This window comes from Carassius gibelio, chromosome A8, assembly GCF_023724105.1.
Source record: "Carassius gibelio isolate Cgi1373 ecotype wild population from Czech Republic chromosome A8, carGib1.2-hapl.c, whole genome shotgun sequence".
Classification (NCBI taxonomy): Eukaryota; Metazoa; Chordata; class Actinopteri; order Cypriniformes; family Cyprinidae; genus Carassius; species Carassius gibelio.
The window spans coordinates 10,513,935-10,658,113 of record NC_068378.1 but is presented as its reverse complement, the minus strand read 5'-3'; the positions used below and the strand labels follow the sequence as shown (position 1 = coordinate 10,658,113).

General features: G+C 37.1%; 5 protein-coding genes across 9 annotated transcripts; 3 read left to right on the top strand and 2 right to left on the bottom strand.

The window, feature by feature from the left end:
* Window positions 1–52,054: 52,054 nt before the first annotated feature.
* On the top strand, window positions 52,055–89,648 carry gpat2 (glycerol-3-phosphate acyltransferase 2, mitochondrial). 3 transcript variants are annotated; one of them, XM_052603886.1, is made up of 22 exons: window positions 52,055–52,130; window positions 54,622–54,710; window positions 59,817–59,927; window positions 61,915–61,988; window positions 63,247–63,357; window positions 64,532–64,657; window positions 65,247–65,346; window positions 66,329–66,462; window positions 68,672–68,771; window positions 70,372–70,557; window positions 71,477–71,575; window positions 72,528–72,610; window positions 73,493–73,611; window positions 73,748–73,818; window positions 81,925–82,189; window positions 83,900–84,042; window positions 84,475–84,552; window positions 85,932–86,057; window positions 87,683–87,803; window positions 87,934–88,002; window positions 88,974–89,029; window positions 89,185–89,648. In XM_052603886.1, exons 2-22 carry the CDS (start codon window positions 54,633–54,635, stop codon window positions 89,299–89,301), a joined length of 2,367 nt encoding a protein of 788 aa, XP_052459846.1. In that variant the 5' UTR covers window positions 52,055–52,130; window positions 54,622–54,632; the 3' UTR covers window positions 89,302–89,648. The 3 variants fall into 3 exon arrangements, with proteins under 3 accessions (XP_052459846.1, XP_052459847.1, XP_052459848.1); XM_052603887.1 differs by lacking the exon at window positions 52,055–52,130 and adding an exon at window positions 52,192–52,438; XM_052603888.1 differs by lacking the exons at window positions 52,055–52,130; window positions 54,622–54,710; window positions 61,915–61,988 and having other exon boundaries at window positions 59,829–59,927.
* A 2,256-nt stretch (window positions 89,649–91,904) lies between these two features.
* On the bottom strand, window positions 91,905–96,644 carry LOC128018413 (fumarylacetoacetate hydrolase domain-containing protein 2). Of its 3 annotated transcripts, none has more exons than XM_052603889.1 (8): window positions 96,585–96,644; window positions 95,103–95,365; window positions 94,126–94,342; window positions 93,969–94,028; window positions 93,461–93,623; window positions 93,268–93,376; window positions 93,089–93,176; window positions 91,905–92,091 (listed from the first exon to the last, which is right to left on the bottom strand). In XM_052603889.1, exons 1-8 carry the CDS (start codon window positions 96,633–96,635, stop codon window positions 92,029–92,031), a joined length of 1,014 nt encoding a protein of 337 aa, XP_052459849.1. In that variant the 5' UTR covers window positions 96,636–96,644; the 3' UTR covers window positions 91,905–92,028. The 3 variants fall into 3 exon arrangements, with proteins under 3 accessions (XP_052459849.1, XP_052459850.1, XP_052459851.1); XM_052603890.1 differs by having other exon boundaries at window positions 95,103–95,304; window positions 96,585–96,609; XM_052603891.1 differs by lacking the exon at window positions 96,585–96,644 and adding an exon at window positions 96,402–96,578 and having other exon boundaries at window positions 95,103–95,304.
* Window positions 96,645–97,187: 543 nt separating this feature from the next.
* On the top strand, window positions 97,188–103,645 carry LOC128018411 (putative aminopeptidase W07G4.4). The gene is made up of 16 exons (XM_052603885.1): window positions 97,188–97,319; window positions 98,189–98,230; window positions 99,195–99,285; window positions 99,375–99,523; window positions 99,698–99,806; window positions 100,860–100,981; window positions 101,111–101,210; window positions 101,292–101,367; window positions 101,571–101,656; window positions 101,736–101,840; window positions 101,920–101,995; window positions 102,083–102,201; window positions 102,391–102,474; window positions 102,584–102,641; window positions 102,709–102,890; window positions 102,997–103,645. Exons 1-16 carry the CDS (start codon window positions 97,309–97,311, stop codon window positions 103,123–103,125), a joined length of 1,539 nt encoding a protein of 512 aa, XP_052459845.1. The 5' UTR covers window positions 97,188–97,308; the 3' UTR covers window positions 103,126–103,645.
* A 470-nt stretch (window positions 103,646–104,115) lies between these two features.
* Window positions 104,116–112,893, bottom strand: LOC128018410 (RING finger protein 10). Its single transcript, XM_052603883.1, has 17 exons — window positions 112,373–112,893; window positions 110,736–110,926; window positions 109,983–110,188; window positions 109,758–109,848; window positions 109,486–109,670; window positions 109,176–109,312; window positions 108,934–109,091; window positions 108,198–108,326; window positions 107,732–107,930; window positions 107,464–107,597; window positions 107,058–107,175; window positions 106,504–106,605; window positions 106,218–106,355; window positions 106,066–106,145; window positions 105,839–105,896; window positions 105,508–105,678; window positions 104,116–105,365 (listed from the first exon to the last, which is right to left on the bottom strand). Exons 1-17 carry the CDS (start codon window positions 112,512–112,514, stop codon window positions 105,292–105,294), a joined length of 2,313 nt encoding a protein of 770 aa, XP_052459843.1. The 5' UTR covers window positions 112,515–112,893; the 3' UTR covers window positions 104,116–105,291.
* Window positions 112,894–116,193: 3,300 nt separating this feature from the next.
* On the top strand, window positions 116,194–134,780 carry LOC128018409 (olfactomedin-like protein 2A). Its single transcript, XM_052603882.1, has 8 exons — window positions 116,194–116,497; window positions 127,345–127,608; window positions 129,861–129,968; window positions 130,053–130,232; window positions 130,322–130,586; window positions 132,482–132,730; window positions 132,822–133,007; window positions 133,285–134,780. Exons 1-8 carry the CDS (start codon window positions 116,429–116,431, stop codon window positions 133,887–133,889), a joined length of 1,926 nt encoding a protein of 641 aa, XP_052459842.1. The 5' UTR covers window positions 116,194–116,428; the 3' UTR covers window positions 133,890–134,780.
* Window positions 134,781–144,179: the final 9,399 nt, after the last annotated feature.

Sequence of the window (144,179 nt, the reverse complement as noted above, 5' to 3'; positions counted from 1 at the left end):
AGCCAAAGAAAATAAACTGTGTGAGGAGGAGGCTATAAAAGTAGCCGAAAGTCTGCAGAGACATAACTGAGATTTCTGCTACAACTAATTTCCAGCAGCTAAATAGCAAACATCAGTCATGACCTGTGGATGAAGTGAACATGTCTTACGACATGGGTTCCCAGAAAATGAACAAAGACCAAAGACTGTTTGTGCTCTTGTGTTGTTCTTGCTTTGTTTTTTAGTTTGTTTTTTTAGTTATTTTTCCTTCTCTTTCAACCACTTCTCTCTCAAGTGCTGAAAGGGAAAGAAACCTTTTAATGACATTGCTTGAAGCAACTATAAATAAGAGAAATAGCTTTGAACTAATATAGTTCTAATTTTTCAAACCTGTTTTTCTGAAAAACATATGTATGAGAACCGTCAAGTCTCCTCATATTGATATTTTGTACTGCTAGAGGGGGTTAGGTTGGTAAATACAAAGGTGGTTTTATTAAAAGCTTTGAGTCAAACATGATTCATTCTGTGTCAAGTATGAGTAATTTTAACTCAACCTGAGCTTCATTTTGACTTCAATATTATCAAAATATTATTAGTCTTGCTTCGAAAAACTGAAAATCTGCAGAGGAAATCGTAGAAATAAATTTATTTGCTACTTACAGTAGTCCCTAAAATACAACACTGATCTAACTAACTTTACAAACATTTACAAATCCAGTAATTTGTTTTTCATAGACTGTTACTACGTTTAGTTACTGTAGTTACTCCACATCATTGAATATGTCATGCATTATGTACCAAGTCAGCTAACCACTCAGGTCAAGAGCTGACAAAGGGGAATGTGAGAGAGCAGGTGAAGATCAACACATTGGTTTCTCTAACAAACCCAGGGGACAAGCGTCTTGATGAACCACAAGAGTTCTGTGTGCGTGACAGAGAGCAGCAGATGAGAGAATCTATGAGATTTGAGTATTTGAGTAGTGTTTGTTTTGTGTGACAGCAGTCAAGACTCACGATCCTTCTGAATCTCTCATGTTTAACCCTTGTGAGATGCACATCTTTAATTCTGCCTCCCTCAAAGGACCTCACTGAGGCCCAGAGCACACACTTCATCCATCTGTCCATCTGCATTTTTCCTGCCAATGTTTTCATCACTCCACTTTTATCACAAACACGTTGTCCACAGATTAATTCTCTCTCTCTCTCTCTCTCTCTCTCTCTCTCTATTTCTTTCTTTCTTTTTTTCTATCTATGTATATGTCCTTGCTGGAAAATCCAGCTATAAAAACATGGTAGCTGGTTGAAGCTGGTGCCATTTAGTTATTCTAAGCTGATAATTGGCTGGTCCTGGAAAAGCTACTGGACCAGGTGACTCTAGGTGAACGTAGTTGAGCTTGTTTTTGAAACATGGTCAGTACTACTATACTACCATGTCAGACTAGCTCAAAGTGGTCCAGCTGGTTTTAGGAATCTAATAACTGGTTTCTACTTAGTTTAAGCAAGCCATAAGTTGGTCCCAGTTGCTGCTTGTTGATCAACTGTACTGGACCAGCATCAAATGAGCTGCCAGGTGGTCAAGATGTGTGTGTTTTTACATCTTAGCTAGTTTTAGCTCATTACTCTTTCCATTGGTTGGTGTTAGCTGGTGCAAACTGGTAAATAATCTTTGACCAGCACAAAAACCAGCTACCAGCTGGTTAACCTGGCCAGTTATATGGTTGATACATAATAGCATAAGGTGGTTCAGTTGGTTTTAGGAACATGATAGTTGATTTTTAGTTTTTAGCTTGTTAAGCTTGACATTGGTTGGTGCAAGACAGTGGTTCCCAAACCTGTCCTGGCGTACCCCCAACACTGCACGTTTTCTTTGTCTCCCTAATTAAACACATCTGATTCAACTCATCAGCTCATTATCACATGGGTGTAAGATGTTTAATAGTTGGCAGGAGACCATGTTGGACCAGTAACAATCTAGCTACCAATGGGTCATACCAGCATAAAGTGGCCAGCTGGTTTTTGGAACATGTTGACTGGTTAATCAGTTTGTAAAACCAGTTTGGACCAACTAATAATTAGATCGAACCAGCTAATGAATTAAGACCAGCAAGAAACCAGCAGCCACATTCCGAAACAAAGCTAGCAGCATAAGACGGATTGCCCAACAGGGGTTACATTAATCCTCATCCAATCACAGACCCTTTAAAGAAACACTCAATTACTCCATGCAGTATGCTTGTTGTTAGTGCACTGTGTGAATTTAATGTTGTTGGTAAATCAATCTTATTATCAGGCCTCCAGTGTTGATGTCTTCCTTCACTTTCTCAAACCCTGTTTCATAACTGTTACCCTCTCTTCCTTCTCTGTTTATCTCTTTCACTGCATGTATTTGCTGTTTTTCATTTAGTTTAACTTTGAGATAAAGAGGTCTTTGCGACTGAAGCTTGCAGCAGGCTGTGGAGCGACGCTCTAATGGTCTACACTACACACTGGCGTTCCCTGAAGGTTATCAAGCCACATAGTGCATATCTGCATTGGCGTTTCATTTAAGATAAAGCTTGCTGTGTACAGTTTGACTGCTTTTGCCTCAGTGCTTATCGGCTTCGTTTCTAAACCGTTCTATCATCATCAGAAAAAAAGCTGTTAGGCACAGAAGTTTGCTTTTGAGAAGCATTCATTAAAAAGCAAAACAAATAAATAAATAAAATAAAAAACAGGTATCCACTTCTGGTATTAATATCTGGCTAATCTCATGCTGTATCTCAAACCTACCTGAGTCAAGGTCAAGGTCAATGAATTAATTATGGTGAGATGTAAGATTTCACCCTTGTTTTTCCACTTTAAAAAAAGTGTAATCCCGGTCAGTTGCCCGAAACTGTGAACCGAGGGTCAAAACATCTCTGTTGTGAACCTTGAGGCCTTTAAAAAAAAACATCTATTCATTGTAATTTCATCACTACAGCTTAGTTCCTTCAGTGTTTGAAGTACTGTATGCTGTACCCAGAAGCACTAGACCTAGGAATTCAGAACAGATAAAAAATTCATATTAAAGTTTTAAACACATCTTTGTTCCTCTCTTTTCATTGACTGCCCTAGATATTCATTATTATAACCCTACAGTGTCGGACTTACAGGAATATGCGTCTGATGTTTTATCATTGACCTAGAATTGAAAATAGGTCCACTAATTGATATAACATAAAATTTTTTAGTTAAGTGCACTTGGTTTTAATGTTTTAAAGTCCTGTTTGTGCAATGGTTTTCAAATAATTATTTAATAAATATTGCTATAGAATTACAAGGTCAATAAGTTTCTTCAAATATCAAATATATTTTAACCTTCTATGACAAGACAAGGTTAAAGTTATACAAAGCAACAGACTGAAACGCATGAATAAATAACTTAAGATATTTGTACAAATAAAAATTTTTTCTTGGAAAATATACTGTATATAAAAACCTATAAACAAGGCATAAGAAATATATGGCATAAGAAATATATGTTTAATTACATAAAGTTCATTAAACCCATATGAAACCAAAGTGAATATATAGAGTATATTTATATGAACTTATATGAACGAGTGTTTTTTACTTTTTCAAATATTTTTAAAGAGTTTTTGGAGCATAGTTGTTGTTATTTTAGCTGGTCCGGGTGGTTGACTTCATGGGCCCTGCTGCAGAAAAATACTGGCATAACTAATACAAAAATAGCTGACAAATAGGTGCTCTACCAAAGGAAGAGGGGGTGCAACCAAAAATAAAATGAAAAATGAGAAATCCATCTTTATCCAAATAAAGTAGGGTTTCTTCAATAGTGATTGTTGCACCTTTTCCAAATGACATAAATTAGCTAATAACCAGCTAGAAATTAGACACCATATTCAACAGCTATTACTTTTAGCTGGCATTTTTAGTAAGAAAGTGAAGTCCTCTGGGCCTCTGGTTTAATTGTTTTTGCTTTGATGAGAAAGAAAAGGAGTAAGATTACAGAGCAGCTGTTTGGAGTTCAGTGAAGTGAGCGATATCATCATCTACCCTGTGCAACACCGCTAAAACAGTAGTCAGCTGCTTCTTTGCCAACTTGTGAAAATGGAAGTAGTACAAACAAACTTTAGTGGATGAAAGTGTTTTCTGTTAAGAGAGTAAATCATGCTCCTCCATCGTGACTATTATCCTTTATCAGTGTTTCTCGCGCTCAACCTTATCTCTATTTTTGAGCATAAAGCCCTATTAACACACTAGATAGTGACCCTGAAACAGGACCTGTAACACACACATCTGCCTTAGGTAGATTCCAGGCACTTCTAGTTCCCCAGTTTCAATTTCACATTTAACATTGTGGAATATATACATTTATTAATTTAGCTGAAGCTTTTATCCAAATTGCTATATATGTCAGAGGTCGCATTCCTCTGAAGCAACTAGGGGTTAAGTGTCTTGCTCAGGGACACATTTGAGTCTCACAGTGGATTCAAACCCGGGTCTCTCACACCAAAGGCATGTGTCTTATCCACTCATCGTTTTCACCTGTCCATATAAACCAGCCTGTCTCTATCAGTTTCATGGAGTCCTTGTTTTTCATGTCACCCGGTTTTCTCGTGTTCCCTAGTGTTTTTCATGTTTCTTGTTTTTTGGACTGCTTTTTTTTTTTTTTTTTTTTTTTTTCCTATAGCCTGTTTTGGATTTGATTTTGGATTCCCCATTAAACACTGCAACTGTATCTCTCGTTTTGTATGTACGTTCGTAACAGAAGGACTCCATCATGCCCAGATCCAGCAGTGTGGGATTTTGTTTCCATTCCCAAGCCAGCATGGAGGAGCGGAGGAGGAGACTCCTTAATCTAATCACCCTCCGTCAAGAGGGGAGTGAGGTGGGTGGTTTGGCGCAAATGTTCTGGACCTTGGCAGTAGGAATGGGGTACAATGAGGCACATAAAGACCCTATTTAATGCCTGCCTGGATGACCCTGTGCCTGAGTGGGAGATGAAGGGGCTGGACATCCTGGACTTTGAGGGTTCACCAGGTACCTACAACATCGGTCTCAGAGGGATTCCCCAGCCATACCTGTCTCTCCAGACACGATGGCCAACTCTTGACCTGTGTCTCCAAACAGGAGGGCCACCAGCCCAGCGCCAATCCACAAGAGGTCCGCCAGGCCAGCGCCAATGCAAAAGATGGCAGCCACAGGTGACTGTCCAGAGTCGAGTCAGGTCCCCACTGAACAGGTCCCAGCTGATTTCCCAGAGCCGAGTCAGGTCCCTGTGGTCCCTCCAGAGTTGAGTCAGGCCCCCGTGGTCCCTCCAGAGTCGAGTCAGGCCCCCATGGACCCTCCAGAGTAGAGTCAGGCCCCCGTGGACCCTCCAGAGTAGAGTCAGGCCCCCGTGGACTCTCCAGAGTCGAGTCAGGCCCCCGTGGTCCCTCCAGAGTCGAGTCAGGTTCCCGTTGACCATCCTGAGTCAGGTCAAGTCACCATTAACACTCATGAGTCAAGCAAAAGTTAGACCTCATGAGTCAAGTCAAGTCACCAGAGTTCTTTATGGGCAAGGTCAAGTTACCAGTGTTATTCATGAGCAAGGTCAAGTCACCAATGATCTTCCTGAGTCAAGTCAAGTCACCAATGATCTTCCTGAATCAAGTCAAGTCAAGTCAACGTTGATCTTCCTGAACGAAGTCAAACCACTGTTGATCTTCCTGAACCCAGTCAAGCCACCGTTGATCTTCCTGAACCCAGTCAAATCACCACGGATCTACCAGAGCCGTTTTACGTCTCTGCTGAACTTCCAGAGCATCGTCATGTCTCAGCCGAACTTCCTGAGCGCTCGTCCTATCCTGTAATGTCCATGGAGGCCATCCAGGAACTCACGGCCTGCCCTGTCATGGCCATGGAGACCATCTACTATCTCATCAGGACCACGGAGGCCACCCTTAACCTGTTCATGTTCTCTATTTCAGCCTTACCTGACCAGACCTGCTCTCCTGTGCCATCCATCCCACTGTTGTGGTCTTCTGTGCCATCCTGGCGGGCTTCTGTCTTGACCACACAGATGTGGTGGTCTTCTGCGCCGCCCTGGTGGGCTTCTATCTCAACCGCAAGGCTGTGGCAGTCTTCTGCGCCGCCCTGGTGGGCTTCTGTCTCGACCACACGGCTGTGGTGGACTTCTGCGCCGCCCTGGTGGGCTTCTGTCTCGATCAGAGTAGGAGGCGGTGGTCTTCAGTTCTGCCTGTGCCTTCCCAGTCCATATAATCCAGGCTGTCTCTATCTGTTTCATGGAGTCTTTGTTTCATGTGACCCGGTTTTCTTGTGTTTCCTAGTGTTTTTCATGTTTCTTGTTTTTTGGACTGCTTTTGTTGTTTTTTGACCTATAGCCTGTTTTGGATTTGATTTTGGATTCCCCATTAAACACTGCAACTGGATCTCTCGTTTTGTGTGTACGTTCATGACATATTAACAACTGTCTTCTGGAGTCAAGCTTCTTTCTTTTGAGTCAAAAGACTCAAGTCCATTGTGGACTGTGGAGAACAGTTGGAAGTTAATCTTGGTAAGCAGGTTAGATCTTATACACATTGTGTTTTGTGTAACAGTCCGAGTTTGGTGTACTTGCGTACAGTATGCTTCTGGCCTTATAACATGAAGTGGGAGTGTGTAAATGTGGCAATGTGTAGGTAGATGCTGAATGTGAGACTCAAAAGCTTCCTGAATCTTCCCATCTTCAAAATAATCGAATATGCTAACGCTAATACTTCTTTCAGTGTTTCAATAGAATAACTCATATGAAGCTTTGTGTTTGTATAATTAACTCAATGGCAGTTTGTAATATGAAAATCCCACAAAGGGCCGGCACTGATATTGTTAGTCTTTACAAAAGGTTTTCACATCTTTGTTTTCTTGCTAAATGAATGGGAACGTGTCATAATGGTGATAATGGACTTTGATGAAAGGATTAAGCACCTTTTCAATAAGCACATATTTCCCACACGTTCATTAGCGCATTGTGTGAAATGATTTTTCCAGTAGCACCAGAATAAAGGTGCCTGTTTAAAGCATTTGGTGAAACAAAATTAATCCAAGTGCGTGGCTGATATGTCGCTGTTGTCAAAAGATGAGAGAGGGACAAATGAGTGGAGAAGGGATAGAGAGACGCCTGCAACAATAAGCTTCAATGCAGTTATGTAATTTCACTTGTGAGAGTGTGATTTAAAACTGTATTACACTACGGTGGCCTTTAACTCAGAAAGAACATTGCCGTCCTCTTTCCCCCTCTTGGGACTAGTTATTAGAAAAAGTGCTAAATGAAAGTCCGCTGTGCTGTTACTTATTGAGAACAGTCTTATGATGTCTGGCATTAGCGGATATAATGGCCGTAATACTCCAAATGAACACTTTGAATCAAACTTGCATCATCTGGTGCAACGTTTTAATTGTTTTTGTGATGAGAGCCGAGATAAATTGATTTATCTCAGCACATGTTTTAGCAGTTCAAAAGAAACATTATGTAATTGCGCACAAATAAGCAAAAAATAATGCATCCTATAATTAAAACATTTCCCAGGGGCTCTTTCGGAACGAGTCAGTTTGACACATTTAATTAAGCACTTATTTGGATTAACTGCCAAATATGGCATTCTGTGCGTTCATAAATTCATTTTGAAGCAAGATGAGACATTTAATTTGAGTGTGATCGTATGGAGCATCCTGTCTTGTACAGATACAGAATATTAAAATGCTCGGTCATAAAGCGTCTGATCGCTGTTGTGGTTTTAAACTAGTCATCATTGTAATGGAGGAGAGATCAATGACAAAAACAACGTTCTGACCATTTACTGTCACAGTGAATGTACTTTCTGAACCTTTGTCACTTTTATTGATGCAGATTATAGAGAAAGGATATGAGGAGAACAGCCAGGGAACAGGAAACAAGATAAACTCAAAACTCAAACGCACATGACCCATAGAGATGCAGTTTAAAAACGTTCTTGATAACACCTGGCTCAGAATTTCTTATTTTTCAGCGCTTTGAATCTGATGCCTCATTTCCCATGGCATAATAGCATCTCCATCTTCAACTTTTCAGACCATTCTCTAAAAATCTAGATCAATGTTTCTCAACCAGGATGCCGGGGCCCACTAAAAGGGTCTTAGCAAACTATCAAGGGGGCCACAGGATGTTGTATAAGTTGTATATCATTCTTAAGGGTCTTCATGAAATGCCTGCAATGGTTAAAATTCCTCAATATTGTGTAAAACACACTCACTTTATGAGAATGATATTGTGTGTTGTTGTCTTTGTGTGAACTGGTCTTTATGGTTATGTTTTAGAAGTGATGACTGCATTTATTTCTTAAGGACTGACAAAAAATATGAATATTTTTACAGGCCTTGGTTTTGGGACCCAAATATAATATAGAAAAACTCTAGATGTTGCTGCAACCACTTTCCTGGATTCTGACTGATTTGACATGGAATGAAGCCTCTATATTCTATTAGAGACTAGCAGGAGAAGACCAGGGTTGATTTGGAGGTCCAAACACACCCTTGCCATAAAAAACCGACCGTTGCTATGGACGGAACAGACTATTTTTTTTAGCGGAAGCAATAGAATCGTTTTTATAATCAATAAACTCATTTTTAAATCAATATTTTGTGCAAAGTAATAAGCTGGATCATGTATAGCAAGGCGGTTGTTATAGCGAATAACAACCCCTTCAGGCTGATTTGTCACCAACAATGACTGCAAACTCACCTGTTGGCCGTTGATCATGTTCAAATCGTCCCTCACGCTTGCGTTTCTTCTTCTCTTCTGTTTCCATGTCGGTGGCGGCTCCAGGCAAGTCGCGAATGGAATGCGAATGACATGACAGTTTACTAGCATGTGTGTGGATCTGAAGGCATTTGCGTGTAGATCAGCAAGCCGAAAAATTCGTGCCAAAAGTCACATGACAGTTTTTCGTACTTGTAGAAATTTGTTTTGTACTTAAAGGATTTTGTTTTGTACTTGAAGCTTTTTTTTTTTTATTGAAGGATTTTGTTTTGTTTTTTTTACTTGGAGGATATTTTTTGTCATTGAAGCAATATGTTTCTTTGTAAATGTAAAACGTACTGTATTTGTTTGATAGCTACGTTTTTTATTTGCAGAACAAAATGCATTAGTTTGTGAGTGATGTTTTGGATTTGCAAACCACACTGAGTTTGTTTGTGAATCGTTGGGTGTGAGTAAAACACGTTTTGTGTGTGTGTGAGGTTTTGGCATGATTCTCACTCCATATTTAATGTAATTAAACGTACTTTAAGTTAAAAGTGATTTGTGTGTGTACAGAACAGGGCTCACCCCTGAAAATTTGAATGATTTACACCATGGTAACCATAGCAACAGGCAGGCCTCTCGCGTGTTTGGTTTCCACTATTTTGACTGGAGTAATATTACAGCGATCAAAATCTGTTATATTCTGGAATTTTATCTTAAACCAACACTGACGGAGCCATCATGTTTGGTTTATTTTTGAAAGGCTGCTTGACAGAGTGCATTCTTGAAGGGTTGCCTTGTCCACATATTACAAGCATCGTTGGGATAGTTGTTTGGTTTTGGCTCATAAAGCTCTCCACTTTATGAAGTTAATAAAGTTTCAGCAGGTTGTTTTGGTCTTACTTCCAAGATAAAGCATTTGGATTTGTTTTGGTTTGTTATGGGTGTGTTCTTGTTTGCTATTTTTATATTATTTTATTTATATTTTTCAGCAAAATCTGGCAGCACAAATGAGTCAAGACCCATACAGAAGTGAGGCACATCTCTGATTATACGCATTTAGTCATTGGTAATGAACTAGTTGTTCAATTTGGTTCCATACGTAGAACATGACACGCTGTCACTCTCATTAACTACTGAACAGGACAGAACAGGATTAAGCACGAAAATTTGAAAGGACAACCAAATGTATCTGTAGTAAGTAGTTAAACTAATAAATTAATATATTACAATAACCTAATTTTAATCTAAAAAAAATTATTTCAGTGTGTTGGACAACTTTGAGTCAGAAAGCTTGAGAACACTGATTTAGATCCACCAAAACAGAAACTTAAGAGCCAAAGTTTCTGAAAGGGATCTGAATCATACAAGCTTTAGGACGGAAAAGTACTCATTTTTTGTTCTGTTTTATTATTGTGTTTCATGTTATTTATTATGTATGTAAATCATATTTTAATGGCAGCACACAGTTGTGTAGGTTTAATATAAACTTGGAGAAGCACATCTCCCCCAAATCCCTACATCCCCAACTCATCAAAAAATAACAACAACGAGAAGCAGACTGTACCTGATTTTAAACCACAGGAGGCAACTGAACAGGTATGTTTTACCCAACCTTGAAATTGTGCAGTCACTGTGAGGAGTACACAATAGAGACTTTAAGCAACAGCTGAAGATGGAACTGCTGTGTTAACCAGAAGTAAGCTGTCACACCCACTGATATATAATATAGAACATAGATCAGTGGTCACACCGCTGTAGCTGAGAACATAAAAATCACTAAGCAAAGTTAAAAAAGATTAAAGCAAATTGTATTTCACTTGTATCAAAATGAATCTCTCCCTCACTGGCCTCTGTCTAACTTTGCATTTAAAATCTTGAGAGCAATTCGGTGCGTTAGCTATTGTAGACCAGGATTTGCCCTTGTCAACGCTGCCCTTCTTGTGCCTGCATGGTTCTCTGAGTAGGATTTCTCTACAGAGAAGTACATCATGTGTCTCTGTCCACTCAATAAGGGCTCTAATCAACCAGAGCCATGAAGCAGCTTGCTCATTTTTGAAAAGTAAGTATAAATAACGGTCTTGATAGATAACTAATCTATTACAATGTTGAATACCATAAAACGTAACATTTACTCACCTAATCTGTCACGTTGTAATGACTACTGCAAACCAGCTGTTCTCCCGTAGCAGATGGTTACGGCAGAACACCATAGAGTAGAGGTTAAAGTCATGCTCGTGCAATATGACATCAGAATGCTGTTGCCGTTCCATCAGTGACTGCTGCTTAAACTCTCTGATACATGTATCACTTCATCTGCTCAGTAGTTTAACAGTTTTTTGTTTTGTTTTTACTTTGCACTTTTATTAGAACAGTTGATGCTCTGGATTTCATGTTTAATAAATATAAATGTCAGTCACATTAGTGTGGATATTCCAAATCTCTGGCACTACGCGATAAAATGGAAGTCTGTTTACACAAGCACTCGACCCTGAAAGGTTCAGTCAGAATGTCAATATGTTTTATGCAATATGCTGAGGACTTTAATAATGCGGTTGTTTGGATTGGTATTGTTTCTCTTGACGCGTGTTGCTAATGGGCCCTGGTGAATAGGTGAACACGATAAAACTCAATTTGGGGAACGAACATATCCTGTAATCTGCAATGCATATCAACCTCTTTTGTGCGTTGATGCATACGTTCTATAATGAAAGTGCTAAAAGCAATTTTGTGCTGTCGTTTTTGCACGCTTTCACTTCCGCAGTTTCATTAAAACCTTTTATTTAATCAATGTTCTTATATTCTCTTCTCTTTATTTGTCATCATTGTAGTAGGTAAATATTATAGGACAACTTCTATATAAGGCTGGATTGATATATTTATTCAAATTATGTAATTTTCATTTTTATAGCATACAAAAATAAGTTAATCAAAAAGTTTTCAGCTTTCTGGTTCAAATTAACCTTCCTGCAAAGCTAGGATCAACATAGACAGGTATGATGAGTGGGGCGGGACCGAGAGCCGTGGGAACGGAGCGAGGCCGGTGGAGTAATTGGAAATGAGCGACACCTGCTCCACTCACCGGTCTCGAGTCCCACGGAAGAGCTCAGGAAGGATAAAAGAGGAGTTATGACAGTGAAGGACAAGAGAGCACCAGGCCTGGGTTTTAATTTGTATTTTGGGTTTGTTTGTGCGCAGCAGTCGTCCGCGAGGGGCTGTCGTGCTGTTTTGTGTTTATTTTGTAATTAAAGTTTGATTTAAATCGTTCCCGCCTCCTTCTTCCCTTGACTACGAATGTTGTTTGTGTTACAACAGGTCTAAAGCAATGCATATTAATGTATATATAATGTATGAGGCCTGTAAAAAGCATATCAGTAGGAAAACAATAAGTCAAAACCCAGACATTTAAGGCAATTTAGAAATCCCAGTCAGGATATGCTTGGGAAAAAGAAAATTAGTCACCCTACAATAGGTCAAAAAAAATCAAAAATGTTGAGAAGCACTACCTTAGGAAGAGTTAGTCATTGTTTCAGTCCTTCATTTGGGTTTGTGGATGTTAATCTCTAGAGTGTGCTTGGGTGATACAGCAGATATAATCAGATTCCATTTTCAATTTGTGTCTGTATGGAAACCCTCTATGCTGTTATGAAGGGCTCTTACAGAACAGCACACACTCAACAACAGGCCTGATGTATGGCTGTAATAGACTGGTGGGCAGTTCGTTTTAAGATGCCGTGTCCTCACCTCTTCTCATTTGGTGGTTTTGTGTGGGCTTTTGCCAGCCTGAGAGTGAGTTGATGTTCATTTTCAGAGTGCATTTGCAGAAATGACTGAAATTATCTTTTTTTGCTATTTTGAGTGTGATTCTTATCCACAGCTTTTTCTGAACTGCACTGAATATTTTCTTCCTTATAGTTTATCAATTTTGAGTTATTGTTATTGTGGGTGTGTGATGAAGTGTCTGCTTCAGGCGCCCTTTAAAGGAACTTAACATATCTCCTACTGGTTGAGCTGTGTATTCGTTTCAGATTAGCCTTTTGTGTGTTATTGAACAAGAAGTCAGTGTGTGTTTGTGCATGTGTTTGTGTGTGTGTGTGTGTGTATGTGTGTGTATGTTTTATTGGATGAAAGTGATCTGTTTTTTGGGACTCTGTCCCAGCGTGTGTGCTGCGCTGATAATGAAAGCGTACTTTACCGTGCCAATACTAAATGATGGAACGCTAATTGTCACAGCATGCTATGGCATACTCCAGACAACACCCAGACTGACAAAATTACTCAGCTCTCTCTGTGCTAGGGTGTCTTTTCTAATACGGCCATAAGAAAATGGATGGAAATGACAGCGGAGTGACATTTTTAGAGTAAAATGCCAGACTTCTTTGTCTCGCTAAGTTTAACACTGGCATCATTTTATTAATGCTTTGCATAACATTATACTTGCAATTTGAATGAAATCATTCTGTTCATAAGTGATATTTGCATTGATTTGCCTTTGTTCTCTCCACACATTCCTATTTCATCACAATCTTTGCAATACTTTAACATTGGCAGCCCTATATATATATATCGTATATATCGTATAGTATTTTTATTTATAGTTTTTTGTTCTAAAAATACATAGTTTTTTACTTTTGCATAAAATTTATCTTTTTCTTCAAGCTTCATGTTGCATATTTCATCTAAAAAGACATTACATTTTGGGAAAAAAGCAAAACAAAAACATTATTGGTTTCAGAATTGTAGGTCATATTGTTAATAATGGATTTTTATATAAGATTAAAAGTTTACATCAGAGAAAAGAGTGAAACAGTAAAATATACATAGATTTTAGCAAAAGTATTTATGATAAGGTAGCAAAAATAAATGATGAAACTCTCTTGGATGTTGTATATATAGGTATATAAAATTAAAAATATATCAGTGTTGTGTAAAATGGATGGCCTGACACCATTGTCCCCCCAAGCTTCCTCAGAAACATTGCTCATTTAATGAGTCTACTGTTTATGCAGTCATGCAAAGATGTTGCATTTGTTCTTTTGTCAGAGTTTCGACTTCCTTGTTTCTATCTGCTGTTTCCTGTAATAGTGACTCACATTCCTGATGTTGATGCAGCTGATTTATTATATCATAAAAATGTACAGCCACATTATACATTTATACTGTCTGCAAAGTAAATCATTTATGGTTTCTGGGAAAAAGTGTAGTACCTTCACACATGTAGGACGACCTTTGATCTTTCCACCTTGCCATCTTTCCTAATTGATAGTGAGGTCCAGAGAATGAGAATGAATACTTCAGGCTAGCAGTTGTTATTTGCCTCAGTGCTGTTGGTATTATATATGTAATCAAAGATATAATAAGGTACACTCTCATAAAAACAGTACAAACTGTCACTGGGGCAGTAGTTACTAATGTGTACACTTCAGGAATTAAGATGTACCACTAATATTTTATATTATTTTATGTTAAGTTATATGTTATATGTTGTCTTTTCTTATCTTTACATTTATTTATTTAAAACTTTTTTAAAGGATGCTTGCACTGAATACATTTTCAATATAATATAATCTTCATTTTAGATGTACAATGTAAATTCACCGTAACTCTTTTATAACATAACTGAACTAATAGCAGGTCTTTTCATTTACTCAAACACAAACAGACTAACACTTTTTAAACACATTTTAACATTTACCAGTTCATTCCTGTGGAAGCTAAAAATTGCCTTCACATTTTCAGTTTATTCAGCCAAATCAGTGCAGAAAAGTTACATGAAAGTTCATGTTCATAAAAGAATGCAGAGTGCTTTGCTATTTCCTTCCAGCCTTTGTGATTTCATTTATGTCTATTTTTGTCAGTATCATTAACCTTACTGGCATCACATGCCAAATCGCCATCTGGAGATGGAATGCCTTCTCTCCCACAGACACACACACGCACACACACGCACACACACACACACACACACACACACACACACACACACACACACACACACACACACACACACACACACACACACACACATACACACAAACACACACACACAAACAAACACACACAGTTCTATGAAAGTCAGTATTATTTTCCTTGATTATTATTTTATTATCATTTTTCAGATGTTAATTGTTTGTTTTTAGTTTACAGTAGTTATTTGACTTCAGCTTACAGAAATATGTTTCAGTCAATATGTTTTTGTATTGGTTTAGTGTCTGATAATAACCCCTGATTTAATCAGACCTTTTTCTTTCACAGAGACAAAACAATTTCAGCACCATCTCCACCACATTTGGTGTCTCCATTGAGGACATTGTTTTTGATTATAGCAATTACATTTCTGAGAAACACGCTCAACTCCAGGGAGCCTCTGGAAGTTAGCAGCGGCCACAGCTCATGTAAAATTGAAAAGGCAGTCCAATGTGATTAGAGACAAAGGGACATTTTGTTTAATTTGTCAAAAAGTCGCTTTGAAACTCAGCAAGAGTCTGAGTGTTCGTGGAAAGCATCTGAGTGTAGTGGATCCACAGGTTAATGGCTTTCTTGTATTTGGAGTTTTTCCATTCCACTTCAACTGCACTTTTTATGAGTGATACATTTTGTTTTTTATGAACCATAACAGAAACAGCTAAAAAAAAAGTGCCAAGTGCATACTCAAATGGAGTGTTAGTATCCAGATGATGCCGTAACAAACTGTTCTTGACAGCACAATTAAAAAGAAGAGTTTTCATCAACTTCAATGTCACATATCACTGATTCATTGAATTCCTGACCTTTTCATAGTCGGTTTATGAAACATGAGGTTGTTCAGCAGTGTTGATTTCTTCATGGTATCTTCTTGCACACTCCCTGACTGATTTCCGAGTTCTCCCTCGGTAGATTAAGATTGACAGGCGCAGCAGCAGCGATCAACACTTCAGGCTCTGAGTCGAGCAGGAGCGAGGGAGGGGGTTGATGTGCTTGACAATCAGGGCAGGAGTCAAATTAAATCATAACAGGATAAGCCAAATTCAGTCACTTCAGAGTGGGGTAAATGAACTAAAAAATACATTATAATAAATTATACACTCTCTACCAATCAAATGTTTGAAGTCACAAACATTTTCAGAAATAAGGAATGTTTGTTCGGCAGCAAATTGGCATATCAGAATGATTTCGGAAGGATCATGTGACACTGAAGACTGGAGTAGGTGCAAATTGCATTTTATTCAATCTACCAGAGATAATATACATACATTTTCTTGTTAAATGTGTATTTTAACCATGAATTATAATATACTTTGTTCATACCTTTAATAAATCATTTATACTTCCAAAAATAATAATAAAAACAATCCTCTGTATGTCAAAAAATGGCATATATTGTCTTGTTAGATCTATTACTTGCACTGATTGTTACAGCTACATTTTTACTGTAGAATTTGTCTTTCTTATTTTTCCATTAAAATTATACACACACACACATATATATATATATATAGAGAGAGAGAGAGAGAGAGGGGACATTAGCCAAAATGCTGTCATGGACTGATAGCTAATCTAGCTGAGCTAAGCTTAATGGCCACTCACAAATTAACTCTAAAGTGTTTCATCATTTCTATGTTATATTATGGTTATATTATGATCTGTGACCATTAGCAGTCGGCGGAATGAGCTGCCAACTTCTCTCATTTCAGCATTATGAATGAATGGCGATGACCTTTTCTATTAGGGTCCTTATCAATGATTTCCAATCCAGAAAGCATGAACAGATGAATTAACACAGCAATGTGAACAATCAGCCTGCAATTAACTGCTCATTTGCTGAAAGCTTCATCAGAAAGCCACGCTAATTCTGAACCTAAAAGTACACAGCAAAATACTGCCAACATGTTGAATTTATTTACCTAGAATGGCTCACAAAAAAAAAAAAAAAAAAAAACAAACACAAAAAGTATTTTTTTTTCTAAGTCATCTCCACCTTCATCTAGTACCCCCCCCCTCCCCCCACCTCTCCCCATCTTTTCCAGCTTGCAGAATTAATAGAGTTGAAAAAATAAAATATCACCCAGGGCTAACCATTGGTTTGTTTTGTTTAAGAGGGTGTTTTTATTTTTTTATCATTGTTCTGTTGTTTGTTCTTCTGTTTTGTTGTTGTAGTACTGTTTTGTTAGGGTTGGAGAAAGGGTGCTCTTGTTACGCCGCTGAAGGCAAAGGTGATAAAACAGTGATGGAGATTCGGCAATAAAACCATCGCTGCAGAAACGGTGAGATTCAATTCCACTGCTTTTATAAACCTATACATCTCCACTGAGGGGCAGAGTGTGGAAAATGAGTGAAATAGAAAAACTGAGTGATCAGCAGACAAACATCAGCAGCTTGGACTCTGCCATTTTTACACATAATCATTAGAGCTTGCATTTGAATTAGAAGAGAATGTAAATTTGACATTTTATTTTCAGGGCAAAAAGTGCCATATGTTTCTTACTTTGCTATTGCTGCAGTGTCAAGAATGTGTATATACACTACGCACATTCTCTGTTTATGGCATATCTGGTTTATGCCATATACAATATGACATATGCTATATACAACCACACAATGTGCAAACAGTGTTTCCTTTTCAGTTTGATCAATTAACTGTAAACAATATGTGATTTTACTGCTTTTTTAAATGTATTTATTATTTAATCAAATTTTCTCTCCCAATTTTTTTTTCCACATAATTAAATAAAAAATTGAAAATAACCATATTTTTTTAAAAACTCTCTTACAAAGATAATAAAGATTATGTAACGTTAATGTAACATATTACTGCTAATAAAGGATAATAAAAATGTAAGGAAATTAAAATAATTATATCATGATGAATCAGTTTGCAAAAAATATACATTTACAGTATATAAAATGTGCTGCAAAAATGGCTTGTTTTCTAGTTCTGCAAACTTGAAAGATTTAAAACTTTACAAGTGTTTACCATTTAAAAAATAATAATTAATAAAGACAAAATTTGTATTAATTTCAGGCATCTCCAGTATGCATTAACTGAAAGGATTGCTTGGGATGTTCCTTCACAAACACACACACACACACACACACACACATTATCAAATTTGAGCTCAGTTGAGGTGAACATGCTGACGCAAACACTGCTCTCTGATGCCCTCTGATTCACGCTCACTTAAAAACCTTCTGCTGCCAAGCTGTTTCATTCTCTCCCCCTCTCGGTAATACAAATGATTCTCTTCACACACACACACACACACACACACCTGCACAGCAAAGTACACCGAACCTCACTGACTGTTTTCCTCACATCCCAAAAGAGAATTTTATTGTTCAAAAGTTGCTTTTTTAATAGCTTGCGAGACTTAAGATTTTCAGTTTTTCTTTAAAAATGAATATTTTTCTTTGTAGAAGATTCTTAAAAATATATATATATTTCACTAATTTTACAAAAAAAATTTATTAGGGTCCCTTTCTCAGTCGAAAAGTCAGAAGACTTAAAGGGTTAGTTCACCCAAAAATGAAAATGCTAGAATGGAGCATTTGGAATCCTAGGTACATATTACTTTTGTCTTTCAGATGAATCCACTCAGAGTTATATTAAAAATTGTTTTGATCTTTCAAGCTGTTTAATGGCACTCAGTGGGTGTCGTAGTGGATCAGTCCAAAAGAGATGAATTAAAAAGTGCACATTCATAACAAAAAGTGTCTCACACGGCTCCTGGGGGATGATCAAAGCCCTCCTGTAATGAATTGATGCATTTTTGTGAGAAAAAAAAAGAAGTTAATAATCACTTTAATAATAATCAGCTCTGGGAAGATGACATATGAGCTCAGCATTGCGCATGCGCCGGTATTTCTCAATGTTTGTCTGCAGGAGCAAAGGAAGAAAAGTTTCCTTACTTTAGCAAAGGAAAACCAGTCTCCTCTTGGCCTATATCGGAAGAATTACTGACAAATCCTTGTCCTGTATGAAACTGTGGGTGAATTAAAAAAATTTTCATATAGGGTCATGAACATGTCTGCAAAGTGTCACCATTTTGATGTGCCATGGAATGTATGTATAATATTACAATTATGATATTTGAGGGTCAGTGTGAACAACATACTTTCATGGTTCAAGGCAGCTGTACAAAATCAAAACCGTTTTTGATGTATTTTGTTAGGATGGTTTCTCAAATCCCTTCTGATGGTATGTAAATGTACATTCATGCATTTGAATGAGGCAAAGAAACCTAAAAGAGAAACTTTTGAAACATTGAAAGTGTACTTTTTTTTATCAATTCAGTTTGGAATCAAATCCAAGGTTTTGACCAACTGTTTCAGTTTCAGAAAAACAGAGAAAAAAAATTGCTTTCCACATATCTTCTGTTCAGTATGTTAAGCAATAGTTATACAGTTTTAATAGTAAACAATAGAATACTATTTTAATATTCACTTTTAAACAATTTTATTGTTTTAATTACTTATTTTATATTTTTTTTTGTAATATGTGATAAGTATTAACAATTCTGTTTTTACATAATTATATGTATGTATTGAAATAAACTGTACACAATTAGGGTCAATTTGACTGTGCCCATTGTTTTACCTAATACTTTCTAGGTTACCTCTAATTCCTTATTCGATAACATAAGTTTTGTAAATACTGTTTGTGTTATACTTACTTAGAGCGCATGTCTGGATGTGGGTGTTATGAAAGATTATTTGTTCTGGATGCACCACGAAACCCATTGCCATACAGCACGGTACCAGTGATAAGCACCTGGTTAACTCTTGTCATGACGCACAGGAGGGCAGAAGTGCTTGAACCACTACCTGTTGGGTTTTATTCAGTAAATTTTAAAAAGAAAAAACTAAATGAAGGTGCACCGGAGGGTGCAATAAGACATTAAGCTTTAGTTACAGTGTTTAACCAAGTCCAAATAAATGAGGAGAAGCATTGAGAAAAAATAATAAACCACAACAACAGACGTCTCCATCTGGACTGGATTACATTCCTCACAGGAGATAGCCAAAAAACAGTAGGTAATTTGCTTTGTTGTGTGAGAAAAACACAGACATTTCCAGTTGGGATTAAAATAAAGAACTTCTGGGTAAAACAAATTTACCTGAGAGAAAACTAGTCCTGTCCAAATAGGGTTTAGGAGGAAAAATTGAGGTATTAGAGAGATCTTATTTGTGAATTTCTTTTCTACAGGTTCTATCTCTCTCTCTCTCTCTCTCTCTCTCTCTCTCTCTCTCTCCCTCTGGCTGAGGTGAACGCTTCTTCACCCACTCAAGAATAAAGAATTACTCTGGGAAGGAAAAAAGAAGAGACCTCTGTCACCTGCTCGAGGCACTGCTTCACCAGCCTCACCGTAAGGGTGGACATTAATTGTGATTGAAAATGACATTCCCCTCTCACACACACTCATGTCCCCAAACACGGAGCCACACAGTCAGTAAATCTTCATTTGGTCGCTGTGCGGGAGACTGTGGAGGTTCATAACGCTCGTGAAAGAGAGATCCTTCTATTTCATTTCTCGTATTCTTCTTTTCCCACTTGCTCAGTCTCATAAGGACACTGCCTGTGAAACCTTACCTTCTTTTTTCCAGGCTATTCACCTTTTCTCTGTGCATTTGGGACAAGAAAATATGTTTAAATATTAATTTATCAATTGAACTTGTCAAATTCCAAAATCTCTTTCAAAATGGCAGGCTAAAAATTGTACAAAGCAAATTCTCCAATCTACTTTATCCAGATGGACCGTACGTTGTTGTGAAGTGCAGTTTTGCGTGAACTTTGTGTACCACAGAGACATCTTTGATGGACAGAAGGTGCAGGCAGTGGCAAAGCCTTTGCTTCAGTTTAAGATGACCTTTTGCAAGTTAAATGTCTCACATGATCAATATATTATATATATATTTTTTTTGTCTTCTTTCTTAATAGTACTATACTGATATTCCTTCCATCTACTCCCTATATTCAAAGTCTTTGGTTTGTTCACCGCTTCACCTAATGTACTCAGTGTTCTTGTCATTTTCCACACCATTAGTTGAGGAAAGAATCGTTTTCCAGCTTTAAAGTGATTTAATCAGCAAAAAGAGTGAGCCGAAAAGAACTAGTGAAACTTTGCTGTTAAAGTTAATAAATTTCAGTTTAAAAAAGTTTTAAAGTATCCCTATCAAAATGCACTTGTGGGCAGTAGGCGTTTTCTTTTCTTCTCTCTTTCTTTGTTACTATTTTTAAGTCCAAATTTCAAGTATCTGTATTCATCAGTCTATTTTTAATTTGGAAGCTTGTATGTCTGTAGAAAACAACAGGAAATCCACACACATGCTTTGTTCAAGGTCCAAGTTCCATTGATTATCTTTTTTTTTTTTTTTTTTTTTTATTACATAACAACAAAGTAAAATAAAGTCCATCTTGGACTATATTGCAAGCTTATACCTCTTCAATATAATTATATATATTTATAACTATATATTTAGGCACATGGTTCGAGGCACACATTTGAGTAGTTTGAGTAGAACGTTTGAACTGAAACTTTAAATAAATGTTTATAAATGCAAGAACTAAAGTGTGTGTGCTACTAATGCTGACATTTAATTTTGATTATTGTAAATAAAAATCATAATGTAGGTCAGGTATTGGTGAACTAAATCTGATCTTTTAACTGGAAAGTGAGACTTACAGTACATACTAAATGTACTAAATGCATAAAATTTATAAAGTTTACATGTTGATTCTCCTATTCATATATAAATTCTCTGGCCCCTTTCCTCCTCCTGTAATATCCCTGATTCCAGTTCAACTGCCAAATACTGCTCAGCTTCAAAGTTTAATTTGTATTCCTATTACAGTTTATCAGTCCCTTTTTTCTTAGTAGGTATTCAAAATAAAAACATGTGAATCTATTATAGCAGCTGCATGCATGAAGATAATTATGCGACACTTTCCTATGAGAGTAATTAGTGCTATTGGGAGAGAAGACTGTTATGCTGTTACTTTATGTTATGATCCGCGACTTCAGTAGCGTTTGCGCAAATGCAAAAGAAATGAAATCATCAATCAAGGCAAGATTAGCCCCCTGTGGAGAAAAGGCAGGGACTTCAGAAAACAAATAAAGGGAAAAACAAATAGACAAATAAAAAGTAAATCGACTAGATATATGGGTTGGCATGAGGAAATGGAAATAAATTGAAGTTGAGTGACAAAAACAATAGACGGGGGCAGAAATGTGTTTAGGGTGAAGGGGTAATTTGATGTGAGTGTGTGTGTGTGTGAGAGAGAGAGAGAGAGATGAGAGAGAGAGAGAGAAAGAGAGAGAGAGAGAGAGATGAGAAACTGATAAAGAAATTATGAGTAAAGAAAACGTGTGTTCGGATTCGGGAATGGAGAAATAAATAAGGTCAAAAAAAGTCGATGCATAAATGGAAAGAGTTGCATTGTACACATGCAGCTCACGAGAAGACACAAGAAGTAATGAATAAGCAAAGCAATGAGAAAAACCGCATGGAGTTGAATATGTAGATCATAGTCAGGTGAATGCTTTCACATTTGTTTGATGTCAGCCAAACAAACAGTGGTTACACAACATTTGACCATTTCATGCTCAAGTTCAAGTTTTCGCTCTGGAGATGTGCATTAAATCTGTTTCAACCATTGGCCCTTCACAACACCCCTGACAGATCATTTGTTTAAAAATGTCTCTATTCTCCAACTCACTGTTGCTTTTGAAACGGCGAACAATGGATTCTGCATGAATACCTTTGTAATTAGTTGTGCTTGATAAAGCCAGAATGACTATTTCTCTTGTTCAAACTTAGGGTTAGTGGTCTGAATAAACCTAGTGCTAAACTCTTGTGTTTTATCCTGAATTTTGCTAGATGGACATGAGCCTCAAATCATATGAATTGTTGAAGAGAGATGTGCTAATGTACTACTTTAATAGGCAATTTGGCTTATTAATAATGTTCACCTGGTGGATAGGCTTTATAAAAAAGATCATCAAATGCGTATTCAAATGCGCTTTTTGTGTTACTGACTTGACTTATCTTTGAAAATTAACAGGCTTTTGATGAGTGCAATGAAGAAATAACATTTTGCTGAAAGTTTGCAATAAAGATAAGAAGAAACAAAACTATTCACAATGTTAAAGTAAAATCCTAATCATGAAAAATATTTGTTAAAATTATGATACAGATTTTTATGTAATGATAATAACAGTATACTAACTATTTTGATGCCTACATTTCAAACAAGAGAGGAAGTGACAAATATCGGTTTCAGAATCGGCCAATAAGTGTTAAAATCGGTATCGGTAATGGCCCCCAAAAGTCCTATGCATCACTAATTAAAATAATTTATATAATGTTAAACCATTTATAATTTTCACCATTTACTTACAGTTAACTAATTTGCAGGTGCTTTCTGTAGCATTTATAAAAAGAATACAAAAATAAATAACGTTTTAATAACTAACATCTCAAATTCTGTGGACCCAAAATCATTGGAAGAATTGTCAAGCCAACGTCATTGTGTGAGCGAAGTTATGTGAAGTTTGTTTTCTTCAGAAAAATGTCGAAATCTAGTTGTGAAGTTTGTAATTATATATAAAGTTCACAATAAAATTTATAGACTGGAAAATTACAAAAATTACTATATTTTATGAAAATTTTAATGCAAAAGCATTTAGAACCAAACTAATTTTCTCTGAGATTGTTTTCACTCTTCATCTATTCAAAGTACTTCAAATGAACTTTTACCAAGCACAATGAAATGACTTCCCTGAGAACTGTGTGGGAGCTTTCTGGAAAATCTGTATCATGAAACTGATAAGGCCATTACATTATGATTGTAGATGGGTCGTAAAATGTTCTGTTCTGTCTTCAATAGGTCTCTGTCATTCAGAGAAGTATGTATTATATGAGAGCTTGTACAGACTCACTCTCTCTCCTTCTCTATTTCTCACTGCAGCTCTCCATCCTCCATATAGTGAAAAGGCTATTTTCCTGAGAGCAGCTCTCCTGACAGAGCATTCACTTCGTCCTTCTCGCGCTCTTCTTTTCTTCCCTGTATCTCTCATCATTTCTGGGTCCTTTCACCCTCTCCATCGCTCTATATCTCTCCTCATATTCATACTCTTCAAAATTCGAAAGGTTAGCCTTGAGTGTGTCATCTCTCACACTCACCATCACTCTTTTCCTCTCTCTTTAGTGTTAAAGGCCTGAAAGGTTAACTGCAGATTTCAAATGGTGTGAATTACCTAATTTTGTAAGATAATTTGTTGAAATATAGAAATGTAAATATAGAATCTTAAAAGTGCATTAAACTGTACTTAAGATAATATAATATTGAAATAAAAGCCCACTTAAGTACACTTTCATCAGTATAATCCTACTACACCTTTAAAAGATTTGTGCATTCTTTTAATGCCAAATTAGGTTTAAGTTGACAGATTTTGTAAATTTAAAGCAGATTTTAAATAATTGTTTCAATAATATTTTGTTATGATTTAAAAAAGAACACATATTACATTGGATACTAAAGCACAAGTAAAGTACTTGATTATATGTGTGTTGTTTGATATTTCATTTAAAGGCCTAATATATTTCAAATTTGCTAAGCTGCAACTTCATCATTACAAATGTACAGATATACTACAATTTCCAATAAATATGCTTTAGTTTACAATAAATGCTTTTTGGCAGTACAATTGAACCTTATTTCAAAGACAATACAAGTAATTTTGAAGTTATGTTTAAATATGCACTCAAGCCCTAATTAAGTAGGTGTGTTAATTTATTTATTTATTCATTTATTTTTTAAAGGTCCAGCTAATTGAATTTAATATAAAAGTAAGTTATACCAGTTTATCTGTGGATAACACATCCAAAAACATTATATTAAATGTGCACATAAGTATTTTTTATATGTATATCTTTTTAAAATTATGCTACAATATTCTTCTTCTAAGGGTTATGTTTTAAAGACTTCAGAATGCTGCTGGTAAACAAAAAAAAAAAAAATCCCAAGTGCTTCAGTGGAATCCAGTATTTATCTAGTGGAGATCAACTGAATTCCAGTTTTGTTGTTGTTGTTGTTTTTTGTCAGCAGTTTACTTTATTCTTCTGAGAGTGGGCTGAAAGAAAACCGCACAGCAAAATAACAGAATTGGTGGACTTGCTCTAATTTGAAGTATTTAGGATGTGGGATAGAAGCTGCAGTTGTCACAATCAGCATAAGTCTTGTTTTCTATTGCTTGTGCATGTGATTAGAGTTATATTAATACATATATATGCATTAATAAAAAAAATTAAAAAACCATTAACATGACATACAGTCAAACTATATGGGATAAACACATGTCCATAGCATAAAATAGCACATAATCAATTCAGTTAGATTCAATGTTTTTATGTACTTCTTGAAGTGTAACTTAAATGTGGATAACATTAACTTTCAACAAAAAGGATGGAGATTACTTTTACAGAGATGACTGAAAGTCGTATAAGTCTGGAATGACATGAAGGAATCATTACATTTGAAAATACATTTTTGGGCAAACGATCTTTTTAATTATTTTCCATTTAAAAAAAAAATACTTTTTATTGTATTATTTTAATTCTGTATGCTGTGAAAAGTGGTAATGTGCAATTGTTACCTAAAAGAGCTATTTCTATTTGATTTGACCAATAAATTGAGTCTTGTTGGTTTAAATATACATCTTACTTTTAAAAGTAATGTTACTCAACACACTCAATTAAAGTCAGATTCAGTGTTGCATATGTAACACTATCACAAGCATTAAAAATGAATGATATATGGATTCAGTATTTCAATATACTTTAGTATAGTATAGTAGGGGTTTTAGTGTATTTTTGGGAATTTTCTTTGTGAGTGTGCTCGTTCTTGTCATATCATTTTCCTTTATCAAAATTAGAGGAACAAGTTAACAGTAACCAAAATTGAAAACATTTATTTTTTTATTTTTATTTTGTGACTTATGCAAATACCAAAAACCAGTGAGTTTCAACTCTGTGGAATAATTAGTGTTTACAGGATGAATTGCTCCAGGGTCAAGTCAGCTCTGCCCTGTGAGACACTGTAAATTGGGGATGACATTTATGGTTTAGGATGGCACATAGACTGTGTTACCCTGCTGGAAAATGATCTAAATTCAAGACCCAGGAAGCAAGCAGCCAGCTCACCGTGAATAATGACAAACAACTGTCTGTGCGTATCTGTGTGACTGAAGACTGGCAACTGATGGTTTATACAATAATTAAGTGTATTTATTCCGAGGCCAGTGCCCATTTAGGGTGTCAGCATGGCACTCTGTAAAATGCAGCTGGCAGAGGAAGAGAAAAGGCACCATGCCATCATCCATCTCTGAATGAGGAAAAGAGAATGGGAGGGAAGGCTGGGACATTTGGAAAATAGATGCAATGTTGGCAGAGATAGAGATGTGCCTATATTAGTCACCATAGCAGACAAGACACAATAGATATGATGATCTAGTTTGAAATTCCCTGTATTTAAAGAATTGTGCATTGTATTTTATTTAACCTGAATGTAGAAATGTTTTTTTTTCTTTCTAAAGGGCAGTTCCATAACAAATGTTTTGCTTGAGAAATTTGAGTTTAAAGCCATAAAAATCAAGTCTGCAACAGAGGTTTCCACAGAAATGTCATGGAAGAGCCATTTTGGTTACCTAAAGAACATTTCAGTGGACAGTTCTTAAAAGAACATGTGAAGAACATTACACTCAAATAATGTCATCTTTCTTCTCATGTCTTTGTTCCCAAAATTCCCACACACCCTTTCATCCAATCATCCATTCCTCTACCTTTCCTTCAGCCATACACCGTAATATGGCTCCTGTTCCTTTTTTTTACTCCTGCTACTGTCCCTCTAGATCAGATACCCCATCCAGCACGCCAAGAGACTCTAGTTGACTCTGGGCAATCTGTATTTCCTCAACCTCCAATTCTGCTTCCAACTGGCATGTCCATTATCCCTTCCCTTCCCTCACCCATGCTAACCCCTAACCCCAACATCCCCAATACCCCATCTTCTTTAGTCACAGTTATGCCACCTATATAGCCATCTTCAACAGCTCACCATCTTTCTTCTGTCTCCACAACTCTAATCTTGGCCGGTAATTACATAGATTTAACTCAGCTTCTTCAACCATCTCTCTTCTCCATCAGACAGCCTTGAGAATTGCAAACCAGCCTAGGGGACATGCAGCACACCCATCCTGTTCCTTCAAGTTCCAAATATCTCACTCCTACTGAATTTGTTCTAGTTTTCTCTATTTTCCATGATATTATATGTAGACTTGAACTTAATGACTACCTCTCAATCATCCTTGACATGGAAGTACGCTTCGGACAGACCAGATTTTACAATTATCATGTCCTGTTTACTAGCCAAGCATTAGGAAGCCTACATCAGTTTAGCCAAGGAACATAGTGGCTAAAAAGATTTATGATAGACCCCTTTCAATAAACCACCATTTCCTGTCAAACACGTCAACCCTATAGGTATTGCCATTCACAATTACTTTGGGGAAAAAGATATTAATAATCAACTTATCTTCTTCCCACGGTACTCACACCCCAAGCTTTAACAGCATCATCCCAGCTCCAGATTTTCCATACAATATGCTACAATTGACTATACTATTAAACTCATCCACCTGGCAGGCAACATCACATCATCAGTGCTTTCATGGTCTTACCCATCCTTCCAGATTTCTGACACTTTTTCTGAGTTTTCTGGAAAGGAGTATACTACTTTGCAGAAATTGCAGTACGCCTCACTTTCAGTTGCAGAAGTAGCCCCAAGATAATCGACTCTCTTTCAGATGCACTTTAATGGATTCTTCTTAATAATCACACACTCCTTTAAGTCATCCACCTTCTCAATGACGTTTTTATTAGTTACACCTCCATACGCTCCACCACGATCAGGGCTCTACAGCCTCATTAAAGGGTTAGTTCACCCAAAAATGAATTTTTTTAAATGTGTTTTACTCACCCTTGAGGCATCCCAGGTGTATATGACTTTTTTCTTTCAGGCAAATCCAGTTTGAGTTATATAAAATTTTTCCTGACTATTCCAAGCTCTATCATTGGAGTCAGTGTGTGTTGCAGTCCACAAGTCATCAAATAAAGTGCGTGCATTCATAATAAAATGTACTGCACATGGATTTCGTTGGGTGAATAAAGGCCTTCTGTAGTGAATCCATGCTTTTTTTAAATGTGGGTCATGAATTAGAAGTACAAACGATTTTGAAATAAATTGCTCCTATAAACAAATTCGCGAGACAAGCATATCTCAGAGGTGTGCACTGCGCATACATGCTGCGTCATCTGCTGGAACGGCTTCTGCATTTGACAGATAATGGAAGTGAGAGAAAAATGTTTATTGCATTTGAAATACTGATATTTTTCTTACAAAAATGCATGCATTCACTACAGAAGGCCTTTATTCATCCCGGAGTGGTGTGAAGCACATTTATTATGAATGCATGCTTAAATGACTGAAGAAATAGAGCTTGGAATAGTCAGGACAATTGTTAATATAACTCCGACTGGGTTCAGCTGAAACAAGAAAGTCATATATACCTAGAGAGACTCAAGACTGAGTAAAGTACAGTCTAATTTACATTTTTGCATGAACTAACCCTTTAAAGTCCTCGCCAAACTTGGCGTACCCCTATCAGAGGAGAAAACCTCTGGCATAGCACCTCCATTGAGTTTCAAGGCATAACTGTAGACTCAGTTTCCTTTCAAGCATCTCTGCCTCTCACAAAAATCCATTGGATCTCACTGCTTCTCTCCAAGTTCATACTACCATACAGTTGCTTAAAGCAACAGCTTCTTACCCTTCTAGGCCACCTCAATTACGCCGTTAGGATAATCCCTCAAGGAAAATCATTCATGTCAAATCTTCTTTCAAAAGCCACCACCATCACGTCTCCCTAGAGCAGAGCCATGTTAGATGATGCATGCAAAATGGAAATGCGCCTCTGGCAACAATTTCTCTCATTGTGGAATGGCATCTCTTTTTTTTCTACCATGAATGGCCAATGACATTCAACTATATACCGACGCTGCACCCTCCATTGGCTTTTGGCTACTATGAAGGTAGCTGGTTCACCTCTAAATGGCCCATTGAGTTTGATTCTCTCAGCTCACAGTCAACCACCTTTTCTTCAGCGCCTTATGAAATATACCCCATTGTTATAGCTGCCATTCTTTGGGGGCACAAATAGTCCAGGAAATCAATACTCATCCACTCAGACAGCACAGTCATTGTAGAAATTATTAAAAAAGGCAGATCTCATTCAGAAATGATCATGCCATTCATGCAAAAACTTACACTTATTTAGGCTCAACGCCAGTTCCTTATCAGAGCAACTCACATACCAGGACATCTTAACACCATAGCCAACTCACTGTCTCGTTTTTTTCTATTCAGAAATTCTGGCTTTTGGCTCCGGAATCAGTTCCACTGTTTTCTGCAGATTAGATGTCTTTCAGACACCTCCCAAGAAGCCATTCTGAATTGTCTAGCACTGAACATGCTTTCAGCAGAATTGTTTTCAAACTTATCACACAAACTATCAGCTTCCTTTTTCTTCAACCTATGTTCCATTCATCTGCAACTTCATCACCCATGCTCTATCCAAACCTACTTATCGGGAATCTATCAATAATCAGCTTCCACATACCCCCAAGCTACTCGGCATCTGCATCTTATTGCTATGCTTAGGTTACCTAAATCCCATCATTGCTTAAACCTTAAAGTCTATGTTCATGCTTGCATTCTTCGGCTTTATAAGATGCACTGAATTTCACCCCACTTCATCCACCATTTAGGAGCATCATTCCCTATCTTCATATTCCACCTAAATTCCTTTCTCATTGTTCAAACCCATTTCTGAGTATGTTCACTCAAGGCTTGCTGTTCAACCAACTGCCAAAGATTTGCTCTTCATCACGGAAATTGGGAAAATGGACACTAGATTCTGGATCAGCAAACACTTCAACCAAATTCTCAGCATCTCTGGTATACCTCCAGAACTCTACTTGAAACAGTCTTTCCGAATTGGAGCAGCAACCTCTGCCGCTAGGGAGGGCATCTCGGACGAAACAATCAGAATCCTCGGAAGCTGGTCATCACAATCCTACTGCTCTTACATTAGCAACAATCTCAACAACCTTTGACAATCCCAAGCAAACCTCAGCTCTCTCCAATCTTAGGTGGTCCAAATCACTCAGTCACACTCAAACCGAGACAATACCCCCATCCTGAGTCTCTCTGGGCCACCAACATTGGATGCACAAATCAACCTGTTATCATCCCTTACCCTTTTCTTATCCTTCCTTTCCCCATTAAAGGTCCCGTTTTACGGGCTTTTTTTAAGCTTTGATTGTGTTTACAATGTGCAATATAACATGTTCATGTTTCGCGTGTAAAAAAACACGCAATTCACACAATTCACCTATCTGTATACTGCTGTTTTCACTGTCACAAAAACGGGCTGATGACTTCCTTGTTCTATGAAGCCTCTCCTTCAGAAATACGTAACGGGTTCTGATTGGGCCAGCGGTAACTGTGTTGTGATTCGACAGCAGCTGAAAGCAGGCTGCCCTACTGGTAACGTGATTGGACTAGAATGCATGTGCTGGAGATGTATTTATAATCACAGGAGCGTTTTTACTGGCGAGATGCGCATGAAAATCACATTCGTTTTTTTGCACAGCCCTAACATCTAGTTAACAAATCTAAACGACGTTGCCCTTTGTGTAATAAGTTACAGAAACTGTTAAATGCACCAACTTAAATAATAAAATACACTTACCAGTTGTGGTCCATAAATAACACCTTCTCCAGACAAAGAGGGAACTGCTCCATCTTTCAAGAATAATCTTTGTGCGAATCCGGCATTAAACTGATTGAGATTGAGAAAGTTGTCCTCAGCAAGCTGTCCTCAGCTAAATGAGCTGCACATAGTTTTACATGTGGATTATAATTTTCGGGAACCGAGTTAAACATAAATTGTAACCATTAATCTCAAAGAACAGCGTTTCAAAAAGTCAAAGTCAGAGTATATCTAAATAATCCAAGCAAGTTCTGGAAAATTATTAAAGCCTCTTTTGAAAATATTAGCTGTAGTGAACTACCCCCTCATATTATATTGGATTCAGGCAAGGTGACTGATAAACGAACAATGTTAGCTTGCTTTAATGAGGACTTTATTTCTTCACGATCCCTATTTGAATCCTTATGTCCTGCTTCTTCTGGTTCCTGTGTACAGGTTACTGTGTACAGAAAGTGATAAATGATATTGCTGAGGCATTGGATAATAGGAAAATATGTGCTGCAATATTTATAGATCTTTCGAAGGCTTTTGATATGCTTGATAAGGGCATTCTTGTGAATAGTCTAGTGAGCATTGGCTTGTCTAAGCATTCGGTAGATTGGTTTGCAAATTATTTGTCAGGTAGAACCCAAAGTGTTCGGATCGATGGTTCTGTGTCTTCATTTTTGCCTATTTCCGAGGGGGTTCCTCAAGGCTCAGTATTAGGCCCCATATTATTTTTGTTGTTTACTGTACTGCATCATCTACTGCACAAGCCCTTGAACTTTTGCAGTCTGGATTCAATACTGTTCAGAACCCATGTTAGCAATCTAGTTTCTAAGCTTAAGATAAAGCTTGGTTATCTTTACAGATCAAAATCATGCTTATCCATTCGCGCTAGAGAATACCTGGTGATTGCTACTTTTCTTCCCAGGTTTCTCTTGTAAAATAGTTTTTAATCTCAATGAGTTTCACCTGGTTAAATAAAAGGATAAATAAAAAAGAAAAAAAATGTTTAGACTTATGTTATGTTACAAAACATTTCTTATCAATTTAAATACTGTTTTATTGGACTTTTGATTCATCAAATGTATCATGGTTTCCACAAATTTCCAAAATTGATAATAAGAAGAAATGTTGAGCAGCAAATCAGCTTATTAGAATGATTTGTGAGGGATCATATGTGACACTGAAGGCTGGAACAATGATTTCCATCACAGAATAAATTTTATTTAAAAAATAAATTAAAATAAAATACAGCTATTTTAAATAATAATTATATTATTTTATTTTATTTTATTTTATTTTATTTTATATTTCCTGTACATTTTATTCAACATGCAGCCTTGGTGATTTTAAGAAGCTTCTAAAAACCTATAAATAAATAAAATCTTACAGAGCCCAAACCTCTAAATGATAACAAAGGTTCTTAATTTATTATTTCATGCAAAGACTAAAGCCATCATGTTATGCTGGTATATATCTGTATCTAAATCGATCACATATACCGGGCTTCCAGCATCCCTGCGACACTATACACTGGATAAACAGGTTGAAAAATGAATGGATGTATTATAATTAACCCCTCAGTTAGTTATGTGATGCATCAAATGATCATAAACACTGAACTGGACACATAGGCATGCTAATATCACTGCTCATATACACCAACCACTGGGAATCAAAGGTTTGCTTTTGCACTTTGTTTCAGCTTATATCCATCAGAAAGCTCTGAATCGATGCAGAATCGATGCTCAGTGCTCCTCTTCCATCAGTGACTTTTTCACACTCTGAGCTTTTTGATTTAAATAATGTGCCAATAACAGCAACACAACCGATATCTCAGGTAAGCATTCAAGACATGTCCCTGGTATATCAATAAGGTTTAAACATAAAGATATATAGGAATATCAATACCCATTCAGTTTAGAAACACATTAGTGTCTGTATGTTGCATTTTTCAGCTGCCAGAAAATCTGATCTGTCAGGATTGGTTGCGGTGTACTGGTGGTGACTAAGCTTGTTGTGTGCGATGACTGGTTGATCCCACTCACTAAGCCCCAATTTAAACAGTGCTTACTCTGCTGTGCAACCGCATGCTTCCTGCAGTACTGAACCAGGACAGATTTTCTGGATCTCTTACAATCTGACATTTTCTCTGGCCCTCCGCATTCTTACACCCTCCCTACCTTCTCTGCACTTTTTCATCACCTTCACTCTCTCCTCTTTCTGTCTCTTTTGATCAGGATTGTTCTCACATGTTTGGCATAAGGATGAAACCGAACTGAGCTGATGATTTTCATTAAATAATAAAATATAATAAAATATGTTGCATTATAAAAGTTACAAAAGAGTGTAAAATGATTCTTCTTCTTCTTTTATTATTATTATAATTATTGTTATGACTATGGATTTTTTTTTTTTTTTTTTTTTAATCCTGCTATCTAAAGATTTGATGCTTCATATTCCAATATATTTGTATTTTATTTCTAGGTTGCTGGTAGAAAATGCATATGAACAGTAGAAAAGTGTAACAGTTTGCCTCAACTGTTGTTGTGGAGTTGATTTTATTATTTTTCTTTATGTTTTTAAGTCGTGTTTTAGACATGGTTCAATTCCATAGGCAGACACACTACAGGTGAAATATTTAAACCCCCCTTGCCATAATCCATTTAGGTTGGATGTTTTTTGTATAACATACACAATAGGATACCCACATTCCCTGCTGCTTTGAGGTATTACTGGCCGATCAAATGTAATAATAGAAAACTACAAGCTAAGCTTTCATTTGTCCTCAGATATTGTTTAGCTTCAGCCTCCCAGAATCTATTTAGGAAGGAAGGGTTGATGTGATTTTTTTTATGAGCTTATATTTCCCAGGCCTTCTCAGTTATATTTAAACCATTATAAATAATACTTAACATTATAAACTGAAAAAAATAATGCCATTCCAAAATGACTTATACTTATCAGTTTCATACTATCCGCTGCTGAGAGGCTGGACTCTTTTCTTGTAAGTATTTCTCAGCTGTCAATCAGACCAATTCAAAGCAAGACTGGAGACTGTCCAGAACTTAGGAAAGACCATTACCAAATGTCTATCAGCAAATGGCTAAATGCAGTCTTGAGATCTGATGTTTTGGCTCAATGATCCAGTCAATGACTGGTTGTAATAGGAGTCCTCATGAATCTTGATGTAAACAGCAGTCATTGGTTGAGTGGCTGGATGTCAGGCATGAATGTCTGTCCGCTATAGGCTCCTGTTCATGCAATTTGTGGTGAAGAGAATATTTATTTATAAGAGCAAATATTTAACTTGTGTCCTAAAGAGTGCTTAAGGGGGCACCTGTTGTGTTTGTTAAACTACTAGACTGAGGATTACTTGCAATGCATATTGATGCTTTTAAGCACATTGGGCTTAGGGACTTCCATCACAGATTCTAACTAACCATGTCCCCATTTTTATTTCAAATAACTTTTTTCTTATTTTCATTTGAAGTTCACATTAGAAAATTAGAACTTGACCTTTTATCATGCCCATTTATTTATTTTTAACATTTATTTTTTTGTCATTTTCAAAAATGCTTTTTACAGTATTTAAAGATTTCTATGCTTTACCATTGTCCCAGACATAGACTGGACAGCGATTAAAATCCATTATTTTTAGTTTTTTATTGATTTATGAATGAATGGTGTCATTTCCAACTCAACCAATAACAGTTTTGGACACTAAGCTGGTGTACATTTTACTTAGTTGGTGTATTGGTATAGGTTTTTACATTAATTAATTAATTAATTATTTTTGATAAAACAAAATACAACCATGCCATTGAAGAGCTTGTGTGAGGGAAACAGGTCAATTTAGCTCAAAGGGAATCATTTAAGATTTTAAAGAGAATCACTGTTTCACGGCTGATCACTGAGACGCCCTGCGATTCACTGAACGAGCCGTTTAACATCAAATCTGCGCTGGATATTAATATCCAAAGTATAGTGAAAACACTATCAATTAGCACAGTAACAAGATCGGCAGTTTAAGACATTACAACTTGTAAGCACAAAACACAAGATACTTCTCTTTTCAATATGAATAAGGCTTTGTTAGATAAATCTAAGACATATAAACTAATATAACACATAAACGCACACAATAACACATTCACACAAGTTGCAGGAAGATCGAAAGTTAGGGAAAGATGAGTTGGAGAGACTGAAAATGTGGAATCCCAAGTTTACAGCAATACGTTAAATTGCATAGACATGAACAGCCATCAATCACTTAATTAGCCCTCGCATTGAGTTCCTCAATGAGGTTAAAATTATATTAGATACACCATTATAGATCAGTCTGGAGGTACTACTTGCGTCTCCTGTTTAAAGGGGGTTCCCTTTGTTGTTGTTGAAAGGGGGTTTCCTGATGTCGCTGATTGGCTGGAAGTTCAGTAGTCGCTGAAGCGATGTCTTGGGAAGCCCGTGGCTGGGTGTTGGCTGATGATGCAGAGTTGTGGGCTAGTTGAAGTTGAACGGGCAGTCGAGGATAGATTCGGATACAAGGCGTTACAAAACTTAACTCAGAACACAAACTCTCAAACGGAAAAGAAAAAGAAACTAGAGTAAAAAAAACAGAAGTAAAGTTTGACGAGACTAGGTGGTGTTTCTTCTCATCGTGGCTAAGTAGCAGCAGGCGTGCAGACCGAAGCACGCTGGAACCGCGCTCAAAGAACGCTAAAAGTGATGACTAAAAGCATAGCTAAAAGCAAGAGCTAGGAAACAAAGCTACGAGCTAAAAGCAAGATTTGATGGTGTCCTAAGTATTTAAACTGGCCTGTTGGCCACATCTCAAATGTTGTCTTGACCAATCAGACATTTTCTTTGCTCGGGGTATCATAAATCATATGTTATCTCATCAAGCACGTGGACTGAATCTTGGAGGGTATAATTTTGGGCATGATTCCTATAACAAGAATATAATACATTTGACAAATAACTTATGGTCAGGACTGTTTCAAGCTAACAGATTCAAACATACATGCGAAACATACATTGCATCTTGATTACTTGCCCCAAATTTGACAATCTCTTCTCCAAATTAAAATTGTCAATAATTGTTCTAGTGGTGTTAATGTTGAAAGCTGTTCTGTGAAAGAATTGGTTGGTTGGTTGGTTATCTTGCTTCTGACTCTGTGGCACGGAATGATTTACAACCTGTTGTTGCCTTTCTGAGGAATTCGACTCGTGTTTCAACCACAGTCCTGATCGACTCTTTAATTTGTCTGGTTCAGGTCAGATACGCTACACTTGAGATGAAATATGAGAATCAATAAATCTCTGGTCTTGATAGGAATTTCTTTTGTCCTTTGTCCCTATATCAACTATACAACATTCCTGTTTATTGTGCAGTCATCTTTCTTTTTTCATGGCCTCCAGGTTTAATGTTGTAATGAGCAATCTGTTGTACGGAGGCTTTGTTGTTCCTACAAAAACAGAATTCTCCCATTCCCAAGCACATTCATCATGCCCCTTTCTATCCGGTATTGGCTAATGGCAGATAATTAACTGCTTCATGATCAACAGTTCCATCCCTGGGGAATGGAACTGCAAACTCCACAGTTTGCTCTCTCAGGGTACGGATGAACTTTATTGCATGTTTAGGAAATACAGGAATGAATTATGGCTCAATTTCTTTCTGTCCTGTCAGCACTATTCCAAAATGCAGAGGACAAAACTGTTTTTTCCCCCAAGATGCTCTTGATTATGTCTTTCAGGCTCTAAAGGGGCTGTGGGAGTCATATCATGTTAAGCAGCAATATATATTAGTAGCTGATTTTATCAGTCCTGCAGCTCTTTTAATGAAAATCGTAGCAGGAAAGCCTGGATATTAATAGCAGTGTGGCATTAATTTCAGTCATTATCTCAGCATGGTAGCTAGTGTTTTTATAAAAAACAGTCGTCTTCTATCTGGATTGAAATCTTCATAACAAGATCTGGTCCCACTTTATATTAGGTGGCCTTAACTACTATGTACTTAAATAAAAAAAGAAGTACATTGTACTTATTGTGTTCATATTGTATTGTAAAACACTTTTGCTGCTATTGAGGTGGGATAGGGGTAAGGTTAGGGAGAGGGTTGGAGGTATGGGTAAGTTTAGGGGTGGGTTAAGGTGTAAAGTATGGGTCAACAGTGTAATTATAAATGTAATTATATAAATTAAATACAGATGTAATTACATGTAGTTTTTTTTTTATATAAGTATAATGTAAAAACATGTATATACACAATAAGTACATTGTACTAAATTATTAATTAAAATGTAAGTACATAGTAGTTAAGGCCACTTAATATAAAGTGGGTCCCAAGATCTTACTGAACACATATACAGTATAGTTTATACTATGAGTATGATATTCTCTGATAAATTAGGTTGTTTTAAAAATCAAATGGACATAAACCAGGGGTCTTAAACATTTTCAAACTAAGAACCATGTATAGAGAGATTTAGACATTCCTCATTGTATCAAATTGGGTGTTGCAAATCTAGCCAATAATGATGTTAATGTATTAACAGAAAATAATAATAATAATAATAATAATAATAATAATAATAATAATAATAATAATAAAGGTTTTTGTTTGTCTGTTTTACAATTCATTTAATGTGCAATGAAATGGATACAATGAAAGTTCTTTAAGTTTCTGAACTTCAGATTTGTTTGAATTTGATCCAGTGTTGGATAGAATAACCATTTTATTAATTAGTTATTGTTTATTAATGAATTATTTGTTTTATGTATTTATTCTTTTATTTTTAGCTTAGGAGTAGCACTTTCATAAAGCAGCTTTATTGTTAAAATGAAAACTGAAAAAATACAATTAAATGCTGAAGACTGAATGCTATAATCGTATATAAATATCACTGAGAGGATACTAACGTTCCAAGATATGTTTCATTTAAGTATCACATTTTTCAGTTCAATGAAAACAATAGAAAAACAAGTGAGAGTAATTTGAAGTACATTATTGAAATTCTTAAATTAGTTTATAGCTCAGATAATTGTGGAGCTTCATTAAAAAGTACTAGATCATCAATAAGCTTCACTAGCTATGTTTTGCTACTGTAGGTTTGTCCAGCACCAAACTGGTATGGAAATCATGGTAAAGCCATTCTTTTCAGCAGGGTAAACCCAGAAGATAATGTTCTGCAATGGATAAAATTTGTAGAGTTTGGCTTAGCACCAGTGTTTACTTTCCATTTGCCTCACATGTTTACACCTTCACAGTACATTAACTGCTGTGGTTTAACTAGATGAAGGCCGTGAAAGGGCTTGAATGCATGTCAGTGTTGTTGAAGAGCAGTTTTGACTAAATGATTGTGTACGCCAATGATGCATTTGCTTCACCTCTGGAGCGAAACATTAGAAATGTGTGATGGTGTTATGTTCAGACACTTCTCTTAATTGTTTGGGACATGTTGGCTGTGTTGTTCTTTGACTGGCCTTTTATGTTTGTGACTCATGTGTTTCACAAAGTTTAGCAGTGTATGTACATTGGTCTGTTAAAATATGTTTGACTGACTGAGATGACCCAAGATATGAAGATATCTGTTAGTATGGTCCGCAAAAATCAATTAAGACGTTTGATCAACCTTGAAAAGCTACTTTAATGATCAGATAAAAGTGCAGAAGTGATTTTCTCTCCTGCTTCTTATTCTTTCTCACACTCCCTGCTCTGCTTCTCATCAATATGCGGCTCCCCAAAGAATTTGATCCATTTTACACCTGAAAGCTTTTGTTCAAGAATAAAAGCTAATTTGGCCTCTCACACATCCATTCCACTGTGACTTTGAGTATTTAGGTAAAACTTTATTCTAACCTAATGAATTTTAAAGGAGTTCATATATGTAGTTTTGTTTTATAAAAAGTGTTATTAGTCTCACAAGAGTGGTGCATGATTAATGTTACCCCACCCTTGGTCCCAAACAGACTACTTAATTACCTGTAATGATGGCAGAATTCCACCTTATACTGCAATCTTTAAAGATGAAGGGTGCAATTTCTGCAAGCAAAGGAAATAATGATTACTTTTGAACTAGTTTCCTAACAATATGCTCCGACCTGTCATTGGTCAAACAAACAGGTAGCCCCACCTAAAACTCACGCCATTGGTTGAGCTGTTGCCATGCCAGGCTGGTCAGGTGAAAGAGCATAATGTTTTGATAAAAGATACAGCCACAGTTTTAGACTTTGTTTTGTTATTTTTTTTTCTGAACAACATATGGCTAATAGTTGTGCCATATTATACTGGAAAAGGAGAAAGTATTTCAACAAACTAGACAGAAAACTAATAACCCCTTTAAATTCTGAGTGTGATGATATAAAATGGTAGCCTGCTGTAAGGTAAATTTTGCACAACCTAATTGTGATTCGCAACTATTATACATATTTTTGCAAATTGTTGGCTAATGTGTGTGAATTTATGCATTTTCATATTATCTGCATATGCCCTATTGGTAATTAGTTTTAGGGTTGGACCTAAGGATCATGCTTACTTTTTTCTGAAAATCAGATGTTTCCAGACATATTACATTGGACAAAATCTTACGAAACCAGCACCTCATGAGACCAGGTTGAGTTAATTCCTTAGATGTCAACTACCAAAATCAGACTTTATTATTTAACTTACTCAATATTCCAAGTTAACCCCTAAATACATGAATGTTTCACCAACCATAAACATCCCAGACTTATATATCCAACACAGATGGATGTCTAATTTGTGCAATAGCATAAAAACTCTCCTGATAGCAATTACAAAATAATAAAATAAATTTAAAATAAAATTTTCTTACCTTTTGAAACTTTCATTTATCATTTTCAACTTTTTAAAAATCAATATCACTGGCAGTTTATTCACCACATCCACCATCAATTAAAAGTGACTCATATTTCATTGTGTACAGTATTGCTCTGTAGTAAAAAATCCATTCAAGTCAGTTCAAGTTTTGCTGATGATAATCTTTTTGTTTTATGCCTGTGGTAATTCTGACTAAAATGGCACATCATCATTGAAGTGAAATGCACTTATTGAGTCATCAGATATTTAATTGTTCCACAAGCAAAATACCCTAACGCTATTACATAACTTGGGTGGATAGCGACCCTATATGTTACGTTCTGGAACTTTCAGTTTCCTTATTTGGTCTTCCTGTTCTTGTTTTGTTAATTGATTATTCCCCACCTGTCTCCAGTTCCCTCATTACCTCCTGTGTGATTAAATACCCGGTCTGTTCAGTTCTCCCTCGTCCGTGATTGTATTAACACTTCTGTCAATGTATACTTTGATGTTAATGCTGTTATTTGTATAGTTACCAGGTATTGTTAGTGTAGTCTATCGTCAGTAAAATCTCCATTTGATCCCGATCCTCCTCTAGCACTTTGTCTTTCATTTAGCACACACCCCCACTTGTAACACTATACACTTTTTGCAAAAATGTATTCAAAAACAGAAATTCTTTTATTATTATTATTATCATGCAGTATTTTCTTCTAAGCCTTGTAGACTGACTGCCCACCTCGCTGATAAGGCATACACTCCTGGCAAAGCAGCATTCGTGCTGCCTGGATGGCAGTGCTGCAGGTTTTTCAAGCCATGCTCCTGCAGTTCCTTTACAGTGGTGATATGGAGGCAGGCATTGTAAAGACCTACGTGCTGCAAAAGACTTTGCACTCATGTAAACTCAAGCCATTGGTCACCTTTTGCTGACCCTATCTGACCTGAAGAACTTTGACTGTAAGGTGCTCTTTGACGTGTTGATCACTTCCTCCGGAGTCTGTTGTTGAGCTTTCTCTGAGGCAAAAATACATGCAAAGGCGAAAGTCACCTAATACCCTGGCACACGTTCCACCCGCTGTCAAGATTATGCTCCTCATCTGCACCCCACTTCGCTCAAAGAATGTCTTAGCAGACCACCACTACATGGCTTCTCGATGTAAACTGGATGTTTGCCACAAGCTTTGGATGGAATCTGGGAAAAAGCGGGCCGCCCTTTGCTGCCAAGCCTTCATCCTGACAGACCTACCAAGGAAGGGGAGAGCTTGCTGGAGGCCTGGCCCCCAAGCACCGCATCCTGCTTTATGTTTCTCTGGTTCCTGCAGGTGATAAATGCAATGTTCTTGTTTCTGTTTGTTCAGTAAAAACACAAACACTCTCACACAGAGCCACTGTCTGTGCCTGTTATGGTCTCCCATTATTTTCTAGGAGGCATTTCCCCACCAGCATGCTTAGTCTCACTGGGCCAAGGCACCAGTCTATGAACAACCCCAGCAATAGTGATTCTGCCACTGTTTCAGTTCCTAGATGTGTGGAGAGCTATTCCAGGTGTTTCGTGCTGGCTGCTGGGCATGATATAACACGGGTATTCTCCCCAGTTCATACACAGACCACCCCATTTCATCTGCATGGTTCTGTCACTTACATTACCTCAAAATGCCCCTGTTTTGAGACAGGACTTTCACAGCTTACTCACAAAAGGAGCAATAGAGCGAGTCCCTTCGAGCAAGCTGGAGTGCAATCTTTACAGTCACTGTTTTGTGGTGCCCAAGAGAGCTAAGGGACTCTGTCCGATCCTGGACCTGAGGCCCATCAAGAGAGCACTTCACAAGTGCACATTCAGGAAGACAAGCAAATACATCCCAGGGACTTTTTAATGAAGCACTACCAGATTAAAAAAAATTTCCACATAACAAAATGTAAAAACTTTTGCAATATTCCCCTGACATCTCTATACAGAGAAAAAAATATGCCAATGTTCAATAATCTTTTGAAAATATTGCTTATTTAACCATTGTTTAGTACATTTCTGACTGAAGTAAATTTTTCATCTTGTTTTTTAGTGTTTATTTAAAATTAGGAACTTTTATTATCATTTTTTTTTTACCTATTTCACAATTACTTTAATCTCCAAACTGTTTTATATAGTTCTGCTTTGCTTCTTATTCTTTTCTAAAAAAGTTTTGGATTGTGCCCCTACACACATGAAAGGACCATGAATGCAATTTCTGCGCTGAATCCCACAATGAGTTTAACAACATTACAATATTACAGTTTACAGTTCACTGGAGTGAGTCTGTTTCATATTTTTTATGGACGTTTCATATTTTAAAGTCTGACTCTGTAAAAAAAAAATTTTTAACTTAAATATTAGTAGTGAAATTTTACAGTTGTACTCTAAAATAAAATGCTTATTTTTCTTAAATACTTAATTTCTGTCATCAAACTTTTAGTAATGTCAATTGTTTATGCACTCTTGAGCCCACCTCTCTCAAGAGTGCATAGTAACCATTTCATCAGCTCTTCGCCACTTTAGACCAGACCAGAATGTTCCCTTGAGGGAATTCCAGAGGCTTCTAGGACTTATGGCGTCAGCCTCATCAGTTTGCCACATGGGTCTTCTACATGAGCAGGCGCTGCAGTTGTGGCTGAAAACTTGAGTCCCATGGAGAGCATGTACCTCGGGTCATGGTCAAACTCAGCTGTGTCATTGCTCTGAGACCATGACGTGAACCCTGAAATGTTCAGCTGGGGGGTTCCCCAATGTCTGTGGTAATATCTCTGGTTATGTCATATGCCAACATGTCTGTGGTTTTGTTCATAAATCGCCAAGGTGGCGTGTGCTCCAGAGCCCTTTATCATGAGCATATCGTCATCTACTCTCCATCAGAGCGTTGCATATCCACTGTCTCCTAAACTGCGGATCTGATATGCTTACAAGGTATGGAATTCCTCATGGGGAGTGGATGCTGCAGCGTTGTCTTACTCCCTTATGATGGAGGATGCTCTAATGTTGTGCTGGCCGAGAGCCAGTATGTATTCCTTCTGGTGAAGATTTTGCCTCTGGTGTTATTCAAAATCAGGGAAGAGAGAATGATGATGATCATCATTGCCCCAAACTGGCTGAATGAAACTTGGTTTCCAGACCTAAGGGAAATGTAGGCGGCTACCCCCTCGGGAGAATTCCCCTCAGGAGGGACCTGTTGTCTCAAGCAAATGGCACTATATGGCACCCCAGCTCGGAGCGGATGAGTCTTTATGTGTAGTTACTTTAGGGGTCTTAGAGGGGCTAAGCATCCTGCCTCTTCATGCACCTTCTAATAGGTGACTGTATGCTCTTAAATGGGGAGTGTTTGTGAAATGGTGCTGTGATAGAGATATCAGCCCGGCGAGCTGTCCCATGTCTGAGGTTTTACATTTTCTGCAGCACAGGCTAGAAACACCTTTGGTGTCGCCATGGGACCTAGTGCTGGTCCTGAAATCTCTCGTTCTAACCCCCTTTCGAGCAAATGGCATTCACTGCTATGACGGAACTCTCTCTCAAAACTACTCTGCTTCTTACCCTTGCTTCGGCTAAGTGCATAGGAGATTTGCATGCATTCTCAGTGGACAGCGATTGTATTTGCTTTAGACCTAGGAGCTGCAGTTTTACTCTTCAGCTGAGGCCGGACCCCCTTTAAAGCACAGGTCATTTCTTTGCCTGCTTTGTCTTCTGAGCCATTGACCTCATGTGACACAGATGCTCAGAATGCCGTTTCCCCTGTCATGGCTTTAAGGATTTATATTGACCACTCAGCTATCTTTCAACAGTCTGAACTGCTCTTTGTGTGCTTTGGTGACTGTACTAAAGCCTTTTTCACTAAAACTTGAATACTATTGCATTGACTTATGTGAGCCAGGGACAGGAATGCCATTTCAACATCAGAGTTTATTCAACAAGGGCTATTGCCTCTTCATAGGCCTGGTCTAAAGGAACGTCTACTCTAATCCGGATATGTGCTTTGCAGCTGGCTAGTCGTCACAGAATACTTTCGCCAGGTTTAACAAGTTGGATGTGTCATCCTTGGTGTCTTGATGCTTTCAGTGAGTGACTTACCTCACTTATTCTTCTAGTATCATTACTGTGCTGTTTCGGGGCACAGTTTGATACAGCTTATAGCTGTTGACACTGTGCAGGCCTATGTACATTTTTTTTTGTTACGTTGCACGGCACTATCACGCTTACTGTTGTTGTGTCTGCCCTGTATTCAGTGCAGCAACTTGTTTATCCTGGCCAAGTATGCTAATACTTTCATTATGACTTTCATTAGTCTGCTCCACCTATCAGCGGCAGGATTTCCTAGTGGTATCACTATTGGTTGGGAATTGTGTGTTTTTCTACCCCAGGCTTGGTGTGCTTTTAGCCTTTGGTTCAGGCTAACCTTTGACACTTTAATGGAAGGATTGTATATTATTCCCACAGCAAATGCTTTGCAATGCTGAGTGCAATGTTTTATATTTGATGGTAAAAAAAAAAGCAGAAGCTTTTCATTAACATTTAAAGTAACATGCACCAAAACGAGTCGCTGTGAACAGAGCTGTAAAAAGGGTGTTGGGCGACCATTGAGGAATTTTAACCAAATAATGTTTTTTGACATTACATGAAGACCCTAAAGAATCATACCAACTTATGGGAAATTGCCATCTGATGTCCCCTTTAAAATTGTTATTTTGAACCAGTTTTTAAAATGGTAAAGTGAACAAACCAGTCTAACTTTCAAAAATTAGCTGGCACAGCTACTGACTAACTTTAAAAATGCTTTGCAGCTGGTTGCCTTACATCAAATCAACTTTTTCTTTTTGACAGTGCAATCTGCTTATTTCTTGCTCTTTTTCAGATAATTAATGTCACAGCTCAGACCTTTATAGATGCCCTTCTTAAACTCCTGATATCACGCTCTCTCTTGCTCTCTCCGGGAATGTAGAAAATCCAGAAAATATTTTTATCTCTTGTTTTGTTGCAGTGTTTGATGTTTGTGCCTGCAGTAGATGGGACTCACATGTCTGCTGCTGGGCTGATTGTATTAGAGGATTATCAAATACTCCTTGTTTTATAGAGCCCATCACAAGACCTGGATAAAGGGAATCTTCCACTTTCCATAATATTTGAACCTTGTCTGCTGGTCAGTTGATGTTTCTGTGGAGTATGTGTAAGATTTGCATTCACAGGGCTCATGAGATTATTTTATTACAGTTATGGCTATGCTGTCTAGGCAGTGTGGCAATGCCGTTGATGAGATGAGAGTGTGTGTGCTGATATTAAAGATTGTACTCAATGAACAGAGGATTTAAATGACTTTTATGAGGATGTTTCTTTGGCCACAAGCTCTTTTCTTGATTAAGTCTTAATCTTTCTACATAAAGAAGACACCAATGGAATCATGTGATGCCATCCAGCGAGTCAGTCTTAACTGCAGCCATTACTCGGTGAGTATGTTGTGTCCATTATTTTGTGTATAGTTTACTGAGCCTGGGTCATCATTTGGGAATGTCTTGTGCACTGAGACAATGATGTAACCACTAAAAGTGTCCTTACACTGCCACCCATCCATGTATTTTTTGTCTTGAGCTGGTAATTTCAAGCATTGGCCCTGGTTTGAGCCATTTCACATTATGTCTATGTTTGCTTTGACATTACAAATTCTCCCTGAGCAGATCATGTAACCCCCATGTGGAGTACTTTTTATGATTGATGGACGCACTTTTTCGGACTTCAAAATCTCAACCCCCATTCTATTATAAAGCTTGGAAGAGCCAGGACACACACACACACACACACACATAAACTTCAATTGTATTCGTCTGAAAGAAGAAAGTCAAGTACACCTGGCTTGGGGGTGAGTAAATCATGTTATTTTTGGGTGAGCTATCCCTTTAACCACCTGGTGACCTCCTTCATCTAAACATCCTGATTTAAGCTCACACATTTGAGTGCTACTCTCTGAATTCCTTTAACTGTCTGCCTTGATGATTTGTAATCCCCTTGATTTGTTTTATCCCTTTTCTCTCTCTCTCTCTCTCCAACTTTTCTGCATTCTTGCTGTCTTGCCTTTGTACTATCAGAGGCCGAGATTCCCGTCTGAATGATTGGCCCTCCATATGCTGCTGATGAACTCTAGAACTCATGAACTCTTGAACTTGGACTCCTCAGATGATCCAAAATGTACTCAAAGTCCACTTTTGAGGTTCACTTTGCCTTCTTAAATATTTCAACTTTTTGGCCACTGTACTGTGTGTTAGCTCACCTTTGGGTGAATACATTAAACACATTATGCATAAATTAAAATTTGATTTATACATTTAAATAAATATTTGACAATTCATGTCCCTACAGTACATTTATCAAGTAGACTCATGCCAGTCCATGCTTTTCCATTTTTGTGTCGACTGTGAAATCTATAAAATGGATTTAAATTGATCTATTTGTAGCTGAAAGATATTTATTAAGAAACTCTTTTATCATAAGCATAACAGTATAATTGAACTGCATGAGTGGGGAACATGGACAACTAGGTGAATGTTATCAGTTAGATTCTATGGAAATATGCGTAGCTTTCTGCATAATTACTCTGGCACAGATTCATATGTAATTCACGTACAGCATACCATTAATTCAAGTGATGATAATGAATGATTATACATCAACAAGACAAGAAAGAACACACATTTAGGAATAATGCTTGTTTAAAATGTGTTGGATTTGTCATCTGTTCTCCACGATATTCACACAGATGTTTTGTCAACCCAGAATGCTCTTTTATTGCTGTAATGACAGCTTTTAAAGATTAAGATTTTTTTTTATGTTTTATTCTCCATGTTTTTTTGGTACTCTTTATAAAACAAACTCATTATTTATTAATTATTTATTTCATGTTTATTTAATTATTATTTAAATTAATTCTATTTTCAAACATAATTATATTGGACTTTATCTGTATTCCATGTGATTACTTTTTTTCATGGTTTACTTCAATTCCTCAAGAAAATATATTTTTTGATAATTTATTATTACTATTATCATTATTAGAAAAGCATCTTGATGTAAAAAAAAACCCAACAACAACAAAAAAACACTGATACTAGTACAGGTAACAGGTATCTTACCAGTATTTAGATTCTAACGGCGCAGGCAATGCCTTGTGTCTTAGAGTTGGAAATGCCTGTAAAATTTATGTATTTTTTTGTTTGTTTGTTCGTTTTTTTACAGTGGATTTACAGTGCAAATCAGACAGTATAATCCTAAATCAATACTCTTCTATATTGATACAATAAAACATAATATAGATTCATAGACTACAAAGGGTTATGCTGCCAGAATGTAAGATAAAAATGTCAAATTAAACAGAGACTCCTATTGTGCCGGTGTTCTGATAAAACCTCAGCTGAAAGTTGTCTTTATCAAATGCTGAGTGTGATATCACTGGCATGCATACATTAGCAATCAGTATGACAGCATGACGGAAAGGCAAGGCTATTTCTTTACACTGCCTCTCATGGCTGATTGTCAAGTGCTGCACAGCTCATGCTATGTGACCAAAAGGTCACCATTCAACCTCTGCATCCACATGTGCACACCAGTGTTTTAATCAGAGCTTGAAGAAGATCAGCAGGATCAAAGAAGTTGTAAGAGGGAAGTAAATAGCTATTTAATCAATTCATTAGATAAAGTTCAATAAAGTAGGCTGCCAGTGAAGTTAAAGTCTGTATACTCTCTGTACAAAATCCACAGTGAAACAGACTTCCAAAGGTATTTCAGTTCATGTCTAAAGCTCTTTGCAAGTACTCACAAATGCACTTTGTTCACAAATCAAAGCTATTTAAAAAAAAGAAAAAGAAATATACCCACAGGACAACATGACATTGCAGAGATGAGCTTTTATAGGGAAGAGGGAAAAAAAGGAAACGCATTAGTTGCAAAACCACGTCTTGTCTAGATATTTGTTAGCTTGTTTTTTTTAAACTATAACCATTAATCCTTCAAAAGGAATGTCAAAAAATTGACAGGGAAGCAGTTGTACATGAAGATGATTTGACAGGAGTAGGCTAAGATTATTTAAAATGCACAAATGGACAGTCTCCAATGCCTTTATGTTGTGAAATCACCCAAGGAGAATCAATTGTGTGCATGCTTAATCATATTTCACGCACCAATCTCTTGCTTCTGAAATCTACGTAGCACAGATATTTTTCCACAAGGCCCCTATTTGTAGATACCAGCATTTGCAGTCACTACAGATGTCCTGTTAATTTGCGAAGCAGCATCTTGTGACAAGTTGTGACTGTGTTTCTGTGTAATGAATACATCAAACAGCCATGAGAAAAGATAAGGAAGCATTAACAATTATGGATGTGGATGTGGAATTAGTATTCATCAGATTGGTGAAAGAGTGAGAGATAAAGAGAGATTTTTGTTTTAATCTCTTCTCACCCAATGGAATCGATCAGTCAAGTCTTGTGATGTAAGCTTGCAGTGCTTTGTGTGAGCCAAGGGCTTTTCCCAAGCAAAAAAAAAAAAAAAAAAGAGGAAATAGTTTATGAAACAAAACAAATGTGATTTTTTATTTTATTTTTATAATTATTATTTATGACCAGTTTACACAGATTCATTTTGGTTGTGTGTTTCAAGAATGAGGTCTTATGTCAGCTGAGTGTGTGTAGCATATGTTCTGTTCGAAACAGTTCCTTTTTTTCTCTTGGGAAATACCTTTGGCTCACACATGACAAGTTTGCATGTAATAAGATTGAATAGATCGATAACAGTGAAGATGGTTCAAAGATCAAATGGTGTGCATGAGGTTTATTTTCACATTTATTGAATTATTTATTTATGTTGTTATTTTATGGTGTTGTATTTTATCACAATAAAATATTTTTTAATTATCATTTAATTTTAGCTTTGAAAAAAAATTGTGTTTGTCATTTCTACATTAATTTGATTAATTTATTAGTATTTATTAGTATTATTATTATTTTTTAATTAATTTATTACCATGGTTATTGTTTTTTATAATATTAAAAATAATTTCCAATTATTATTATCTTGATTTTTGACTAAATTAAATCCTAAATTCATTTTGTATTTTATAAAGTCAGTAATTTAATTTTTTTGGAAAACAACAACAAAAACAACAACAACAGCACATGTTTGTATTCTGTTTCTGTATTTGTTTTATTCTTTTTTTTTTTTTACTCAGATATTACGGATATTTGTATGTTAAGTCTATGTCTATTTTATTTTAATTCATTCATATAATTATCAATTTTATTAAAAATGATCACAATTGATAATTTTGTCTAAACTTTTGTCAAAATGATCCATCCTTTGGCAAAGAATGTTCTGAGAAAATGTTTCTCTGACACAAGAAACCCGCTCAACCCATCTTTAATCACTGACCCATGTTTCAAAACAAAGCTGCAGTTTTTGACCCTGAGAGGAAGTTTGTTTAACAGTGTGATTATATAGTCCATGACACACTGAGAACTCTGAAAACACTACTGTAAAGCCGTTCATTACATTCTGACACACACACACACACACGCAGTAAAATCAGTAACCCGCTGGTCATTATCCGCTCATGTCATCTGCAGTAATTAGATCCCTCTTTAAGAGTGTCCCTTTAGCAATCCCCTCCAGTTCCACGGCTTCTCTTTCCCACATTAATTACCACTGGTTTACAATTAGCAACCCACCTCCCATACCAGTGATTCCCAATCCTAATCAATTTCTGATTCTAAGTGGTTCATCAGAGCCCACAGGAACTGTGGCTTGAGAAACGGTTAACTGGATAGTATTAAGTTGAGATGGAGTTAGTTTGCTGGTTTGGTATCAGTGGTGTCAGGAACTCTTATCTTCACACAAACATCCACAGACTCTGTTTATCATGCTTTTGTCCCCCCACGTTTGCGCTGAAACTTGTTCAGTACTAATAGGGTTTCCTGGGATGCCAGGAGCACTGCTTTAACATTGATGTGTGCTGGGTAGACTTGTATGTGATTCTGTCTTCATTACAAGACAAGCCCACACTCATTAAACTCTGTCAGAAACACATCTATAGCTCTCAGAAGACTTAAGATTAGCCTTTTTATTGGTCTTACCGTGAGTATTTCATCAAACTGTAATTGGAATTGTATTCACTAGGCTGTCTGCAGTGTTTAATTCCTTGTTTTTTTTATGTAACAGATTATTATGGACAAAATAGAGGGCTTGATGGATGCTGTTTAAAGTGAGTTCATCTAAAAAATTTCATAATTTAATTTGCCTTGTGTAGTTTTAACCCTATATGACTTCTTTTCTTCTGCAGAACACTAGAGAAGATATCTTGAAGAACATTGGGAACTTTAATCAATTTGTTTTCTTCTTTTGTATTTTACAGAATAGATCAAGCCAGATAGTTTTGGACAACCTCAAGGTATAAGCAAAAGATGAAAAAATTGTCATTTTTAATTTGAACTATTCCTTTAAAGCCCTGGCACCCTCAAATGTAAAATGTGTATCTGAGGTTCTATTAAATAATTTAGGATGAAATTGCATAGAGTATGAATAATGGTTTGTTAATTCTTCCCTTTATTTATTATTTCCTATCTGAAAAACCGTGTGTGGTATATTATTAATAATTAAATAATACAAATAAAAATGTTGCCATAATGTAGTCAACAGCACCGAAACCTAAACTAACAGTAAAACCATTGCTGAAACACACACACACACATATATACTTCCTGAAAGTGTATATTTATGAATGTGGGCGATGATGAATGTTTCTGGAGAGGTTGGGACAACTGCCGAATAAAAAGTGCTTTTCTATACATGGAAAGCAAAAATCACTAAGAGGTTTAAGGTTGAGGAGGGAAAAAATCACCGGAAAAGAGACAAAAGAGAGAACATATTGTTACTTTCAACAGACAGGGTCATATCTCATTTGAAAGCACCCACTTTTACACCTACATGATAAACACACACACACACAGCAGTGCAGAAAAAACATCCTACATTGCGTACAAAGAGGTACTGTATAAGTATATTCACTGTGCAAAAAATAAACCTCTTGGACAATGTCTGACATTGACATCATGCAATTTCCTTTCCCGATGTATTTTAATTGACAGTAGCACCTACTGTATATAAACATACAGTACATGTGGACTACAGACACTTACACAGTGTTACTCACAACACTTCAGCTGCTTCGAGGGCTCTTCAGTCGATACCTGCACTATCTGTGTAGTGCTTTAGTCTTTCCAACCACAAATGCCTTTTGCTCTGTAAGCACCATTCAAGGCACATGGCTATATAGGTTTGATTTAACTGTCCGAGTGAAGAAAAGGAGTATAAACGCATGAAAAACATGAAAGACAAACAAGATATGTATTTGAGTAACACATTCAGTGTCCTTTAGTGTGATTATTTTGCATAATAAGATACTTTCAGTGCGTTCATCTGCTTAAAATGTTTTATTTTAATCTGTCATTATTCATTTTTGACAAATCTGAATTATTTTATGATGTGTTATGTAATCCCTTTGCTGTGTGTCTTTGTTTTTATAATTGCCAGGATTCATTTAAAATATGTATGATTCATCTAAATCCTATTTCACTTGTGTTAGTATATCGAAAGTCTTTTTGAGAAATCATTGGGTCTAATCCCTTTTTATATCAACTTATTCATGTTTTGCCTGTAATAATAAATCCACTACGATTGAGATGTGGAGTTTGTGCTTTTGGAATGAAATGAAACGGTGTTCGCTAATGCAATCAGCGAGTATCTCTTATTACCAGGCAGCTGGTGTTTTAAGTGTCAGGTGACATTATCTTATGCCAAAGGATGGCACTGTATCAAAAGAAGGAAAAGATGTGGTGATAGATGAGCCGCTTCATGGCGTGAAATCAAACATACTCTAAAACCATTCAAAATTATTTCATTTTGGCTTGTTGTGAGATGAAGTGATGGTAACCTTGCAAACATTTTCCAAGCCAGAACCAAGGTTATAAAAAATGGACACCTGCATGGGCTTCAATATGTCCTTTAAACAAACAGAGAACTTTCTACAATCTCTTGGAAAGGTAGGCAAACACTATGACTTATTCAACATGTGGACATCTGAACCAGCAAAATCCTGTTCAAATAAATAAGACAAGAGACAGGACAAATAATAAAAAAGCCTAAAATAAATAAATGAATAAAAAATCTGGACAGAATGAAAAAGTGGACAAAACAGGAGGAAGGAGAAAAGTTTGGGGTTGTCAAAATAAGGGAAAAAGAGAATAATATAAATGCTGAATACTGAAGGTCATGTTGGACCCGAGACTTACTGGAAGAAAAGTACTAAAGATGCTGGTAAAAGCAAAAACAAAAAAAAACTTTACACATTATTTTGAAACAAAATTTATTTAATCCACTAATTTCTTCATCATATATGAGCCATGTGGTGTATGATCATATATAATAATATAATATGATGATTTTATTTGATCAAATACAGTAAAAATTATTATATTGTAAAATATTATTACAGTTTAAAGAAATAAATTAAAACTGAAAAATAGCTTCAGAATGTACTGTATTTTTGATCAAATAAATGCAGCATTGCTAATTTGTGATGTCTATCATGAATGCAGATGAATTGTAAATCTTCATGTCCTCACCTGTAGGGGGCGATGAACGGATGAGCTGCACAAGTTACAGCAACTTTAATTACTGCAGGTGAGTAATACATGTTGGTCACGCTTTCTTTACTTTATCAAAATGTTGATTTTATTTTGACGCTTTTAATATGGACATGGTGAAATGTAGGTTGATTTTGCTGAATAGCAAGTAGCGCCTGATATCTAGCCTTGACTTCGTTCCATATTAATGCCGAGGCCTTTTAATAATATACAATGTGCGTGGGTCGATTGGCAAGTTATTTTTTTCTCTTAGTTAAAAATCTGCATAATGGATAACGACGCTGTAAAGGAGATCCTACCCTTGAGCTGTTCTCGTTTTGTCCGTCAAAGAAACAGACAGCTTGTGTAAGCAACGTGCTCTGAATGATTTTCTAACAAACTTACGTTGAGCTCGCGAGTGCTGCGGGTTTGGGGAGTCGCGCCTCTTGCGTTTCAAAATATAAAACCGCGGGATATTATTGTCGTCATGCAGTACATTTTAATCTCTGTGAATACATTTATTAAGGTGAAAATCATATTACAGTCCACCACTTTCCATCCTGCTGTCTTTTGTATCCGTTTAACTGCTTCATTTCTAGTCATGACAGTCACCCAGAGCCATCAGTGCTGTCCTTTACTGAGACTCATGTCATTCTGTCATCACTCACACTCAGGTTTTTAAAACCTTTATGAATTTCTTTTGTGAGACTTCTTCTCAGTCACAAGTCATGTTCATGTTTTGGGGAGAAAGTGAATAGTAACTGTGAGAGTGTCTTATTTTATGTTCCATGGGATAAAGTCAAATGAATTTGGAATATGAATAAATTAACATAGCACAACTAAAGTATTAGTGCAAAACTATACAATAATGAAGTCTCAGCAGTTATGTGCAGTGTTTTAACTTAAAACTTTTCTGTCCTGGTAAATAAAAAAAAATAAAAAAATCTACAGTTTGCATGCCCATAGAAATCATTCCTTTAAATCCAACACAGTTGTTTGGTTGATGTAGCTTTAATATTAAGAGTCTGGAGGTTCACGTGCGATATTCATTCTTGTCTGTAACATTACTAGTGTTCTTGTGAAATGTCATAAGTTGCTGCACAGATACTGACTGTTACAAATTAAAACGTTCACGTCTTGCCAAGTTTCCCAGAATGGATTTCTCAATGGCAGTAACGGTGGAGAAGACCCACATCATTTTCTAAATGCTTGACTGATGCAGATCAGTCATTTATTAAATGTCAGGCCCAGCAGCAGATTTCACACGAATTCATTCCTGGCTCTGATGTTTCTGTAATGGTAAACATGAGATGTTATTTTTTGTTAGTCTTTGGGCTCATAAATTGTTATTTGTTCCCAAGCAAATGTTTTTGGATGAGGGCAAATTTAAGTCTTTGTCACATTGACTTTAAAGGGTCAGTTCACCCAAAAAATGACATTTTCCCCCAAAATCATCTGTCATCATTTACTCACCCTCATGCTATTCCAGAAGATATTTGGAAAAATGTTGGGAACCAAACCATTTTGGTGACCAGTGTCTTCCATTGTTTGGAAACATTTCTCAAAGTATCTTCTTTTTTGTTCCACAGAAAAACAGTCATACAGGTCAAACTGGGAAACATACAGTACCGGTCGTAAAGACAGTGTATGTTAATGGCTGTTATAGTGCCCATTATATTGAGTGCTGAAGTGTTTTCTGACACATTTCATAGTGTAACAATGCACCAAATTAAACATGAATGCATTTATTTCAGTATTCCAGAGGTGGATGTGGAGAAAAGGAGTGAGAAATGAAAACAGGACTAACAAGAGATACGGAGATCATCGGACATGAAATAATTGTAGATGAACAGTGAGAGGGCCAGAATATTCTGCCTGGACACACTCCGCTTTAGAGAGAGATCAGGATAATGAGGTTTTTGAGGGTGCTAAAGAAGAGATTTTAGGCCTGGTGTTGGTTATGCTTGTACTGATATTATTAGAGAGAGGAAGCTTAGTGGATATCAGTATTAATGCACAAGCAGTGAAAGACTCTTTTATACAGCTTGAAAACTTCCAATATGTGTTCCCTCAGTTTTCTGGAAGGGTTCACTGTCATGAAAGAAATGCTGCTGCGTGAATAAAAATGAACTTGCTCTCCCCATAAATTCAGAGTTAATGTTTCTGCTGTGTTTTATGTTTGGTCATCAATACTATATAACAGCATAACTGATGCTAAACTTTCATCTTTGTCAGATCAGTTAATATTTATTCACCCTCATCAATACAAACCAATATGCTGTAACTTTGTTTTCCGAGGAAGACAAAATCAGACATTTCATGAAGCTCCTACTGTGACCAGCTGTGAATCAGCTTCCTGAATAAATATATATATATAAAAAGCTAGAATGTGGGCTATTTGCATAGTTAATTTCTCATATAAAATGCATTGTCTCTTGTTGCTTTATGTTTATCTTGTTATTGTTTCACTTGACATGCTAGAGCTTCTGAAACACACCTCCTGATAAACGGTATGCAATTTTTATAATCTATCGTGTTTATTTCTTCAGGATTACTTCTGATGGTAGAGCAGAAATTCACAAGAATCATGGACGCAGTCAGTGAAAATCCTTCCAGTTTCCAGCCCAAACGCCCTGCGGTAAGACATTTTACATGACACATCTAGCTGTTATATATTGGGTAAGAACAGAATATGTTAAAGAGATTGCTTAAAATTCAAGCCTGAGTTACTTTTAAATTATATTCAGCGAAAATCTTTGTGTACTTCATCTATCTGGAAGTAGATATATATATTTTTTTCTTTAGGCCATGCCAGTAATGTTTGTAATGTAGTGTCAACACTAAGGAATATATACACACACACACACACACACACACACACACACTTTATTAGGTACACCTTGCTATTACCAGGTTGGACCCCCTTTCTTCAAAGATTTTGGTCCATATTGACATGATAGCTTTACGCAGTTGCTGCAGATTTGTCAGCTGCACATCGTTTCACCACATCCCAAAGCTGCTCTATTGGATTGAGATCTGGTGACTTTGGAGGTCATTTGAGTAAAGAAACCAGTCTGAGATGATTTGAGCTTTGTGACATGGTGCATTATCCCACTGGAAGTGGCCATCAGAAGATGGGTACACTGTATTCATAAAGAGATGGATATGTCAGCAACAATACTCAGGTAGGCTGTGGAGTTTAAATGATGCTTAATTGGTACTAAGGGGCCCAAAGTGTGCCAAGAAAAAATCCCCCACACCATTACACCACCAGCAGCCTGAACCTTTGAGACAAGGCAGGATGGATCCATGCTTTCATGTTCTATATGCCAAATTCTGTACCTACCATCTGAATGTCGCAACAGAAATTGAGACTCATCAGACCAAGCAAAATTTTTCCAATCTTCTATTGTCCAATTTTGGTGTGAATTGTAGCCTCCGTTTCCTGTTCTTAGCTGACAGGAGCAGCACCTGGTGTGGTCTTCTGCTGCTGTAGCTCATCTGCTTCAGGGTTCGACGTGTTGTGCATTCAGAGATGTTTTCTGCATATCCTGATTGTACCGACCATTCCATGTTCAAAGTCACTTAAATCCCCTTTCTTCCCAATTCTGATGCTTGGTTTGAACTTCAAGTCGTCTTCACCACATCTGCTTTCTGCCATGTGATTGGCTGATTAGCAATTTGCGTTACCAAGCAATTGAACAGGTGCACCTAATAAAGTGTCCGGTAAGTGTGTGTGTGTGTGTGTGTGTGTATATATATATATATATATATATATATATATATATATATATATATATATATATATTATTCCTGTGATAGTACATTTTCAGAATTTTCATCATCATTACTTCAGTATTTAGTGTCATGTGATCCCTCAGAAATAATTATAACATGCTGATTTGGTGCTCAAGAAACATTTCTCATTCATATCAATTTTGAAAACAGTTGCTGCTTAAAGGTTAAGTTCGCCCAAAAAAGAAAATTACCCCATGATTTACTCACCCTCAAGCCATCATATTTGTATATGACTTTCTTCTTTCAGACGAATACAATCAGAGTTATATTAAAAAATATCCATGCTCTTCCAAGCTTTATAATGGCAATGAATGGTGGTTGAGATTTTGAAGCCCAAAAATAGGCATCCATCCATCATAAAAAGTGCTCCACACAGCTCTGGGTGGTAATAGAAACCTTTAGTGTGAACTAGGCATTATTGGACTTCTCTTGGAGGTATAACCACCCATTGACTGCCATTATAAAGCCTTGAAGAGCCAGGACAGGTTTTTTTTGTTTGTTTTTGTTTTGTTTTTAAATAACTCTGATTGTATTCGTCTGAAAGAAGAAAGTCATATACACCTAGTATGACTTGAGGGTGAGTAAATCATGGGGTAGTTTAACTGTCCCTTTAATGTTTTTATTTACAGTTTCTGTTACTTTTTTTTCAAGAAGGGCAGTATTATTAGAAATTTCTGACACTTTTGATCAATTTTGATCAATGTATCCTTGCTACATAAAAGCATTAATTTCTTCCAAAATGAAAATCATACTGACCTGGATTTGAGCTGTCAGTACTGTCCAATCGTTATACAGTATATGCTATATAGACGCCATAAAAACTGTCAACAGTACATACATCTAAGGCTCAAGGACCTCTCTCGCTGTCATATTTTGACTCATCCCATCTCTCTCCAAATCCTCCTACTTTCTAGTACATAATTGAATTCATAACTCAGACCAGCTGCTGACGATTAGTCTAAACGACATGCCATCTTCCCCCAGCTGTTGTCAACCGTGTTGGTTTACCCCCTAAGAGCTGCTGACTTTCGGTTCACCTGAACAGTACTCATGTGTAGATTATCTCAGTCAGTCCACTGGAGGGTTCTCGATTAGTTCTTTGATCTTCTAGTAGTCCCATTTTTCTAGAGCAGGTTGGATGCATAACAAAAATAATGAGCTCCTGTGCAATAGAGTGGAAAACATTTGCTGATTCTCATTTCCTTATGAGAAAGGAGCATAGAAGAAGACCAAGCTTTGCTCAGGTAGGCGGAAAAACCTCTAATTTCTGTATCCAACTCAAATCTTATTAATAGTTTATGTGGTCAGCAATAAATGGCCTCGAAGTGCGCCTAAAAATATAAAATATATCATATGATTACTATGGCAACTGCTGTAGATGTTGATGTCACTGGCAGAACGTAATGATCAGATTTCATCACTTGCAAATTGTTTGAAAAACAAGCTGAAATTGGATGCAGTGTGATAAATTCCCACAGAAGCTGCGTCCCATCAAACGCTGATGAAAATGACCTCAAATATATTCTATTTTTGATTGGTTCATTAGCGCTTCTGTATCAGATTGAAAAATGTTATCTGTGTTTGTAATGATGGTGATTATCATAATCAGATTCAAAGCACAGCACCAGGTAAGCACAAGGTAACTCTGGCTTCTGTTAATGAATGCACACACACGGCCAAAGCGCTTACACCCACACGCTGGCAGGAGTAAATCATGTAGAACCTTTGTGAGCTCATTATGTCATTTTTTTTAATATAATTGACGCGAGGCATAGATGTACTAACCTGGACAGGTTGAAAAATGTGTCAGATTAGATGTAGTAGTTGCTTTGTACCATGAAGTAATAACCAGATGGTGGCTTTACCCAATTATTGAATTACTTGGAAATACACATAGTTTTCTGAGAAAGGGTTCAAATGAGCCGTTTTCTTTTCTTTTTTTTCCCTCAGTTTATTAGGTTGAAGAGAGCATTTTCTGCACAGAACTGACAATTCTAGGCAATGCTGAACCATGCTGACTTTTTGTACAAAACGATTCACCAGGGCAACCAAACATGAAATATTATATAGTTCTTTTCATCATGATATAATAAAGAGGAACATTATTATATCATTCAGTTTGAATGAAACAACAGAAAAACAAAAGAAAAAAAGTATATATATAAAAAAAAGCAAGTAAAGAAATATATATATTTCTTTACTTGCTTTTTTTTATTAATCTTTTTTTTTTCAGTGAGACCTTAAAAGTCATAATGAAAAGTAATTTATATTTTCTCAGAAAACTTATGACAATGTGAAAGTTAATAATGACAACATGTTCATTTTGGGGTGGAGTATCCCTTTAACTGGCACATATTATGTTGCCAAATGCATGATGCGCGGAAAGATGGAGTTAGCACCATTACCTGTGAGCACGAAACAATAAAAACATTGGATCATGAGCTGCTTGCATGCCACACAACGCTCTAAATCCTTCAGCGCATTAGACTATGTGCTTATTTAATTAAATCGCAGCCATTTGCAATTTGATAAGCACAATAAGGCACATTGCAATTTTGATTTTAGTTCGACTGAATGATGCTTTCCCAAAACAATTGCACAAAACACTAGATTAGAGAGAATAGAGATCTTTTATATTGTTATGAGAAGGGAAAATATTTTCAGTGCATTATGTCGTTATTACAGGCCTCCAGAGTCTAGGTGATTAATGGAAAATGCTGTATATGAATATATACATTTCCTACATCACCAGACAGAAAGTAGTTTGACATTTTTCATAAAAAAAAAAAAAAAAAAATGCTTCACCTTTAGCAAGGGCTATGGCAAAAGTTTCCCTTACAACATGGTTAAGTACTCTCTGTGGTGCCTGTTTAGAACTCCATGTCTAGGCCTTGTTCAGGTCACACAAGTTTTTACAACCACATTCACATGGTTTAAAATCTAAATGAAATTAAATATTTAATGCATCTTAGTCTGAATGAACCTTGCAAGTTTGCAGTACAAACAGAACCTTTTTATTTTAAAATATAAAGTGAGCTGCTTTGAATGGTTTTATGCATAATTTGTGTTTTTATTATTAAAGAAATATATATATATATTTCTCTTTTACCCCTAAAACCAGAGAATTCGATTCTCATCTGGTCTGAAATATGAGCTGTAGTGAATTTTAATAAAAACATTACAGCCTAATGCAGCTCCTCTGGACGTCACACTATATTTTCTCATGCTTTTATTACTCCTTAGACAGACACAGGGAGTCTGGGAGCCTGAGCTAATGAAACATTACCAGAAGAAATCATTTTCCGATGAAAAGGAGATTAAAATAATTAACCTGGGTGCTGGAGCCCCCCTATCCATTATGCAGTCTTATTTAATAATTGATTGCTGTAAGTGATATTTCCCACACAGATGATGATTAGAGACTTTGTAATAGCGTCCGTTGTTGAGATGGATTTGAATGATGAGAAATCAGCCCTACTGTCTCCATCCATGTCTCTTATCTGTCTGTTCTGAAATGTTATGATTAGTTTCAGTCTAAATTGATGTCATCTTCAGTAGAATTCTTTCAGGGGATGCCATTCTGTCACAAAGGCTCAAATTGATTGCGATTCAATTTGACCATCCATTGCGACACTGTTGTAGTAACCACTCATGAATTGACTTCATATTCTTCCCCTCCCTGTGCAGTTTGCATTCAAACATTGATCCATCCTACTTGGATGTTGGAAAATGTGAAACAAATGGAGCGATAAAATTGGAACATGTCACATCCCGGCGCTGAGAACAAGACCTGTGTTATTGGCTGGAGCATTGTTTCTTATCTCAGCTTGAATTATTTGGAAAAAGTGCTGACGCTTTGAATCCTTGGTTTATTCTTTTCTTTTTGTCTCAGCAAACCCCTTTTATATGTTTATCTCTGTGTGTGTGTGTGTTTCTCTTTTGGTAGCTGTCGTGGGGTGTGAAAATCAAGAGGAAGTTGAAAAGCGCGGCTCCTTTCCTGGGCAGGTTCAGGCCGCTGGTCGGACAGTGCTGTCACCAGTGCACCCCGGAGAGTCTGGTGAGAAAACGAGAGGGATGAAAGGATTATTTCAAGATATTAAAAGGACAAAAAGCCAGAGGCAGACAGGGAAGTACACAGATTTAGGCTCACCTGAAAACCTCAGACACTGCTCTCACAAACCCATATCATGAGGGACGATCAAAGGGATTTCTGAGCGCCAGCGAACATGGTACTTATGGTAGGAATAGCATGAAAAAATGGATTAGGAGTGGAGAGAAAAATAATGAACACTCAAGAGCATAGTTCCCTCCGTGCTTATGAAGAGCTGTTTAGAAAACTGCAGATGACTAAGCTTGTTTCCAGCAGCACTGGTCCCAGTGGACACATCGTGCTGAGAGCTGGGAGAGCTGGGCTAATGGAGCAGTAATCAGAGGGTTATTGGATCGAACCCCTTCTGAACGAATCTATTAATCTCAGCCATCTCAGACCAGCATGCCAGCCAGATAAATCATATTTGAGCCATTTGGTGTTTGTATTAAAAGTCATTTAAAATGCATGCATGGATTTTATTTAACAGCTATGTCAAATAAAAGGATCAGTACCAGGGGCGTAGCAGCCACTCTTTGAGATGTCTGCATTTGCCCATCTAGTTTTACGCAGATTATTATTAAATCAGTGCCTTAAAGGAATAGTTATGTACTCACAATCATGTCGTTCGCTGGAGCTCTAAAGGAGATGATTAGGAGGATATATTCATTTTCATCTCTTTTCTTCTGCCTGGAAGTAAAAAAAAAAAAAGTGAGAAATTTAAAATAAGAGATTAAGTCACAATTAAGATACATTGTAATTGTGAGATCTACAGTTGCAAAATTAAAGGTTTGTGGTCAGTAAGTGTTTTGACCCCCACACCCTCATTTCTTGTTCATCCAAGCTGTATTTATTTGATCTAAAATGCAGTAAAACAAAGAAATATTATAATTTAAAATAACTGTTTAATGGTTTAATACATTTTAAAGTATAAATTATTGTTGTGATGCACAACTGAATTTTCAGCATCATTACTCCAGTCTTCATTGTCACATGATCCTTCAGAAATCATTCTAATGTGGTGCTTTGTTGCTCAAGAATTTTTTTTTATTACCAATGTTGAAAACAGTTATGCTTTTGTGATTTTAGAATTCTTTGATGAATAGAACGAGTAGCATTTATTTGAAATATTAATCGTTTTCATAAAAATGTAATTTTTTTCTGACCTCAAACGTTTGAACAGTAGTGCAACCATTAGTTTAGTTTTTTTTCCAAAAGAAGGAAAACAAAAAGAAAGGAAAAAGAAAACAATTTGCAGCAAATGGGGACATAAATTTTATTCTGGAAAAAAAATATGATATTTTCAGGAACTAACTCTTTAATTTCAAGTACGGTAGTTTCTATACTGCTGCACAGAAAGAAAATAGTTTATTTAAAAATGAGTCTTAATTGCTGAAGTAATTCGTTTGTTTGAGAGCTTTGAAGAGGCTGATGCTGCGAGGGCTGTGATCATGTTAGTAATGGTTGACCTAAATGGCAGAACACATATGAAAAAATGCATATTATTACTCAACTCCCAAATCTTATGTTCCCAGCCCTTTCAAAAACATCTGTTCCAGACACTTTTTGGCGATTAATTGACGGAGCTGATACAGACGTTTGAAAATACCTCACGCTAACCCATATCTTGAGTGAATTTGTCACTTTCTCAATCTTGGTCAAATGCTTGCATTTTAAAATGTCTTATTTGATCACTTTGCAGCTGCATTGCATGTGAACATATTTTGAGAAGCATTTTATTTTAGAAGTATTTTGTTTAGGGACAATTTTTGTTACTTTCAGGCTGTGATTTATAGTGGAACTAATAGGGTGCTATTTTTAACAGGCAAAGGCTTCCCTAAAGTGTGTCATTATCTCAGTCTATATAGGACAGCAGAACAGACTCTCTGAACTGTGATGGAGGCTGGTTAGCACACTCTCCATCAAGTTTGATCAAATATCCCTTTGCTACTCTCAGGGTCTGAAGTTGCTGTGTAACACTCCTCCTCTGGGCTTTCAGAACCTGACGTGTGTGAATGAGACACACACCGGGTAAGTGCACATCTTTCACTTGACTATCCCTCCCCATCCGGCCCATTAAAATAACAATGCATCTCTCAACTGCTCGAGTGTAATTACTGGTTGTGTTTCTGACTCACAAGCCTGACACATGTACTTCAGTCGGAAGTTAAAGAGCCCTAGAATAACTTTCTCTTCATGTTTTACATTGCAGACCCACAATCGAGTGTGGTTAACACAACCCGCTATCTTTTTATGAAAGGGTACCCTTTTTGTACACTTTTGAGTTCTATCGGCCACACACATACACACACCAGTGCTGGGAAGATACTTTGAAACTGCAGCTTTCCAAGCACAAGATAGTCATTTAAAGTAGTTCAGCTACAGGCAAACTACTGTTTTGAAAAAGTGTGGCTTCACTACAAGCTACTAACAAAAACTTAGCAACTGGTATGAAAGGCTTGAGTGCTTTTTATCACTTTATTCATACACTGCTGTTCAAAAGTTTGAGATTAGTGAGATATATAACAGCCTAAGATATTTAACAAACACATGCTATTCTACAGATAATGCTATTTCTATTCATTAAATAATTCAGTAGATAATCTTTTCCCCAAAAAATATTAAGTTATTCTGATATCAGTAATCACTGTTTTCTGTAAATTGCAGCATAATGAAACTGACCCAATTCATCCATGTTTCAATGCAAAATGTTTCTGTAAATGTTAGTATGTCATTCGTATTTAGATCTGGACTGACTTCTGTAGTCTGTACACATGAACAGAATGATAATTTAGGGGATTCACCCCACGTTTAAAAGCATTTGACTCTCTTGTGGTCATTGCTGATAGATCGAGACGTGAGGTAATGTGGTCACTGTTTCCTTGAAAAGACAGAAGACTGTTTCTAACTTCCTAGAAAACAGTTTATTAAAGCAAATAAATGGGATTTGTCTCTCCTGCATCACAACACACACAGAGGCAGACTCTGTGAGCACCCAGTTTATCTTCTCAATCACCTCCCACTTTAGAAAGTGTCAGAAGCCAAGCGCTGCAGATCCTGCTGAAGCGTTTAATTCGGCTTGAATTAATAGTCCCGAACCAGGGCTGAGCTAATTAACATATTGGAGCCTGATTATGCTAAGAATATGATGTATTCATTCACCTATTGCTTTCATTGTCCCGAGGTGAGTGATACAATATCTCTTTACATAAGGGCTCCTTTTCAATTTGCTAATTGGGTAAACAAGAGTGGATGTACATGAGTGTATTGTGTGTGTGTGTGTTTTCAGGTACCGTGGCTGGTTAGTAAGGAGGGTGTGCTGTTTGCTGTTTGTATGGGGTTGTGAAGTTCACCCCAGCCCTGCTGGAGACAGACGGCACAGAGTCCACGGCAGTGAGAGGTGCGGTGTGCTTGAGCACTCTTCACTGATTAGATGACATGCCACGTGTAGAGAGAGAGATGCATTTGAGGATTGAGAGGCACTCCTGTGAGGCTCCCATTGAGATTAAATTCAAATTTCTCTCTCCTCTGTTAATATAGAAGATTGGTAGCCACTTGATCTGACATTTCATTATATTGCATGCAGAGATGTGCAAACCTACATATGTCAATGGTGACCAGTAGAGGGGTTTTCAAACGTTTGACAAATTAGATGACCATTTCAAAACAAACTAATAAACTATTTTATTTTATTTTATTTATGACTTATAGATTTGCATCACAAGCAAGAATAAATAATGCTTTCATACCCCTTGACTAATTAAATCAAATGTTCACACTTGACAGATGCTGAGAGTTTGAAATAATGCATAAAAAAGATTATTTAAATAAAATCAAATAGAAACAGAAATAAATGTATGATTCATTTTTTGAGTGTAAAATATAAATGTAGAATAAAGACCAGCTTATACTTTTAGCTAAATAACAAATATGTTATAAATACAAATTATTTTCTCATTGCAATAAAATGAAAGCAAAGTATTATAATTATTTGTAAATATTTAATATGCAATTATAGTTAAGTAACTAAAAAGATAATTTTGTCTTTTTTCTATTCATTATTTAAAATGAATAGAATAAACAATTGTCAGTAGAATAAAATAAAATAATCTCAGAATGACTGACCTGAAGCCCTGTGTAATTCACTAGAGTGGAACTGGATTCACCTGACCTTGAATGAGTGTGTTTCTGAGGACAGTAATTACATAAGATGCATTCTTGTGTTCAAAAACAGTTCAGCAGAGCACTGTTGACCAATTGTGACCCATCACTACTGAAATGGCATTTTATTTTTGCTGTCAACCATAAACCATAAGTGCCATGTTAACGGTTCTCTTCGCTTTTCACCTTGGATCAACCCAGTTAACATACCCTGTCCATTCACCTAACTCAATTTGGGCCCTAGCATTTAAATAACCTTTTATGTGCCCAAACAGCGTTGGTGTGTTTTTCACTCTGGAGGCATAAGTGGTTTTGGTGTGTTTGCGTGGTGTTTATGTGATGATCCTTCACACAATATCCTCTTTGTTTACTCTGTGGTCTGTTGTCCTGTGACTCTGTGTGTTTTCACCCAGAGTGAGGCAGGCGTTGGTGCCAGCTTGTTCTCCAGAGATGATGGAGCTGGTGATGCCTGAGGTCAGAGGTCATTTAAGCAGACTGCTAGCCCTCACACAGACCTTCATCTCCCCCTGCCTGCTCAGGTCTGAATGCAATTCTCATTCTGAAAGCAAATCCCTTGGTCATTCTTCTAAAGTTCATTCAGCCAGAGCCGCTTAATGCTTGAGGTGGATCTTTTGTTTTGTAAACTTAAATAATATGATGTTCTGCGTTCAAAGTGCAATAGAAATTTAAAATGGCCACATTGGTTTAGGATAAAAAAAAAAGACCACATTGAAAATGAGAGTTAAAATCCAATTTCAACCTGAAATTGAAGTTTTAGGATTCAAGGAGATGTCAAATGGAGAAATATTTCACCTCATGCATTGCTTGGTCACTCGTACAAATGAATTCAGATGGTCAATGTCACCAGTATTTTTCACCATTTTTATCATCTGAAGCTTTTTTGCAGTTCACTTGAATTGAACTGACTTAAAAAACAAAGCACAAATATTCCCCGAAGCCTTTCAGTTAATATGAGTTCCCAAAAGCTTTATAACTGCTTTAAATAAATACAAAGTGCTTAAAATGAAGGGCAGAATGTCAGTGCTGCTTGACGTGTCATGTCAACTGTCAATCTGCGTATAGAAATGTTATCATTTTCACCTGATTTCTCCCCAAACCCTCTTTCAGGCTGGTGAGCTGGATGCTGCTGAAGGCCTTCAGTTTAATGTTCTGCAGTGTGCAGGTCAACAGAAACCAGCTGGCAGCTTTACATCGCGCCACACAACTGGTAAGCACACATCCAGCCTTTATCCCTTCACCCCGTTCTCTCATATCCCCTGTTTTCCTCCCTGTAGGCATCCAGAGCTTCATGCATTTAATGCTTTCATTATTCTTCACCGCTTTTCTTCTTTCCCCACAGTTTTTCTTCAAGTTTATTCTTTTTTATTTATTTGTTTTTCACATTTGCAGTGTTTCTGTCCTGAACCAAACTCAGTTATTTTCTCGATTTCGCTGTAAGATATCGGGATTTAAATATATGAAGCTGAAGGCTGCTCTCTTTATCAAAATGCTCTTTTTGTGTGTGCCTCTTTCTTTCGCCTTCTCTCAACCTATTGCTCCATTTATCCTGTTTTCACATTTATTTTTATTGCAGTCAGGTTTTTCACCTCAGGCTTTTGGTCACACATAACCCTTTATATGGAAGTAAAAGCACACTTTGAAAAGCTTTTTGTACCACTGGATTGGGCAAGTGCAATATGAAACAAACATCAGAGAACCGATTAGACCTCATCTGTTGTCTGATTTTATAACCAATTAAACATCCATCCCACATCACAACCAGAACTCGTCTCTCTGGCCTCAATCCACACGCGTCGTTCCTGAAAATATTGAGCTCGCCTGCAGATCAGATACTCACCGCCCACCTGAAGAGCACAGATACATGTTTGCACAACTCGTGGAATCCACAAAAAAAACAGTTTGAAAGAATTCAGCATGTACAAGGCAAAAAACCTGTTCATTTTCATCACAGTTTCCTTGTTTTTCAGTAAAAAAATATTAAACTAGTGTTTTTTAGCTACATACATCAGAAGATATTAGCACAGTTGGTACAAACGGTCTGGAAACACAAACTCTGTGGCATTTTCTGAAGTACAGAAACCGTTCATTTATAAGTTCATTTTCGAAGGTGCACTTACCGCTGAACTCTTATTTCTAGCTGTGCTGAATTGTCCTCTCTTTTTGTCTCTGTGTGTGTGTGTGTGTTGTAGAAATCTCCACTGGTCTATGTGTGTGTTCGGCAGAGTGGCATCGATCACACTCTCATTTGTCTGACTCTTTTCTGCCACAACTTGAGGGTTCCCTACACCATTTACCCAGCCCACATCCGACAATCCTGGCTAAGGTATATACACACACACACACACACAGCGAAAACACAAAAACACTCACCCTGTAGCCCCCACAGAGTTGTAGTTTGCTTAGAAACTGTCTTAATACATTCATACACCCACAGTTCACTTTCTTTCCTCACATCACAGCTCTGTTTGCGTCCGCAGCACTGGTTTTGTTTAAAACAATGTTCTTGTTCATTAGTTTTGCACTAGTTTGGTGCAAACGCAGCAGTTTCTAAAGCGCAGTGCACTTATTCAGTCTGTTACACAACCAGTGGAAGCACCTGTACACATTTAACAGGGCATAATGGTTTGGTAAGTAATGAAGCATACAATTCTTAAAGAGTCATGGCACAAAGTGCTGGAAACAGCAGTCAACCGCAGAGAGGAATTGGTTGGGGTAAATAGTTTCCTCCTGCAGGTAACGGAAGACTTAGACTCCAGGACGCGGGAAGTTTGTGCTTTGTTTACAAGGCTACATCAATAATAACTTAATAGCTGTTTATACAGATGGCTGTGTCAGTAATTGTTAATGTATTTATGATATGCATCAAGCTTGTGGTGCAGTGCTTGATTGATTGTCACTGGATGTGGCGCACATATGAATGTTGTTTTGGTCCAAGTTTCAAATGTAGGGGTTATTTTCAATATTACAGTAGGTATTTTACTGCTGTAGTTGACAACACTGCTTGTTTTTAAACTTTTCTTATTAACAGTAAGTTGGAGTTTTGATGCATTTAATTAGTGATTCTTTTTTTGTAATTTCTCAATAAGACAAATAACAGATTATAGATTTTTCCATTTCTTTTATGCATTGAGTATTGTATTATTAATAATAATATTAATAATTGTGTGTGTGTGTGTGTGTGTATATATATATATATATATATATATATATATATATATATATATATATATATATATATATATATATATATATATATAAAATTATTATTTTTTTTATGGTTTAAATTAAATGATCGTGATTAGTGTAATAATAGTTCATTCATCCATTCTCCAAACCTCATCCTATGCAGGGCTGTGGGTTTGCTATAGTTAGATTATGTTAATATATGAATAATAACTTATTTAAAAATGTCTACATCACCCTGTGTCCCTTTTGCACCTAGTGGGTCCCGGGCCCATTACGTTTGTCAAATTAGATCACTGTTTTAGACATTGATTATGTGTCTTGATCAGCGAATCAACATATTAGAATGATATCCAAATGATCATGTGACACTGAAGACTGGAGTAATGATGCTGACATCACACATTCAGCTTGGCATCACAGGAATAAAATTACATTTTACAATATATTCACATAGAATTTCACAAGAACTGTTACATCAGATTGCATTAATATTTCACAATATTACAGTTTTCACTGCATGTTGACCCAAACATTTGAACGGTTGTGTAATTACAAATGAAAATGTAAGGCTTGGTCCTCCTGTGACTTAAAATACTTTCTGATGATAGTGAACAGTGATGATAGTAATATTGAAGTGAACATAGTCAGTAGCCATGTGGATTTTTATGGTGCATTCTGTTCATTTCTAGGCAAGAAAAAAAAAAGTTAGTTCATGAGCTATTTTGATAGTAAATTGTGCCAGAAATGGCTTAATCCCTGGGCAGTCCACTTACTACTAATATAAACCAAAGAAACAGATTGACAGACACCCTGTAAAATTCTACGCTTGTCTCTGAATAGATTAAAAAAAGTGCTGTGAAAATGCAGTATATGGGTCCTTTAAAGGGTTAGTTCACCCCAAAAAATTAAAATTGGCCCATGAATTGCTCACCCTCAAGTGATTTTAGGTGTATAGGACCTTCTTCTTTCAGACGAATCAAGTTGCAGTTGTATTAAAAAATGTAGTTTGATCTAAATCTAGTTCACCCCCAGGAGCTGTGTAAGGCACTTTTTTTATTATGGATCGTGGCACTTTATTTCACTTCTCTTGGACTGATGCACAGCAAAACCTGTTGACCCCCATTAAACAGCTTGGAAGATCAAAGTACATTTTTAATATACTGTAACTCCGATTGGATTCGGCTGAAAGAAGGAAATCATATATGCCTAGGATGGCTTGAGGGGGAATAAATAATGGGCTGACTTTATCCCTTTAAGTCTCATCTATATAGTTATTTGTTGGATTTATAACCTAAAGGAATGTCCCAGTAGTCACTGTTAATTGAGGCCTTTTTTTTTCTTCTCAGGTCCATCCTTCAGAGGCTAGGTGTCATCTTGCTCCCAGAAGGCATAGAGTCAGAGCGAGACGCTGAGATGGACAGCCTCTATTCTCCAGTCATGACCTCCGTAAGCCCCCAAAAAAGTCTGAGTGTGCTGTCCTGCTTGAAATGCCAAGATTCAGCACACAATAAGACAAGTGAAACAAAATCGCTTCAAGCTCTGAGCTGCTGGACTGTACTTAAGATGTTTGCACAGACACACTGCTTTTGAATCCCATCGATACGTTTTAGTCTCAAGATGGACAGTCACCTGGATTTTCAGGGCAGGTGAGGTTTCATTAGTAACCTGCCCTTGATGTGGTTCACATGATGATGGGGCACCTGCGGACTGCAGATGTTGGGAGGTTGCATGAGTCGCTGAACCATTACTCTGCCTCACAGATGCCTGGAGGTGGATAATAAATCAAGCCGTTTATAAGAAATATTACAAGAATTTGGACGTCGTTATTGTGAGAGAGGTTTTAAAGAGGATTTGGCATAATCTGCATTAGGATCTTGAATGCAAGAAGAGCTGATATTAGTATTAATATGAAAGGCTTTGATTAGATATGTGCATATGTACGACTTCTGACTGGCGTAAATGAACAGAGGAAATAATCTGTCATGCCTGGAATAGTATATGAGCTTTATCAGGCTTCTCAAGATGGATTTGGGAGTGATCTGACTCAGTGTGTGTGTGTGTGAGAGAGAGAGAGAGAGGGAGAAAGAGAGAGAATATCAAAGAGTTTACAATATTGTCATTTACTCACCCTTATATAACTTAAAACTCATATGACATGTTTTCTTGCATTTTATATGATGAGCAGATTTTACGTTTATTCACATATAAAAATTGATCAATACACATGCATAACACATCAAATATCGAAAACAGAAGCTCAGCTGTACTTCCAGTCTCATTGGTTCTTTTGTTTTAAGCACATTTAGACATCATATTTTGGTGAAATGGGTAGAAATCTCTCAGGTTTCATAAAAAATATTTTAATTTGTGTTTCAAGGATGAACTCTTAAGGAGTTGGAACGCCATGAGAATGACTAAATGATGATTTATATATTATTACAGCCAGGTGAACATGAGTGTGACCAATGACTGACTGTGGAGTCTTACAATAGCTTTTAAATAATAACACTGGTTTAAATAAGTGCAAGCGTTGTTCATCCTGTTCCTTACATAACACTAGGAATATAGCCCATGAGTCACATGAACCGTTTCTGAGGTGCTTTCTTGTCCTTTTTGGACAAACTTGACAGCCCGGGTCACTGCATGTAATGCTGACGAAATATTCTCCTGAATGTTTCCCTGTGCTTCAATGAAGAAAATTAGTGAGCCGTATGGGTTTAGAACGATGCAAGCGTGAGTAAATGAAGAAAGAAACATAATGATTTGTCCAAGCGTGAGAAAAAGTGCCATTTTATTCTATAGAGATATCAGCTTGCCGCTTCCTCTCTTGCTATAGCACATTTTATCTGTCCCTCTTGACACACACAAATGCTTGTCTCAAACATACAGGCTTTCAATTAGATTTTTATTGGACTGATTTTACAGATATTGCTATTCATTTTTTTTCCTGCTTCATATCGCTTCCTCATCATAAAACTGTCCAGCCTCACTATTTTCCCACAAACATTTTTATCTCTCATTTCTCCTCTTTTGTTCCTCTCCACAGTTCACTGGCGAGCTGTTACGAGAGGGGGCGTCTCTCAGCGTGGGCATCTGTGCGTCCGGAGGTCAGGGCGGGCAGTGGTTGGCGCGTGTACATCAAGCCATCAGTGACGGTCTGGTGCCTGATGTTAGCATCGTGCCAGTGGGCATTTCCTACGATTGCCTCCCACGCTACTTTACACGTCCACAGGTGACGACCTCAGTATTAACCACACTCACTCCATTTCATAATGACCTCTATCAGACAATCAGGATCAGCGCACAGGGCTATTAAACAAACCAGTAAACAAATTACAAACGCGTACATTCACATTTAACTAATGCATGATAATGTGCTCCTAAGACTTTGCCTCTAACTATTAAACTTTGTCATGTAACTCTGCAGTCAGTTTTGCTACCAATATGAGTGATGCCTTAAAAGATGCAGCTTGTTTTGCAAAGGTATCAGAAAAAAGATCATTAGTAGAAAGTCATTAGTTTTAGTAAGGTCCAATTAACCACCCAGAGTACTCTAGCAACCACTCAGAACACTGTAGTGGCCACCGAGCAGCGTCCTAACAAACAACATTATGCTAGCAACTATACAAAACACCCTAGTGGCCACCCAGAACACCCTAGTGACCACCTTGCAGTGTTTTAGCAAATACCGATGCATTATCCTTGCATCATTACAGAAGGGCACTACTGAGACACAGTTGTGTAGTTTTATATTTGTAATTCCTGAGGTGAGCTGAATCATTAGATAGTAATGTGCAGCAATATTTAGATAATTATAATCAGATGGTGTGTTTTTTTTTTTTTTCATTTTGATTTAATGATTTTGAATATTCAGCTTGTGAGTTGTTTTCTAATGGTACAGACGCAGTTAGAATGTGTCAACTCACATTTGGAGAAAAGAGAGGGCTAAAGAGAAATATCCTAAATCCTGAATACACGGCAGTTATTATAGTGATTACAGCCACTAATTTCTCCTCTAATGGCTCTTCAGCATTAGAGCGCTGTGGAGATTGGAATAGTTTTCTCGAATTAGATCCAAGTCATTTCATCATACAGTGTGTGAGTGGCAGCCTTTGAGTGATTATTTTTTCGTTTGATTGTGTGGTCTCGAGGCCGGCGTGATGTCTGCTCTGCGGTTTGCTATCTCTCTGCTGAAGGGTGATCACAGAGGAAGTGTAAGGATCCATTTTGCCCAGGCTTTCTCTCTGAAGGTATGACTCACACACGAGCAATTACACACTTGAGCTCATCCATACACACTCTTGACAAATAAAAAAATAATAGTTTGATACATATGCAGAACCTTAGTGGTTTTCTGCTGGTGGGTGGCCGGACTTTTCTGATAGGGTCAGAGAAAGCAGGGGAAATAATAAATACAAATAATTAAATGCATCTAGCAATATAATTCTGCATATTAACAGCTATTAAACATAAAAAAGAGGAGAATAATTATTTAATATTCATATTCATCCAGTGATTGGTAATAAGGCTAACATTAGGGTTTTTGGCAATACCAAAATTTTAGGAGTTGATATCAATACCTAAAATGTATCTTGCTGTATACCAGAGCAAAATATTGTATAGAATAAAAAATATGCTAATAAGCTATTGAAAATTCATCTAATAAGATATTGAAAAATCAGTACCATTAATTACCAATTAAAATACTTGGACCACTGTTCAGATGTGTTTGGGGTTGGTAATTATTATTTTATTTTTTAAAGAATAAAATAAAGGCTGTTCCTTTGAACTTCGTTCATCATCAAAAAAAATGTATAAAAAAAAATCATGAAACAATGGATAACAAAACAGTTTACAAAAAAAATATGAAGATAATAATAGTAATGGATGGATGGATGCAATTTTTTGGACTTCAAAATCTCGACCACCATTCACTGCCATTATAAAGCTTGTAAGAGCCAGGGGATTTTTCAACATAACTCTGAATGTATTTGTCTGAAAGAAAGAAGTAATATACACCTTGAATGGCTTGAGGGTGAGTAAAGCATGGTGTAATTTTCATTTTGGGGTGAACTATCCATTTAATTCAACATTTCAGTTTTTGAAGTTGTATGTATGGGCACTGTGGAAAAGTTTTTACACTCTCTCTTATTCTCTCTATCTCTCTCTCTCTCTCTCTCTCTCTCTCTCTCTCTCTCTCAGGAGATGTGCGAGAGTGGTAAGTGTCGTGTGGATGGAGGGCGCCCCCTACAGGACCTGCTGTTGACCGCTATACTGCAGGACAGGTCTCTTCAATCCTCTGTTCCTAGATCCTATTTGCAGCATTCAACCCTTCATCCATCTCTTCCTATTTGCCCCCGCACCATCTGTTGGCCCATATGGTCAAAGATTAAAGAGCTCACCCCTTTCACTTCAAACCATTCATTCATCATGCTTCCTTCATTGTAGATTTTCATGTCAGTCATGATAGTCTGTGGCGTTCTGGACCTCCAGTTCAGTTGTTCTCCACCTGTGTTTATCTGACATGCACAACTGGAAAGACAGAAAAAAACAAGAAAATAAAATGAAGCATAAACAGTGACAGAGGGATGCTGGGTTGAGAATGATGGATGATATCTTTCAGTCCACTTCAGCCAGTTCAACATATTGCTTTCTTTGAGACTCCAGTATGCTGAAGTAGACCTCCAGAGCCACATGCTTAACACATTTCTGCAGTGCACTCATTTTAAGCAAATATGATTCTTAGGTGATGTCAGTTATTCCAACTCCAGCTCGTAATGAGCTGGAATATCCTGGAATATCTACAAAGAGCTTCTCATCTCTCGTTCAGGTTCTTCCGAGAGCCTCAGGGGTTGTTATATGTTTTACAGTGGCAAATCCACAGCGGGAGGCCTTATCATGAAGACTCAGCCCTGCGGGCTCGGCATTTGCATTTTGACAGCTGGTTATAATGTATTGTTGTAAGGTCTTTTGTTATACACGTTAGGGAGCGAGAACAATGAACAGCCAGGTTACACACTCTCAGCAGGTTTGTGGAGGACTGTAATGTAAATTTAATGCTGAGATCAAGGCAGTGAGGCTGTTTCAAAGAATGAAACCACTATATGTGTATATTTATATTAAATAAAGTATGTTGTAATAAAATGAAATGTGATTTATTTCATCAGGATGGACTCCATCTTCAGCCAGAAGGATGTTTCCTGGCTCCTCCCTCCTGCTGTCATGCCTGAACTGTCTCCTGCTGCTAGACAGCAGACGATCGCACTGACTCTTCATTTGATGTACTGTGAGTCTGTTCAACACACACAAGCTTTCAAAGATCAAACTCTTGCACTTTAATAATTATTACTCTGTGTTTGAGGCTAAACCCTATGTTTGTGTGTGTGTGTGTGTGTGTGTGTGTGTGTGATGTTTTTTTAAAGCTTCAACTACAACTATGGCCGTCATGTCTACCAGTCTGGTGTCCTGTTTGCTGCTCCACAAGCATCGCAAGGTTCTTTTAAAAACTCCTCTATTACTAAATATTACTTTTACTATTACATATATATATATATATATATATATATATATATATATATATATATATATATATATATATATATATATATAAGTATAATTTTGACTTTTGACATACCTAAAATATGATAAGATTGTTTATTATGCAAATTAAGTGTTATCCATGAAAACTAATATTAATAGTTGGCCTCTATTGGTGCTCTGCAGTGATATATACCTTAATAATAATAATATACACCTGATATGTTGTTCATATTTCATATGTGATATTTAGGGCTGGGCAAAAAAAAAAAAAAAACTGTTTTTCTATTAATCGTCTTTTTAAATGACTTTTTAAAAGCTTATCATGGCGGAGATACTGTTGATGAGAACCAAGAACAAAGCCATATGCGTGATTAGCAGTGCTGAGGTGAAATACTACAGGAATACTATAAATTTGCAGATGCATTTTATATCATGCATAAGGCGCCATGATATCCACATCAATCAATCAATGGCAGGGCACGCTGTTTTGTTTACTAACATACACACATACTAAAGGGCAGGCGACACACACACAATTTCGAGCTTCTGTCGTCTCACTATGATGATAAGAATACACAAATATCATCTCTAGCTGCTCTGAGAGTCACTTCATTAGCCTTTTACCAATTCATTTGAGAAAACTACTGTCATATCACATACACAGCAGCTGCAAGCTCCTCACGGCAACCCATCAAAATAAAAGTATTTAAGAAATGTCAGAATATATTACTATTTAGCAGTCTTAAGACTTAATGCTACTACTGCTGATACATATAATCACATTTGTTCCCTTTCAACTTCGAACTGCATCCTCTAGGTGCTGCTACGGGGAACACCTCATCGTGACCCGTGTCTGAAGTAGGGATGCACCGGTTTTTGCTTAAAATACGCGATTGGCAATCGGCCGTTTTTTTTTTTTTTTTTTTAGCCGATTTTTCCAGAAGTGCGTTCACGTCCACAGACTACATTGTAATCATTCGCTATGTCATTTGTGTGGAAGTATTTCAAAATCAGTGCACAGGACACGGGCAGCCATTCAGCAATGGAAGTGCAAAGCTACACATCTGAGGCACAGATAGCGAACAGCCTTGGTGTTCTGGCTTACAAAATAAGAGCCTTTACTGCTCGCACTGAAGCTGCGCAGGTACTGTACCTGTCCACGCTTGCACAGTGTAGACAGTGAAGGGATGTTTAGCTCAACTTCTCGCGTGTTGGATGAGAAACGAAACAGACTAAACTTTGACTAAACTGAAATGTTTTTTTTTTGTTGTTTTTTTTTTGTAAAGTAGAACTTGCATACACGTTTGAAAAGCCAGAAGTAAATGTCTGTTCTGTATAATATGATTATTTTTTATTTTACCTTAAAATTAAATTGACTTAATTTGATTTAAAAATCACCTGCTGTAGCACACTGAAAAAAAGTTTCATTCATCCAATTAAAAAAATTTTAGGGTAATGATTCACATCTATATTTTTTAACTTAAGACAATAGTTATTTATTTTTCATCGGCTCAAGTAAAAAAATATAGATGTGAATCATTAGCCAATTTTTTTTTTTTTTGGATGAATAAAACACTTTGCATCTTTGTTTTATTCGCACCAACATTATTTAATTTTAATATTTTGGAATAATGTATTTTATATAGCATACTTTTATTTAGTCTCACTGATAAAGACCTTTTTTTATTTAAAACCAAATTTAAAAACTAAAACAAATACTTAACGCTGATTAAGAAACCTCTTATTGAATGTGTGTTGATTGTGTTGTTTGATTGTAGAACTATGCAGTTTTTGCCTTTAATTTCACATGGTTACAGTTAATCTTTTAATTTAAGGCCATTTCTATGTAGTTTCAGCCCAATTCAAAAACAAAAGCTAAATGCTGATGTCTGTACCATCTATGTCTGTATTAAATGTAAGCTACTTACTGTGCAGATACTGCCGTTAATTTCAGATGGTTATGGTTATTATTTTCAATGGACATTTACATTTACATTTACATTTAATCATTTAGCAGACGCTTTTATCCAAAGCGACTTACAAATGAGAACAATAGAAGCAGTCAGGTCAACAAGAGAATAACAACAGTATACAAGTGCCATGACAAGTCTCAGTTAGTCTAGTATAGAACGCATAGCCAGGTATATATAATTTTTTTTTTTTTTTTTTTTTTTCAGTAAATGAAAAAGAAAAGTACTGGTGTTAGTAGGTTAAGTGCAGGCGAAAAAGATGAGTCTTTAGATGTTTCTTGAAAATGAGTAAAGACTCAGCTGTACGAATTGAGATTGGGAGGTCATTCCACCAGCTGGGCACAGTCCAGGAAAAGGTCCGTGAGAGTGATTTTGAATTTCTTTGGGATGGCACCACAAGGCGTTGTTCACTTGCAGAGCGCAAACTTCTGGAGGGCACATAGGATTTAACCAGTGAGTTTAGGTAAGTTGGTGCCGTGCCAGTGGTCGTCTTGTAGGCAAGCATCAGTATCTTGAATTTGATGCGAGCGGCTACTGGTAGCCAGCGTAACCTGATGAGGAGAGGAGTAACATGAGCTTTTTTTGGCTCATTGAAGACAAACTAAAACAAATACTGAATGCTGATTAAGAAACCTCTTATTGAATGTGTGTTGATTGTGTTGTTTGATTGTTGTTTGATTGGACAAAAGCCAGCTTGGCCTATTAAATACCAAATAAACATCTGGTTTATGAACACTTTTTTTCTTTCTTGTTTGTTGCTGAAAGAAAAAAAAAAAAAGGAAATCTGTATTGGAATCGGCCATGAAAAATCATGATCGTGCATCCCTAGTCTTAAGCATACATTGAAAAAACACCAACTTGTTGGCCGGCTACAGCCTCCGACGTCACTACCGGTGCGACTATAAACAGGCACCAGGAGAACACGACATTCTCTTCTTCGTCTTCACTGACTATTCTGTTCGAAGCGTGCATCTGAAAGAACTGGTAAGAGCGATCTTTCTCTGTATATCATGGCGACTACTAGCAAGCGTTTAGACAATGTGTGCATCGGCGTTATTTGATACCCACTGACACACGCGATCTTTGCGTAATTTGTTTGGGTGAAGAGCATGCACGCAATGTCTTTGAGGAGGCAATCGGCGTGCATTGTGAGCGTTATTTCAAGGAAAAAAAGCACAGCACTGCAGGGATTTTCATGGATGTCCGGCCAGGTCACCCTGAGGGGTCTCCTGGCCACTTAGTGGTGCTGTCACATCTAGTGGGAAGTGGAGGAGGCAGTTACAGAAGTCTTCTTGTATATGCTGCCTCAGGTGATGCTCCCCTTGCCCGAGGTTTGTAAAATTGAGCTTGCCTCTCCCGTGCGATTCAGCGCCTCTGCGATGTTAAGGAACCTGAAGGTACACATGCTAAGCTTTGTGTACTTTCTCAAAAACAAAAAACAAAACAAAAAAAAGTGTTAAGGTGTGCATGCAAGACTGCACACTTTCTGAAAGCCTTACTGTTTTTTCCCCAGAGTGCTCCAGTATTGTTTCCATAGATCGAGTTGATGACTCTCAATTCTGTTTTGAGATACACCATTTCATCTATGAGCTTCTCTATCAGAGTGCCACGAGAGTCCCTCCTTAGAACAGTATTTGAAAATCCATGCTATGGTAAGTGTGCACGTGAAGTCTTTGCACACTTTCTGAAATCCACACTGTGGTGAGTTCGCACGCTAGTATTCTGCATTCTTTCTAAAATCCTATATGGTGAGGGCTTCACACGTTTGCTTCGTGCCCTTTCTTGAGTTGGTAAAAGCACCATTCATCTTGGGTGCCACTCCTCCTATGTATCCTCGGATACCTACCTAAACAGGGTGTTGCTACTAGAGAACTGTTGAGGCAGATCTTTCAGCAAGCTTATGCGTAAGCTAGCGGTAGCGCCTGTGTGACAGGCAAGACTGGGTAGAAAATGCTAGGTTCTTAGACGTATCCCTTTAAAGGAATCTTTACTGATTCTAAGCCCTCAGCTCTACCCTGGGCCGAGGCCCTAACAATTAAGTTGGGTATGTAGCTTAGGCCTTTGGCTGTAAGGGGTACTGTCACAGACAGCTGTCTAAACATCCCAGGGGGAACTCCTGTGAAAAGGGTAGAGTTGGTACTTAGTGCTCACCATGATTCTGGCCTGCACTCCCCTCAGCATGGCGGCGTGGGTATACTGTTCCCCATAGCGGCCCCTAGAGGATGCAGTTTGAAGTTCCCTTGAAAGGGAACGTCTCAGGTTACGAATGTAACCATGGTTCCCTGAGTAGGGAACGAGACACTGCGTCCTCTAGGATGCAAGCTTCAGACGAAGAAGTGAATGACGTGTTCTCCCGGTGCCTGTTTATAGTCGCGCCAGTAGTGAGGTCAGACGCTGTAGCCGGCCAACAAGTTGGTGTTTTTTGTATGCTTCAGACACGGGTCACGATGAGGTGTTCCCCATAGCGGCCCCTAGAGGACGCAGTGTCTCATTTCTTGCTCAGGGAACAATGGTTACATTCGTAACCTGAGACGTTTTCTTTTTTAATTTCAACAGTAAACTTCTGTTGTGCAGCACTTTGTTTGCCAAAAAATGAAAGGGTTTAATTTTCATCTGATTAGGATAAATTAATGATTTATGCATCTGATTGCCAGAAAAAAAAAAGAACAACATTTTATAGGGCCCTGTTTTTGTTCAAAAAGGTACCCTATACAAAAAAAGAATAGGTTTAAAATACAGGCCTGTGGTTCTTAATTTGTTTTTTTATTAATTTACCATCTGTAAACTGATGTTTACTGCTTTTTTTTAGAAATATCAAAAGCATTTGTATTAAAAATATATTCACTGAATGTAATAAAAAATAATAATTGAATCAAGAGCTTGAGAATCAGAATCGAATCAGGACATCTGAATCGATATCCAGCCCTAATGATATTCATATTATAGTAATATTATGAATACGTAATAATGATTAACAACAAGGCCCAGGCTAAGCAGTTCTGCTGCTAATTATTTAACACACTGGGGTGTGAGGGAACTGCAGGGACTTTGAGTTATCGAAAGCTAATATTTACTGGTGCATCTCAATAAATTAGAATGTCATGGAAAGATTTATTTCAGTAATTCAACTCAAATAGTGAAACTTGTGTATTAAATAAATTCAATGCGCACAGACTGCAGTATTTTAAGTCTTTGGTTCTTTTAATTCTGATTATTTTGGCTCACATTATACAAAAACCCAACAAATCTCAACAAATTAGAATATGGTGACATGCCGCAGCTTTTTGAGGGTTGTGAACTTTACAAGGAATGCACTGAGGCTGAGGTCAAGGCATCAAGAGCCACAACACACAGACGTGCCAAGGAATTTGGCTACAGTTGTCGTATTCCTCTTGTTAAGCCACTCCTGAACCACAGACAACATCAGAGGCATCTTACCTGAGCTAAGGAGAATAAGAACTGGACTGTTGTCCAGTGGTCCAAAGTCGTTTTTTTAGATGAGAGCAAGTTTTGTATTTCATTTGGAAACCAAGGTCCTAGAGTCTGGAGGGAGGCTGGAGAAGCTCTTAGCACAAGCTGCTTGAAGTCCAGTGTTAAGTTTCCAGTCTGTGATGATTTGGGGTGCGATGTCATCTCCTGGTGTTGGTCCATTGTGTTTTTTGAAAAGCAAAGTCACTGCACACGTTTACCAGAAATTTTGGAGCACTTCATTCTTCCTTCTGCTGACCAGCTTTTGAAGATGCTGATTTCATTTTCCAGCAGGAATTGGCACCTGCCTACACTGCCAAAAGCACCAAAAGTTGGTTAAATGACCATGGTGTTGGTGTGCTTGACTGGCCAGCAAACTCACCAGACCTGAACCCCAGAGAGAGTCTATGGGCTATTGTCAAGAGGAAAATTAGAAAAAAGCGACCAAACAATGCAGATGAGCTGAATGTCACTGTCAAAGAAACCTGGGCTTCCAGACCACCTCAGCAGTGCCACAAACTGATCACCTCCATGCCACGCCAAATTGAGGCAGTAATTAAAGCAAAAGGAGCCCCTACCAAGTTTTGACTACATGTACAGTAAATGAACATACTTTCCAGAAGGCCAACAATTCACTAATGTGTTTTTTTTTTTTTTTTTTTTTTTTTTGGTCTATTGAAGTATTCTAATTGGTTGAATTGGTGGGCTTGTGTTAAATGTGAGTCAAAGTCATCACTATTAAAAGAACCAAAGACTTAAACTACTTCAGTCTGTGTGCATTGAATGTGAATACAAAGTTTCACAATTTGAGCTGAATTACTGAAATAAATGAACTTTTCAAGTAAATATTTTAGGGAAATGTGACTATGAATGTTTGTCAATCCCTGATTTAACAGATATGTTAATTATCACAATACAAATCTGTTTTTGCCATCTTTATGTGCTCTTTAAATTAAGTTTTTTCTTGATTGCTTAAACACATTTCTTGAAAATATGCCTCATATTTTCAAAACAGTAAACGCAATTTCATAAAGTCTCACACAATTCCCCATTTTCCCCCCACCCAAACATCCCATTTTCAGGTCAACATGAAGCTCTACACTCAAAACCATGCACTCTTGCTGTAAAAAACAAACTTTGCCCCCAGACATAACACACAAGCCCTCAAAAACACACACACTACAACATAGCCTTACACACTGCCTTACAAAAACCAGTAATAAGTTGTTGCGTGTGGTTCTCCCCCTCAAGGAACTTTTCACATGATGAACATGTGTATACATTCGCACATTTTCTATTCCTATGCTTTCTATGGAAGCAGACAGAAACTGTTTGTAAGGCAATTTAATGCATGTGTTGTAACAGAGTGCAGGTCTCAAAAGTTCCAGTAGAGTACACTGAGATACACCTACCTGAAGGTTCTTACGATCAAGGTCATGATAAATAAACTTAAGTTTGGCTGAACTCATTTCCCAGCCTCCCTCATAGTCATACCATGGACAAGGACATGGTCAACTAGTGGCATGAATTTCATCTGAGACTCCTTGTCTCTTTGCCCCTCATTCTCATCCTCTTCCTTCACCTCTTCCTCCACTCCTTACTAATCTTCCTCATCCCCTTAATCTTCCTCCTCCTCACTGGTGTCCTCAACCTTTTCAGTCACGTCTCTCTGGATCCATTGTTCCAAAACTGAATGAACCGACTGGGGCTCTTTTATCTATCTATTCAAGGTTCTGATTGGTGTGTGATAAATTTTGACTCTCAGTGTTTCCACGTGGGTATCTGTGTGCTAATTGAGCTCAAACTGTGCAGACTCGAGTGAACAATATTCAATGCTAGTGCTTTCTAAATGACCACATGGTGTAAGCACTGCGAAATGAAGTTATTTGAGTGTAGAGTTTTGCAGTAACAGTTCATCCAAAACTGACTCATGTGGTAAAGCAGGGGAATAGTTTTATAGTTCAGCAAAATGGGTGTGCTTTTTCAAAAATGGCATTATGGTTTTAAAAATGTTAGTTCAAAACATTGAACCTGGTTATAGTATAAACCTGGTTACATTGTTTTAGCAATCGAGAAAAACTGTAAACAAAGTTACATTAAATCGTGTCTACACTGTTGTGTCAATAAAAGCCTTAAATTAAATCTGTTCATTGTATAAAGTGAATTATGCCTCTTCAGAAAAAAAGCTTGATTCATACATATTACATTTATGATTTCTTGTTATGCTTTTGAAGTTTAAAAATGTTAAGTAGACTTTTAATGGATGAACAAAAATTATATTACCAATAGTAAAAAAATCTTACTTGTATTCCAAAGATGAAGTATATAATGTTCATCTATGCAACACAAGATATTTTAATAAAAAATGTTATATTTGTAATTGCATATATATATATATATATATAGTATATTTTTATTTGTATGTACAAATAAAAATAATTTATTACAAGCCAGTACAAACTCTAGCAACCAATTAACATCATTGACTGGATCTCTTTTATAATAGCTCATTAATTGGTTTATTTACCTTCCACTGGTTGTAGATGATTCATACAAATATCAAACATGATTCTGCTTGCTGTAATGATGGTGCTAATGACTGTAACGATCTCTCTTCTCAGGGTGTGCGTTTGTCAGTGCTGTGCAGGGACATCTGTTGGCTGCTGGAGGAGGTGTTGTTCAGAAACACAGACGTGGGTTACGGTGGCTCTCTGGTTGGGTTGGTGCTTCACGCGCTGTCTCTGCTCCGCCCGTATCTGCTGCTGGCTGCTGCTCCGCCCACAGGAGAACCTATCATCGCACCCCGGCCCGATCCAGACTCTCTGCTCATACTGAGCCAACACTGCGATTTACTCACGCACGTCTTCATACACGAGGCTGTAGGAGGTGGGCAAAGTGTGTTGTAGATTTGGGTGGAGGCAAGGAAACTTGCTGTTGATATAGATTAAAATGTTATTAATGTTCTATTAACAGATTTAGTATTAGTCGTTATTGATCTATTTAAGGGGTCATATGATGTTGCTAAAAAGAACACTATTTTGTGTTTCTGGCATAATGCAATGTGTTTATGCGGTTTAAAAAAAAACCTTCCTGTATTTTCTACATAATGTTAATTATAGTTTCTCCTCTATGCCCTGCTTTTCTTGAATTGCGTCGATTTTTGCAAAGCTCATCGTACTGAAAAGCGAGGTGTGCTATGATTGGCTAATTATCCAGTGCATTGTGATTGGCTGAATACCTCAAGCGTGTGACGGAAATGTTACGCCCCTTAACATACTGTGATGTCAAGTGTCCCGGCATGAGGACGCAAAACCAATAAATCCCATTATAAACGAGGCATTTGTTGCATCCAGTGGGGACATAATTACTGATTATAATGACAATACTTAGTTTTTATGCATTGCAATGGGTATCGCGCTGCGTAAACATAAAACCATGTCTGCATTTGTGGTTGGAGATATGACAAACAACAAGCGCTACTCTAAACTGCTCAAAACTCACGTTTGAATCATCAGTGGCATATAAAAAGATCAAGAGAGAGATAAAGACATCAATACTGGTATATCGCAACATAGTTTTTATTATTTGTGTGGCATGTTCGTTTATTGCAATATTTTTGGTTTGCAAGCAGATTTCCAGATTTGAATCTGATTCTTTTAGACATATTTCAGTTATAAAGTCAATTTCTTATATATGTAGTCCTGTTGAAAAGTTTGGGCTAAGTAAGATATAATTTTGAAAGACCTCTTTTATGCTCATCAAGGCTGCATTTATTTGATAAAAAATACAGTAATATTTTGAAAAAACAAAACAGTTAAAGTAAAATGGTCAAATATTATTACTATATTTTTTGAATATTATTATTATAAATATTATTACAAAATTTGTCATTTATTATTATTATTATTAGTGCTATTTGAATCCTTATTTATTTATCCCTAATTTAATCATGTGGTTAATCAAAACTGAATTTTCAGCATCATTACACCAGTCTTCAATGTCTTCAAAAAAATCATTCTAATATGGTGATATGCTTCTCAAGAAACATTTCTTATTATCATTACAATACAATTTCTGCATCATTGTGGATTAAAAGTGATTTCTTTAAAAAAATCTATCTTAAAATAATTTTGTGATTATAAGAATCAATACTGAGATCGTTCAAATGAAGATCACACAAAGTAACACACACACATATATATAAATTTACACATACACACCCATATTTTTTATGTTTTTAATATTACTGGGTAAATTTTCAGTTTAAAGTTCTGCAGAAGATTCAGATTGATGTGACTCAACAATTTTCATGAATCAATGATTGTTTTAGAAGAACACTTTATTTACCAACAATAATTGTTCAACAATTTCTTTAATTTAGTTTAACAGTTTCTTTAACAAAAAAAACAACAAAAAAAACACTTGGCTCAATAATCTGAGGGGGCACGTGTCCAGTTTGAATGTGTTGATGTTGATGTGTTTTTGGCTGACTCAAGTTTGCACCACAGCAGGGTTTATTGACAGTGCTAATCCTGAAGATGCGTGTGTGTGTGTGTGTGTGTGTGTGTGTGTGTGTGTGTGTGTGTGTGTGTGAAGCGTGTGCTGTCTCCGCCATGCTGAGTGAGGTTATAGGCTGTGGAGGTGGTGGAGACCCGGAGTTTAATGTTGTTCTGGGCCAGGAAGAACTTACAGAGAAAAGCCTTCAACTCACACATCTACTGTCACCCGGCTTCATACCGGTGAGTCTCACTAAACACACACAAGGGCATCTCACTATGACGTCTAGAATCACACTGACGCTAGTAGTGAATCAGACAGCCGTCTCTCTCTTCAGTCAGTCAGAAAAATGGCTCATTTATTTTTCATACATTCTCCAAATATCACTCTCACACTTCCAATCCATCAGCCGCTTCCCATCTGTTCCCTTTATTACTCTCTCTTGGTGTCTCTTAAATTTAGTTTCCCGTTCAAGGGTTCTTCAGCGGCGGAAATAGCATGTGTAATTATTGCCAGGACATTTTACACTTGCATCAGCAAATAAACACTTGTAAAGGCTGTGAAATGTCAACAGGAACAAAAACACTACACAACTAATTATCTGTCCTCCTGTCGATCTGCTCGTATCTGTCTGTCTGTCTGTCCCTCCATCTGTTTGTCTGTCTCTCTCTCAGCCATGTCAAACCGCTCATGGCTTTGCTCTTGATGTGGTGGACAGCATGGTGCGTTGTGGGGTTCTTGTTATGGAGGAGGTAAGACACCTGCCTTAACAAACAAACACAGCCATCCTCTGATCACAGTTAGTCTTCACACACACATGTGGCGTTCTCAAAATCCTCATCACTGGTCAGTCCAAATTATTTTTTTCGATGGCTGATCCTAATATTTTAGAAAATAGTATAGCTGTCAAATACTACCATTTATTTATATAACACAAATATATCATAATTATAATATTATATGATATGTATATAATAATATATTATTTGGGGATTGTTTTATATATATTTTATACGATTTTATTAGATATTTATATTTATAGTTACTGATGAAACATTACTAAACAAAAACCAAGACAGGTTGACTGAATATGTTAAAATCTGAAAAGAACATTTGGCACAGGACTATGACTAAAAAAAAAAAAAAACAGCAGACAAAATTAACATTACTTTAGTAATCACACTTTAAAATAAGATAATAGAGATTATACGTGATTCTTTAAAAGAGAGACTACATTTATAAGATCAGGTGTTATATTATTTTCCTTACGAAGTGAAATAAAGCATGACATGAAATGACAGGTCATGATTATTTTTAGTATCATTGATAGTTGGTAGTTTTTTGGCACTGGCACAATGGCAAAAGCTTCTGTGCCACTGAGCCAAAGCAGGCACATTTATCAGCTGATACCAGTAATCTTAGAATAGAATAAATAATCTTTCCATTAATATTAGATCGAGATAAAACCATTTGAAAATCTGAGGGTGTGAAAAATCTAAATACTAAGAAAATCTCCTTAAAAGTTCTTAGCAATGCATATTACTAATAAAACATTTAGTTTTTATGTATTTATGGTAAGAAATGTACAAAATATTTTCATGGAACATGATCTTTACTTAATATACTAATGATTTTTGGCAGAAAAGAAAAATGAATGTTTTTTTTTTAGGTATTGCTACAATTATATCTCGGCGACTTAAGACTGGTTTTGTGCTCCAGGGTCACATATTATATAAATATAAATAAATAAATGCAGAGATTATTATACAGCCTGGTCAGTTTACAGTATCACACCAGATCAGATATGTACATCAGATATGTCGTTTTTCCTAAAGTTTTCCATTTGAGAATTCACAGACGTGGCCAAAAATACAGTTTTCCCTCCAGTGCCCAAACATCTAGTGAGCTCTCAGACTCAATCTAATCTCTGACCTGCTGACCGGTTGGTCTCTGCCCATTTATTTTCAAGTGCCACAAGAGTTTTCAGCAGACTGATTTACGAACACCCACAGAGGTGAAAGCTATTTTTGTTTGTCTGTGGTTAAAGGTCATTTCCACCCTAAACTGATCCCTTTTCAGCTTGTTTGTGTGTGTCTTTAGATTTGAACTGCTTATTTGTGTGTGGATGTAGGTTCAGAAGGATACACCGGTGTGTGACTTCATGAAGAGGCAGGGTGTGTTGTCATGGGCTGTTTCAGACAACCCTGACCAGAGCAGTGATTCAGACTGTGAGGAGCCAGATGCACGCTCTTATAAGGTACACAAACCCACAGACAGCAAAGTTTAGAGCATACAGAGTGTGTTGGATCTGAATATATTTGTGCTTATAATCATATATTCAGATTCACAGTACTCTCAGTCTGTGGACACTTAGGATTCAGAGTTTGAGCGAGTTGAAATCCACTCACAAACACTAAAACGCAAACATCAGACACACACAGACAGACAAAACAGACTTAAAACTAAGACAGACAGTTCAGAGATGCTGCTCTTGAAGTCTGATGTGTGTGTGTGTGTGTTGCTCAGTATCTCAGTAGCTGTGCGATGAATTCCAAATGAAGAGAAGACCAGGAAGGGAATGTCTTTGGCGAGAGCTTGCAGAAGACAAGCTGCTGTGGATTGTGAATTCTGTTGCATCAGAACCTCAAGCAAAACATTTTGAACACTATTTTTTTCATCTATGGAACACTGTATTATGATTAATTTATTAGCTTATAATATGTATGAATTTTATGTTTTTATTACATTGAAAATTAAATAATAGATTTTATAAATACTTTTAAAATAGTAAATATTAAGAACAGGGTTTTTTTTTAATAGCAATCTTAATTTGATTATATTTTGCAAAAAAAAAAAAAAAATCATTATTTGAAAATGAGCATGTATGCACATTCATAAGACATTCTGTACTAAATATACCATTGCAAACTTTGGGGTCAGTAAAATATAGATTTCTTGGGGTATTTTTTATAGAAGTCTCTTATGCTCACCAAGGCTTGCCTCCATTTAATCGAAAACATGTTGTAAAATATTATTAAAATGTACAATAATTTTCTATTTTAATATTATTAAAATTTAATTTATTCCTTTGATGCAAAGCTAAATTTTCAACATCATTACTCCAGGCTTCAGTGTCACATGATCCTTCAAAAATCATTCTAATATCATGATTTACTGCTCAAGAAACATTTATTATTATCAAGGTTGAAAACAGTTGTGCTGTAATATTTTAGATTTAAAGGGATAGTTCACCCATAAATGACTTTGTTTCTACAGTAGAAAACTTAACTGAAACTGTTGCAGTCTGTCAGTCTTATAATGTAAGTGGATGGAATCACAACTACAACATACAATAAAACTAACAAAAACATACACAAGCAAAACCAAATTAAACCCTGCGGCTCGTCATTATCCATTGATGTGTAAAAACACAAAACTGAACAGTATTTATAAAGATTAGACCTCTGATTCATGCAATGTCCGAACTGTTTGAGCTCTTCTGAGTGCGTCATCTTGTGCGCGTTCTCAGGAGCCGGCGCGTGAGGTGTCGACGTTGTCTTGCTTTACAGTGGATGCAGACTTATAAGTGCATTACCGCCACCTGGTGGTAAGCAGATAAACATTTTTGGGTGAACTTTCCCTTTAACCACAACACATTAGTGGTTTTTCTCTGAAGCTACTTACTAATGAGGACAATAAAAGCAATCAAACCAACAAAGATTTTTTTGGATGAATATTTTATGATTCCATTTTTTTCTTTCTTGAAGTCTATAAATAAGCCCCAAACATAAGTTACCTTACTAAGAATAACCTTTGCATGTTTTCTCATTGTCCTCTACCTTTCTCCTCTTTTCCCCCCTCTCTCTCTCTCTGTATTTCTAGTTGAGTCAGCCGTCTCAGTGCCCAGAGCTGCTGTTCTTCCTCTGTAGTTTACTGAGTGTCCGGCTGAGAGCTCTGTGCTGGGCGCTAGAAAGCCTCCATTACCTCCCCTCACCTATCACAGGTTAGTACACACACACAAACTCTGACCTCTGGCCAAACAGTGCTGGTGCCATGTGTGATGAGTAACTGTGCTTTGGCAGCATCAGTGTGAGCAACAATGTGTTTATAACCTAAAAAATGGTTTCTCTTAGAAAGAGACTGTGTGAGCCAACTACACACACACTTGAAGAACCGAGCTCAGCTGGACAAAGCGCACTACGGTAGGAAACAAAAACATGCTTTTAATTTTCCACTCACCTCTATGAAGCGAAAGGATTTGCCATTTGAGTTTACATCTTCGGTCCACACTGAGATCTGTTTTAAACAGAAATCATCCATCTTGACTGATCCAATCACAAGTGATCAGCATAGAAAATAAAAACAGATCAGATAGATAAACACATCTGGTCCCCCAAGAATGCCTCTCATAATTAAAACCGAATCCAGTAATGATGTTTTCCTCTTTGCTTTTGCAACACGGCGTTCCTCAAAGGAAGTGGTTGAAAATACACAATGGAAGCTGGTTGGTTTTCTGTACCAAAACACTTGATTTCATCATCAGACTCCGCTTTCAAAATCAGAATGTTTTTTTTTATTCCTTATTTAATTGGCTGTGCAATGATGACAATAGAAATAATGTTGTTTTGGAATGTAATTACTCATTTACATCCTTAGAATGAAATTGAAATGCCATTTCCCCCCAAAACATTCTTCTTCTACTGACTACTAAAATAAACATTAATAGAACTGTTAAGAAACCAAACTGGCGAAGAGGAATGATTAAATTCTTTAGGATTCCCATACCTACCTACCAATCCCTTCAGAAATGGTCCCAGAAAATGCATTTGAGACACGTTACCACTTCATATAAAGCACTTGTGATCAGATCACCAAACAGGTCCCTAGTAGCTACTTTTATATGCATACAAATAATGAATCCATTATTAATTTGATTGATGGCTCAGTCTGACTGAAAAGCCTTCATGTCAACACCTGAATCGATCCAAGTGATTTTGATTTCTCTGTTGCTGGGTAATCTCGCTCTGCTGAAGACTAGAGCCTTGATGTTTTATAAGAGTTGCCCCACATCAGATTGTATTCCAGCGTTATTAAATAACACTTACAGAAGTCCTGGTGTAATGTGATCGCCCCGGTGCTGTATATTTGATCTCTTTGTGTGAATCTTCTGTAGAGAGCTCATCTATTGACTTGGCGAGATTGGTGCTTCGTACCTTCATTGATCTTGGGGTAAGTGATTCTATACAAGAAGCCCCTACAGAAGCTGTAAATAAAAGCGCGAGGCCAGTAAAAGTGTAACACATGTAGCAGGTGCTGTAATAAAGGAAAGTGAATTTGGCCTCCCTCTGGGGACTAAACAGCGTTTCTCTGTTCCTGTGCTTTAGGTGTTGACTGAAGACAGGCAGAGAGGAGATGTGTATCTAGACGTCAGTCCTCTCTTCTCTCAGTGCGCTCACAAAGCCAAACTCTTGCAGTTTTTCAAACAGTTCATCTACAACTGAAAGAGAAAAAGTTTAAAGAGAAGAGAAGTCGGTCTCGGCTGGGAATGGTAACCGTAAGCACTTCTGAAATTCGGTTCTTCAGTGTTGTGTAAAGCATTAATTATGAATGGGTTTGGTTTGGTTTGTTTTGCCTAGAACACTGACTTTTTGTAATATATGTGATGCTGAGGTCGCTTTTTTGTTGTTGAAATACTCATCATCAGTAATTTGTTATGTTATTTGTTAGATAATGACTATTCAGATGGTTAGATAAAGTTCTTTGTTTATATAGAGGAGATAAATTGCATTTAGTTTCACTAGATTGTGTTGTTTTCCTGTAATGAATATATAAAGGGCTTGGTTCAGTACACGTTTCTGATAATTGACCCAGCTGCAGTGTTTCTGTCATGGTTTGATTTATAGTTTAGCCACACCGTGCTGCATATGAATGTTCATTAGTATGCAAACATTCCACATTCCCTAAACTTTTAAGATGAATTATCATGCGTTACCTTCCTATACATATTTTGCTTCCTTTAGTACAAACACTGAATGCCAAAGCAGCAGTTCACTGATTGAGACATGGGACTAAACAGCTCTTACTTTTACTTGTACTTTTAAAAATAGCAAGTTTTACTTTTAAAAATAACATGGTTGTACTTTAAGATAATCACTTATATATCATTCACTGTAAATGAAATAATAAAAAAAATTATAAAAAAAAGAACATCAATACATAATGCACATTATAAAATTCAGAAAAAATATATATTATAAAATAAAAAATCTATATTAAATCAATATTAAAATTGTCTAATTTCTTTGAAAATATTTTAAAGAAATATAAAAAAAAAATGAAAAAGAACAAAGTAATACACATAAAAATATATCAATATATAATATAGAAATATGCCATATCCTGATAGAGGGAAATGTTCATAAAAAATCCATGTAATTTTCAACGTTTCAGAGCCACGTTCATACTTTGTCTGCGCTATAAGAAAAAAAAAAAATCAAATCAGAATATTTAAAAAGCAATGTCAAATTCACCATCTTTCTTTGGCAGTTTATTTCCTGCTGTTTATCATCATACGCTTAAGTCAGATTAAAGTTTTTTGTTTTTTTTACATTGTAACTGGTGAGAGGAAATGTCAACTCCATTAAAACTGCTAAATTAGAAATAAATTGATTTGGATTTTCTGATAATTTGAGTCAGTTTTCAGATAACTTGCCACTGATGTGAAGACTATGGTCATTTTTTAACACTGCAAGACTTTCTTCCGACAGTTTCCTAAATTCAATAGACAGAGCTAAAAGATAAGCTTTTGAAAACCGTCCTGTTGTCTGAATTCATAACTGTGTTTTGATGCAAGATTTATAATAACAGATATTTGACATTAGAGTATGCAATACTTTTAATATGATGGTGTTGACATTTAGCTGTGATTTTTTTTTTAAACTTCAAAATGTAAATAAACATGTCTGAACAGATCAATCTGAAACAATTCGTCTGTCTAAGGAATCAGTGATTCCAGTGGTCCAGTTAAGTTTCGAGAGGTTTTCACTAACTAAGAGTATTGATGAGTAATAATAATGATGGATGCTACAGACTCAGAGACACTGGTACAGCACTATCACTCACTGGAAATGACTTGGGCTCTATATATACCCTTTATCATGTGACAATCACATAAACACCCATCCATGCAACATGAGAACAGTTCCTGAGTAAATGTGCATTTGCATACAACCATCGTTCTTGTGGATCTTAATTCTGAGCAACACACGAGTGAGTGGCTTTGACCGGGTGCATCTAACACAAAGACTAATGGACGGCTGCTGCTTCTATTGCACAAGTGCTGAATAAGCTCCCTAGAGGCACCCAGACAATCCATCCACTTACTACACACACACACACAGCTAAGGAGATGGGAAAAGAATAAGGTGATTAACAAGAAACAACATGGGCTGATAATTAACAGTTGGCCGCAGCTCTCAGGGATTGACTTGATTAACTTTCCTTTAAAGATCACTTTCATTCCTACATTCAAATGTTTTAGAGTTGGCATGAGATGAAAATTCACCTTATCTATTTTGTGAATGCATCTTATATTGTGAACTATTTATCCAAGTTGTTTTTTTTATTATTATTATTAATTTCATCAAAATGTAAAACTCAGTTTTCCTGTAAAGCAACTGACTTCTATCTGGTGACAAACACTGGACTTCTCCAATCATTTATTCTGCTTAAACTCTTTTTTTCTTGGCTTTTTGCTTTGCTTCTTTTCCTGCATTTGACTGAAAGCTCACATAATTATTATTATTATATATTTTTTTTTTTTGGAGTCTAACACCCACATCTCCAAATTCAATTAGTGAACAATGGATCCAAGTTCCGTGGATCTTCCAATGGAGCCATTATACTCTGATGTACGTCACGATAAAGTAGAAAACATCTGTTGCTAGTTGTTTCATCATAATACTCAAAAGCCTATTTATCTCAAGCTGAGAATAGATAACATGGCTACTGTACGCAGGCCAGTAATGCCCTCTACTGGAAACCTGATGATGAAATCCCCAGTTTAACACTCACTTCACACTGATGATGAGAATAAAAGGCTGCATTATAAAAGTGGCCCAGAGCATAATGTTTATTGCCTTCTGTTAAAAACTAATCTATGTTTTATGATGTCAATATGAAATAATTATACATGCAGTAGTGGCTCTTGAATCATGTAGATCTTCCTGTTAGACGACTGTGTTCTGTATTGATCCGATCTCGTCGATCTGACACTCCACAACATCTCCCCTCTGAAACACAGCGTTAAAATCACTTCATCACAGGAAACTGACCTTCAGTAAATACAGCAGTCATATAATGAAATCCTAAATGTTTTTTGAGAAAGTTTTTAACAGCTTCTCAAACGATTTAAAGATGCTCTACCCAGTTGGACGCGTTCGCTTGTAAACCTCAGTGGATCAGATCAATTTAAATGTGACGCTACATTCTCCAGCCAATCATATGAGTCAAAATGTAACCGCTTCTAAAGGAACTAACACTTTGCTATTGTGTAAATTGCATTTCTAATCACACAGGATTAATGTCAGTTATTTTCTAACAAGCTCTTATTTGGTGTAAATGACGTGTGGCGTGACGGCTGCTTTTCTCCTGGGCACGTCTGCTGCACACTGAATGAACATCACTGTTTGTGACTGAAGAATGAAGGTTTTAGATTTAACAAACAGCTGCTGTTCTCAAGGTTTGAGGAGTTGCTTCAAATATTATTATCAAAGCTAACACTATGCAACTTTTATAAAATAAAAAAAAGCTCTAAGTGTAGCTCTGCCTATCATTAGCAAGCAGTTTAAAGATTGTTGCACAACAAACAAGGAAAGATCCTTCTCTGCAGAATCACTGTTTGTGAAAAAGGGGAAAAAAAGTTTCTGAACCAAAACAAGGTTTTTCTGCAGTCACTAGAAAGCTTAACTACTGAAGCCAGTGCCTGTTAAATGTGCCTTTTTTTCTTTTTAAGCGGCAAACTGACATCATGACAACATTAATAAGAGCATTACAGCTGCTCGTGTGTTGTTGTGTATTTCAGCTGTTCTCATTGTGTCAGTGTCAGCCACACGTTCAGGACTGTTTGAACAGAAGGGAATCAGCCGAACTTTATCTGCGTGTCAAAACAAAGGGTTCAGGTAAGGCTGTAAGCGGGTGTTAACAGCCTGCCAGGTGCACTGATTGTGGGTTATGACGCGAAGCCGGCCATGTTGAAATATGCATTGATTTTCCTTTAGCAGAGCTCACCTTTAGATACACAGGTGGATTTCTGAACACCCCCACACCTGGAGGCGTTCCGGTCAGAAACACGTCACCGGGACAAAGTGTCACAAACCTGCAGAAAAACACCCGTTTGAGAAGCAAATGTATACAAATTAAATGTTCATGTTCACTCAGCAAGGATGCTTTCAAGGGATCTGGCTTACTGTGAAACCCAGGCGACCAGCTTCTCCGTTTGAAAGATCATTTGATTGGTGTTACTGTCCTGAACCACGGCCCCATTCACCAGACAGCGGACACCCAGGTTATGAACATCTGCTTGAACAAGTAAGACTGATCTGATCTGTGACCAGAAATAGTGCTAGTATTAACTGTCAAATACATCTATCTCTTAAGTACCTTTGAGCGCTGAAGTGGTAACCAGCGCTGGCCCGAGTGGACAAAATGTGTCGAAAGTTTTTCCCAGCAACCACTGCTTTCCATTGCGCTTCATCTGCCAATCACGAGCGCTCACGTCGTTCGCTACAGTGAAACCTGCAACATAGGAAAGAGCCTCCTCTTCCTGAGACAAACAGATACATTAATTTCAAATAAGGTTGAAGCAATTGTGGGAATGAAACAAGAAATGCTCTGCTTCTAGAACGCTGACTTAAACTCTTTACTGACTTAACCCTGTAAATGGATCAAGTAAAGTTGCTTCAGTCCAGTACGAACAATGTAAAAGTTATTCTTAAATTTACTTTATAAAAATCAGTGAAGATTTCACTGTTAGTAATACTGAACCAACAAGTGTTTTTACAATTGTTCTAAAAGAACTTTTGCCTTCTCAATATAATCAATTAACAGAAAATTTGCATTTTAATACTCATACGTCAATAGATGGATATATAAATAACCCTTTTAATACCTTAATATGTTTCCCTTTCCGTCCAATCACGAAGGCAAGTTCCACCTCCCAGTCCACTTCCTGTAAATTGAGCCGCAACGATGTGATAACAGTACAGCTACATTTTCAATATACACTGTTCATTTAAAGTGACCCCGGCCGTCGGTTTGAAACTCACCTGACTCTCCGCTGGGAGAACGATGTCATCATAAGGGCCAGTGATGGCGGAGGGGAACTTGCTGAATATGATGGGCTCTTTAGGAATCGGGGCGTTTTGCTCTAGGCAGTGGTCTTTATAATTCATACCAACACACACCACCTTCTCTGGGCCGGTCACTGGAGAGAGCAGCCTGACCTCTGACCTTGCCACTACATGCTGGCCGCTGGACAAAGCCCTGAGAGCGAGAGATGAAAGTGAAGAAATGCTATTTTCTTGACTCTTTCTACACGTAATACATTTCTTATAAATATTAGATTTTTGGGGAGTCATTCCAAATGACATGGTGCAACCTGAGTTGACCTTTCTTGGTCGCAAAAAATGTTAAATTATCAGTTATTTAAGTGTCTTCTTGACCTTGCAGGAGTACTTTAAGAAAAAAATCATCTTTGCATGTTTCTGCCTGTTGGTTGCACCACATGACTGCAGAATGTTTTTGTAAATATTAAAATATAAATATTAAATATTAAAATTATTAAATATTAAATAATATTTAATATATAATTATAATATATAAATATAATTATTAAGAAAATTATATTTCACAAAATTGAATATGGGGCGTAATAAAAGATTAATGCTAAACTACTTGATTATATTTTCAAGAATTACATTTTTAATGATTTTCTTTCTTTATTTTGAAATAGTAACAGTTGTATCACCCTTTTTTATCAGACTTTTTTTTACTTCATGCCCCCACAATAAAAATATAAAATCAATATGTATTTATAAATTTAAAGCATTCCTAAATTAAATATTAATAAATTATATTTAAAAAAAAACAAAAAAACAATGAAGAGGTGTATTGTATGTATTAATTGCATTTTAGAATGAATATATCCAGACATGACTGGTGTATTATTAAGCGAGTGACTGTAAAGTAAGTGCTCTCTCTGCTGAGTGTGTGTAGTTTGTGTTACAGTGTGCACTCTTAACACCTCTTGGCACACTCCATTCCCTTTTCCCCCATTTCTAGGAACTCTCTCATAGTGGATGGCATGGATGGGTCGAAGGCTTTCAGATCAATGACCCCCTGACCTCCTGCCTGCTCCAGCCCGACTCTGACGCCCCCCTCGCCTCCTCTGTGACAGAACTGGACGAGTCTCATAGCGGCTGAGCTTGCGGTGCCTCTGACGGTGCCTGCAGAGAATACGGCATTGAGTCTCCTCAAACTGAGCTGAGAGATCCCCAGAAATCTCATCTATTAGAAAACACAGGGAAAGAGAGACAGACAGAAGAAAGGACTTACAGAAGTGAAAGAGAGAAATGGACAGACATACCAAGAGGTGCAAGATGACAGGAGAAACAACGTACCCTTCAAATAGAGTCACAAATATCATATTTAAGCACATATATAACAGCAAAGTCATATTGAAGGGATAGAAAATCACAGATTCATGAAGTGTGACATCTGGCGTGTTGATTTAAAACATTGTGTAAGCAGTGCACTAATCTATAACGTGGATAATGCATCTATAATATCTGTATAGAGATTAGCAAGTCTGTAGTGAATTCAAATGAATGATTTTGCAAGTTATTTTAATTCTGCATGCTGAATCTAAATCTTTTTAAAGGGGTGATGCACAGAACAGCTAGTTTTTAACCTTAATTAAACCTCTTCAAATAATAAATGCACTAAATCCAAGCAACATACTTTGAATATATATATATATATATATATATATATATATATATATATATATATATTAAATACAAAATAATAAACAATGAAATACATTTAAGCAAATTATACCAAACTAAATTCAAGGGGTGTTAATCCATACGCTGATTTATTTCAATGGCATTTTAATTTAAATAAAATTATTTTTTAATGCCACAAAACATGGAGCCACTTTAACAAATCTGCACGTTTGTAAATTATATTTATACACAAAAGAAAAATCGACCTCGTTTTGCATAAAACACCATACTTAAAGCTGTTAATCACTGGGCCTTCACAGTTGGACATTGGACTTGCTGTGTAACACAAGCATGTATGTTTGATACCATGTATAAATAAGTGATAGATGAACAACTCCGCAGTGCGCTGAAGAGAGCATTATTTCAGATTAAGGGAGCGAGGTAGACCAAATCTATGATTATGTAACAAAAGTTCAACAGCAGCAAATTACTGATTGCTTAAGACAACGTTTATCGTTAGAAATAAGATAATCATGCAAGACAGTGCAGATAAGAGGTTACTTCCCCTGCTTCCTGTAATGCTGTGTGACTCCTACCTGATCTTGGTGCACAGAAAAGCAGCAGGTTTGATCATGCAAGTAACAAAAAAGATACAAAATAACAATTGCAAAATGATCTGTTTGAGGTTTAATGTGTTACTCGCATACTCGTATTACATCGTACTGTAAAACTCAAATTACACAATCTTTGTACTTTGACACAAGACTGCTCACACTCACTGTAGTCTCTGTCACGTGACTTCTTGATGTCCGGATTCGTGGAAGAGTCATTCTTTTGAGTCGGATCTTTTGATTGGATCGGTTGAACAGGTTCTCTGATTCACGAGGATTCAACTGTGATCAAAGTCCTTGATGGAATGTTCAGAAAAACATTGTATATATATATATATATATATATATAAGCTGACAGTGTACATTTATTTTATTATTATCTACTATTAATGAAAAATGTATTCTTCTTAAAGTTATTAAATTACATGGGACACGTGAGAATACAATAAACTATCATCGATTGTAATAAAATTTAATAAGCAGTCGTGTGTGCTACATGTGTCCAGTGGCACGAAAATAATCAAAAACATTTTTTTGATCCGGTTTGCAATGAATTGTTCGAAAGAACCGATTCTCAAAAATGAGTCGGACTTCACGTCACTGTGATTTCCGGTTTTATTTTGTAGTTTAATGGATGTTTTGTTCACAAAGATATAATTTAAGGAAATGGGCGCGTGAGTTAAAACACTGAAATACATATTAAAAATCGCACGTTTAAAACAAAAAGTTAATATATTTATTCCACAATTGATGTGCATTGTATTCCATTAGCGTTCTGAAAAGCTACATTTCCACATCTCTTCAGTGGTCATGTGATTTGTCTTAGAGAAATCTGTCAGCTGACATCAAGATTTCACTTCTGCAGGGCGAGGGAAGGGAAGGAGCCGTGAAGATGTCTGTAAAGTAAGAGGGTTATTTAAAACTGCTCAGGTTTAAAATCACTTTTATTAATACCGCTGATTTCGGGGGGTATATTGAGTGTTCCGCTGTCACTGCACATCTGGATCTGTTCAACTGAAATCATTTGAAGTGATAATTGCTAACAGCTAGATCATGCATAGCTATTAACCCTCTCAAGGCAGGCGTTGCTGATTTGCAACAGTTAAAAACTAACTACCTTATTACTCCAGATACATATTTTATGTATCTGGAGTACTAAAAACTTGTTACTAAAACTTAATTTGAGCCTGAGAGGGTTAAAACAGATGTGTTAACTTGTTCAGTAGAGATCGTCTATTTAATCCGTTTCTTGCTGCGTTTGAATTAATCGTATGTGATCAGTCTCATGAATTCTCGGCCTTTAAAAAGCAGAATGAAACCAATATACCATCTATCAATTTTATTATTATTATGGATTTTATTGAAGCTAAGTCTCCCAGTTAGAGTCCTAAATTCATGGAGCATAATTAAATAACAGTTTCAGCAGAACAGATTATCTTTGCTGATGACGACGTTGAATACATATTTGAAATATGAGAAGTAAGTTATTTCAATTTGTCATATCAGCAGGGAGGAACTGTGGTTGTTGAAGGTGCAAGTGATTTATTCTTCCTAAATGTTTCAGTAAGCACTACATGTGGGGGATTTTTTTTTCTTTTTAATATAAATTGCAAAACAGAAGCATGGTCTCAATTTCAGTCCTTTGGACCCCACTACTCATGCCAAAAGACACTTAAATATTAATCAAACATTATCAAAAATAGTGAGAGCAGCTGCAATGAATTTACATTAGTAAAGCTTTTAATCTTTTCTGTATCTTTTCTTCAATCCAGTGTCCAGCCTCTCCAGTGCACCGCTGACTGCAAGGACCCGAAGTTAGTAAATCTCTGTCATGATGTGTGTTTGTGGACTCATGAACGAGCATGATAGATCACTTGTCAGCATCACATTACCATCAGAGGAACTGTGATTTCTAATGAATCCATCATCGCTGCTTTTCTCTGAACTGACTGCGTTACAATCAACAACACAGAGACTTTAGACTTTAGACCGCTTTCTGATAACTGATGTCAAAAGTAGGGTTGATTGTCTTTATTGTCTCAAGTTTAGCCCTCTGTAAACTGAACTACACATTAAGATATGTATTTTTGGCCTGACTTATCAGTAAAATTACATAAAACCACATGCACACCCTGGCAAGTCCGTTTTTCAGTTTTAAGCATAAAATCAACATTGTTATACAAATATTTCCATAACGTTTTATTAATTTTATTAAGTGTTTATTAACATTTTGAGTAGTATTTTTTTAACACAGTTTTAGTGTTTACTAATAAATATATTTTTTATTAGCTTTTATTTTTATATATTTAACTTTCATTTAAATTTTACCTTTTAGCAATTTTGGTATTTGCTTTTGACATTTTATATATTTTATATTTCTATTAAGCCTGTTTATTAAATTTGTAACAACTATATCTTAGAAATCTTTTTTTAGATAAATTTAGTTTAAGATTTTCATATTTATATTTTATTATGTTTCAGATTTATTTCGATGAACAAAACAAATGTTTTATATTTTAATTTTAGGTTTAGTTATCAACAAAAAAACACTGACCGTTGGGTATATGTTCTGAAAAAAATATCTTTCACAATTCTGCTTCACAATTCTGTTAATGTGGTTTTAAGAATGTTTTATACCAGAGAAAAAAGACAACTATATATAAATTATAATTTATTTATTTTGCAGTGTAATAGTGAGTAATTACAGCACTGCTATTCTGCAGTTCTATATTTCTATATATTATGAAGGTTCATTTGGATTATTCTTCTCTTTTGCAGTTTTGATGGCATTATCTTAATATGCCAAAGTCATGAGCAGCTCCCTGATGAGCTGGAGTGTTTGAAAGCACCATTACAGGACTACAGCGCAGTCAGTTCAGCTCCACAAACAACTAATCAGCCCTGTGGTTTACATGCATATCTTTTTATTGCACACATCTGTCCCCGTGTCACACTCAGGTGGACTGCTGCATCGGTGAAGAGGTGGTGCTGGTCAAGGTTCCTGGTCTCCCTGGAAACAGAGTGGTGTTTGCGTGCACTGGTCCAGTGAATCGGGACTATGATGATGTTCGGAGGTTCAGTGATGCTGCTGCTAATGGCATTAAGAGGTGCTTATGCAAACATGATGTGTAATGATCGACGTTCGTCCTGTCAAAACAACACTGTGTTTTCTGTGTGTGCCCTTAGCATCATGTTCTTCTAGGACACATATCTCTCTTCGAAAAATCATTTTTACACGACTAAAGGTTTTATGGTGTTGATCTGATTATATTTTGTTATAGGGCTCTGAAAGCTGGCATGCAGCGTCCTCTGCTGGTTTGTCCTCCACACAGCAGCTATGCTAAGAATACCTTGGCGGCTGTTCTAGGAGCCCTGCATGTTCTCTACACAGTGAGAAACTTTATATATATATATATATATATATATATATATATATAATTTTCTCTTCATTTCAATCAAACATCAGAATGGTTACATATCAAAATTTCAGTATCCTAAAAAAGTTATTTCCTCAAATATATCTTTTCACAGTGTTGATATAATTAACTAAAACTGTTAATATTGTACTTAAGTACTTTTTTTCAGTTCTAGTCATTTTGTTGGCTGCAAAAAAAACTAAATATCGAGAAATTCGCCTTTAAAGTTGTCCAAATGAAGTTCTTAGCAATACATATTATTACTAATCAAAAAATTATGTTTTGATATATTTATGGTAGGAAAATTGGACATGATCTTTTCTTAATATTGTAATGATTTTTGGCACAAAAGAAAATTCAATAATTTTGACCCATACAATGTATTTTTGGATATTGTTAAAATATACGCCAGCGACTTAAGATTGGTTTTGTAGTCCATGGTCACACACACACACACATTTTAAGAAGCACAACAAAATTAAACTTGAAATAAATGAAAAGCTGAAAATATAAAAATAACATCCAAGCCAACTTATTAATTACCATATTTTTCGGACTATAAGTCACATCAGTCCAAAAGTATGTCATGATGAGAAAAAAAAAACGTATGTAAGTTGCATTCATTTAGAACCAAGAGAAAACATTACCGTCTCCGGCCACGAGAGGGCGCTCTATGTCTTCAGTGTAGACTACAGGAGCACTGAGCAGCATAGAGTGCCCTCTCGCGGCTAGAGATGGTAATGTTTCTATTTGTTCATTTCTCTTAGTTCATTTCTCTTGGTTCATGTCAAATTAATTTTGATAAATAAGTCGTACCTGACTATAAGTTGCAGGACCAGCCAAACTATGAAAAAAAAGTGCAACTTATAGCCTGGAAAATACGCTCATACTATAATTGTATATAGATATTACTAAAATAACACTGGGACTAGTGCCCTTTTATTTCTGCTTCTTTGTTCTCTATTTTTGAACTTTTCTTCTTTGTCGGTGTCAGTGTAATCTAGTTATATTTCTGTGTCATCTTCAGCCTCTAGAGGTGAGGGAGCACAAGTCGTCCCCTCACAAGGTGGCCGTGCTGGGCGTCTGGGCGAAGGACCGGACGAAGGGAGAAGCCATGACTGAGCTGGCCACTGCTCTGGAGAGCGGCAGGTACGAGTCTGCGTGGAAACAATGATTTCTTTTAGCATTTTTAATCCAAAGATTTTGGATTGACCAGATACCTCAGAGGATCCATTGTGTACAAAAATAAAAAAAATAGCTCATTTGTGGATGGTATAGGCTTGTCTATCGTGACATCGGTGGCTCTGACCCGGAGCGAATGGCTGCCCCTCGCGCAGCTGAATATGTGCAAGCGGTTTTCAAGGATACTCCTGTAAAGGTGAGACTTTATGTGAGCATTTAAAGCTCTCGGTCTCATCTCGGTAAGAACTAACATGCTTTATTCGTCTGCATGTCATAGGTGACAGTAGTGAGTGATCTGAATACTCTAGAGAAAGAGTATCCCTGTCTGGCTGCAGTCAACCGCTGTGCTAACAGTAAGACTGATTTTTTTTTTTTTTCTTCAAATATTGAACTTATTTTCATTGCCATTTAATCCAAAAATGTAAATAAATAATAGCCATGACCACCTTTGTGTGTTTTTGAGAGCTTTGTGTGTTTTCTGAGAGACTCCAGTTCTGGGTATTATTATTGTGTTGTGTTATATAAAGTGCTGTTAAGACTCATGTTTGTGCTTCAGCTGTGCCGCGTCACCAGGCCCGAGTGATCAAGCTGCTGTACTGCGGGGAAGGACCCATCCGGCAGACCCTCATGGTGGTTGGCAAGGTGAGGTTTAGGATGACTGTATTCTGACACCCAGGATAGAAGTGTTTCCAGCACGTATGAATGTTATATGTTGCTGCAGGGCATCACGTATGACACCGGTGGAGCCGACATCAAGGCCGGAGGAATCATGGCTGGGATGCACAGAGATAAATGTGGATCTGCAGCTGTTGCTGGCTTCTTCCAGGTACTGATCACATATGCACCTGCTCATATTACTGACGAGAATATTAGTGTCTAATACTGACGTATGTTTGTTTTTTAAGATCTTAGCCAAAGTAAAGCCCAAACACCTGAAGGTTGTGGGTGCAATGGCAATGGTGCGGAACAGTGTCGGATCTGGTACGCAATTTTAGGTGCATGTTTTGTCCAGTTTGAGTGTCTGTTGCTAAATGTGGGTCATCTATTATTTATTTTACCCTTTGGCAGATTGTTATGTAGCAGATGAGTTGGTTGTGTCTCGTGCTGGTCGTAGAATCCGAGTTGGAAACACTGATGCTGAAGGAAGAATGGTGATGGTGGACTTGCTTTGTGAGATGAAGGAGCAGGTACTTCCATAATTCAGCCTATGCTCTAAAGCATTGTACAGTAGAGTTCCTCTGAAACCCTCCACCTCCCCCAGCTCCACCTGTCTAGATCTCCTACTGGATTTCTGATCACCTATTCATGCAGCTGCATGCTATTCATGCATATCTTACACGCTCACAGCAGTGTGGACCTCTTGTGTGCTTCTTTAGGCGTTGCAGGAGGTGTCTCCTCAGCTCTTCACGATCGCCACTCTGACAGGACATGCTATCAGAGCCATGGGACCTCATTACTCCGTGAGTACTTCAACATACTCCTACATAACTTCTGAAGGCTGAGGAAACACAATGTGCCTCACACATGTGTTTGACCATTTCCATCATGACTCTCCATGTGTCACTGTAGATCATAATGGATAACGGTGCTGCTCAACGCTCAGGGAACGCTCTGCAGTGGCAGAAAGGTAAGAAGCGTTTGTTTTTGCTAACATAAAAGTGGCTTCATGTGTCTGAAATCTGTTTGTGTGGCAGCGGGAGAGATGCTGGGGGATCTGTTTGAGGTGTCCACCATTCGTCGAGAGGATTACGAGTTCCACAAAGGGAAGTCTGAGTATGAAGAGATCCTGCAGTCTAATAATCTGCCCTCGTCCGCCACGCCGCGGGGACACCAGGCGCCTGCTGCCTTCCTCATCATGGCTTCTGGACTGGATAAGGTAGACAAAAACAAAAAAATGGGTGTATTATCTGTTCAGGATTTATTTAAGATGTAACATTTTTGCTCAAATATAAACATTAACCATCTAAATGTTTGTCCCACAGCATGGAGTGGACTCGGACAAACCTCTGCCTTACTCCCATATCGACATTGCTGGATCCAGCGGTCCCTTCCCTGGTGTCCCCACAGGCGCCCCAATTATTGCCATGGCAGCAAATTACCTGGAGCTTTAAATTGACGTCCTGTGATTTGTCTGGTCCTTCATTATTTCAGTTATTTCCGTCTAATTCAGTTTCTCGATTTAATGGCTTTCATATCCGCTCCGTCTGACACTGGGGCAAACCATGACCTCTGCTTCTTCTATCCCATCTTGAAGTCCATTTTCTCATCTTGTTGATGCTCCATAAATGCATCTCTTCACATCCTTAAAAACCTCTGCTATTTTCTATACAAATGAACCAAACCAAAGTGTTTTATTTCGGTTCTTACCATTTAGCCTTCTAGTTTCTGAGTTGAACTGACATGGAAGAAGAAGTGGGGAAATTGAGCCAGTGACTGACAGTGAATTTACATCAGTGATTTTATTGGCCATACTGAGAGAAAAAGAATGCATACTGTACAACTGTCCATTTTGTAATAGTATAGTTTTTGTGTAATCCGGAATCAAAAGCATTTTGGCTAACAAAAAGGAGCACGATGCCCTCTGTATCCAGTCCAGTGTGACCATGACAATAAATGTCTCTGAATAGAAAATGTGTGAAAGTTTATGAAATGCCATAGTAATGCTTCACTGACAAAACGACTAAGAGCAGAACATTCTATTCAAAATGTGCCTCTAAAATGCTTTATTAAATTACTATTTTGCTTTAAACTACATTTTAAATGCTCAAATAAAGTTACAATTATCAATATTAGAAAAATATTTTTTGTTAACTTTAATAAGTCCATAATTACAATACATTTAATAATTTTAACAAGGTTTTAAATGTCTACATTTGTTTAAAAAAAAATACATCTTTTACATTTGGATTAAATTGACAACATTCATTTTTACACAGCATGCACACACAGAACATGCAAAGACTAACTATAAAAGCTTTTAAAGGCAATTGCCTTTATATATATATATATATATATTTTTTTTTTTTTTTTAACAAGAAGCTACTATTATAAACCAAATAATTGCACACAAGGATCAAACAAACTTTATGAAAACACCCAAATCAATATAAACCTGTTCTTAATATTTTATTGCAAACCCATCTGAGATTACAATCAGAAAAGCCAAAATATTTCTGTTAAAAGATGTTGAAAAAAAATTGTTTTTTAGCAAGTGAAATGAAATCAGTTCTAAACGAAACAAACAAAATGCCAGTGCATAATCCTTTATTCATTTCAACTTAAGCCTATATGCAGGATCTGTATCACAGGTTTCATCAGGGAAAAAAAAAGAGAAAAATTAAACCCTCATTTTATAAAGCCTTTTCTCTGTCTTTACATATTTTCTTCACTGAACACGTAGCAAATAAAAGAGTCGGCTGCTCTTTGATGCCTTTTAACATCTGAACACTATTGAACGTGAGCAGCTCTGAATCCTGGCGAATAAATGAAGGTTCGAATAAAATCAAGTGCTTTAAAAGACCCACTAAATTCTCAGCTATTCCAGCAGAACAATGGTTTATTTTATTTTACTTATTCAATTGTCTGATTGTGAAAGGCAGTTCTCAGGCTGGAGAGATAATAACTGGTAAGAGTTAAATACAGACTTAAGTTCACACCAAGAGCTCAGAGCTTGTTAATAAACAGGAAGTAAATGTGTGGAGGCTTGTAAACAGACAAGAATGTGTTACAATCAGAATAGTTTGTGTGCATGTGAAAGACAGGAAGAAGAACTCAAATGCTCGAAATCATCACCACTGGTTCTTCTCTTTGTTGGTTATTTTGGCTGCTAGCAGCGCTTAATTTAATATCCCAGACTCAAAGCACCATGGTTGAAGGACAAAGGTGTCACAGATATGATGGAGGGACAGGACGTTTCTGCAGCTGGCTGACTGCTTCCTCGGGACCCCCCAAAATAAATAACTGCAACCCATAACCAACAACCATGTCATTCTTCCCCACTCTCATTCTGGATAATATTGAAATAGCAGCTATGAACTACAGCACCATGTGAAATATTCCTGATCTAGAGCTTTTCAATTTCCACATCTGGCCCTTCTGTAAGAAACACAGGACAAGTGTACAATCACTGCAGCTATTGAACTTCCCGCAGAGGGTCTCATTCAACAGGGGCATGACAAAAGAGATCGAAACTGCTGTTGAGGGTCATAATGAAGCCTAAGCATAGGGAAGGAATAAGGCAGAAGGTAGAAACAGGAGTGAAGGGTGGACTTCAGTGTTTACTTTGTGTGAACCATAGAGGTGCTGAACAGAAGCTTCTGCTTTTTCTTCTTCTTCTTCCCCCCTTTCTCATCTATAAAGTAGAGAGAAGAAAGGTCACATGGGGTCCCAAACTTAATAAAGGTAGTTAAAGAGTTCAACTGGAACAACTTTATTTTGAGTAAATGATAACAATTAGCATTTTGGGGTGAATTTAAGTGAATAATTGTTTTCACCAGGGATGGGTAAAGCCTGTGCTGGAGTTTGATTTCCATGGTCCAGCTGGGACAAAGCCTGCTCGAAAGCCTGACTGAAGGAGTTTTGGAAACTGGGTACAGGGACCCGATCAGAGCCGTCACTCTCTCCATCATCACTGTCTGCCAGAGGAGGAGCCAGGAACATCTCCGCTGTGGAGGAAACACATAAAAAAAATTACTACTAATATTAAAGGTTCTAATAAAGTCACTACAACCCACTAAAAATGATTACAAAACTATGCTATTAGGAGTTAGTGTAGCCTGTGAGCCAACAACAAACAGCCATGTCAAATGAGGACAGTACCCTCACCTTTCTTTGGGGTGGTTTTAGGCCCACCATCCACACGGGCTTTCCCATCTTTCAGCATCTGCACACATTAATAGAGTACATTTAGACAATTCTCAACCTGGCATTGTTTTTGATACTCTATTTAAAATAAGTTTCAATTTCATTTTCGTCAGGATTTTCCCACCAAATGAAGGCTATAAAATTGCCTATTTTGTTGTTCTAAACATGAAAGAGTACTTTAGGCAAACCTGAGCGAAGGACATGCAGTGAGGATCTTCTTCCACACTGGCTACACTGTGCTCACTCAGATTATGAAACATCACTCCATCTGAAAGAAAAACAGGTCATAAGCACAGAAGACTAACCACTGAAGCCCACTGCAAGAGAGAGCGAGTGCTACCTGATGAAGGACTGCTGCTCAGAGGAGACGGGGGTCCCAGCAGGAGCTCTGGGAGAAGCACCTGGGAGTCGCTCTGAGGAGGAGATCCAAAAGCTGGAAAATGCTGGAGGTTCTCAAGCCCAATGTGCACCTCTGGATCTGAAGAACGCACAAAAATAAATTCAATAACCAAACCAATCACAACACCCTGATACTAGCTGAATGTTCTACAATCAAACATGGTCTAGTTTCATAAAAATGTGAATGTTTTCTCAAAAACACATGCCATGAGGAATTAAATTCTCACATCTGCCATGTTTCCTGTTTTCCTCCATTTCAATCCTCTTCTCCCTTCTCTTTTCATCCCTTGCTTTCTTCTGCCTCAAGCGCTTCCGTTTCTCCAAGTCATCTGCCAGAAAGAGAATAATATATTTTTTATAGGATTGAACCATTTACCAGTACATTGTATAAATATGTAAAAAAAAAATATATATATACACATTATTTATTTTTAATACAATTACTTCTTCAAATAAACAACATTTAAAAATTAAATATTAGACAGGACAACTGTTCTCAGCACAGATAGTAAATGTTTCTTGAGCAGCAAATCACCATATTAGAATGATTTCTGAAGGATCATGTGACTCGTAATTTAGAAAATTCTGTTTTGCCATCACAGGAATAAGATACAGCTCAAAATGTATTAAAATATAAAAGAGTCCCTTTAAATTGTAGCAATATTCCACAATATTACATTTTTTACTGTATCTTTGGTCAAATAAATGCAGCCTTTGTCTGTTATTCATCTGTGTGGGTGTGACGATGGGGTTTCATAGTTTCATGTTTACGTGCACGTACCTGCGAAGCTGTCCAGGGTCTCTTTTGAGAGAACGGGAGGCTGAAGGTTGAGCTCACACAGGCTGAACTCACAGGTGAGGGGCAGGTGAGACAGGTAACGATGCCGACGGCGAATTTCCTAAAAGTTATGAAATCTGTCCATCAGTTTCTGAATGGTAGACATTACTGAATCAGTTCAAGACTTGAGTCTGTGAGCATGATATAACTGTACCCCAGTCAGAAATACATGTATGGATCATGCTTCAGAGATGCTATGACTTCACACACTAGGCATGATAGCACCACACCACACTGCTCTTTTACTCTAGTATAAAGTTTTTAGTAAGCAGTAAACTAGTATCGCATTCTCACAACAGCTACCACTACACTAGTAACATGATTGTGTGAGAATAAGAGATGTGTGTACCTCAGTGACCGTCTGTCCATCAATCTCCACTACGTTAGCCGTGATCGTGTGAGGGCTGTTCTCCAGGCTCCCGTACTCTCTCAGCAGACAGCGCACGTTCACAGGGTGCAGAAACATCTGCTGACCGTCCTCAGCTACAAAAACAAAACAGAAAAAGGGGGAAACATCACATTTAGTCTCCATTTTCATTGCTTAAATGCAAAAAAAAAAAAAAAAAGTTACCTGAGAAGTAGCTTTAAACATCATTAACACATAAACCCACACCCACCTTGATAGAAGTAGTAATATGGGCCATGATGAGCGGCCTGGCTGGCCTGAGGTGTCTCTTCTACAGGCTTGTCCTCCACAGCTCTTTCAGGCATCTCTTCGGCCACCTCAGGGACACTCTGATCAACTCTCTCTTCCACGGGCTCCTCATGAGCCTCCTGAAGCTCATCATCAAACGCTGAAGCATACTGCAGGATGGGCTGTGGTAGAACATGGGATAAAATATCATGCAATGAGACCAGAACTTGAAATTCTACTGAATTTTAAAAACATACACAGAAAAGTTAAAATGTTTTAACTCCACATGAAAGTATAAGCATTCTAAAATTAAAAAGGGGAGCTTTAAAATGTAACGCTTTGCAGTAAATGTGAGTTTCAGGAGAGTGAACATATTTTCTTATGAGTAAAAAACAACGAATGACAATTTATTCAACTTCACACCTGAAAGCAGCACAGTTTCTACTGACCTTTGAGTTTGGGAGGTTATTGACCACCTCTGGAGAGGAGTGTCCAGATAGAGACAGTTTCCTCAGGTCTGCCCCATCAACAAATCCAGCATTTTTACAGCCTCCCTTCAAAAGACCCTCCTCTCGCTCCTGTTCATTCAGAATCAGAGATCAAATGTAAGGGTTGTGTGTTTGTGTGCAGTGCTCGGGAGTAAATAACTAAAGTAAAAAAATATAAACTTTTTATGAAGCAGAAAATGTTTATAAATCTTTAAAGTTAGTTGTTCAAGATGTGAACCAAAATTCTCATTGTGTGTGTATAAAGGATATTTTACAATAAACTACATTAACTTAAATTCAATATTCATTGAAATAGCTTTAATGCAGTTATCCCATTAATGTAACTTTTCTTTTTAACAAAGTTATGTAACGTTCCCTTTTTTTATATCATTGTATGTTTTCAGTTTTTATAAAAACTATTTATGAATCAGAAAATGTTTAAGATAACTGCATGTAAACATTCAAGTTTGGTATTAAATTACAGAAAATGAGTTACACAATTCGGTGTATAGTTTTTGGCTTCTTAAATGCCTTTATTGTTAACATTACTTTTTGAGCAACCTATACAAACGACATCTTTAAAACAGTAGCATGACTTTTTTCACTAGTTTTAAGTTTGAGTGGTTTGTAACTTGGAAAAGGGTCAAAACAGCTGGTGCACCCCAACATTCATACACCAGCGTGAACGCGTGTGTACCTGAAGCTGCAGTAAGGCGCTCTGTATGAAGCAGGACTGTGGGTCATCTTTCTCTTGGCTGAGCTGGGTTTGGAGAGCGACCCTCTCTTCAGCCAGCAACCCCAAAACCTGCTCCTGAGATGCCAGCAGCAGCTTGGAGTATGCACGCAAATGCACATCTGCAACAAAGAGAGGAAAATGTCAAATAAGACATACTCAAGTGAACACCACAAGAGTCTATCTCCACCAGCAGAATGTCTCACCTCCAAAATGAATGGGCTCTTCCACCTTCACCCACTGACAGCTGGGAAGAGCCACCAGCGATCCTTTCTCTCTCCGCATCAGACGCATAGTGATGACGTTACCGGTCACGTACTGACGCGTCTCCATGGCCACCACACTGCAAGTTAACCGGTTTCAGTGACAACAGTGAACAAACTGGAATGTATTGACTAAACGTTGGCACTTCTATAAACCAGATGATAATTTAAATAAAATTACAGACTTCTACACCATGAAGTTCACAGTTTAAAAACCAAACAAGAGATATTAACAGGTGTTTTCTGTACGAACCTCTTGAGATCAGCGCTGTGCACAGCCTCATAGCAGATGGGGCACTTAGACCAACTCTTCTCGCTCAGAGAGAGGTAGTGCAGCATGCATGGCCAACAGTAGATGTGGCCGCAGCGCGTGATGTGGGCTGCCACAGGGGGATACAGGCAGATCGGACAAGACGGCACCTCGTGACTATAGATGCGCTGGGTGGAACAAGACAATTAAATGTAAAAAGATTTGTAGGAAAGGCAATGACAGGATGCACAAGGAAGTGTGAAGTCTGAACTGACCACTTGTTGCACACAGTCCCAGTCCACCAAAGTGTCCGGATCAGTGAAGTGGGCTTGATAGTCCTGATCATCAATTACCACAAACTGACAACTGGTGGACAAGTAGAAGATACACTCATCAGCTTGGCATTTTTATCAGCATAACAGTGCAGTACACAGACTATGGTTAAATGTGATTTAATATAAATTTGTATAAAAGTTTGCAACACATTCTGCTGTACTCACTTAGCCTGCAGGAAAAGCTCCTTGTTGAAGGGCTTGTGTTTGTGACCCCACTTGTTGCGGCGACCCCAGCAGGAGTGACCATCAGCTCCGAAGCCAAAGTGGCCTCCTCGTGGCTCAAACGTGAAGTTGAGCAGGTGGTTCAGACTTATCTTTTTGGGTCCAGCAAACTGAGCCGGGCTAAACTCTGCCCGGCGGTTCTCTGCTACCTAATGACAGAATCCAACAGTTAAAGAATCGGTTCACTCCAGAATTTAAATTTCCAGAACTTTATTTGCACCCATGTCATTTAAGATGTTCATGTCATTCTTTCTTCAGTCCTAAAGAAATTAAGGTTTTTGAGGAAAACATTACAGAATTTTTCTACATATAATGTACTTCACCGGGACCCAGTGGGTTGTCCAAAGTCCTAACTACAGCTTCAATTGTCCCTACACGATCCCAGTTGAGGAATTAGGATCTAATCTAGCTAAACAATCTTCATTTTTCTAAAAAAATACAATTAAAATTTATAACCACAAATGCTTATCTTGCACCTGCGTGTCTATGACATCAAGCATTATTACATAATCACGTTGGAAAGGTCATGTGTGACATAGCCAAAAGTACCACCTCTGGTTCAAACAGGTAGAGCAGGGTGGAAAAACTCAGTCTCATTTTCTGCTATCTTCACATTAACATGCAATAAGGAAGCATAAGAACAGTCCTTCATGAAAGTACAAATGAATCATAACCCAAAGGCTAATTTATACAAACCTCTTCTCTTCTTCCACCACCAGCCAGTCCATACTGTCTCCCCCCTCCGCCACCTCTCTGAGGGGGTCTCTTATCAAAATTCTTGCTTTTATGTGGCTGGGAGCGGCGTGGGCCCAGAAAGCTCTCAGCCTTGGCCAAAGTGGGCTCACGCTTGCGGCTATAACGCTTTGAGCCCCCATTATTCTTTCCATCTAAAAGAGCAGAGCAGGGAAATTTCAAAATACATCAACATGTTAACAAAGCACAACATTTCACTTGATAACAGGGTGTCCATGCAACTTCGAGAAAAAAAAAAATTCAAAGGACATTACATTTTCTTCATTGCAATATTGACAACTTTGTGTTTTTCCCCTCAGCAAGCTGAAACGAGATCTACGTCGCTTTCGGGAATAAACCCGCAGTTTGCTTTTCATTATTTTTGACAACATTTCCACAGCCTTAGCTAATCAATCTAGTCATGCGCTGCACGTAAAGTGTTTTTATAGAGGACCACATGATAAGAGCACAGGGGTGTAAACACACACAGCTTATCATCCGGCAGCAGAAACCGCCGTCCACAAGCCCACATCAAAACATTACCGAACCTAAAGTACAGACAACACTCACTGTTTTAGTTATCTACAGTGATTGGATTCTGATATGCTGGAGGCTTTCCTAGGTCCATCTGAAAGCTAGAGGGCAATACACCACTGAAGAGTTTCTCCTGTCACATGGCAGGCTGACGACAAGAATAGATCCTGACCATGATCCTCATGCATCTGAGCTGCTACTAAGATCAAATATGAATCCCCCCCTTGGTTAGATCAAGAATATCAAAGGAATTCTGTTTGTTTTAGGCTCGTTTAGGGAAATTAATTTTTAATATTGGATTGACTGTATAAGTGTCACTCACACACACAACACTTAATGTTGGTGTTATAAGAAAATGAGTTTATATTGGGTGGATATATGCACGGACAGAGACTGTCACCAGAATAACATAAACACATGGTGTAAACCCAGTCTGACCAAGTTAGAAAAAAAGTATTAATTTACCAGATTCATCAACAAATTATGAGTATTTCTTAATGCTTTTTAAATACAAGGATCACTATATTTTTTTGCCATGTCATCAGCTAAGGCTATTTTCATGGCAAAGCCAATAAAAAGTACGAAAGTTTCATAAATACTAAATAAAAACTAAGCACACTAAACAATACAGCAGTTTAAAGAGTTTATAAATTCCACGATAAAGGCTGTAAGTTTAATTAATATATCTAATGCCCAAATATAAATGTAATTAACTTCGCATATTTCAAAATGGTGTGTGTAATTCATTAAGTTTATTTACAACATAATTAGCATTATATAACAGGTAAAATAACGTTAGTTTATTATGGATTAGATTTATTTGATAAGCCAATGAAAACAAAAAAATCCCAACAAACATCCTTAAAAAATCATTTCAGATAAAACACTGACCCTTAACAAAGGTTTTGTTTTTCTCTATTAATTATACAAAGATCGGTCCTATCGCTGGCCGTGGCTACGTCATCTCGACAAACACAAACGAAACCGTTCCGTGACCCCCAAACACGCACACTTTCCCCTCAGAGCTGACCATATTGTGTGTGTGTGTTTATGAGACGCTGGTTTACCTGTTTTGGTTTTAGAGTCTCCAGGAGACGGGCCTGTAGAGCTGGAGCGGGGCGGGATCTTCGAGCTGCTGTTGTTGAGGTTTGGGTTTTTCTCCATATTGAGGCCGAACTCCGAGGAAAGAGCCTTCGAGCTCTCTAGCATGAAACGGGGAGAACAACGGGCTGTTGTGAATGCAGGTAAGGCGACAAAGGCCCTTATTCATTTCTGTCAAACGCGGAGACCCCATTACGGCGACATATTGACCACAAACAAACCGAGAGAAAAACAGAGACACAAGCTAAATGTCTCGTTAAAAAAGCTGTGTGCTAGCACAAAAAAAAACAAGTGCCCAAAAAGCGGGGCCTTGCCCCTTGGAAAGCGTAGTTTTTCCTTTGCGTGGGAAGTGTTACGCCCCACAAGGCGTTAACCGCTTTCCAAAAGAGGAAAACGGATGAAAAAATGGGTTTTAACCCAAATTTTGGTTCAGCTAAATAACGTCTGACTTATGGCGACGGGTCGCCAAACGGGAAGCGTAAACACCCGGATGAGGGTTATAAACCTGGCAGGGATACGAAGTGCGCATGCGCGGGTTCTGTCAATCTGATTGGTGCATTTGACTGCGAGACGTGATGTAATCTCCATACAGTCTATGGTAATCTCACACTCGCATTTTTCTTATAGACAGATAGTCCTATTTTTGCTAGTGTTGTTGACACTTGGTTTACTTGAAACAAACGTTTAGACACATAACAAAAAGGAACAGCATTAGATATTTTAAACAGTACAGAGAAAATACAAACACGTGACTTACACAGCACATAGCCAGAGTTCACACTGTAACAGCAGTAATGTGGATGATATACTGCATTTTACAAATCACAAAATGCTCCAGAATACACAAAAACACAAATGATTAATGTTTTATCAAAAATGTTATACTCTACATTAACCCTTTACTGTCAGTTTTATAAAGAACGTAAAATATCAGTACATTTCCCTGATCACTGCATGGTTGTATGATTCCTTCAAGATCAAGAACTACACATCTAACAAAGTTTCTAGGGGTTTTAGGTCTCTTCATCACCATCATCATCAGCTTCTTCCTCTCTGACGTTACTCAGGGAGCAGCTTAGGATCGCTCTCCTCACCTCCTGTTTCTCGGATGTGTTGTGGACAGGAAGAGAGCTTGTGTGACTCTTATATCAGTGGTTCTAAACTTTGCAGATTAAAATAATAGCATAAATTAAAAATGAAAATTCAGTACCTTTAATTATTTACTCTTTTTATCTTCTGTTCAACACAGAGGATTCAGCAAGAAAAAAAAACGCATACAGGTTTATAGTATTGCATTTCCAGATATATATGTTTTGCCACTTGTCTTGTTTTCCAAAATAAACAAATATACTGGTCTTGTGCTTAATTTTTTTTTTTTTTTTTTATGGAATATTTCAGATTTTTATGTCATGTCATGTTGGATAACTGCTGGTCATTACACACTTGTGATCTGTTGTCAGTAACTTTATACATTGCAAAACAGAAGTTTATTTGTGTATTGTATTCATAATGTTTTTAGTCTACAGCAAAAGATCCTAATAGGCACGGAGAAAAAACAACAACTGTTTCATTATGTAAAGAACACAAAAAAATATGTCATCCTGAAAAGAAAATATTTTAGTCAAGATCAGGGAAAAAGAATAATGCATGGCTTCTAAAGGCTTCTGTATATATTTTAGGATAGACTGTAATGTAACAGAGAACTTACTATCTGTTCTGCAGTCTAGCAGCGTTCTGTGGAGCTGTTGTCTGTTATATTTTACAAGAAACTTCTGACATGTTCTAATCGTTCCTGTGGAAGAGATCAGGGAAGGGCATGGATGACACTAAGAGAGTTTGGTGTCAGATGGAGGCTGAAGCTCTCTTACCTCCAACATGTGAGCAGCTGAGGAAGCACTGCAGCTTCTGGCCTCTGTTCTCAAGGCAGGTGCATGGTGAAAGAAAGGGCAGACCAGATGAGTCCTGCAGCGTTTCAGGGCCACTCTAGTGTGGGTGTTTAGGTATTTCACTACAGGAGTTTTTTCAAAGGGGGCTGGGTGACGGTTTGACATCAAAATCATGGAGGTATTTTTAATAAGCCATTTTTATTTGTATCACAATATTCACATTGGAAGAGCCGGACTTCTGAACACCACTAAAATAAAAGAGAAGCACATTGAGCATTGTGTGCATTGTAAGGGAAAGTCTGATCTAATATATGTATATATATATATATATATATATATATATATATATATATATATATATATATATATATATATATATATATATATATATATATATATATATATATATATATAGCTATTTTTATGAATATATCATAGAGTTGTTCGGTATGGGTGTATGCTCACACCTTATTTATTAGTTTTGATTTTATTTTTTATTCTATTTATTAACATTTTATTTATTCGAATGACATTTATGCATTTGTTATTAATGTACATTTTTAATTTATTATTATTATGAAAGTGAATATTTTGAGTTTTTCCTATTAATAATTATTAATAGATGTGGAGGACCAAAGCTGCAGAAATTAAAAGGAAATAAATAAATGTAATTATAGAAAAATAACAGTAATAAATCATTTACTAAAACATATAATATGTTTTTATGAATAGTTTTATTATTATTATTATGATTATTACCTTTTCTTCCTGTGAAATAATATTCACCTTCCAGACCATATTCAGTGTGTCTAAAAATACCACCTATAATATTACGACAGACAAATTTCCTCCGGTTTGCTTTACAATTAGTAAAATTCGCAGAATAGCCAACATTGCACATCCGTGGAGCATCTGCTGTTATTTGGCTCAGCAGCAGATGGAGCAAGTGGGTGTTAGACGAAGACCAAAGCAACTGTTCAGGGACAATGAAGACTGAGATTTTAAATATCAAGGAATTTATTTTTAACATGCAAAACAGATCTTTATAAATAACTCATATAAAGTAGAGTGCACATAATGCACAAAAGCAGGAAGCATAACCATCACCTGGATGAACAAAAAGACAATTGTAAGCCACTTTAGAAACTACAATGGGCTCTAAGAGGCCGGGACTCAGAACCTGGTTATAAACAATAGGATTCTGACTAATTTTATACAAAGAAATTAAAATTTCTGCATGTGTGTTTGGAGTATCACGTAGTATGGTAATGCTAAAAGTTTCACATGACATGTAATCTATAATTATCTCAAACCCAGTCTCTGTATCTTAACATTGGTCTCCAGAGATGTTATGTCTCCAGAGTGCAGTTTGTAGAGACAAAGTGTTCTTCCTTACACCCCGTTGTGTCTGATCTCTTTTTGTAAAAAGCGTTCATATACTTTAAAAGAAAAAAAGAGTCCAAAATCAATAATTAATTACTAACAAAATACATGTCATTTAAGACATAAAGACTAAAAAAAATTTATTGAATAGCCTATACTGACAGAGGGCGCTAATCAACAGCGAATACTTCTCTTGAAGGTTGCTTGAGGTTGCCCATTATTTGTCACTGAAAATATAAACCATATTGTTAGTATTTTATACACTAATATTTCCAACATTAATAATACCGATACGATTATTATTAAAAGGAATAACATGAACAAAGAAACATCTGTTGTATTATTAATATTAACCACGATGCATTTTTTTTATTATTTAAATATAATTATTGGTCAGCTGTCCCTTTTTGATGTTGTTGGAAAGTTACATAGACGCACAAAACAAACTCTCCTTGTAGCACCCGTACAGTCAGCGATTCCCCGCCTCGCGCTGGCACAAAGTGTCGGAGATGGTGATGGTGGGTGGGTGTGCGCGCGCGTTTATCACGGAACTGCGCGGAGCAAAACTCGATCTGCGTGTCACAACATACACAACTCTGCATGGCACCGACCTGTAATCATGGAGCCATAAACCTGTGTGCTAGTGGATCTAGACGCATAATTCCAGGCTAAGGATACAGGTGCTTCAGAGACGCCAAATCACATCTTAAGAAGGCAGCTGTGCAAAAAAGGACTTGAGTTAGTTAATGAAACATGTGGATCTGCGCAAGTATATTAAGTTATGTGCTGTTTTTGGCCAGAGATGCAAGGGCTATGAGCAAGGTAAGATGTGTTTCATATTTCCTTTTATTTTGAACACCGCTTACATTTTACGCACAGCTTGGAATGCTAAACGCGGTTTTGCGTAAGATTTAATTTGCATTGGTTCAATCTCGTGCAATCAAGTGCATTTCTCATCTGATAACTATATTAATTTGTCTTTAGCATAGGAACTCCATTTGTTTGTTGCGCATGGTGTTTAATGAGTTGAAGACTTCAAATCTCCAGCCAGATTATTAAGATCATACAATATTTTCTTGATCTAGTAATCGCAATGGATGGGAGTGTCTGTATTGGCAGAAATCGTGGGATTTTGAAATTTTCTAAAAATTCATCTGGGGATTGTGAAACGATTCATCCTGTAATCAGCGTTAATGAAATGTGAAATTTCACGAGGTCAAATGGAAGGAGCTGGGAACAGGGAAACCCATTATAAACCTGTGGTGTTTATTTGAGCAACGCATTAAACTGATGGGAGACACTGTATATATATATATATATATATATATATATATATATATATATATATATAGTGGCAATACAAAAGTTAATTCTGGACTTTAATTTAAATGGCCTAATGCCTTTCCAAAAGTGCTGATATTTAGTCCAACAGCACTGGGATTTGCATCACTCGATTTGTTCATGTTCAAGGTGTTCCAGATCAGAGTATGATAGGGGTGCAACTGGAGAGAAAAGCCCATATGGGAGAATGGGGGTTTTCACACTCATTTTCACAGTCAGATCACTCAGAATAAGTCAAACAACACTTAACAAATCAGCTTTCTCACACAACCTCAGCTCCCAGAGCGGTAGGCAACATATTTTGGCACATATGCCCTGGCCTAAATGATTCCTGGCGCTGCCAGTACATTCCAATCATTAATCCTTGAGATGGCATGGCAATATAATTTAATTGGCATCTTTAGACCCCTGACCTTTCTGTAATTCCAGTCCAGCTTTTTTGGGCTAACACTGTGAGAACTTGCTACAGTGCTAAGCAGCATGTTTTAATTAATAGTGTACATGCACAATACATTGTAAAACATTACTGAATAGTAAAGATGACTCAGGTGAGTGAGTATATCAAACAGGCGTGTTAACAGCACAGCTGATTCAACCAGAGACAGATGTCCTTCAATAAAGTTTCTGAACAGACATGAACCAACATTTCCTCAGAAACCATAGCATTTGTTTCAAAACTGAGGGTGTGTGAGTGTGTTTTGGGCTAGATGCCTAGTATGGTAATTGGAGTCGAATTCTGCTGGGGTTAAAAACAATATATGTCTGCTTACACAGCTGAAGGACTTAAGAGCAGCCCTGTTGGTCCCACAGAAACATGCCCTACCCTCTTATGACTGGGTGTGAGTGTGTGTGTGTGTGAGAGAGAGAAAGAGAGGTGTGAGAGGTCTTGACTCATTGTAAATGATAGTCACCCACTCAGTAACCCTAACTAATTGTATGTTGTGAATTTTTTTTAAACCTCCTTGTTGTTGGTTAAATGTGTGAAGAGTTGAGGAGGTTAAAACAGCATAGGAAGGGCTGAAATAACAAAAACCTGTTACTCATGTGGGGTACTTAACTGAACATTTTGTGAAACCTAAAAAGCGGAGTTCATAAAAAATATATATAATATTTAAAAAGTAATAAAATATATAAAAATAGTATACTATTATTAGCAAAACATGCCGAAAATGAGAATAGGGCTCGGAAAGGATATCAGGCAGGTCAGTTTAATTCAGAGGGTTCATAAACAATCCCAGAGTTACCCATGAGAGATCATAAGAAGAGCAGAGAATCAAGGATGGAGGGATGGAGAATTATAGGGTTGATGCTAAAAGAGAACAGAGGCATGGAAAGGTTAGCCGCTTTGTTTTGTTAATATCAAACTCTATTGGTAGTAGTTTCATGGGACATTACCTCAACCAATGCCAATCAAAGACTAGGCAGTTCCTGTTTATGAAACCGTCGTAACACTTCTACCACAAGATTTAAACTAGGGGTAACCGGGAACATCTGGGTCCCATTTAATGTGTCACATCTTTTACTGAGCCGTCATGGTAATGATGGCCATAATAACTGAAGGGCTGTCATATTTTTATCCAGACCAGACAGTGAACCTCGGAACGCTGCAACAATGCCAGTCTTCTTTTATATCCAGCCTTATATAAGACTTGCTCTTTGACCTTAGTGTGTTCAGCGAATGAACAGGAAATGCTATGGTTGTGTGGTGAGTAAAATCTGGACTTTTACTGGCCCTTCTGCTGGCAGCTACTGTGCACAATTATAACTCATGGCCTACCACAACAGATGATGTTTGGTAAGTGTTTATTTGCCAGCATGAACATGGGCTATTTGCAGCAGCTTTGTGTTAAACAGTTGGTTTCTCGGCATTCATTTTCAAGTGCTTTCTGCACTCTCTATTAAATCAACAAATTATCATATATATATATATATAATTTATATATCTAAATGTGGCAAGTCCTCTGGTAACTGTAAACAGCATTCAGTTAGATTTATGAACTCTGGGTGTGTCTCAATCAGCTCACTAGTTAGTCAGTGCACTGTCCAGGGAGTCAGACATTTCTAGGTCGTTCCAGTTTTCTGAAACAATCAGCTCACTCCATAAAAATTCCCACAATGCAGTGTAAAAACTAATGATCATCATACTCAGATGCATGATAAACAAAACAAGTCATGCAACTCAAAACAAATCATGTGTCCTCCTGTGTTATACAGGATTGTTGATGATAAATAATAGTTTTAATGAGGAAGCACGCAATCGTTTTGGAAACCAAGTCATCAGTGTCCCAACGACTTGTGGATAAAATCCTTTCCAGTGCCCAAATTCATGTTCATACCATACAGAGGGCAGAGAAACAGCTGGTTCTGCTGAACTATTAGTTATACATGTAACTCATTATTAAACATTGGTGGTTTATAGTATATTGCTGTTGCTCTCATTAAATAAAAAAAAAAATAAAAAAAGAGTTTTGCATCATGTCTACAAAAATCCCAGATCGGTGGTGAAGTCTCTGTAAATATGCATTAATCACCCTAAAATTATGTTTTGGTGTCTTGAAATGAGGAGAGTGGCAGATAAACCATTGTGTAAAAGAAGTGCATTTCATTTTATTGAATGTGTACTACAAATGACATTAAAGTATATTTAAGTTTGCCATAAATGCTTATCAGTACATCCGGCAGTACACAATACAATCTTATTTCAAAGACAGTTATTGACATAAATGATGAAATCACACATAAAGATGTACCGCTTAAGTGTATAACTAATAGCATTTAATATAAATTTAAACAATAATACATTTTAATTTTATCGGAATGGACATAAAAGTGTCTGAAAACATTAGATTCATTAGATTACATTTTTAGTGTTTTTCCATATTCTGTTTAAAAGTATGCCATAGTGTGTACCTTCACAAAGGAATACAAACATGCAAAGGTTAAGAAAGCTTGGTTTATAATCAGATAGCAGTTAATGAAATTGTCTGACTCTGTTGAGCGTGAACCATCTGTTTGGCTTCCTCGGCCAGAACGTCTCGCATCTCTTGGCTGCTGAGACTGAGAGCATGAAGTGATTGAGGCTTAGAGAGAGCGGAGACACATAAACAGTCTCAGCTGGAATGTAGCTGTGTGTCCCCAAAATCCACATGTGCTCTCTAAGCAAGTTTGGGGCTAATTGACACATCTGTCCTAATGGCATGTGTCTGTCTGTGTGTTCCCTGCTGGATCGGAGTGATGGAGAGTCTTGCTGTGTCTTCAGATCTAGATCCATTATTGTGTCTCAGTCTTAATGAGAAACTGTCTTCAGTGCTGTGATAACTGCAGTTGGTTTGATACTAGGGCTGGGCGATATGGAGCAAAAAATATATCTCGATATATTTTGCTATATCTCGATATACGATATATATCTCGATATCTTTACAGGAAAAATAACCCCCAAAAAACTACTGCAAAAACAAATATGGCAAATATTACATGTTAAGGGGCCTATGAAACATTTTATTTTTTTCTTCACCATATGTTTTATTGTTACCTAATTCTGTGTGCATAAATGCATAAAAACAACTTAATTAGTTAAAAACAATTCTTAAAATAGCCTTATGTGAAATGTTTTTTTCCCTTCAGAAATTCTGTGTATTTACATTTTACTGATTATCAAATGAAGGCATAAAACATTCATTTAATTTATCTTTTAATTATTTAAAGGGGATTTACTATTAAAAATAAAACATGGGAGAAATGTTGTGTGATTATTCCTTATAAAATTATGTTCGTTTCATTTTAATAGTAGTAGTAGTGGGCTATCTACATTCTGCTGTACAATAGTAATAGATTTCTGTCAAATACTTTTATTTTGACGGGTTTACCTTTACAGTTCTGTGTATGTGATACCACAGTCTATGATGTGATATGAGCTAGTCTTACTCAAATCAAACGGTCAGATGCTCATGAAGTGACTCTCAGTGCAGTTCTGGAGATGTTCCTCATGTGTTCACGTCTTTATTTAGAGAGAGGAAAGACAATGAAATCAGCGCGAGCGTTATGCGAGCTTCCGTGTTTAATGAATGAAGACGCGCTTCTGCTCCATTCGTTGACACAGACACGCAGAACATGCAGGATTCATATTTAAATAGACTTTTCCGGGTTAATATTTGCAGATATTAGTCCATTTCGCGATTTGATGTAAGTGCATGACCGACTTTTGATTAATTCATTTAAAATTTGACCAATTCCGTGACATTCCGCGTTAAACTGTAAATTCCATTTTTATGACTGGATTCCGCGATTCCGTCCGCGTTTCATTGGGCCCTACAGTAGACATCTGCCTGCCGTTCGCCCTACGCCTTAAAACTGAAGTATCTCCATATAATGGAGCCAGTTGTCTTTTTTTTTTTTTTGACTAGTTCTCTACACGCGAGGTGAGAGGGGGCAAAAGCAAGGAGGCGGGGGCGAGCACAGCACAGGGAAGGCAAACAAGCAAAGTGGCGGAATCAGAATATAAACAATATATCGATATATACGATATGTCAAAATCCTTATCGTGTTTAAAAAATATCTCGATATATTTTAAATATCGAGATATCGCCCACCCCTATTTGATACAATTCTTGTCCACTGATATGTTTTGTCAGGATACATTACTCCATTGATTTATTATTTGTATGCGATTATAATCAGAGTTATCAGACTTTTCTGAATGACACCCAGACTTTACCAGTCCACTACGAATATAAATTGTTAGCTTGACTTGATTTGATTGTGTTGACTTTTTTTTTCTTGAAAACAGTTATGAACATTGATAATAAAAAAATAGAGTAAAAAAACTTGAGCAGCAAATCCGCATATAAAGATCTGAAAATGTGTTTGCATCACAGGAATTATTGGTTTTATAAACTATTCAAATAGTAAACAGTTGTTTTAAATTGCAATAGTATTACACAAAATTGCTGTTTTATTACCGAGAGATAGACAGACCTTAAATTGACCTTTGAATTATCTATTTTTTTTTAATTTTTTTATTTTTTTTTTAGCCGAATAATCAAGGCACACTTGATATGAGCCGTGACCCTGGTGCACATCAAAGAGACCTTTGTAATTTCAGAATGCTCTAGACAGTTCCACATGTTTCTTTTAGTGTGGGATCATCTTGAATTCTAGCCATAAACTTGCTTTAGTGTTGTTTCAAAGCCTTAGATTAAAGGAAGAAGATGAGCCGGCCACGGAGAACACTTCATTGAAGGAGAGATCAGAATCATAACCTGAACTGCTTCACCAGGCTTGAGGTTATTGGGCTAAGAGGCTTTTCAGGAAAGCGGCCAATGTTGACAACTGCTCCTGCCAAGTATTTTTGGAAAAACAACTCTCTTATCTCAGGATGGCAGCCTATTCCCTGTTTGGTCAGTTGTGAGGTGCACTGCTACAGTTAGACCAAATGCCAGTGTAGCAGGTTTAGATAACAAATGGGTTTGTTTGATTGACCTGCAACTGTTGGAAAGCTATACATTTAGTTAATTATATGTAATCATATATGTATATGATACAACTTTAATTTTTAATGCAGCCCAGTTATTTTTTAGGTGCATTTTGGATTGAAATCAAACCTTTATAAAAACTTCCCCTCACTGAATGGGAAGATATATATATAATGCATCTGTGCATGATATAGAGAGTATTTGGGAAGCTATAGCTTAGATTATATTAGATAGTTTATAGAGAGCATGCAAAGAACTGAGCATGCCTTGATGCCTGATGCACACACAGCAAAATGTCCATAACACATTCTTTCATTCTGGTTAACAAGGGCTCTTATTGTCAAAGCCCCCTATGTCTTAGACACAAGTGTTACAGGACTTTTCACCTAATTAACTCAAACTTGAACAATGGAAGCCATTCTGGGGTAATTTCAACAGATGATGAAATGTGTTCTTGAGAAGTTGGGCAAATTCCTGTCAGAATAAATCATTTTAAATGTCCCCTATCAGACTGAGCTTACACAGAAGAATAGCAAAGCTTTATTAAATCCTTCCTCTTCAAGCTGACAGCTGCTCAGTTTTTGTGTGGCATCCTGTGTGCAGTATTGTGTGCTTGTCATTGAACTACATGATTAAAGTCTGCAGAAGGACTTGGACTTTAAGCCCTGTTATTGAGAGTTTTGATCCTTCTCATATTTTTAGTGCTATACTATAGTGACATGATACAAAAAAAAAAAAAAAAAAGGAAACAAATGTAGTCGTAGTTTTCTGTCAGGACTTTATCCATTAATTATACAGACTTTTCCATTGACTCTAAAACATTCAGTGCAAACTACAGGTAAATACCTGAAAATTCCTTCATTCTAATACAGTGAATTGTATCCTATTTTTACGGATTGTTTTATAGATCAATAGGAAAATGTGTTAAATTAGGAAATTCTTAGGATTCCTGGTCTCAAAGTGCTGATTTAAAATATATTTTCTCAATTTGTGTTAAAAGAAATAGTATGAAATAGATTTTTATTGATTATAAAATGGTATTTGATTTTTGAAGGGGTCATATGATGTTGTTAAAAATTATATTACGTTGTGTATTTGGTAGAATGAAATGTGTTTATGCAGTTTAAGGTTAGAAAAAAAAAACATTATTTTCCACATACTGTAATTTATTGTTTCTCCTCTATGCCCCACCTTTCTGATATGCATAGATTTTTACAAAGCTCATCGTTCTGAAAAGCGAGGTGGGCTCTGATTGGCCAGCTATTAGTGCATTGTGATTGGCCGAGTACCTCAAGCATCTGACAGAAATGTTACGCCCCTTAACATACTGTGATGCCGTGTCCAGCCGGATCGACGAGACAATAAAAACTTAAAAACCCATTATAAATGTGGCATTTGTTGCATCCAGTGGGGACATAATTTTGATTATAATGACTTAGGGGCCATTCACATATTGCGCCTAAAAACGCATGGAAAACGCTAGGTGCGCCACTTTTTCTTTCTTTTCCAAAGCGCTCGGGCAGTTACGCCCCTGAGGCGTCTGCCTTTGCTAAGCAACCATGACGTGCTCTCTCCATGAAGACGCGGACATTTCAGCAAAGGATATATGGATTTGCGCAACTAAAAATCTCTCGCAGTAGCTCTGCTACTAAATTTATTTCAAAATGGCAATCCATATACAACTATGATCAGCTGTTCCTTCATCTTGGCTGAGTTTTCAACGTTGTTACGGGAAAGGATGAAGCTGATTGGTTAGTTCTTGTCACATGACCCGCGGTGCGCTTGCGGCTCTCTGAAAAGTTGAGATGTTTTTAACTCGATGCGGTGCGGACTGCCTGGAAAAAATGGGCACGTTGCACCGCGTGCACGTCGCGACTGCGTCGCTTCCATTATGAGTGCGCATGCCGCGCGCCTACATTGGAAATAACGAACTTGCGTGCGCAAAAGACGCGATATGTGAACGGCCCCTTATACTGTCTGTTTTACACGTTGCATTGCATATTGCGCCACGTGAACATAAAACCATGTCTGCATTTATGATCGGAGAAACAAGCGTTACTCTACACTGCTCAAAATTCACGTTTGAATCATCAGTGGCAAATTCTTTAAATATTAAAACTTACTACACACTTAGAATCAGAACAGCTGGCATTGTAGTCTACTCCCAGGATCAGGAAACAGTCCTCCATAAAATGCACTGCATACATCTGAATATTTGGGATGAACTGTTGTCTAGTTAAGTCCTCTTTTGGAAGGCCACACAAATTATTTCTACTTGTGCCACAAAACACAGTGTCTCCACCACATGGTGGCGGCGGTGGCAGCAACAATGATGTTCCGCCTTTCTTCCCGTGAACATTTGGGTGGCTTTATGCAAACCTTCCCACATCATGACGTAGACATGTGAGGGCGTGTTTAAATGAGGCATTTCATAGGAGGGTGTGGACGAGTCTTAACTTTTATTAAAAATATCTCTTTGCACGAACACCTTGTAAATGGTGTACCACCTTTTTATTTACTAGCTCTTTCAAATGGGTATTCTGTAAAATTCCATTTGCTCCTTTAAGTGTTTTTGGTGGTGTTTTAGTGTTTAGGTTCTACTGAATTTTTTTTGATGAGTCCCTTTAACAAGGGTGTTTTAGACCAAATATATTTTCATTTGTATGACAATTACTAGCAAAATACATATTTAATCATTGGGGATTCTGATAAGATAACTTAAAAAATGAAATAAATCAAATGAACTCATTAGCAACCTTTGCACATGATGGCCTCATGGTTCAGGACAATCTTGCAGCACTTAACAACAAACAGGTGTTTAGGAAAGGACTGTGGTGTCTTTATTTGTTATTTAGTGTTTTGAGAGTGGAAAAAACCCGAAAGGTCCTTTTATACTGGTGAGCCTTTAGCTCCGCTGTACCCGACTACGTGGCAGTTGCTAGATCAGACAAATGGATGTCTCTAAAAAGGGAGCGGATCTTATGATGAAGAATTTATGGAATGGTGAAATATTTCCCTGCCTATAAGCAGTTCCACATGTATACCATGACGGGGGATTTATTGAGACCTCTTAATCTCAGTACAGATAGATGACACGCCTGAGCTCTTTGAGCAAACAGTTAGAGAGCAAAAGGGCAACTGTTAGATGGAGGCGGAGCCAGATGTCAATCAAATACAGTAGGTCATAGTGTTTCAACCTTTATGCAAGGTCATATTGTCTGCATATATTTATGCCAACTAGAAAGAAAAGTAAAACTGATGCACTACAGCCATTCTGTAGTGGTCTTAAAGGGATAGTTCACCCAAAAAATGATAAATCTGTCAATCCATGTAATTCCAAACCAATTTAGGACCCCACTGACTTTCAAAAACAGAGGAAACATTGGGAATATCAATTTTTTTTTTTTTGTTCCAGAGAAGAAAGAAAGTCATGCAGTTTCACAACAACATGAGTGTGAGTAAATAATGACAGAATTATTCATATTTGAGTGGACTGTGCCTTTAAGACAAAGCACTGCTTCTGCCAGTCTATAGAGTAGCATTGTGGCGGCTAATTCATATTCACAAGCCAAGCTAATAAGGTTTTGTAACTTTTCAGATCGTTGTTATGCTCCTGTCTTCAGTACATACTCAACAGCGGCAAGTTGTTTTGGCAGTCCAATAAAAAAAAGGCAGCACATCTGTGAATAATTTACTACTTTTTTCTCAATCGTATGCCGTCATTGTGCATTTGTCTATTCTGTGGGTTCTGCCCCCATGGCTGCACGTTGTCTTTTTCACTTTTACTGCTACTGTTCGTGAAGCTCAATTGATCATTAGAGTTGTCAGCATCAGGTAGGTATTAGGGGGGCAGCTTTTTGAAGAACATGTGGTTGACCTCTTCGAAAGCAGGGCACCATATACGGACAACCTCCATATTCAACAACACCTGGCTTTTATGAAGCCTCATATCAGTCCAATTATTCCTTTATGGCGCGAGTACATATTCTGTAAATGATATTCACATGTAACTCACTTGATGTCATGCAAGGTTGTTATTGAGAAATAAGAGATGTTCTGTCAAACTGTGAGGTGCTGCGGGCTGTGTTTTAAAAACAAGTTGTTTATGGGAGAAGGTGCAGATCCACTCAGGTCCCAGCGCTGGGCTGAATTTATGGGAATCTCAAGCCCCGGGCTGTCTTCAAAGCCAGTGCCATGGTAAAAGCTAGCGCTAACTGACAACAGATGCATGCATGAGAAAGAGAAAAAGAGTCTTTTTCTGTGTCTTCTCCAAAGGTAGTGGTCTTGATTCATAAAATACAGATACTTGATAGATCTTTGTGTCTGTGACTTGGAAGATAAGTTTTGAAACTGATTTTAAATGGAACAGATCCATCAAGTAAATGTATGTGTGTGTCAGGGTATTGTAGGGAGTTCAAATTGTGCACAAACATTATAGGGCCTGGTAAAGTTTCACTGCATGGGTTCCTCCCAGGCCAGATTGTAACGACTGATCACTTCCAGAGCATCAGGGCTCAAGCCGAGGCAAAGGCAAAGTCTATTAAGTTTTTCAATGTAAATTAGCAGCTTTTTGTATGGTCATATAGTAAAGTGCAGAAAGGCTTTAAACTGATTATTTAAGAGGGGCATGAAAGGGTTAAACACTTGTTTTGTTCTCAATTGCACAACATGTAATTCCCCTAGCACTTGAAGGATTTAGTTTTATCTTCATGTGAAGGATTGCATTTCCCAAAAGCATTGTCAGCTTTGGTGATAACTATGGTCGCATGTTAAACTGAACTCTATTAGTAGCGACGGAACTTGTGGCATATTTTTTCTTGCATATTCTTTTGACCTTCCATTCTCTGTCTCTGTCAGATTTTTGGCGAGCCAGAGCCGGTCAGGATGGTATCTGAGGGCTCAGACTGCCGCTGTAAGTGTGTGATGCGGCCGCTGAGCATTGAGGCTTGCACCAGGCTCCGTGACGGAAGCTTGCGAGTGGATGATTTCTACACTGTGGAGACGGTCAGCTCAGGCTCCGACTGTAAATGTTCCTGCACGGCTCCTCCCTCCTCACTCAACCCATGTGAGAACGAATGGAGAACAGAAAAACTCAGGAAACAAGCCCCAGAACTACTCAAGGTAAAAACTGACGTTTTCCTCGGGTCAAGATCTTTGGACTTTGGAGAAAAGCTTTCCTTTAAAAGAATTCTCCTGCTAAGTGGCACTTTCCACCAATACAATAACAACTGAGGTCCTATTTTTTTTTTTAAAGCATTAAAATGGAGAGGCAAAACAGATAATTCTATATCTGACATACGTAAACGCATAAATGATTATTGTTCAGGCCTTACTGTTAAAAAATTTTCCTATTTATATATTTAGATATTTAGGCCTTTTTTTATGTTAAGGAGTTCATTAGGATTTTTTTTAAAGATGTTGAGGCCTTTAACATTTTTTTAAATGCTCAGCCCTTGCTTTAGCATGTTTTATAAAATGCCCAGGTCATACTTTGACATTTTTTAAGATGTCCATGCTTAATTGTAACATTTTTAAAGATGTCCCCATCTTAAATTGGCATTTTCAAAGATGTACAGACTGTACCTTGATGTTTTTAAGATATCCAGGCCTTAATTTGGCATTTTTAACATATCCAGGCCTGAATTTGTACAGTGTTTATTAAAAGAAGCATTGGCACAAGATAACCTTTCTACTGGAAGTCAACATGATTTTCTCTTAATAGAAATCATGCCACAGATGCTGTCGATTACAAAAGAAAATAATTTGCCCCTAAGAAGCTAAAAACCAACAAAAAAACACGAACACAATTTGTTTTGTTGTTGTTTATTTTTCCAAAATGAAGAGAGTCAAACTTGTTTTCTGTGGTAATCAGCAGCATGCAGCAGACGCTGTCCACAGAGCATAAGCAGAAACATACACATGGCAGATTTTGATATCAAAGAATAGTCAAGTCAAGTCACCTTTATATAATCATCTGGAAAGTAATCACAGCGCTTCACTTTTTCCCTTACATTTTGTTATATTGCAGCCTTATTCCGAAATGGATTAAAAACATTATTTTCCATTACATTTTCCATTATTCTACAAACAATACCCCATAATGACAAGGTGAGATCATCTTCGCTAATTTATATATATATTTATATATATATATATATATATATATATATATATATATATATATATATATATGCTCCAGAGATGTTCAATTGGGTTCTAGTCTGGGCCCTGGCCACTGGACATTCACAGAGTTGTCACCCATAGCCACTCCTATGTTATCTTTGCTGTGTGCTTAGATTTATCTTCCAAATGGACAACGACCCTTTGCCCAAGCCGAAGGTCCACTCCAGAGCGCTCTGGAACAGGTTTTCTCTGTAGGATGTCTCTGTACATTGCTGCATTCATTGTCTCCCAGTTCCTGCTGCTGAAAAACATTCCCACAGCATGATGCTGTCACCACCATGCTTCACTGTAGTGATGGTATTGGCCAGGTGATGAGCGGTGTCTGGTTTCCTCCAGACAAGACGCTTGCCATTCAGGCCAAAGAGTATTTTGTTTCTCATGGAGAGTCCTTTGGGTGTCTTTACTGTGGAATGGCTTCCGTCTGGCCACTCTACCATACAGGCCTGATTGGTGGAGTGCTGAAGACATGGTTGTTCTTCTGGAAGGTTCTCTTCTCCCCACAGAGGAATGCTGGAGCTCTGTCAGAGTGACCATCGGGTTCTTAGTCGCCTCCCTGACTAAGACCCTTCTCCCCTGATTGCTCGGCCCGGGCTCTAGGAAGAGTCATGGTGCTTCCAAACTTCTTTCATTCACGGATGATGGAGGCCACTGTGCTCTTTGGAACTTTCACTGCTGCAGAAACTTTTCTGTACCCTTCCCCAGATCTGTGCCTCAATACAATCGTGTCTTGGAGGTTGATCAAGTTGTAGAAACATCTCAAGGATGATCAATAGAAAAATGATGCACCTGTGTCATGGCACAATGTGGAAAAAGTGAAGTGCTGTGAATCCTTATCCAGATGCACAATATATACAGTATATAGTGCTTTATACAATACAGATCATGCCAAAGCAGCTTTACAGCGTTACACAGGACAGTAGTGTGTCGATAATGGAGGGGGACAATAGTAAACAGTCATTTTTCTTCAGACAAAGTCAGTTCATTGTTGATTCAGAATATATAGTGTTCATCTTATATCATATACAGACTGATAGGAAGAAGAAAGTCCAATCCATTTTTCCAAAGCTTGGTTGCAATATCCAAGCCATCCCAGTTAATATTACTTGAAGTTTAAATGCACAGTGTGTTTTCATTTCAAATATCATATTGGCTCAAAGAATCACTCTTAATTATTCTGTGTTTGTGTTCAGCTCCATTCCATGGTGGATCTGCTGGAAGGGACGTTGTACAGCATGGATCTGATGAAGGTCCATGCCTATATGAACAAGGTTGTGGCTCAGATGAACACATTAGAAGAGGTAACCATCCAACTGATCAGACTTGAATGTGAAACATCAGTTAACTGACAGAAGTATGACACTATTCTGGAAATCTCTTCACAGACTATAAAGACAAACCTTACCAGAGAGAATGACTTTGTAAGGGACAGCGTAGTAAATCTGTCCAATCAGCTAAAGCGCTACGAGAACTACTCTGACATCATGGTGAGCATCAAGAAAGAGATCTCCAGCCTGGGACTACAGCTTTTGCAGAAAGACGCAGCCTCTGACAGTAAAGCACAGGTAACACTATTCTATTTCTCCAACACTTTGACACACACACACATAAATGCACAAGAGCAGCTTTGTAATTTTAAACGTTATGATTCCAGGGCACAGAGAGTAAAAAGTCCAAGGATATAAAACCACCCAACAAGAAACCCCCAGCTGTCAAACCTCCACCCAAACAGCCTAAAGAGAAACCCGTCAAGCCCAAGAAAGAGGCTTCTGCCAAAGCATCAAAACCTGTGAAGCCAGATCCCACCAGCAAAACCAAGACTTTAGTGCACCAGACGGGAGTCATCAGGGGGATCACATACTACAAAGCCTCCAAGACAGACAACTCTGAGTCACATTCAGCAGGGAGAGGAGAGAGAGGTACAGCGACCGTGAACATCACATCTGTGTTCAATTAATGCTTTCTGAAAACCACCTCAGTGTAGCTCTACCAAATCCAAAAGCAACTGGTTTTACTGTGGGTGATAAAATGGGTGAAACACTTCTATATTCTTGAACATCATAGAGACTTGAGGCAACTAGTCTCAACACATTAAGATGACTTTTGCAGATTTGATAGAAAATCACCCTGATTTTTTTTTTTTGCTACAAACGTTGATTCTGTGCAGTCGGAGAAGATCAAACATGTTTGATATTTTGAGCCAATATTGTTTTCATTTGTCATGTGTCTCCTAGCAACAAGGCAAAGCAACAATGTTTCAACCTGAGTTTGCTGCTGTCTTACAAGTTAGTCTAGTCTTTTTTCTTTAAGATGGGTATTAATTAAAAAAAAATTATTAGTCATTACTGTTATACATTTGAATAAAAACGTAGATTAGTCCAAACTGAATTAAAAATTATAAGACTGATGACTTCCAGTTGGTCAAACTCGTACTTTAGAGACTTCGTCTTAACACAGAGGCTAAGTTTACGCAACTGGCCCTAGAAACCTCCCTAGCAACCACCCAAAACACCTTAAGGTTGGAATACATTACACTACACAACTTTTAAAATCTGAAGAGATTTTAAAATGCCAGGCATCATAAACTTGCAGACTTTGTAAACAGTCACAGAGGAAAACTGGGCATCACACACAGTAAACGACTGAGGATCACACACTACCAAACTTTAAAGTCATTCCATTCACAACAAACACGTGCCTTGTTGCTAGGAGACGTGACAATATGTGTTCTAAAATCAGCTCAAAATATATGTATCGTTGTGGCAGCAAATTTTGGAAATCACCACTCACATTTTCTCCAAAAAATATCTTCATTTATTTATTTATTTATTGATGTGTACCATAGTCCATGATATTTATGTCAAGTTTTTGAGGACAGGTTGTGTGCACCTGTAGTTTTTTTGTAACTCAAGGCTCTGTGAATGCTCCAGTGCATCCCATGACCATAAAACTTTACAGGAGGTAGAAGAGCAGAGAGTCAAGAGAAGCATTTTATTGTTTATTGTTCACAAGCCTCTCGTAAGCGAGACTGCATCTCAGACATATCCTCTTTAAAATTCCTCCAACAATCCCTTTCCTCTTATGTTTTATTTCTCATTAAAATCCTCAATTGTGAACGCCAGAATGGCCCATGGTTTCAGAAAAAGGGTTTTTCTTCTCATCAATCTGGACCTGAAATCAGTAAAGTAGATCTATAACTTCCTTTCCGGTTATATATGCATCTCTTGAGAGGCAGTAAGAAACTTGAGTTATTTTAGTGAAATGCTATTCTGTATTTCTTTATTTCATCGGCAGCATCAGCAAGAACTTTCCTCTGGGATGAAATCATTTCCAATGCTTTCCTCGGCCAAATATAAAACACTGACATGCAGGGAAGAGAAAATAATCACAATATTGCAGAGGCCTCCAAAACTATTACAGTCCTGGCCCTGTGTCCTTGACTGACAGTTAGCAGTGATGGAGTGTGTATGAATATCTGATGGACTTGTGTCCTGTGCTCATGTCCACATGTTTAATGTTCCAGACGCTCCCACAGTGCAGGAAGACGAGGCTCAGATTAGGGTCTCTCCGCTGACACTGTCTTACGGAGATCTGTTGTATATGGCATGAGATGAAATGGGCTCAGTGAAGGAATGTCGAATCCAAGCGTTGCAGGCAGAGACTGGGTTACAATGCAGGAAGCTTCTTCGAGTGCAACATCTCATTAATAATACTTTTGATGTGAGGAATCTGAAATGCTTGCGGTAAAACCTCAAGCCAAGAGTTGTAATTTGCCTTTCAATCCCTCCCTGGCTTTCTCCTTATGCTCTTTCAGAAAACACAGCCAAAACCCACACTGGCCACCTAACCGAGGAGAAAAGGGGCTCCAAGCTAGTTTTGGAAGAGTCTGAAATAATGTCGACTGTACCACCAATAACAACCACTACACTTGTTGCTGTGACGACAACAACAAGCACCACACTAGCAACCACCAGTGAAGTGCCTGTCATGAATTCAACCATGTTCACACCAGCAACAGAGAAAGCAATGGACAGTGGAGGAAAGACACACTTGCACAAAGCAGGTATGATTTATTCATACACAAACTGTATTTTTGAAGTATGATGGTACCAGTGTGTAGATATATTGAAATCTCGACTGATTTCTTTGAATAGGTAAATCTTTAGACTGTGAGGGCACACTGGCTTCAGTGGAGATGCCAGAGAAGCATCACAGTTACGGACGAAATGAAGGAGCCTGGATGAAAGACCCAGTGGCCAAAGACAGCAAGATCTACGTTACGAACTACTACTACGGCAATAACCTGGTGGAGTTCCGCAACCTGGAGAATTTCAGACAAGGTAAAAAAAAACAAAAAACAAAGAGGGGCAAATTTACTAAAGAGTTCTGTCACTTTTAGTTCTTGCTTGCTTAACATGCACAATCCAGTTTAAGGCTCTAAAGGCACTGAAAAAGAAATAAATAAAACATTAAAGATGCGGAACACAATTCATGTAGTTGAGAATATTGCTCCATGATGGACTGCCTGTATTGTGTAGCTAACATAAATTATACATGCATAAAGCATAACAAATTGTATCATAATCAAGATCTTTCGAATATCTTCATCAATGATAGGACGCTGGAGTAACCTCTTCAAGCTTCCCTACAACTGGATAGGAACCGGTCATGTGGTCTTCAACGGTTCCTTCTATTACAACAGAGCCTTCACCAAAAACATCATCAAATATGACTTGCGCATGCGCTTCGTGGCAGCTTGGACTCAGCTTCATGATGCGGTGTATGAGGACACCACACCGTGGAAATGGCGGGGACATTCGGACATCGATTTCGCCGTCGACGAGAGCGGTCTCTGGGTGATCTACCCAGCGCTGGATTACGACTACTCGCAACACGAAGTCATCATCATCAGCAAGCTGGACCCAAGCGACCTGTCAATGAAGAAGGAGACAACATGGAGGACTGGGCTGAAGCGCAGCTCGTATGGAAACTGCTTCATCGTGTGCGGCGTGCTGTACGCCATTGACGTGTACAACCAGAAAGAGGGTGAGATCCTGTATGCCTACGATACGCACACGAACACGGAGGCTGCTCCACGTTTGCCGTTCACTAATGAGTATGCCTTTGTGACTCAAGTGGACTACAATCCCAAAGATAAGGTGCTGTATGCCTGGGACAATGGCCATCAGATGACCTACAATATTCACTTTGTGGGTCAGTGAAGAATCTGAAGCAGTGGGCTTCTTCTTTAATTTGGCCTGGTGCATAGTGAAATACAGCATTTATGGGAGCCCATTGCTCTCTTTATTGGTATGGTGATTGAGATAAAGATAAAGGCTCAGTGAAGGAATGTCGAATCAACAACAACAGTACGGTACAGACAGATACACAAAATATAAGTAAACAGGAAGTATTTATAATTGTCAGAGATAAATAACTCTGATGCATGTAATGTAAAAGATCAGTCCGATCAAAAGATCCCAATGATTAAATCTTGAAGGAATACAGAAAAATAACAAGTAAATAAAAAAGCATGCCATTTTCATGTAGTTAATAATCAGGCCCCAATGTTTATTACCGTAAAAAATGCTACAGTTAAGGATCTTGAACAGACAAAAAGTGTAGCCATAATGTTTTACACAGCTTTCTGTTATGTTTATTCTTACATTCAAGATTAGCAAAATGTGTAGTAATATCATTTAAAAGCAACAAACTATCAAGTTCGGGCAATGGGATTTTGAATGCTATGTAAATTTCATTATTTTAGATATTAATTTTGTAAAATAATTACATTCTCATTGTAAATATTTCTAGGAATACGTTGTGTTACAATATTCCTGTTATTAAACCTCAGAATTATCATGCCAAGATATTTAATATGATAGTCATTCAACATAAATGTTTACTTATGAATACTCCTGGATGAGTTACAGTGTTTTATATGTTGCATTCATCTGTAAAATTTCACATTTTCTGTAAAATCATTTGCTGTGTATGAATTTGCTAATGCACAATGTAATGTTTTACATTCTGTACTTCACTTTGTGGTATTCAATACAGTATGCTACCATAAATGTTTCAGATACAATAAATCATTGTCACTTGACATACAACTCCCCATCTCCAGATGTCTGACCTTTTTAAAATGTAGCAATATATGATTGAAAACACATTATACGAAGTGGGAAATAAATATCAGATTCGATTTAATGCTTTATTATTAGCAATTCTGGCCTTGTCGAAGGAAATATACTTTAATATAGAACTTAAACAATACATCATGTTTAAGTGTTAACTAAATGTAGTATTTTTAAAAACGAATTGCATGTTAATTGCAATTAAATAAAAATGTATTAAAGTTTAAAATTATATTGAATGTGCTTTTTTTCACCCTTAAGTAGGACTTGATAATTTTTTATAAATGCAATTACATGTAGTCTAATTATTTATTTCTAATTGATTTACAAATACTTTAAAGCAAAATTATTAATTTGACATCAATACAAAGTGTACTTTAAAACATAGTCAAAAGTGTACACTTAAAGAGATACTCCATCCCAAAATGAAAATTTTGTAATTAATCACTTTCCCCCATGTTGTTCCAAATCTGTAAAAACTTTGTTCGTCTTTGGAATACAATTTAACATATTTGGGATGAAAACTGGTAGGCTTGAGACTGTACCATATACTGATAAATAAATAACAGTGTCAAGGGTATAGGAAAGTGTCACAAGCATCTTCAGAATAGTCCATCTGCCATCAATGATTCAACCGTAATATTATGAAGCGACAAGAATACTTTTTGTACACAAAGAAAACAAAAATAACGACTTTATTCAAAAATTCCTCTCCTCTGTGTCTCTCCAAATCAGCATAGACTCATTTTGGCGTACGCTCTTCTGTATCAGCCACCCTATAAGGATACATTTTTTAAGTGTATTTACGCTTTGGTTTGAAAGCAAACAATGCATCAGCGCAGCATTGCCAAAATGGTGTTACGCTGATTTGGAGAGAAAGAGAGGAGAGGAATTGTTGAATAAAGTCATTATTTTAGTTTTTGTTGTGTACAAAATGTACTCTCATCGTTTCATAATGTTACGGTAGAATCACTGATGGCAGATGGAGTATTCTGACGATGCTTTTCATACTTTCCTGGACCTTGACACTGTTATTTGGCAGTCTATGGGACAGTCTCAAGCCTACTGGTTTTCATCCAAAATATCTTAAATTGTGTTCCAAAGAGGAACAAAGCTTTTACAGGTTTGGAATGACATGGTGGTAAGTGATTAAGGGAAAGAAAAATATAATTTGGGTGGAGTAACCCTTTAAGTGATCTTTTACTTCATATAACATCATTTTCCACCATAGCTTTTTAAGAATATACTTTTTAAGGTTTGAAGTGCACTAATATTTCACATTTAAGTTCACTTCTTTTTCACAATGTTGCTATTGATCATACCAAGAATAGTTGACCCATAACTGATCATTCTCATCATTTACTCACCCTCACATTTCAAACGTATATGACTTCCTTTCTTATGTTGAACACAAAATAGAGAAATTTAGCCACAATGAAAAGCTGAAACAGTAGAAACTAGAGCACCCTAGAAACCATTTAGTTACATGCTCAAATCCATTAATAACACTTTTTCCTGTAAGCAAATCAGTGGGTGTTTATGCGCAAATGGCACGCAGATTTCTGGTCTTCCAGGTTTGAGGTCACATTCATTCTGTCAAAGCAGGAAAGAGGAAACTCAGATAAAGTGTTTTCATGAGGTCATTGTTGTATTTTGGGAGGTCTGGGTGTGCTGATGATTGACTGACACGATAGGGTGTGTGGATGAAGAGGTATAGTACATTGTTGGAGGAACAGGGTGGAGGCTTGGCTTTAATGCGTGGAGGGTTTGCATCTGAATTCACCCACAAGACACTTAAACATGAGCCAAAGTCTTGCACAGCAGAACTCCAAGCCAACATCAGTACTCCATCAATGATGCACAAATAAACCACATCTATCTGTTAGACTACAGCTCAAATGCACAGCGGGATGAGGATTTGTTTTATGTGCTTGGGTTTCTTTGTTAACATGGGCATCAAGACACATAGACCTCACTCGTGACCCTAATAAAAGCTGCAGGTTGTCATATTTGGTGCAAGATGTCATTAATGTGATTAAACTGAGAAGACAAATGAGCCGTAGTGGGTTAGTGTTGTGTAGCTCCAATGTCCCAGACCCCCTAAAGGTCCTCTTGGCTTCCCTACAAGTCGAGTGTTGGAGAATCTAGTCAACCTTTCCAACACACACCCTAATCCAAATTACAACGCCGGGACTTTGAGTCATCTATTCCTTCAAAAACACTAAATAAACAGATTCTGAAGCCATTGAACACTTAGTCCCAGAGGTTCAAGAACTAAATGTCAAAAGGGTCAACAAGTTCTTAAATTTTGTACATGACTGCTCACTCAAAAAGGGGATTTCCATTCCTGCCCATCAGAGGCTTTGTCCTCCACTGAAGGCATAACTGGATTTAGTTGATTTCATTGGAGCTCATTGAGGTTACGTTCCACAGCAGTCTTTATTTCAGTGATCTCTGAATGCATTTAAGGAGTACACAACAAAATCTGAAGCCTGACCACAAGGGGATTGAAACTCATTATGACAATAACACTGCAAGAAGCACCCAGACGTCCTCCACATGTTGATTTGGCAATTGAGTTTGTAATTGTCTGGCTGCGATTCAAGACATATTTGATTTATTACAACACTGAGAAATTATTTAATTGGTTCCTCTGTAGAAAGCCGCCAATAGAAAACAAGAAAAATGTGAAGTCTGCAACAAGTTATATTAGTTAATTAAAAGCCGTGCTGGGGAACAACTGACTCATACTTTACATTTACATTACATTGCAAAAGGCAGAATCATTCTAGTGAATTGATTAATTCTAAATAATTATTTCTTTTATATGTAGCTTTGGAAAATCTAAATAATTCTTGTGAGTCAATTAATCTTAAACAACTCTCAGGGTATTAGAAAACCTATAATGATTTTCATGAACTGGTTTGTTCTAAACATTCATCTCTGTCATTTGTTTCACTGAAGTCCGAATCATTCTAATTAATCGTTTTGTCCTAAATGATTCTTCATCTCATTATGAAATAAAAGTTATTCCAGTCAGTCGAATCATCTGAAACTATTCTTTCTCTTGGGGCACTGTGAAATCATTATCATTTATTATCAATCAGTTTTGTCTAAACAGTCCTCTCTCATATAGCCTAGTGTTAAACGTCTGAATCATTCTAGTGAATCAGTTCATCCTATAGACGGTTCTACTGCACAAATAGTGTAGAAATATCTGACACATTCTAATGAACCATTTTAGTGAATTCATTCCAAATGATTCTTTATAGTAATGTACGAAACAACTCTCTTTCTCTCTCTCCCTCTCTCTTGCTCTTTCTCAGAGAACTGGCAAAAAAAATCTGAATCTTTCTAGTGAATTGGTTCGTACTAATTGATTATCTTTCAAAAAGATGACTTAGTCTAACTCAAGACACAATTTCAAAATAGATTCTTCAACACTGACTGAAGTCTATGCTTAAAAAGATCTCTTAGTAAATAGATGGCAATTATTCAGTGTGTCCCGTTGTGCATTGCAAGCTTTTGCTAACAGGATGTGAGGGGTACTGTATGAACAGCCCTAATCAGCAAAGAAGTAGCCCTCGTGACTTACACACACACACACACACACACACAGTGCAGTCACTGTAGGAAGTCATTGTAAAAAAAAAAAAAAAAAAACACTCTGCAGTCTTTAGAAACGATTCAGTCAAATCTGAAGAATGAGAATAATTCAGAGGTCCCACTAATGATGACAAATGAGAGATTTATGTTCAGATCTTTGAATACTGTCATACTTCACTTTCATATACAGTATCACTGCCTGAAAAAAAAACAGAAATATTGCAGAAGAAACTGACCCAAGGCATGGTGTTTTAGAAGAGATGTCTTCATGGACTCGAAGCGTGATTGTTCATAAAGTGAACTGTATTTGAGTGGGCCTTGGTGTAATGTTCATCAACCACAGTGCTGAGAGATTCAACTGCAACAGGAAGCTGAATTAATGTAGTTTGTCTTCATTTAGAGTAAATGTCATTCATGGGAAGAGAGTCGAGAGAGAGAATAATGGCCCGTGTTGTGACAGAAAAAGCTCCACATTTTCAGACTGTGATGTAAACTATGGTCACAAGGGCTAACCTACTGTGTTCAAAGTCTCAAACAGAGGAAACAGAACTGACAAGAAGGGTCACATACAGGAAGCTAAGGACATACATCTTATATGCTGAACCACAAGGGGCACATTTACCACAAAGCAGCATTACTCCACTTAAGGCATGATAGAAAGCAATAGAAATCTTTTCCAATGGTAAGTATGTGGTGATATGTATTTTTATACAGAAGTCAGATGGTCAGAAATTGTCATTGTTAAAAATAGTAATTTATTTATTGATTTTTGGGGGCATAAGATATTTGTAACAATGCGAGGCAGCTCTGGTGAAAAATAACACTTTAGCAAACTCTTTTTTAAAAACACTTATTACAAATTTAGATTAAGTAATATAAAAAAATATACTTTAGTGTGAATTTAATGTCATGTTTTCGGACACTTGATTGCATGTTAATTCTAATTAAATTAAAAGGTATTATAGATTAAATGAATGTTAAATGCAATTAGTTGAACCTATGAGTGTTTTTGACCCACTTTAGGAGGACATAAGTACATCTTCACATGTCATTTCAGAATAACTTGGGTTAAAGTGTACTGCTGGATACTAAAATATCCTAGTATGTTGGTAAACACATCAATATAAGTGGTTTAAAGAACAACAAAATGTTACTTAAAAAAATGATATTAAAATAAAACTTTATAGTTTATCATTTAAACTGACATTTTTACAAAGTGCACTTTTTTTAACAGTGTACTCAAGTGTTAAAAAAGTGTCATAAAACTCCACTCTAAGTACACTTCAGTGGCCTTTTATTTCAATACAATTTAGAACACTTATTCTTCACAAGGGAAGGTTTCACAAATAACTATAATTGGTACTCTCCAAAGAAAAATTCCACATTTGCCATGTACTGTTAAGAGTAACAAACCTACAAAAACAAGCAGAACAGATTACTTCCAGACACATTGAGGGATGACACACTAAAGGAGAAACACAAAAGACAAAACACATAAAATTTTATGATGCAAAAAAAAAAAAAACTTACAAAAAATAAAACTTTTTATTGATTTGGCAGGATAGGCAATGCTGCTTGAACGACCAAAAATATGCAACAAAACATAGCGACAGGGTTACCCAACTGCTCGGTTTAAAGTTGACAAGAGAAATATACACTTAGCACACACAAACACACGCTCAATCACCCATCCATCCACACAAACACTTGCACACACAAAGCATGCTGTCAAATGCCAGAATAATCAACTCTTGTGTGCTGTCCAGACTGAGTTCAGCACCACTGAAGACAACGTAATTCTGTAAATAAACCTTGTGATTCAAGTCACTCAGCTGTGAAAGTATCTCGAATGAGGGGGTCAAACAAGCACAATAAACACAAGGTAAAGAGGTAATACATTTCTAATCAATGTTCCAGAGAAGGCTAATACAATATGCAATCTGGATGAAACGTGGATCCAAGATGAAGTATGTAATTTTAGTGCCACTATAGTATCCCCAAATGCGATTCAATGTGAAAATAGTGACTATTTTCAAACAGGTTTCCCTGAACACTTCTACAAGCTGTCATTGGTGAGTCAAACAGATTCTGCCTCAAACTCACACCAGTGGTTGAGCTGTTACTGGGCTTAGCTAACTGGGATCCTCAAACTAACAATGTTGATGGTGCCACATAGACAAAGGGTCAAATTTTACATCATATTACACATATTTTGATCTAAGTGCATGGTCTAAAGCTGTCCAAAAGGTTTGTACCTATTCTCGTAATGAGTCATGGGTGTGTTTTGGGTGTAACATGCAATAAACCAATCAGAGTCTCATCTCCCACCTCTTGGTTGGGCTCGCGCCATGGCAGATTCACTATTTATATGGCGGAATTTGCAAGAGCAAACACTGAAAGCTTTTCCAGAGAGGAAAGGTCCTGCTCATGCATGAGGTTAAAGTGCGCAAGCAGATCATGTACAGGGCACAATAATTATCTTTTACATTGTAATCCTTTCATTTTTACTATTTAGCATGTTTGTGGGCTGCTGTGAGTCCCTGTGTGTTTAATAAGCAGAGTGTGCACATGTTGTTGATATTACTTGTTGCATAACTTGATATTACTTGTTGCATAATAAATTAATCAAGTGCGCTGTAATTTGTCAGAATCTGATATTTCATTATGAACATTTCTTAACAAATTATGTGAGCTATTTAAGTAACTTTTTAAGGCCATTCACACAGAACTGATTTTCGCTTTGAAAATCCCAAGATGCGAGCACTGGAATGGGAAAAATGTCACATTTTTAGAACACTGAGTCTTGCATGAGATGTTGTAAAAGCATTTGTTTAAGCAATCATGTCATTTGAGCTAGTTTGTATAAGTCTTTGAGCTCTTTTATAGTGACTAGTGAAAAACCATAAAAATAGAGCTGTTTATGTGATGAAAACATCAAAATGTACAAATCATACATTATGGCAAATGTGTTTTGATGTTATAACATAGTATTGTGCAATGAACAGCGTGGAATAAGTCCTTATTAATCGATAAACTGCCATAAACTGCCCAAAAATGAATAAACGTTGTTGGCATTTTACTGCCCTAGTGTGTTCATTTCAGCTGGAAACTGCAGTGAATTGTATATATAGCCATGTTTTTTAAGTTTTGCAGAAATAAAACCAAAAAAAAATTACCGTAAGCCCAGCTTTATGTGTTTTTAAACACATGTCTGAAACAAAGTTAAATGCAAAATAACTCGGAATAAAAATCCCATGAGAACTGGAAGAAGCTGAAACATTATAGAATACAATCATAGATGCAGACATGAATATTGATGTAACTTTGGACTGATTGTCTGTAATACAACAGACAAGAAAAACAGAATGCTGAAATATGTTATTCTTCTGCAGAAATGTTCTCTCATTTGGTTGGAAAGCAGTGGACTGTTGAGATATTATCACTTATTCTTGGTCTCTCTAGATGAAGGAGATTCCAGTTGCCTGGAAGCCATGAATAATCAGAATCATATCAAAACGTCTCATTGCTCCGGTCTTTGAGAAAATACTTAAGAAAAGGCTGCTGTCAACAACGGCACTCCCCAAGGGCATGTGCTCTGCCATAAAACTAAAATGATTAGTTGGAATCATTCTTGTATTTCCTCGTGCAACAAATATCTAATAAAAAAAGCATTATTCACTCATGCTTTAAATTAATTTGTGTTTCTGGACAGCCTTTTAAAAAGAAAAAAATGACATTGAATCTCTAGCAATAAATGGTATAGCATTTTATTGCACCCCAATCCTGCAAAATTATTATTGCATCAATTTTAGCTTTTTCACACATAAAAATTCACACAATCTATCACTAAATAGAATGATATTTCTCTAATTTTCCATGCAAGGTTAGAGTGCGTTTACAATATTTAACAAAAGCACTAATCATTGTTTCATTGTTTTCATGGAAGAGCTATAATGTTCCTCTCTGGACCCAACGTGAGGAAACAACCCAGTAACCTGAACCCAAAACATGCACTTACATTTATTATTCTAACTAATGCCTCAAAGATTCACTCAGAAAAAGGCCTGATGACATCACTTAATGGTCCAGGTGATGCTGATACAAGCCAGAAAAGGCGGAGGTCTTAGGTAAATAAAACCCTTCATCTGGCCTGCTATGTTTTTTAAATGACACACATGAGCAATTATTTTCTAACTTCAGCTTTTATTCATTTTTATGTGTGATGCACTGCTCAGTTGAGCTGGGAGTTGAATTTTGCGGGTGGGCATATTTATTTTTATACAGAAGAGAACAATGCTAGTTGTCACACTTCTAAAAACACAGTAGGCTGATCATGTAAAATATAATTTCAATTTCTAATATATTTTAAAATGTAATTTATTTCTTCTATGGCAAAGCTGAATTTTCAGCAGCCATTACTCCAGACTTCAGTCTCACATGATCCTTTAGAAATTAATTTAATATGCTGATTTTTGATCAAATTAAATTTTTTTGGAAATAGTGATACTTTTTTTTTTTGTTTTTGAGTAAATTCAGATGAACAGTCTATTTGAAATAGAGCATTACAGAACTATCATTTAGAACATTAGAAATATATTTAATAATAATCGTATTGACCCCACATTTTTGAATGTTTGTGTAATGTACAAAAACATGAAACTAACATTTTTGAATATATACATGATTTCATTGCAATATACTGAGATTTTGTAACAATTTACAACCTCCATGTGTGACCGTTTGTGCTAATTTCCTCTACCTTTTAACTCATGCAATCTGATCCAAAGGTTTAAAGCTAAATCAAATCATTTTTTTAATTTAATTAATAATTAACCCACCCAACCTCCATAATGTAATGTGGGTCAAAAATAGGGTGTATTACATTCTTCTCTATGACATGCTGAAATATGCTGTGAGTGATATAGCAGGATTTAGTGCATTATGGGCTTGAGAGTATATTCAGTCAGCCATCTGAAAAATCCTTTGTTTAAAGTGAGAATGATAAATTGGCCACAGATGTTTGAATGGGATATGCTGGGAGGAACGATATGCTTGAGAACAGGTGATGCCATATGTTGTGAAATCAGATCACCCTGGATCTCTCCTGGCTCGTATTGTAATAGATTGTTATGCCTTGTTCTGCAACGGACTTTGAAGCCAATGAGATTCAGATGTGCCAACACAAACAAGGGGTGAAAAGGAAGGTTTAAACTGTTCTGTCACCCAGAACTGAATCTGACAAGGTTTAAGTTTGTGAGCATTGGTGTATGAAGAGAGTGGATAAGGAAAGAATAATAATAATAATTATAATAATAATAATAATAATAATAATAAACTTCTTAAAGCACTGTACGAAAAATAAGCAACACACAATAAATGAAATACATATAACAAACTTCAACAAGCGAATGCTAATATAAAAAAGAAAAGCAGAGGAAGTTATTATTCATCCATGTTTTTATCTCAGAAATACAATCAGACAGATAGCATACATCAAGACTTTCACCAGGTTTTAAGTGCATTGATTTGAGTATTATCAGAATAGAAGTGGTAGTGTAGACCAAGCAGACACCCATGCGGTGAAAAGTAAATGGTGAACAGTAAAGGCTCTAAAACGGAGCCTTGAGGAACACCAGTACATATAAAGCTAATCTCAGACCTGTAACCACCCATAGAATTTAACTGGGGAAAGTCAGTAAAATAGGAATTAAAACTGGTTTAAAGGTGTTCCTGACAGACTTTCAAAACAGGAAAGTAAAAGACTATGAT

Coding starts and splice junctions, on each gene's coding strand:
- LOC128018411 (XM_052603885.1), top strand. Junction 99,807..100,859: donor CCCTGCATGTTCTCTACACA/GTGAGAAACTTT, acceptor TGTCATCTTCAG/CCTCTAGAGGTGAGGGAGCA. Junction 101,368..101,570: donor AGTCAACCGCTGTGCTAACA/GTAAGACTGATT, acceptor TTTGTGCTTCAG/CTGTGCCGCGTCACCAGGCC.
- LOC128018409 (XM_052603882.1), top strand. CDS start 116,429: ATGTGGATCTGCGCAAGTATATTAAGTTATGTGCTGTTTTTGGCCAGA. Junction 116,498..127,344: donor ATGCAAGGGCTATGAGCAAG/GTAAGATGTGTT, acceptor TGTCTCTGTCAG/ATTTTTGGCGAGCCAGAGCC. Junction 130,233..130,321: donor CCTCTGACAGTAAAGCACAG/GTAACACTATTC, acceptor TTATGATTCCAG/GGCACAGAGAGTAAAAAGTC.
- LOC128018413 (XM_052603889.1), bottom strand. CDS start 96,635: ATGACTCTTCCACGAATCCGGACATCAAGAAGTCACGTGACAGAGACT. Junction 93,377..93,460: donor TACCACTTCAGCGCTCAAAG/GTACTTAAGAGA, acceptor TTGTTCAAGCAG/ATGTTCATAACCTGGGTGTC. Junction 92,092..93,088: donor ATCCACCTGTGTATCTAAAG/GTGAGCTCTGCT, acceptor GCTGTGTTTCAG/AGGGGAGATGTTGTGGAGTG.
- gpat2 (XM_052603886.1), top strand. CDS start 54,633: ATGGTAGAGCAGAAATTCACAAGAATCATGGACGCAGTCAGTGAAAAT. Junction 63,358..64,531: donor AGAGTCCACGGCAGTGAGAG/GTGCGGTGTGCT, acceptor GTTTTCACCCAG/AGTGAGGCAGGCGTTGGTGC. Junction 68,772..70,371: donor ATTCTCCAGTCATGACCTCC/GTAAGCCCCCAA, acceptor TCCTCTCCACAG/TTCACTGGCGAGCTGTTACG.
- LOC128018410 (XM_052603883.1), bottom strand. CDS start 112,514: ATGCTAGAGAGCTCGAAGGCTCTTTCCTCGGAGTTCGGCCTCAATATG. Junction 109,849..109,982: donor GAGCTTTTCCTGCAGGCTAA/GTGAGTACAGCA, acceptor CTTGTCCACCAG/TTGTCAGTTTGTGGTAATTG. Junction 106,606..107,057: donor GACCCTGGACAGCTTCGCAG/GTACGTGCACGT, acceptor TCTTTCTGGCAG/ATGACTTGGAGAAACGGAAG.